We start from the raw sequence: 128,235 nt of genomic DNA on the forward strand, positions 1-128,235 counted from the left end.
AGGTTTCTAGGGCCTTGCTGCAACTCCTCCTATGCCAAGAGGGCTGCCTGTCTGCTGCTGATCTTCCTGCACCAGTGCAAACATTTAAGAACAGAACAAGTTTCAGAGGCACTGAATTTAGAAATGACTCTGTTAGTGGTTTGGCGATATTCTCCTGTAGCAGATAGGAATGTCCCACCCCTCTGCTTGGCCTACCACATCATCCACACACCAGCTCCACTTCAGTCGCTGGGGTATTCTTGTCTTTCGGGTAGCCCCGTCATCAGCCACAGAAACGTGCAGGTGTTTCCTTCACCACCAACCCTCACGTTGTTCTGCACACGCAAACACACAAAGTATGGGGCACTCACTTCACTCCTTTCCTTCTGCGCTCTTCCCTTTTCCCCAGGTGCTTGGTTTGCCACACAGCTGTCAATGGCACACCCTCTGGGGTCACAGGCCAGCGGGGCTCAGAAGGTGAGGTACATGGCAGTGCCTCTGCACCAGGACAGGGCTAAAATAATTTTAGGGCCAGCCCCAGTAACCTGTGGGCTTTGTAGCAGCGGGCCCTTGCAGTGTTACTTACTGCTGGCTGACTTTCCTGGTGCAGCGAGGAGGGAAGGACTGCAGCTCGTTTGCTAATGTTTCAGGTTGCAGTTCATTAATTTCAAATGGTTGCTTTGTGCATTGCTGTTACTTTGGGCCTATAAAAAGCTAACGATCAATATATGAAATCTGCAACACCTAGGGCATTTTGAATTTAACTTAGTTCAAACAAGGATCCACAAAATTTTGGTTTCACCTCCACTTTCTTTTCTGGCTCTGCTCTCCTCACTCCCCACCACCCCGAACGGCAGGGTTGCTCTCAGCCTCCTTGTTATTACCCCTCCCTCTCATACTGCTGTCCCAGCACAGTTTTTTCCCAGCACACAACAAGCAGCCAGAGTATCATGCCTTTGGCTACTCAACTCTGCCTTTTTAAAGCCTAGCTTTAAAAACAAAGAACAATAGCAAAGATTTCGGTATCTGAATTCTGTCTCCATGTAAAACTGAAATCTTGTCTTGGCAGCTCCCTCACCCTTGAGGCAGAAAACTCCTGTGGTGCTGCAGAGGGGCTGGTCCTGGCAGGTGATGAGATCTTGTGTGATACTTAGTAAATCGTAAAGTTATTAACCTAATAAAATCAGCACAGAGAAGAAATGACAACCAAAACCAGCATAAAGCTACTTCACCAGTTGTTTATGGGCTTTTTTTTTTTGGACTCAAACTCCAGGACGGTGGGAACCCACTGTATGCAGGTCAGTCCCTAATAATAAACAATGGCACGTACTTACCATGTGAGAAAGCAGTGTGCTGGCCCAGGGGACACGGGGAACAGGCTCTAGAGTAGCCAGCTGTGGGTAATTAGTGACCTCTAGAAGGGACAGCCATAGGAAGGAGCAGCCAACAGCTCTTATTGCTTTTCCTGTTTTCCAGCTGCTGCGCTGGAAAAAAAAGTAACCATAGCGCTTCAGGAGAGGACAACAAGCACCAGTGCGACTTTCTGACCTGCTTCCATGCAGCACGGGCAAACAAGCCGTGATGGGACCAGGGACCAAAACCAGGAGCTGCCTGATCCCAGCAGGAGGGAACTCCCTTTGCGAGGTGCAGCTCCCTATACCTGCAGAGGAGCAGAAGACAAGCCCAGGGCACAGAACCTGCAGCTGTGCTCCAGTCTGAAAACTGACACAGCCCAAACAGGAGGCTTGCACAGAGCTCCTGCTCAAGAATATCCTAGAGCCCTGGGGTGAGGGCACTCTCCTGCCACGGGGGTTTCCCTCTCACCCTTCCTCTTTTTTTTTGTAAAAGTTTCACTTCCTCTTCTCGCCTTCCCAGTTTCTACCCTCACAAAGGCATTAGTCATTCTCTAACTTATCTCAAACACCATCTTTTTATTCAGTGTGAAACAGTTTGTGCTACCTCTTTTCTTCCTCCAAAATTTTTATTTTAATTTTCAGTGAAACCAAACCCCACACTCTACCTGTGGTGGCTCAAAGGAACTACTGCCCTCATCTCAGGACTGAAGAGGATGGACAACTTTTGGTGGGCTAGTCAGAGACCAGCGTATCCACACACAAGAGAAGGGGAACATTTTTTTTCTGGGGCTTCTACAGCTTTTGTCCTCCAGTTGTAAGAGACATTCTGATGCTCCCAGACAGAAAAACGCTGCTCCAGCAAAGGAATGAAGAAAAAAATAAAAAGGAGCAAGATAACAATCCAATTATCAAAGCCATTTTATCATCCAAATAGCAAACAGTTTATTTCTAGATAAAGAGCTGGAATCCCAAATTTGACAAAGTAACAGACAGATGGAGATTTCAGAACCGGGTTGACACCGAAGGAAAGTTAGAACACTTCTGCTGGCATAGGTACAGTAGTGAGGTGCCAAAGTCCTTGTCAGACAGAGCTGTCATTCAAAGACCTGCTGGTGTGAGCTGGTGATACCACCAAAAGCTGTGCTTTTCCTGGTGGATATGTTTCACAAGGATTTGGGAGAATTGAGGAAGCTATGCCAGCAGAAATGTCAGTTTTCCAGCCTCAAAGTACGCTGCATTCAGAGCATCGGGTGGGTCTATGAACCCAGCACTGCCGTAATAGCAAAAACTACAAGCATACCTTAGGCCTGATGATAGGCACAAAAACAGAAGCAAACTTGTACTTTATGTCCCTTGATCCAGTAAAAACAAGTGCACTTAGAGCAAAATATATTCTTTGGGCTATCACACTGCATCACCCAGAAGTTCTTTGGTTGTTGGACTGCAAGAAATTCCCCCTAAAGGCTTCCCCCATGCCATGGGAGCAAGTGACAGAGTGACGTGGGAGGCTGAAAACAGGTGAGCATGTAGTGTCAGCAGAGGGGAACACGATCCCAGCAGAACATGGAAACAGCCTTTTCTTCACTGCAAGCTCAGCCTCCAGCCCCAGATGCTTCTCTCCAGTGCCAGCACTGCTCTGCGGGCCCAGCTGCGCTCACACCGTGCGCGGCTGAAGACTGCTTTCCACAGGATTGCCAAGGCAGGTGAAAGCTTGTAGAAGGTGCCTAATATCCATCTCTCTGAGTGCTGCTCTCAAGAGCTGAAGGTGCCACCAGCAGAAATGGAGCACTTCTCTTTCCTCTGGGGGAATAGAAAAGATTGTATCCTTAAATAGCTACCATGTCAATCCAAATTGAAGTCAGGGTACCGTTTTCCAAAAACTGTGGTTAAGTCAGCCTTGGCAGGAGAACTGGTGATCAAGCATCTTTGTTGCAAAATAAGAAAGAGGACCCCCCTCAAATCACATATGTATATCACTACTGTCTGCAGGTATTTTCACTCAAAGTGAATAGTTTTATTTGAATAATCTTCCGCATTAATGTCAAAGCAATTTATCTTGGAGTGAATACAGGTATCTTCATCCATATGTAGTAGACTTCTGTGCTTTCAAATTGTTTCCTGCTCTGTGTTGTTAGGAGTAAGTCACTTACAAAAAGGAACAGCAATAGTAATCACAGAAACTGTGTACCATGAGAAGGGGGATTTCTGCCTTTCCAAGTTATCTGCTCGATTATTTTCATTTAATTTCTCAAATTTTTTAGAACTTTAGCAGCTGGCCAATTTCCTTTGTCAAAGAATAAAAAACAAAACCAAAAAAACCCAACAACAACCAAAGACATGTTAGGATGAGAGAAGAAATTAAGGTGGCAACAAATGGCAATGTATGATAACCTGTAAAGGGGCACAAAAAGCATTTTCTAAAAGCAGATCATTAAATTACTTAGTAGTATTTATGCAGAATTTCAGACAAATAGAAAAATGCATAGCAAGCCAGAAAACACTTCCTCCAGATTGGACCTGGTAAACTAAAAATCCTATTTTTTTGCAGAAACCTGCTGCACTGTCACGCAGTTGTCCTGATGTAAGAGACCAACTTAAACGTGTGAGTTCTATTTCACAGCTAGATCTGAAAGGGAAGAGCACCAAGGAGGAGGAGCCTACGCTTCCCTTTTTTCTGCAAAGGGTTTCCAGCTCGTCAGAGATGGACTGCAAAAGGGCAGAGGTGCCAAGAAGGTAGCAGCATTGTCTCAGCCTCATAGTTACATAAAGCTTCACAACAATGTCAGGTTGGACAAAACTCTGTCCAGGCTCTGGGCAGAGCCCCTGAAAATATCGATCCCAGTAGAGGCAGAGGAAGGGAAAAACCACATGTAAGAGGGAGAAAGAGGCACTAGACAGATTGTGATAGATTGCTCTATTCACAATGAGCTTTCCATAAACACCATTAGACGCCAAAGAGAATACTTTCCTTTCTAGGAAATTCAAGAGGAATTTCCCATACAGTAAGTCTTATGAATGTCCATTCCACCAACAAGTATTTGTGAAAAAGAAAGAAAAACACCTCGCAAATCATTAAATGCTTATTCTTGGGTAGGTATTTCCCTGCATTTGGCAGAGGGAAGTTTTTAAGAATAATTTTTGATTGTTAATAAACTTAAAATTCATGAAGAAAAAAAACCAATGTCATCATGTGCTGTTGGGGCTAGAAGAGAGTATTTGCAGTAATTTATACAAATTGCAGTTTGTATCTTTTGATGCTGGCTGAGCTGTTGTTAGAAAAATCCATGGTTCTGGTAGGAAGAGGTAACAAAGACTTGGGTCAGCTTATCCAGGCACAGATCAGTTTGTAACAGTTCCTTTGTTAAACAAGCCATCCTTGGAAGTTAAGAATCAGGTAGGAATTTGCAGGATTTCCCTTCTGTAAACAGATGGAGGAAATTAGAAACAATTCTTCCATCCCTCTGAAAGGAGAATCAAGCAACTCTCCAAATTAGTCTTTTTTTTTTAGTACTTATTGCAAATGACTGGCAATGTCTGCAGCCCAGCTTGAGAGACACAAGTAGTCTTTCTCTGTAAAGCTCAGAAAAAGTTGGTTCTCCATTATAAACTTCTTCTGGGGTGAAAACAAACTTTTTGGATGGGGGAAGAAAAAAACAACAACTTTGGTTCACAACATCGTTTTGCATAGGAATTCAAGTAGATCTTCAAAGGCTACCGGCTGTCCAGGCTTCTAATGAAATACCCAGGCTTTCTTCTCCATGGTGGATGCTCCTCTTTGGTATGCTATTTCATAAGGCAGACATCTTGCAGAGATGAAGGAAGGAGTCATACAGCTGCATCTTTGAAAAGGAAGCCAGAGTCACTTTCACTGCCACAAACAAATGAATCTACTTGATTAAAGAGCACACAGGAAACCTTCGTTTGGTAGAGTGTGGGAAGAAGAGACAACACAGATACATTTGCTACTTACTAGAAGCAAATTATTTTGCTCCACTACGTAGTTGTTAAAAACTGTCAGTAGCTGTGATACATGTGTTAACTGAAAGTATGGAATCATTGCTTTGTGAGTAATTTTGAGCAACAAGCAACAGGCTGTTAATAAAACCTCCCAGGTAGACGCTGCCACAGGAAAATATAAATATTCATTTTGGGAAGCATTCTGGCAGGCACTAAGCATGATACTTACTTGTTGACTGGGTAATGCAAGAAACCTTGTAGGATGACCATATGCTTAAAACACAAAGGATCGTAGCTAGGAATCCAAAAGTCTGGGCAAAAAACAAACAAACAAACCACAAATATTTACCACTAGATGACACATATTCCATGAATGTACGGTCTCTCTTGTATATTCAGCTACATATTTTATGATGTTAACAGACCAAAAAGGAGTTATATTTTCCTCCATTCTGCCAATATGCTTAATGACAATAATAAAAAAAAATCCATAGTATAATAGCAGCTTATGCTTTGACGAAACAATGACTGGAAGATAGACTAAAAATCATATATATGGGAGAGAAAAAGCTGCACAGCAAGTGTCTCACCTGCCAGACTTCTCATGAGGATTCTGCAACAAAGAAAAGACTTTTTCTAACACCTCCAATTCCTATTCTTTTGGCAAACCCCATTCAAACAAGTCTTTCTCTGCCATCTGCCAAATAAACAAGTCAGGCAAGTCTTCTAGTCCATTTTCATCTATAAAACATGATCAGAACCAAGTTTCTGAAAGCAATTCTTTTTTCTGGTGGGGTTGCATTTTAAGTCCTGTTGCTGTGAAAATACTGTTGCCCACAGTCAAAAGTCATGCTTCTAAAAGCCCTCTAGCCAGCAGAGCCAATAGAGACAGAGTGCATCTTCCACTTAGGAAGGCCTGGGACTACAGTCAGTTTTAGCTCAGGAGAAATTATCCTGAACAGGGGCAGGAGGAGGCAAATGCAGAAAACTAGGGTGAAGTGCTTCCAGTTGCTCCGACAGCCATTTGTGAAACCTGCATTGTCTTAATTCTTCCACACATTTGTCCCCATGTGTTAACACTGAAGCCTTTGGTTTCAACTCACTGACGGGACAAATACCCGCTTCAGTGGTGAGTCTGGAGTCTCACAACGAAACCTTTTTGTTGGCATTACATTCCAGAACGTCCACTGAAATGAGCTAGAAGGCAGTATACCAACTGAGACACAAGCAAGGCAAGTCAATGAGAAAACAAAGTGACAAGCAAGAGATTTCTAGTGCCCTAGTTAATATATATTGCAATGAAAAAGCGTCTAGACTAATAAACACAGCCTTACCGCTCCAGCCACAAGTCCAGTCACATTGTAACTCTTCGATGCTGCTACAATCGATGCAATGAGAAGCAGAATTGTACCAATTAAATAATGAAGAAACTCCTGTAAAGACAAGCATAGGCTGCTTCAGAAGGGAAACTTAACAGGAAAGTATTTCAATATGCACCAGAATCAAAACAAGTTGGCAGAGGTTACTTAAGGCCAGAGGGAAAAAAACAACAGTCAAAAAGAAAAAAAAAAAGAAGTTTTAAAAAGACAGAGAGACAAAAAACCAACTTGTGAGTTGTCATGCATTGTACTATACCTGACCTTCTCTTCAAAAGGGAGGGGCAATCTGCAGGTCTACTAGTGTCACTGGAATAAGATCTACTCACTGGGTAAGGATCCAATCCTTTCAGTTCACTATGGTACAATATTGAGGGAGAAACATTTATCTTTACTGCATCAAATTACTCAATGAGACAGTTCTGGAGGAAGGAAGAAGTTTTGAGGGCACACTTCTCTGGTCTACACACATGGCATGGCAATGAATGGCAGAGGAAATGCAAACGCTGCTAATCAGAAATTAAGTTAGTTCACTAACAACTTCCATCAACCTAGACTAGAAACAGGAGCGAACCCACAAAAAGCACAACCATACAGACATTCATAAGCAATATCAGGTTCCAGAAAATCAGTCTAAGTCTGTAAGGGTGGCTGCAGCTTAGTAATGCAGTAAGGAATACATGAGGAAGCAGTTTGTTTTTTTTTTCTGAGAGAGCACTGAGGCACTGTATTTAAGATTTTCTCCAGTGTGTCAAGTATCACTCCAGGAGTTAATTTTGCCTCACTGTAAACTGGAGTCACCTGTGGATTTGGACTTTCAATCCCCACAAAGTTTATAGTTGTTCCATTTGGGGTGGGCAGGAGGGATTTCTTCTTACTCTATTTGCACCGCGTTACCAGCGTGAGCCAAGCAAATGCCATGTGTAAGGGAGAGGGGAGACTCCTTCTCAAACAAAAGGAGAGAGTATTGAGTTTCAAAAAGAAAATTTTCAAGGAAATCCCAGAAGAGAAATAGTCTGTCGTATCATACCACAGTTTCCATCTACTCGGGTGTTTACACAGCTGAGGACGATCCTGCTATAAAGCAGGTTCTCTGACTACAACTCACTTTCCTCTTTTGTAACCTTGTTTCAGGTCATCAACATCTCAATCTTTGCTTTTACTAGAAGCAAGTATTTCTGTTAGGAGGCTCGTCTGGGAAGTTCGCAATGCAGCAGGCAAATCAGGCATGCCATTGCCTCCTTAGAGAGGCCCAGTAAAGCAGTGTACGCTGGCCACTACTATTGAAGAGCCCAACAGATGGGGTCAAGGTGTAAATGAATTGTCAAAGGCTAAATTACATGGAGAACCAACCCCTGGCAGGACTGGAAGAATGCCCCTCTGGAGAAATGCTTTCCAGCTTTAAAAGGTGTCAGTGCAGAGCAACTTCTTGAACCACTTTGACTTTACTGATTGCAAGTCACACCCCTGCAATGAAGAGATCCTGCCAGGAAACTCAGCCAAACACTAATCCTAGTTTCCCAAAGTCTCTTACAGGCCTTCCTATTCTGTTCTAGAGATACTTAAATATTTGACTGAAAAGGAAAGTGGTTGTAAAAGAGCAGCAATGTATAAACATCCCATCCTGTTAAACCTATTTGAAGCTGAGCAGCCACGGTCTGCAATGCCTTAAACTCACTAGTGACTCTGGCACATTTTGGAATGAACAAACACAACAAAAACAAAAAGCAGTGTATGCAAAGATCAAAATGGCATGGTTCTATTGCAGCAGTGCACGCATCAAATGTTGCTTTGCAAAACTGTCACTTAGCAGCTTCTTTCATTTGTATTTATCTTTGAATTTGTATTACCTCTAGATAAAGACAGAAGTGCTTTCTGGAGACAGATAATGGAGGCACACATTTTTAAGAAGCGTTGCAAGTCTAGCCACATTATTCAGTTAAAAAGAATTTTTTTTTCTCTCTGGTTAGAAGTGGCCGGATGGATAAACTGTTATCTTAGATCTGTAAATTACTTATGTGGTTTCTATTAAAAGCCATCCAACTGCTTATTGAATTTCAAAATGTGCTCTACATCTCTTTGGTTGGCACTTTCCACCCCACTAGTTCTTTTTCTGTGGGACTAACATGCCACTATGCATCTGAGAGACATTTGTAAGAGGTTATTAAAACCTGTGATCCCACACCAGGACGCAGGACTCTTCTGTTAGCTGACCTGATCAAAGCTGCTGAGGAAGTTCAGGTCTCTCATTTTCTGTGCTGCTTGTTAGTTCTCTGCTAGGACAGGAGAGATGGATGTGCAGGGGAAACGGGGGAATGAGGCAGAAACTTCCTGCAGGATATCCTAGGAACGGCCAGGCTATGGCAGTCAGGCTGAGGCTCCTATTCCTTGCTATTGTTTAAAGTTACCTCCAACCATACCAAAGAGAGTCAAATTTGACTTAAATAGCACACACAGACTTTATTTTGGGACAGGATGTAGCACATCAATTCTAATGCAACGATTTGGTACTCTAACAGCCATGTAGCTACTATAAATGACCTGAGTTAGGGCCCATCTGCTGAGGCTTCTTTTCAGTTGTCTCAGAATCACACTATTGCCTTCCCTGGAGTAAATCTGGATTTCTATCTGTGTAAAGGAGAGCAGGAGCCAATCCAGGTCAGCTAAAAGACTTAGAATTATAGTGTCTGCTGAACTGCATACTAACACCAAAAGCAGCTAAAGGATTTGTCCATGAAAGAGAGCCTATCGACGTGTGACAGCACAAGAAAACAGACCACACAATCTAGACATCAACCCACAAGAGAAGCAAGGAATGCAGACTGCCTTACAGACTTACCGCAAGTGGCCAGCTAACACAAGTGAGCATCCTGTAGACTCTGAAGATGTGGATGATGTAGAAGAACAAAACCATAACCAAGTCGCACATGGTGACAATCTGAAAGTAGCTGTATGCACTGTAATTCGTCCACTGAGAATTATTTACACTGATGAATCCAACCAGCAGCGAGATCTGAAAGACAAAAAGCACATTAAAGGTTTTTAGAGTGGTGCTCAGATGGCCATGAAGATGGTTCCAAACACACCAAAATGTCATTTAGAAACAGAAGACAAACATCCAAAGTCAACTGGATGGTCCCAACAAAATGGAGGACAAAGTAACAAGTACAAAAATAATGTTTTCAAATTTGCAGTTAAATCCACTAAAACAACCATTAAGAGTGGGAAGACAGCCAACTGCTAGAAGGAAGGCAACAGTCTCAGCCTGAAGAATCCAACCTGAAAAAGTCTCTGTGTACAAAACAAGAGGCCTCAAACAGAGAAGAGGCACTGAAAGCCAGGAGTTGCATCAGCAGCTGAAGGACTGCATGGACTTTCAGAAGGGTGTGGATTGCTCAGTGCAGTAAAAATCACCGAATGCTGTAAAAAATGAATGTGCCCATGAACACTTATCTTTACTTCTATTTAGTGCGATTTCTCACACAAAATCGTAGGGCTTGGCTCCAACTGAACTAACAATTTCACCCTTCCTTTTCTATCACCTACGCAGGAGGAGTATTAGCAGAATGCAAGGTCATACCACAAGAAATAATACAAACTTTGGAGGAACTGATTAATTCACCCCATACCCAACACAGTCATTGAAAAGCTTTGATATGCTAACAGGGTTACATAAAACCACAACGCATTATTGTACAACTTCTGTCAGTTGTAGGCTTGCAAAGGACAAGAGCTCTATTTATTTTTTTAATCTAAGGGTACTTGTTTATTTTACTGATCTTGCAGGCTACACCAACCTGGATAAACTGGGTGATAAAAATAAATCTACCCAGGTTATACCCAAATATTTTATTATTACAGACTTTGGCAATGAGTGTTTTCAGCCATTGTAATTTTCAGTTCATCCAGGCTCAGCCAGGAGCAGTAATGATTCACACTTTAAGAGTTTCTCCAAGACATGAAAAAACTTTCTGAGGAAGCCTGCTCTTCAATACTGCACCATACTTTCATGCACAATCATCTTTCAGACTCCTGACCAGCTGCATCCATTATCAGAATAATTTAACTAAATTAAAAGGAAAAAAACAAACCACCCAACACCCAAACAACATAGCTTAGATTCTTCCTGCTGTATCTTTGAATTTCACCTGCTCAGTTTGAAGTGGACAGGCTAAACACACACGCCCTCAAGTGCAACCAAAAGCTCTGCGCACACGTAAGAACTTCACAATAAATTGTCATCTCGGTCAAAGTCTATCCAAACAGCCACACCAATGCTGTGAAAAGGAACTACCTCAAAAAGCTGGCTCCAAAGAGAAAAGTCAGCACTCCAGGATCCTCTCCCACAGAAGTGGCTAAGCTATTGTTAGATCTGTCCAGCTCCTTGGTTTTTACCGTAGGGGTCCAAGTAGTCGATACTAGCATTGTAAGTGATGCTCAGCCCAAGCCAGTGATAGACCTCTGTGCTAAAAGCAAGCCTCCACCTCCTCTCACTTTTGAAACAGATACGGGGTAGGGAAGGATTTGAGGTGCAGGGCTGGATCACGCTCAGTGCTTCTCAAGAATGGAGGCCACACGTGCCTTTGGAAATGGTACTGCTCAGTTCCTTTCTTCCCAGGTATGCACCTCTTCCCAAGCACGTAAACCTGCCTGCTAGTGCTCCTGTCTGCACCGTGCCTGTTCTCTGCCTCTCAATCCAGGTCTCACAGCTTGGCCACTGGCTACTCCTAAATGCACGAAGTCCTGTATTTTGTGCATGGTGGAGATTTCTGAGATGTTTCTTAAAAGACACCAAAGCAATGCTCTCTACAATTCAGCGTTTAAAGACTTTTGGCCGAGTTCTTCTATTCTGAGATCATTTTAATGAAGTTTTGCCCGATCTATTTTCATGAGCAGCCTTTGCCTTCTTCTCCTTACCACGCTGACTCCAGTCCCTGTCATGTACTGGCTCCTGTTCCCATCTGAGCTGGGCCACCTCAGTGCACTAAGCCAGCAGAAAGGGGAGCCACAGGAAAAGCTGACAGCTTTCCTCTAACTCAGCTGTTCCCACAAGGCAGGGTTGGGCGAGCAAGGGAGCATGAGGGAGAAGCTGGGACTCCCAAGGGAAAGGACGGCAAGGACGGAGCAGGCAGGACGGCAGCAGCCAGTGAGCAGGCTGGCTCAGGAGGCTGCAGACTGTCCGTCTCGGATCCTTGAATCTTAATTCAAGCCAAGCAAAGAGACATCTGGCTGAGCTGTTTTATAACCTGAACAATCAGAAGACCAGCAGGGCATTTACCCTGACATCCAGGAGAACGCTTGAAGCAACACAAGACACAGTGCTGATATTTTCATGGGAAAATGAAAATTGTATTTAATGAAATATTGTAATTCGACGGTAAGACTCAATGGGAAGTCACAGCAAGCGCTGAATCTCGCTCTTTGTTCAGGGTGGGCTGAGGACACATCTCTAAACACCAAAGGCTAAAAGGGGTTTGCCTGATTCAGGTGCTCTCACAATAACCAGTTACCAGTTTCAATTACACTGTAAAAATCAAGAAGCAAGCTATTCAGAGAAATGTTAGATCTGCCTAATAGCTTGAACCACTACCTTTACCAACTTTTGTACTGTGTACAAAGGATAAGAAGGACTGAGGCCTTGAAGTACAACAACCATCCAAAAAATAAGAAGCACTGGAAAACCGTACTTTAACAGACCTAGTTCTTTCAACTTCATAAGATGAAGCATAAAAGCATTTTTTTTTTCTTTTAGACAGAAGGTATAAAAATTTCAGAACAAGCAGAAAGACGAATGTGAGCCATCTAACAACAAGATCAGAAAATTCACCTGAGGTGTTATATTCCTCCAAAGTAAGAAGATCCAAGGTACCAAATGGCCTGTGAAGAATCTGCTCAGCTCCCAAGAACAGGGTAGAAACTTGGATTTGAGCAACCGAGCTTTCCACTCCAAGTGGACTTCCCAATTGAAACAATTCTGAAAACAATTGGCAAAGGTTCCCCCTTTGCTGCTTTCAGGTGTGCCTCAGCATCCCCCATAGGTAGGAAGAAATCACCGTGGGGCAAGAGGTATTTTTTTCAAATATTTCCTGTCTTGGCATAAATTTCATGACACAAGACTTGCACACATGTTCTAGGGAGGGTTCTCTGCTCGGAGGCACATAATGCTACTTCACAGGACAGGCGCAAACGGGACGAGATCATCAACTTTAGATAAAGCTATACCAGGCTCACCACACTATATTGCCTATACGGCTAACGGGTACATTCAGAGTTTAAAACTCAACCATTAAAAAGAATAGCAACAAATGCAGCAAATAGAGCCACAGAATATTATCTTTCCTTTCAAAGTGACAAATATCAAAGTTCCATCACCAGATAGCAGAGTTTATGATGATATACCAGGAATATATGATGATATAGCAGGCAACGACTGTATCTATTTTTTCGTGGAACTCCTGTTTCCAGAAAACTTGGAATTGAGCAATAAAAAGATTAATATGCAACTGTCTGAGATACAGTTAAACATACATCAGAATTCAGTTTGTGACACAGACATAAATATATAAAGAGGGACAGAGAGAGAAAAATGAATGGCAAAGTAATAAAATGATCAAGTGTTATGAATGTTCTTTATGGAGCTGTGCTCAGGGCAACAGGTTAATACATCTTGAAAATAAAAAATAGAGGCACAAAAAATTTAGGGCATTGCCAATTCCATTTCAATATAGTATTTCACAGATTGTGAAAGCTGCAGGCTTTGACACACAGCCAGCAAGCCAGTCAGACCAGAAGTACAGGTCAAATGATGGTCAGTCTCGTTGGAAAATTTCAGTGCATTCCACAAAATGGAACCAGGCTTCAGCCCTGCATTACACAAGGGGTAAGGGACACATCACAGGACACTAGTATTTTAATGCTTTCTGGTTTCTGAAAAGCAACACAAAGAGCGTATGCGTCAATCAACTCCAAGGGGGGATTCTGGGGTTTAAATTAAGTTCTGTATTTACTGTTTCACAAAAGTTGATTAGCTTAAACTAGTCCACTTCCCGACTTTCTGTTGGACCAGATACTTGAAGTAAGTCATGAAGAATGTTTAGGAACACTGGGATATTTCAGCAACTCTCTCGGTGAAGCCAACATGAGCTGAAGGCAGTCAGCAACTGCCAGGAGGCACTCAACACCTTACCAGAAAGAACAGACACTATAACAGAGAGATAGTAAGAGTCCACATTCTCTTCTCTATTTTGAGCTGGAGACAAGTCAGTCATCTCCTCTGCAACGTGCCTGTTGAAAATGCTGGCTCTTGAATTGTACTGACAAAAGCTCCCAAGCCTAAACACCACTCTGATTTGAACTGAGCATGGCTCTACCAAAAATAATTTGCTTTTGCTTGATATGGTCTTCCTTCAAAAGCCAACCCATATCCTCTGAGAAAGGATGAATAAGCACAGATCTTCCAGGTGTGTTAATGGGAAGTGGGACATAGTCTGGGAGATGTGATCCTCACAAGAGAGGAAGGGCTGGGCGTTATGCTGCTGCTGCTGCCTTTACTTGATGAGAATAAGGCTCAAGACCCTTCCTCCTCTCTGCTGGATGTGCCAGCCACAGGCCAGGCCAACCAGCCATACGCAGGGCTGGGAGGGAAGAGAGTGGCTGCAGCAGCACGTTTGTTCCAGCCATGCAGGAAACGTAAGGTACGATCCAGTTACGTGTCTTGTGCTCACAGTAAAACGTCACAAAATGGCTGAGGTTGGAAGGGCCCTCCGGAGGTCACCTTGTCCAACCCCCTGCTCAGGCAGGGTCAGCTAGAGCCGGTTGCCCAGGACTGTGTCCAGCTAGGTTCTGCATATCTCCAAGGATGGAGACTCCACAGCATCTCTGTGGAACCTGTGCCAGTGTTTGACCTTCCTGACATTAAAAAAAAAAACACAACTGTTTTCTGATGTTCAGATGGATTTTCGTGTGTCCATTGCCTTGTCATGTCACTGGATACTTCTGAGGAGAGTCTGGCTCCCTCTTCACACCAGCCCATCAGGTACTTACACACATTGACGAGAACCCCGGACCCGTCTCTTCTCCAGGCTGAGCGGTCCCAGCTCTCTCAGCCTCTCCTCATGTGAAGGACGCTCCAGTCCTTTAATCACCTTTGTGTCCTTGTGCTGGACTCTTGCAGTAGCTCCAGGTTTCTCTTGTACTGGGGAGCCCAGAACTTGACACAGTACTCTAGGTGTGGCCTCACCAGTGCTCAGCAGAGGGGAAGGATCACTTCCCTCCACCCACTCTCCTCTTGTCTCCTAAGCTGGTCACCTCACTTAAAAGGCAGTAAGGTCAGCAAAGCATGACTTCCCATTGCTAAATCCATGCTGACTGCTCCTAGTCAACCTCGTGTCCTGCATGAGTTTGGAAATGCTTTCCAGAAGAATCTTCCTCATCACCTTCGCAAGGACTGAGGTGAGGCTGACCAGCTTGTGGTTCCCTGGATCTTCCTTTGTGCCCTTAGAGATGGCATCGATCTGTTCAGAGTGGCACACCTTCCACCTGCATCCCTCAGGCAGGAGAGGAGAGGGAAGGACTGGACAAGAGTCATAAATTCTCTATCCCCATGCTATAAACTGCTACTTGAAGTGTTTCCCAGCAATGCTGTTATTCTTTAAAAATGTGCTCTGTTTTTCTCCCAGATTCTTCTTGTCCTTGTCAAAGAATGGAATAATGAGCACCTGAAGTCCACTAGCCATTCATTACACTCAGTAAAAAACAAGGAAAATATATACCAGGACTTCAAGGAAGTCATTCTTCCACTGCTGGAAAATTCAACAGAAAGGAAAGGAGAGGAATCATGTCTTTGTATTAGGAAGAGATTACATAGAGGAAGAAGATCCAACTTACAGTTTTTCCTAGGGTAAACGTACACTGGAGAAAAGGTCCCAGGCATTAGGCCCTGACACTGTTGTACTCCTGATTTCAGATGGTTTGAACACTACCTAACTCCCTGCACTTGCTCTTTGCTGGCTGTATTCCTGCAGATGCAATTAATTTACAGAAAAAGCTCGTCCCCAAACATCCTAGCTTCACAGCAGTGGGCTGGGCACGATGCTGGGACCGAGCAATCTGGCAGCACAACGCCCAGCATCTCCAGCGGCTGGACCCTCCTCTGAGGATCCGTGGTTCCAAGGGGCAAGTCAGCACTGCTTCCAGTCCTGCCCGCGGTGAGGTGGGCCACCGTGAAACTGCCCAAGAGCAGTTTCAGGATTAATAGGCTGAACTCTCCTGCACAAATACAAACAAAGGTGCTGGAATGTATCAGCAAAGACAGGAGAACCTAGACCAACCCTGTAAGCTCAAAGCAACTTACTAGAGAATCACCCGCTCCAAGGAAAGGGCAGGCAGAAATGAAGAGATTACAGATACTGCTTTCCTCCCCAGTGCCCCTGAGGGAACCATAACATAAGAAAGGCTTTGCCCTCCACATCCCTCCCTATACGCTGGCTGGCACCTCTGAGCATTTTCTGATCAGGCGGTAGGAGACTGTAGTTTATCTGACCACAGAACAATTTTATAACCCAAGAATAAATCTGGGCGAGTGCTTTATACGGTCCTTTTCTACTGTCCTGCTTTAATGGACGTAATAAATAAAGCTCTGATTTTATTACCTATACTTAATTCTTTTGTAACATTTGGAGAGAACTAAATTTTCTTCAGACCAGCTACCTGCACAAATATAAATCCACCTTGATCTCCAATACTGACAACAACAGGCTATAAAGGAAGGCCTAATGTTCTGAGCATTAAAGACACATTTCCACACACAAACACTGACAGAAGATGGAAGGAATTGAATATCAGTGGCTCTTGAGTTCTGACCTCAGTTTTGTAACCTTCTTGTCATCCGAATGTGAATAAATGATGTGATTCTCTGCTTCAGCTCCCCATCCGCCAAACGAGGGCTAAGAGAACAGAACAATTCAGTTGGAAGGGACCCTCAAAGATCATCAGGTCCAACTGCCTGGCCACGTCAGGGCTGACCAGAAGCTGAAGCGTATTATTGAGGGCAGTGTCCAAATGCCGCTTGAACCACCTCACCAAGAAGCCTGTCCTAGTGTCTGACCACCCTCACAGTAAAGGAATTTTTCCTGACATCCCGACTGAACCTCCTCTGATGCAGCTTTGTGCAATTCCTTCACATCCTAATAAACACTTTTGCTCAAGTTTTTCACCTTTAGAACACTTCCGACATGTAAAACAAGGCAAAAATGTTGAACATTGCTAATAAACAGGTAAGTTTGTTGACTCTAGGTCAAGATGAGGGTTTTTCTTCAGAGTGTGAATGAGAACAGATGACCACCAAAACGGAACAACAACAACAAAACAAACAAAAAAAATCCCACCAACAGACCACTGATGTAACAGACAAACGTGAATGTAAAAATCTGTGGGAATAGAGCCTGAAACAATGAAGGGGAGTGTCACAGAACAAGTAAAAGAGTAGGAAAAGGCTGGTCTTTTGGGGGCTGCCTTTGGGTTGATTTGTTGCCATTACACTACACAAGATAGATAAAAACGAGAATCCTGGGTTACTGGAAAATGGTACTTGGTGCCCATCTCCTGCCTGTCACTGACTTACTTACAGTAGACTCTGATATCATGTGTTGCAAAAAAACCAAACATCCAGAAGACATCCCGAATAAACTCCTGTTTTCTGACTGGAAACATAACCTGTAAAGGCAAGGCCACTACTCATCCCTGGACCATTCCTGACTGTTCTTTCCCCCACATTATCACCAGCCTGTACCCAGCTGCTCTTTCACAATCCCGTTAATGACTGTGAGTAAGGGTTACCCCTTCCCCCTGTGCCTGCACAGCACCCAGTTCAGTGGCAGTGTACTGGGGCTGCCTGGAAGGAGTTAACTTCCTCCGCAGCAGCCCCTCCGGTGCTGAGCTTTGCATTTGTGGTTACAGGAGCGTTGACAGCTCACCAGCCTTTCGGTTGTTGCTGAACAGAGCTTGCACAGCAGCAAGGCTTTCTCTCTTTCCGTCCCTCACGCCACAGCAAGTAGGCTGGGGGTGGGCAAGAGCCCGTCGGGGCCAGCGGACACGAGTGGCCAGAGGGATGCTCCAGAGCACGTCAGGCTGTGCTCAGCAGCGGGCTCAGGGCATGGAGGAGGAAGCAGGGTGTTCATGGTTATTGCTTCTCTTACCAAGCACCCCTCAGGAGTGCTGAGAGCCTGCTTTCCAGGAAGTGCCTGGGTGTCCAACGGTGGGAAGCAGTGAACGAATCCCTCTTTTTGCTTTGCTTGCATGCACAGCACTTGCTTTTCTTATAAAACTGTCATTACCTCGATCCATGAGGCTTCTTTTGCCTTCCTTCTATTTATTTCCCAGCCCTACAGGAGAAGGGAGTGTGAGAGCCAGGGTGGGTGCCGGAGCCAATCCGCTGCAGGTGGCTCTCCCTGCCTGGCACTTCCAGCTGCTGCAGCAGTACCAGGGGGAGTTTTAAAAATCTTCGTCTCAGAAGGGAATGGAACATGATTCTTGCTAATCCCAAGAGCATATCCTGAACCGATAGGCTGAAACTGCTCTCTTACTGTGTGACCTTTAGCTGTGAAAGATAGTTGTTTTTTTATATATATATAGAAAGTAAGATGTGAAGTGCCAACTAAACTGCAGAGAAGAAAGATAAGGTAGATAGGAAGCAAAACTGCCTCCAGGTACCCAGTTCTAAAGAAACACTGTAATTCATATCTCCAAGATTTAGCATAATACCATGACACATACATTATCATGCACAATCTACGCAGCACTGCATTCTCTTTATTTAGTCATGCAATCTACAAACACATTCTTGCTTTTCTTAGAATATTTCTTTTCTTTCTTCACTGCACTCCCCTCTGCTCTACTCTCCCATAAGAAGGCATGCTGTGTCTTTTTGTCCCATGTGCTTCTTTCCTTTATTCTGCTCATTATTCCCCTTTCTTCTTCTCTCCCTATGATACACTCCACACTTCCTCTCTTCTATCTCTCTCATTCTCTCCCATCCCAATTTCCCTCTACACACGAGAACAAACAACAATTCCCTCTTTTAATGTATTCCAGTTATCTTCCCCACTGCCTTGCATCAGGACATGCACTGCAATTACATAACAAAATATTTCCAGCAGAGAGGTTTGGTTTGAAGCATTTAAGCCAAAACTGTCAAAAAAAAAAAAAAAAAAGAGTCAAAAACTGCACAAGCTATTACAGGGTTGAACGGAATCAGGGAACTGACACAGCAACAGAACGATTCTGTCTGTCCGTCTGTGTATCCTTCCCCGTGTGTGAATTATTTTTCCAGCTGCTATCTGTTCTATAATTAGTGCAGCAACACAGCAGCGGTGCCCATGTAAGAACAATGGTGACAGAGGGAGCGGTACAAGCAGCTGGGAGAGGAGGACACAAGGATGCTCTTTTTGGGTGGCAGTGCCATCCGAAGTACACACAAAACTACAAGCCTCAGATGCCCACTAGCCAAAGAACCATTTAAAAAGCAGGTGTAGAGGCAAACAAGGCATCATCTCAGAGCACTCTTAGGGGAAAAGCGTCATGGGACAGGGTTCAGCGTGGTACGAAGCCTGTACAAATACTGCAGGCAGCAGCTCTGGTTTACCAGTCTCCAGCTTGCAGTTGGCAGTACCTGAAACAAGGGAAAGCGCTTCTCCTTTCCATCCTTGACAATTTAACCCTCTAGAAGACAGAAACAGCATTTTTTTCTTGAATGCTGCAAAAAAAATTGAAATGAGGGCTTCACCAAAAAAGCAGGAGGACCCTGATTATTATCCATGAAACTGATAAAAACTACCTGATTTCCACTCTCTTAACATCTACCCAAGTTCTAGTGTGAGCAAATGTACAAAAGCTGTCTGTCTACAGATCTGGAGCAAGGGACAGCAGTGACTCACTTGAAGTTTTATTACAGCATTTTTAAAAAAACAACATAATAAGAGCTAAATGCTTCTTTTATTTGAATGAAAAAAAAGTCAAAGTTTCCAGCTTGTGACACCAGCCAAGATACTAAGTGGAATTTTCCATTCTAAGCGTGCCAGTCAGGATAACCATGCCCTGTTTAGGTGTCTCACACAGAGGAGAAATGTCACTGACTGCAGCTGTACTATCACTGTGCATTTCCAAATGTTACACCTCAACGTGGTGAAGCAACACCTATATTATTAATTACATATTTCTGGACAGAATCAAACACTTTTTTTGAGCAGCTTCCCAAAACAGAAAGATGAGCGAAGCTCGGGCCAAGGTTACAAGCATAATTCATGCAAGACTGGTTCAGCTAATTTAAGCAACAAAGCTGGCTGATGCTGCAATCGAGATTTTCTTTTTCCAGAGTGGTGCTGGAAATGCGGCTGTAACAGCCAAACCCCCACTAAAAAGAGAAAAAGAAGATAAAGAACCCAGCCCACTTAAAACTTCACTAATGACAGATGAAATCAGCAACCTTCAAGTGCATGGTTCTGTGAAGCAGTCAGTCTTTGGTTGCACAGTAATCTCTCAGCCCCTGTGTCTAGGCAGATTTCCTTCTTGTCTGGCTTGTTTGCAAAAATAAGGAGGCTGTCTGACCTCTGATAAGTGACTTCTCTTGTGCACTGCCATCCATGGGCTATTTATTGAAGATAAAAATGGTGGGAGGGTGAGAAGAAGGCAAAATAATCTTATTCAGACCCTCTAAGACTCAGATAAAGGACAACCCTAAGTACAAGCAAGTGGTATTCCTTATCTATTAAAAAGGAGCTATTTATCTGTTCAGGAACAGGCCTCAGCGGTAGAAAAGGACATGGGGTAATCACAGAACCAGCGTGTGAATGACATTATTAACGAGCCCTTGTTGCAGGACATTAGCCACGATTACTAAAAAGGCAAATCTTTGTAACGACCAGCTACAGTTAGGTGATGCCTGCGCATGTCCCAGTGTGAGCAAGGCATCAATCCCACCTCTGTCAGCTCAGCCAGCTCCCGGCCGCAATCCCCGCGCTGCCTGCTCCGCCAGCACACGGCGCTGGGAGGAAGACACCACACAGCACTGCACATTGTTAGCTGAAAGCAGAGAACTTCATTGTTATATGGCAAAGAACATGCTAGATTCTCGTCAGGCACTGGATTAATTAAAGAAGTGATGCAAGTTTGTTAACAATAGCCTCATAATTTTATTTTGCTTCTCTCTAAACCAATGTTAACAGATTTAGGTTCTGCTTTGTTTCATAAATCAACTTAAATGTTAAATATTTCAACTGTAAAATCATTATCAGCCAGTTTTTCAATCTGCACAAAAGACATACACACACACCTCAAAATGCTGCAGCAATGTGTAAGTCATAATTGAGTAATGTTGCAGAAGTGCCATACACAGGTCACAAACAATGCCCAAAACACACAAAACTTTTTGCAAATGAGTATTGGTGGCACAGCTGACTTTCAACATCTCTGCATAGCATGTGACCTGACTTTTAAATACATCCCCTACGACCAGCTAGCCCTGCAGATGCACGGATGTAATCCCCACCTCTGTCCTCCCGGCAAGGTGACCCACCTCACCGAGCCGACTGCCATCGCTGCAGCCACAGACGTGCTCATGGAGATACAGACACCTCAGGGGTGTCAGCGCTGCTGGAGAGCTCTGTCCTTTGAGTTCACTGGGTCTGGAGAGGGAACCCTCCTCAGGGGCAGGAGATGGCCCACCTGCCATACTGCCTCTTGGCCTGCTGGGACGAAATGCTCCTTGGAGGAGCAAGGCACCTCCGAAACCACTCGCCCGAGCCATCCGCAGTATATATCGTTTGTTTGCCCCCTGGACAGCCAATGAAGTTCCATATTGTAAGTAGTAAATGACACAGAAAGAGCTTAATCCTTACTTGTGAGCTACAGAGCTCTTGCACATAAAGGTCATGGCTGTCTAAAAGTGGCTGTAGCACCGATGCATGGCAGCACCACCTACAGAGCAGGAGCCCACGCTGGCTGCCCAGCCAAGCCTGGCTGCTCGAAGCCCGAGGCACACAGTGTGAACAAACCCCACAAACTCCACACGACAAACGGCGAAGCTTCCCCCTTGACCCGGATACCCAATGCGTTTCTAGCAGCACACGCCTACTTTAAACCCGATGGGAAGGGACGATGCAAAGCCAGTAGCTCGTGGCAACAAACTCCCCATGGATCTATCAAAAGAGATGCACAAAAATAAAAGCATACACAATCTCATTTTCCTGAACGTTGTTACCGGGACAAAGAGCGCCCTGCAAACCGCTCAGGAAAGCCTCAGTGCCCGTGCCTCCTGGCCCTCAGCCAGCAAGCTGTTCGTCCCCTGCCCTCGCCGATGCTGCTGACAACACAACCCGTCCTCGTTGTCTGAGGCATTTATTGCTTGGCTGATTCACATCTTCTGCAGTTAACACCTGCCATCTCTTTTCCCTGCCCCAGAGAACGCCACGCTGACATCTGGCAATCGCACGGACAGCAGTTAAAAAGTTTGTAGCTGTCAGCTCAGCAAAGGCTTTGTTAGCTGTGGCAATGGAGCCTCAAGCTACGGGCCCCTCAGATAAGAGGAGGGCTGTTTACCTCACTGAAGTCCACATTGTTAGATGTGTTGGCACATCATAATTTTTTTATCAGGAAAAAAACAGGTGAAAGTTCCCGAAAACACTAACGCCGGGACAATTTCCACGTTGACGGGTATTATCACAACTTGGCTGAGGGGCTAGCAGAGAACGGCCTTCTCTAAGTGTGCACACTCGATGCTTGGCAAGGCACCAGAGAACTGAAGGGCGATGAATGAGGGGGAAAAAATGAAAATAGACGAGATGCCCCAGTGGCACCACTGGGGTGTGTGGGGATTGTGTGGGATTGTGTTTTTCCCTTGTAGATGAGAGACTTCTTCAAGTGGCCTTCCCAGTCCCAGGGCGAGTGTGATTACAGACTTGCAGGAAAGTATGTTAAGCCTTCCTGTAGTTCTGCAGTTGCCACTGGTCATCTCAGGTTAACAGCATATTTTTCTCCCAGCTGTGAATGCTTGTTTCTTGATGTTTCTTAGAAACAGCATTGAAAAAAAAAAAAAAAACACTACCAAGAATATTCCAAGTAAATTCCTCTTGAAGCAGCTTCTCGATCTTGTAATCGTCACACTTCAGTTTTCCTTGTGTCAAGCTATGAGCAGGTGAAGAAGCCCTAAGTGTCGCAGCTGCGGCTCCTGCCGCAGGAGCAGCAGCCCAATTTGCTCCGGCTTTGAAAGCTGCAGCCACCTAGCTCTGACCAGTCTGACAGATCTGTGCTCGCCATTACGTTCACCAAATTACCAGCACCAACGCACAGGGAGTTGTTTCAGCCGTAATGATCCCTTAAGAACCCAAGTTACGCAAAAAAAAGAAGCGTACAGGTGGGGGAAAGAAAATCACGGCAATTTTAACGTTCCATCTCTGTGTACAGAAAGCAGCACTTTCTGGCTGCTGTATACTTTACACCTCACCACAAAACAGGAGGACCAGCCCACGGCGCACACGACGGGACGATAGCACGAGGGAGGCAACGAGCCGCAGGGCCGAGTGAGTGCCTCGCAAGGACTCCCCTGGGAGGGGAGCAGAGGAAACACTTACTCATAGTGGCTGAACGCTGTCTGGCTTTGGGGGCCGATACCACCTCGCCCAGGTAACGCAGGGCTGTTACCTAACATTCGCGTGGCCAGGCACGCTGCCCTCACGGAGGTCCGTCCGCAGCTCCACCGTGTCACGACGGGACACGTGGACTGTTCCCGGATCTGCGTGACGAGATGGCTTTCATCATTTATAGGCTCCAAGCTGACAGAGACCATGCTTGCAAAGAACTGATCCACTGGTTTCTGCTCTCTGTGGCCGGAGAGGCGGATGTCCAAAGGGACACTGTCTCCAAAGAGAGCGGATACACCGCCCTTGCGCTTCTTAAAGTAAAGCAACATCATTAAGAATCTGTTTTTCACACCTAACACTCCACGGACACCGTGTATACCTGATTAAGATTTTAAAATGCTATTGCAAATCTAACTTCCTGTTAAACGTACATGTCAGGAAGCTGCTGCCAACACTTCACTCTGCTCTTTCAAGCATGCTAAACACGGCTCAGGTGATGTGGTAAACTTCTAGGCTTCATTTCCTGTTTTTTTTTTTTGTTGTTGTTATTGTTTCAGAAACTGTGCTTGCTAGCCCTTGTTCAGTCATGTCTATACAAAGAGGACTACATGCAATAAAGTTACTCATGAATATATCGGAACGAATCCTAATGGATGGGTCAAACGAGCAATGCATGGGAGCTCCAACCCTGTGCTCTTAGGAAGCCTCTTCTGGGATACAAATAAAACGGTCACTGCAACATTTGGAACACAGATTTCCTAACAATAACTGTATTGGCTTTCTACATAATGGACTGGAGTTGATTTTTTAGCCTTCTGGAGCGGTTTAAAATTCAGAAAAATCGCTAGTATCTTTTTTGCTGAAAAAAGATAGAAAGTAAACAGACAGTAACCTGGTAATTAAACCTTGCCCTAACAAAAGGAAAAGGAAAAAAAAAAAAAAGAAAGAAAAGAAAAGGACTAAATTCTTAACTTCTGGTCTGAAGCATGTGGAACCAATTCAGGCTTACATAGCTCCTGCCATTACATTCCAGGCACTTGCTCTTGCTGACAATAGTCTCTGTGGCTGCACTGTTCCCTAAAAACTCTTAGAGAAAGAAAAAAAGTGAAGGAGAGTTGCAATAAAGCTACACCAGTTCCCTGGCTTGGTGTACTCTGCAACCTGACAGACAGCTGCATCTTTGCAGCTGAGGACGGCAGTACTGCAGTGAGGCAGAAAGGGAAAATTCCTTACACTGGCTTTGCCTGTAAAGTCTTGTCCCATCAAATACCTAGATAGCACACAGGGAGCTCACTGTTTGCTCCCAGCTCGTATGCAAATACCTGGGCAGAAATTTTAAATGGCCACCCAGAGCAGAGGCATGGAAAAAACACAGCTGGCCAAGTCAGCTTGTTTCAATGATCTCAGAGTGGAAATAACAAGACTTCACAGACCTATTGGGTTTAATTACTAGGCTCGGGCATTCCTCGCTCAAATGCTCTTGCTTACTTTGGAGACACCTACGATTTAGACAAATTTCTTCTCTCTCTGGCCAGCATGCCAAGCAAGGTCCCTTCACTGATGCTTCTAGAAGAACAACAGCAATTAGCACCTACAAGATATAGTTCTGACCTTTGCCTGAAAACAGTAACTTTGCTGCTAAAAAAAAATGTCCAATTTTTTATTGCTTATTCTTATTTCTTCTCTGCATACCACCAGAATCCTTGTCTTCCGACTGAACAGCATTATTACCATGCAGGCAGAGCCATACATCACCAGCACACTGCTGCAGAGAATTAGATGATTTACTTCAATCTGCTCCATAGACAAAAGATGTTTCAGGCTCAAGAACAAGTTAAAGGATTGAGTGGCTCTCAGATCATTCTTAGCAGCTTCTGCTTTTGTGCATTTCCCTCTCCTGTATCAATGGTTTTGATCAGGAATTTCTTAATTCCACTAGCAGATTTTACTTTCTATTCATATTTTATTCATTTTATTTTTTATTCCTATCTTCTGAAAGTAGCTCCCCAGTAAATTTGGCTGATGTCATCCAACACATTCAGAAGTTGATCTCGGTTTTAACAACCTAACTACCAACACATTTTATATTTCAGAGTTAGATGTATTAATATTCTCTTGAATACCATTATTAACTGTATGTCTGTATATGAATAATCCAGAGAAGTTTCAGCAAACTTGAAAGCCGCTCAGAATTATAGATGTCTTGGCCATTCAAATATCAAGTACATGATTGCTTTTATTGAGACACACTTTGGAAATAAAATATATACTCAGCAGAAAAGCTTTAACTATTATCGCCTTAGCATTTTTAACAAGTTAAAATGATTTCGTTAAGTCAACTTTGATTGGGTTTATTCTTTTTTACCTTGCAATTGTTTGTCATTTTTTTCCCCAGTCTTGAGATTTCTTTTCTGTCTGGTGAAACTACTCTTTCCTGATTCATACTGAGCTGAAAGAATCATCAAGGCTCTTAGCTTAAAACACTCTGTATACTGAGGCTGGGCTTACCACGGCAGAACCACTGCCTGCTCCGTAACAGCAGCATTACGCTGGGAACAACCTCCTTCCATCTCCGACTGTGGTCACAGCTAGCTTGGCCCATCTTGCAGGAGGGTACAGAAGGGCACAGGCTACTGGCCTCCTCTGCCCCTCTCAGGGTCCAGAAGCAAGGGACAGACTGAGAATGGTTTGAGAAGTCTGACAGACCAACACAAGCACATGCTGTGCTGTGCTGGCTCTTCTTGTAACCAAGAGCTCTCGACACCATTTTTCTCTCCTCAGACTGTCCCGGCCATGCTCTCGCACACGGCTGCATCAGACACTGTGGAAAGGTGATGCAGCCACGGCCATTCCCACTGGCCAGCTGCTTAAGGTGGTGTTACACCTCTACAGCCTCCACTGTCAAATGTTCTGAGAGCAGGACCTAGTCCAGTACAGTTTGTGCCATCCTCCAGACTTCAGCTGTAAAGACACAAAAGCCCAGAGGGGCTCCACCAGGAAGCCAGCTGACACAGACCTCTTTCAATCTACGAACAATGCCACCCGAGCCACCTCGGTGACAACGCGGATGCAGGTTCATAGCGCTGTCTCTAAGGGCACAGGAAACCTCAAAAGATTTCCAAGTACCCTTCATCTGAGAACTGCCCAAGCAGAGTAAGATAGTTACCGTGAAAGTCTCACTACAAAACTTGCCAGCAGTAGCATGGAGCTGTGTTCAAGTTACACCAGCTGAAGTCTGTTAGATGTTGAAGATAACTTCATAACCTCCTGTTAAAAGCACGGCATCAATTCAGACTGTGTTTGGAAAACGGAGCCCCTACTAACATTAGTCATACTCGTGCACAAGAAACAGCTTTCCAACTGTCTTCTTGCCATGTAAAACACACAGGTCACAAACTATTTTTCAATTTCTTCATCTTGTCTAAGATTGCTGAGTTTTAGGCCTTGTGTTAAGATCTTTCTTGCAGAAGAAAACCCATGACATTATCTTCTGATTCCTTGGTATAACTTCCCTGGCACGTTGATGACATCTTTTAAGATAATTTCATGCACATACACATGCAATCAAATTATATATGTTAACTTTTTTGCTTACAGGTACTGCAAACAGCCCTTAGCATTACTATAAATGATGAAATCATAATGTTTCTTTCTTGTTCTCTTTCATATTTACTTCTTGGCAAAAGGGATTGAGGAAGGAAGAGAAAACAGAAACTGCAGTGTTCCCACTTCAGAGCCACAACCACTCAGAAGACCAGTACACTATGAAGCGTGTTTTATGTCTGTCCCAAAAGACCTTATCTTCGTCCTCTGTCAGCATAATGGTTCTCCTTCCTAATAAGACTACAGTCCTACCAGAGGCCTTAACTCTAAGCCAGGAATGTTTTTAGATTTACCGAAGAGAATTCTTTTCAAACACAGATACTGCAAACACTTTTCACTAGAACTACATCCATGGATATAGAAATCTCTGAGAAGAGATACATTTTAGATAAAACGTTAGGAAAGTATTTTACTGAGTGCAGGAGGTCATCTAAAACTAGCCTTTCCTGGTTATTTCTACACGCTGCAGCACAAATATTTAGTTTTCTTAAAAAAATTATTTGAGAGTAAGACGCTACCATGATATCACATCAAAAGTGTTTCATCTGCCCAAAGTTCCTTGGATATCTGAAGAAATTTCTAGTGATGTTATTTACAAGCACACTGGAAAGCAGAAAAATGTAAGAGGGTACAGCTGCTCATGGGAACTTGTTTATGTTATTTTAACTTTCGAAGTCACCACAGAAAACCACTAGCTTAAATTCTGATGAAGTTGATACTGAACAGCATTGATAAAATATTACCTCATACAAAATATGGTAAGTGTTGCATTATTACATACATCTACATAAAAATATGTGAAGTATGTAAAGCATACACACACGCTTTGCATATGTGCCAAACCTGAAACTTCAGCACAAATATGCGTGCCTGTGCTAGCTTTAAGAGGAACGTGTAACAGCAGTAGTGAAGATACAGCAGGATGGACTGCAGGGAGGACTTGGTACTTCTAGTCCATAAAAGGAACTGTTCTTTCTAAAGCGGTGAAAGTGAAATCAAAAATGGCCTTTTAGTTAATCAGCAAAACACAAGTCTACAGCTTTAGAACTACAGGTTCACTTGCAATGTGTATTTGTGCTCAGCATGGCATTCGTGCGCAACAGAATGCCACGCTGGCCCCTGGAAAGATACTCCAACTCCTCACGATGGTTTGGGAACAACCCAAGAGAAGAGAACACAGCATATAACTGTTCATAGGCCTACTGAGCCAAATTCATAGCGAGGGACAAATGTGAGGGAACTTTAGGATCCGATATTACTCCACTGTAACCTAAAACAAAATGATTCCTAACTTGTAATTTCAGTGTACGACTCTGGATACTAACAACTTCAAAACGTCAAAAAATGACTACGTAATAAATACAGGAAAGGAAAAAAAGAGCGGCATTGGGGGCTATCAAACACGAAGGCGCCATTTCCAGCATAAAAAGGTGTTGAGCTGCAAGGTTTTGCGGGATGAGAAGGCACGTGAGGAGGTATCACTGCATGTGCCTTCCACGCTCGGTGTGAGGTGCCCATCGTTACTCAGTGCCATCGCTGGGATTCAGCAGACAAATCACTCCAGGGACTAAGAAAAAGCGCGTGCCCCAGCAGGGAGAAGGAGCTTGTCCATCCCTTAATCCTTTCCACATCTGGATGGAGCAAAGCTCCCCGCACTGAGTCAAGTTAAGGCGCCAGCCCCGATCGCAGCAGCGCTCTATCACCGATCTCCTTTGAATTTCTGCTTTTCAGGCATACCTCCCCCAGATCCTGCCCTGTGCTGCCAGGGCACTGCCTGGAGGTGTCGGTCCCAGCTGGGCTAGCGTTCCCAGCTGCGGTGCCCACCCTTACGAGCCCAGCATCTCCGCCAGCCCTCGGCCTCGCCTTCCCCCCGAAACCTTGCCACAGCCAACGAACGAGGTGTTCCCCTGCAGCACGACGATACCGAACGCCTTCACACAACTGCTGTTAACGGCAAAAAGTTGTTAATGGCAAAAAGTTGTTAATGGCAAAAAGTTGTTAACGCTACCCAGCGCCGCCAGCCACCGGTATCGTCCTGACACGTCGCGTCACCCTGGGCTCGCACACATCCGAGCAGCAGCGCGGAGGAAGAAAAGCCAAACGTACTTCTGGCAGGCGTTACGGGACGAGCTGGGGCTGCTGCTTCCCGTGGCGAGCTGCAAGAGCTGAAGGGTGAACACGCAGCCCCCAAACCTCACCTGGAGGCAACCCCGGCACCCCGCGACCCGCTGCCCAAACCGACACCCAGCCGGAGCGGCTGCGATGCCCTGCGCCAGCCCCACCGCCCCTAAGGGACCACCGGGACCCCCCCGTCCGGCCTCGTACCATCTGTGCCACCTTCAGCATGCCGGCACACGAGCGGAAATAGGCGCCGTCCACCAGCTCCCCGTCCGAGCCCGCTGAGGCGCTGGAAGAGGCGGCGGTCGTCGGCGCCGCGGGCCCGGCGCTGCTCACGCCGGTGCGGATGACCCGCGCCCCGTGCGACATGGCTCCCGGCCCCGCTCCCCTCAGCGCCGGCCGGCCCGGGACCGGCGGCACGGAGGCGGCGGGGCGGGGCGGCGCTGAGGGGCCGCTGAGGGGCAGGGCGGAGCGCAGAGCCTCCCCGCCCGGCCCGCTGGGGTGGGAGGCCGGGAGAGCGGTGGCGGTGAGGGCCGAGGAAGGGTTTAGGGGGACGGGGGGTGAGAGAGGAGCCGGCTCGGTCCCCGCCGGCGGGCAGCGGCCCCTCGGCCTGTGGTGGTTTGGCTGAGGTGTCCTGCGAGGGGTGCCGCAAGCGGCATCTTCCTGCACGGAGCGTGCTCTCTCACCAAAACTACACAACGAACCACCGAAGCACCACAAAAACCCCACCAAACTGTAAGCCGTCTGATTCGCGACAAACGTTAGCGTTAAATGGGGAACGGCAGGCAAGACTGTAATGACAGGCAGAGCGCCCCAGCTCCACGCTTTGGGTTAAATCATGCGGAGTTACTAACACTCAGTAAAGGAAGCTATATATTTCCTCAAGTTTAAAAATAACTTGTTTTGCTTTTTGATAATCAGGGCAATAGGAGGCCTCTGAGCTGGGTATATGGAACTTTTACACTCATTAGAGGAGTAACCCCATCTTACGCTTTGTTCTGAAGTTAGGATGCATATTCTCTTCATATTTGGTAATTAAGAGGTCCTTGAGCAACTAAGATTGTCTTAGGAGTGAAGACAACTAAGCTCAGGTGATCTCCAGCACAGATAGGGTCTAGCATAAGTCATTTACACGAGCAAGACGGGGTTTGCGAGTGTAGGCAATGGCTCGCGATAGACCAAGCAGTAGAGGTTTTGGTTTCTACTAGGCCAACCAGTAGTTGCAATAAAAGATATTACCTCTCCCACCAAATTTTAACTCATGTCATTAGATATCAAAGCTGCAACATTACCAATCTACACGAGGAAAATGATAAGAAAGTGTTTTTTTTTAACAGCTTTTTATTTTTTAGCTTTTTTATTTTCCATACTGTTCCTCATTTATAGTTTCCTTGCAGGCCCTGTGGAGGAAGGCTCTAGTAATTTCTGTACTTCTATTAAGAAACATATTTTTCTTACCCGCTGATTCAGCTAGTTTAGTTCTTAATTTCTCATGAAAGTATGTATATGACTGCGACCCTGCCGATCCGAGTCTAGCCAAGTGAAATAGAAATACCTTTACACGAATGCATGTAGAATAATAGTCATATTTTCTACTCAGAAACATATGGCATTTTCCATAAACCACTGGCACAGACTCGAGTCTAAAACACCGCTGAATTTCCAGTTTTGATTATAATTCTCAAAAATTTTGCTAAGGATTTCATCACTTCCCAGTTTACTTTTAACTAAGGCTTCTTTCTATCTTACACACCAAAAGAAATGTCTACAGCCACAACTCTTGTTTTAATTGTTATGTGATAAACCACAGCTGGGTTATCTTCTTTATCAATATTAGAATATACACAAGCACAGGTCATAGTTGGCAAGTTGCTATTTAAGACTAACACATCTGGAAGAAACCCGTGACCTTTTGGATGCTTTTGCCTTTTTTCAGGCCTGAAATAGAAGCAGAAACCTTCAGAAGTAATTCTCAGCTTGTATTGTATCCAATTTTAACTAGACATGCAGATCACTTGAAAAACAATCACTTGGTCGCTGGGGAAGACATGGGAAATAAGAAAACTGAGAAATAGCATGGGAAGTAAGATGATTATCTTTTCAAAGGGAAAGAACAAGGCAGGTAAGTTATGGTTTGGGAAACAAAGCGAGGCCAAACACAGAACAAATTGGTGCCTAGTATGTATGTATTTATTTTTTTAATTCAGCAGAGTTAAAAATTTAATTCCCAGACTTGCCTTTGGAAGACATTCTGCACGTCTTCCCTTGAGAATCAGGGCTGAAGACTCAGAGATGAGGTAGACATTTTGCCAGAAGCATTCCCTAGCTGGCAACAGTGTGTTTGTATCCTTCATTAATGGGTTTACTCTGACAGACAGTGGCTGTTTTCTAACACGCAGTTTCCATGATGTTTTTTGGTAAACTGGATGAAACGTATTACTCCCTTGTAGCTCTTCTCCCTCTTGCTACCTCTATCCACAAATGTAGTCAGTGTTATGGCGTTAGACCACCCATCACAGTTACCACAAGGTCATGAAACATTCATGCAAACACAGTCATGTTCTTTGAACTTAGATATGTCAAATATCATGCAAGAAAGAATTTCTATTACTACTCAAGCATTTTTACAGATGGGAAATCACTCAGGAGATTTTAATTTTGGCTATATTTCTAATCACATTTAATCAGGTGACATTTGTATCATTTTATGCCTTTGATTCTTTTCCAGCAATGGGAAAGAGCATATGGGATTTTAATGACACATTTTATCTGTGCAGATAAAATGCATAGTTGGTAGCCCTTCTTCATTCTCAGGACGGGATAATATTAGCAAGCAGCAGACAGCCTGACCTTTGTTATGCAGGCCAGATGCAACTGCAGACAAATATAGGTATTTAAATAATATCTTGGCTTCCCTTACATTGAAATCCTGTGACTCCAATAGATAATCAAGAACAAACCCAGGGGATTGAGAATAGAATTAGCTGGCTGCTGATAAATCTCCCTAGCTGCAGGACATGCACGTAAGCACACACCATTTACTCACAGGGAGAAACGCTTCTTTGAAGCAGCAAGATTTCTCTACTACCAAATATATTAGTTCAACAACGTCTTTGAAGACTGGAAGAGTCCAAATCCTCTTAATGCAGGAATAAGGGATTTACCAGTAGTTTTAAATGAAACTTGAAATAATATCACAAAATAATCACAATCCTACTCTTCACATAATTCCTGGAAAAGATTCCTTAGGTAATTTCTATTTGAAAGTCATTTTCAAAGGTATTTGTCTTGAAAGTCATAATCTTCCATCATACTTCTGTTTGACTCAAAGTTATTTAAATGTGAGTCAAATTAAAAACTTCATTTGTTAAACTAACAACTCACAAATGATGCCAATAAAGAGGGAAGGAGGGAGAAAATTCACTAGTGTCTTGACAATTCTTCTATGGACTTAATCTTTGTATCATTTAATAAGATTTTGATACCCAGATCTTATTTAGGACAGATTACTGGCCTAATCTGAGGAGAAAAAAAAAAAGAAAAAAGAGAGAATGAAAAAAGAAACAGTTCTCAGAGAAACAAAAATTATACCTTTAGTAGGTGTTCAGTAGGTTAAACACTGAGCATTACAGGCCTGTTGTCTAGACTTATGCCTTGGAGCCTGCTGGATTTGAGAAACCTGTTAAGATAATGTGTTTCAGACGCACCACTCCTTCAAGCAAGCTTCAGACGTACATTAATAGGTTCCAGAACCAATCTCATGACTAAAAGAGGCTATTAAAATATGTAAACTGACAGCATCATCAAAATTCTAAGTAGCATATACTTTCCTCTGAAAAAGAGATAAAAAAGCAAACCTGTACTCCCAGGTTACAAAACATGCAAAGTTGGGTCAATTATTTATTTATTTTTAAAGCTTTTAGGGTTTTTCTTCTGCACAATGTCATTTTTTATTCATAATAACTAGACAATATCAATCTTAGTTTTGATTTGTAGCATTCAGTATCAAAATACAACTGTCACATTTAAAAAGTTACATTTACAAAATTGGCACATCATTTCAGCAAAGTTTATTAAAGGTTTAGTCATAAGATCTACACAATGTCTAGAAAAATACCATGTTAATTTTAAAAGAAGCAGTATGAAATTTTATTATACAGTACAAAGTCAATGTTAGGTGTCACTAAATATGATATTGTATTATAAATACCCATTTTAATCTCAGTTAAAATATATTGCCAGTTCTAACAGAAATGTTTGAAAAGATCCGATCCCTCTTCCAAGCTTTCATCAAGAGTATAATCCTCAAGGTAGTTCATACTATAGAATTCACAAAAATATTTACTGCAAAGTTCTTGATCGCCAAGATATAAAGCTAAAATACGTATTTCCAGCATAGCAGGAGGTAACCACGAAGGCAAAGAACTGTAGAGAGAGGGGAAAAATATATATATTAGAAAACAAGTATTTGAGAGCATTCTCATTTCTATGAAAAATTAGTTATGGCATTTGGAAAAAGGAAAAGTACTAGATTTACTAAAATGGTGTCCTCCTTTTACTTGGTTTGCCAACACAGTCAACACTGTCTAAGTAAGCTTATATGTAGAAATATGGGCCTAGAAGCAGCCAAAATGTGGACTATTTCAATACTTATCTCCACATTATATTGCCTCAGTATGGATCTTGTGGACCAGCCACCTGCTAATCGTACGTGTGCAGCTTGTAACATCAATTTCTGGTAAAGACTGAGGGATAGCCCATGGGACAGTGTGTGCTCAAGCTCACACTCCCACAGTGCTGCTGTGCTCCAGGAACTGCCTAAAGCCCACCCATGCCTCAGCGTGGCATACCTTGCATCCAGGTAGTTTGTTTACAGAAGAGACCTGGATTCAAAATTCAGGCCTAGGCATGTTCTCAAACGGCAGTACCAATCAGGTTACTAATTTCAGTGGTCCTCTACTAACGAATAAAGGCGTTCCTCAGAGCAAATAACAGTGACAGCAACCACGTTGAGATATCACTCATTTCTCAGAAATCGACTGCAGAACGAACCTTCTATAGCAAGCTAGATTTATTCTATATTTGAAGATTTTAAGATCTACAGAATATCAGTGGTTCTGCTTCTGCAGTCCTTGCAGCATATGCACCCAGAAACCAAAGAACAGCTGTGAACTATTTCAGTTGTACTGATAAAGTCCAATTCGGTGCCAGTGGTTAAGTTCCTGCTAATCACTGCATGTTGTACAAAATAGCTTATGATAAGGCCAGAATGTTTTGTGCTGGTAACTGAACCAAATAAAGCTGACACTGCAAAGAGGATTAACACTACTTTTCTTGGAGGTCAACAGTGATAGGGACGAGAGGGAACAAACACAAGTTACAAGAAGGGAAACTTCAGTTAGATATTAGCAAAAAAAAATATTGCAATGAGAGTAGTCAAATAGGACAACAGGGGCCCACAGGCGTTTCGGAATATCCATCCTTGGAAATGCTCAAAACTCAATTAGCCACGGCCCTGAGCAGCCTGGTACAAGTGAGCCCTGCTTTGGAGGAGGACAGGTGGGACCAGATGACCTCTAGAGGTCCCTTCCAGCCTAAAAATATTCTGCAATTCTACTAGCATTTCTTGCTTCCATTATTGGCCCAGGAAGGCACTTCAGTTCTGAGAGCAAGGCATTGCTAGGCATGTAAACAGACAGTAAACCTAGGCCCTCCGATAGAGGACTTTCGGTGAGTCTGATCTAATGTAAATTTAATCTGTGACACCAAAACCTGTAGATGACGATGCAAAAATCGATTACAATAGAAAATGGTAGCATTCTTCACAAGACTGTTGTTTCTTAGGAAATAAAAGCTCCATCCAAAATCTTTCCAATAGAGAGCAACTGTAGGAGATGGATGATTCGCTAAATTATCACAAATATCTATCCACGAAACCCTTAATGGGTTCAGAGAGCAAGAATCTACATTTAATAGTTTATTTAGACAGTGCATTAGATAAACACTATTAGGGGGTATTAGAAAAGATTCCAAATATCCCATGAGACACTGAGCATTGTTGCATTTTGCATAAAATGTTTATCAGCATGGAAGCTTATCTAGCAGCAAGCAAGCTCCCATCAACAGCACTGGCTGAGTAACTGATCAATAATTACAAACTGCAAAGAGGAGAAGAACCTGAACAGCACTGAAGTGACAGGGATGTAGATATTCCATTCCCAAGACAAAAACAGAGCAGGTGTTCAAGTCTCTGTGTTCATCACTGTGTAAAATAAGCTTCAGATGGAAGACAGAATTCGTGAATAGTACAGAAAAGACAACTGCAGATGCATTAACTGTCAGCAAGGTAGCTGTAATTCAGAGTTACTCTATAAAATTCATTTTTTCTACTGTTGCCAAAACATGCAAAAAGTTCTTTTGCAACTCCCTTAACTTAGCTAGAGAATATCTTCACCTACTCATTAAGTGACACAGCTCTTATATATATAAAAAAGTTGTTTTTTACCCACATTGACAGCTTCAGATTCACAAATCTAAGTAGTAAGATAGTAATGTCAGACACTAATGATTTGCATCCACTTTAAAACACTTGGGAGTTATGTGATTTTTCAAGCATTGCCCACCCAGCTCAGAAGAAGGATTATCAAAAGTTGAGGCTAGAACAGGAAGATCACTGTGGAAATGACAATATCACTTCAGGGCCTTCCCACAGGTGCTCTGTGTATGGCTCAGCCTACAGAAAGCTAAATGTACCTTAGCCACATCTGTGCAAAGTCAGCTGAGTTAGTTTAAACTGCTTTTGAAGTTGTATAAATGCACTAAGCAAACCTGGTGCTCACCCAATTTGTCTACTTTGATGTACAGACTATAACTTCTGCCAGAAAGTTAGTAATAAGTTGGGGCAAGGAAGGGAGAGCAGTATGACCTCAAAAGCATTACAGCCTTTTTCAGATATGACAGTCATCTCCTGGTTGAATTTCTAGTTGTCTCCAAAAACTATGAACTAAATTACAGCTATCTATAGATTTTGTGTGTGAGTTTTTATAGCAGTCTGCAGCTTTTAAAAATCCAGAACGTGCATTTCCACCCTCACTTCCAGAGGGCCTTTGTTTGATATAACTTAGAGATTGAACGGATTGAACCAGAAAATGAACTCACTGAAGAAGCTGCCCAACTGTTGTAATTGTGACTGTCCAGTTCTTTGGTAACTGAAGATGCATCTACAATGGCAGCAATGAGGTACAAAATGAAGGCACTCCCATTAAAACACAGACCCTGTTGAAAAACAAAGGAAAATTAGCAATTCATATGACAAAGCATTTGTTACCATTTTCTGTTGAGACATTACAAAGCTCTCCTCTGAAACATAACATGCACATGTGATGTATGCACAAAATATGTTTCTCAATGATTTTACCTTCTTTCAAGCTTCTACCTGTAAGATTAGATTTTAACTGCTTATTTTTAACATTTGTAAATATTAATGCATGGTTTGGACCAACTGCTCTCTCCATCACACTAAATCCAGAAAAGTTTAGTTTAAAGTGGGTGTGCTGTGATTTTCCAAAAGTGAAAATACGAACACAGTTTGGTTATTGCAATCTAGATGTTAAGTAGTAAGAATATGACACTACATGATGAGAAGAGAAGAGAAGAGAAGAGAAGAGAAGAGAAGAGAAGAGAAGAGAAGAGAAGAGAAGAGAGAAGAAGAAAGAAGAGAAGAGAAGAGAAGAGAAGAGAAGAGAAGAGAAGAGAAGAGAAGAGAAGAGAAGAAAAGAAAAGAAAAGAAAAGAAAAGAAAAGAAAAGAAAAGAAAAGAAAAGAAAAGAAAAGAAAAGAAAAGAAAAGAAAAGAAAAGAAAAGAAAAGAAAAACAAAAAAGAAACTGCAATTTGATTACATTCCTAATCTACAAAAAAATATGCTGTCAGAATGAATGTTCCTGGGCATATGAAGAATACTTATGATGCTTCCAAAACTTTGTTTTTGCTTTTGAAGGAAATAAAGAGGGTATCATTTTTAGTCACTATTCTTCTACCATTCAGTACTTTTCCCTTCTACCTGTTTTTGAGAGGAGAAAATGAACAAACAAAAACCAAACAAACATAAAACCAAGGAGGAGAACAGTCTGAATGATGAAAAGACCCATCCACGGCAGATGCGACATTTTCTCTTCTAAGGAGCAGAGAAATGTCTCCAGGGATCTATGCTCATTACTACAAAAGAAGCAAAGCAGATAACATTGATCTCACACAACACTACAGAGAATGAACAAGAATAGTTTGTTCTGGTTTTGCATGTGAGAGAGAACAGGAAAGGAAGGGAGGCCGAAAGTGTGAGAAGAGGAAAGACAGACAAAAAGGTATGAAGTATTTGTTTTTCTTTAAAGTAATTTTAATACTTTGACATTTACTTACTCACTGTTTTGTCATGGCTGTAGGAAGTTCATTCTTGTTTTTAAAAAAATCCCCTAAAACTCCCCCCTGCTGCTTGTCTAAGGCATATGAATTTGGCCATAAAATACACTTCTAGTTCACAGGTGCTGTATTTAAGTGGAATACTCCTGACACTCTTTGCACCTAGTTACAATCGCACGAATTAATAACTGTCAATTTAGACAAGGTCCTAGTATTGTAGATGATCTGCTCCCTTCAGCTTCTGGCCCTATCTTTGTACCCGAGCATCACACAAATATCATAAGCCTTAAATCTGTTGTCCCAGTTGTCTCTAAGCCTTGCCAGACTGGTGCAGCTCCAACTTACTAATTTCCATAGTGTGACCCAGCGGATGCTGGCAATATACATCAATTATTCATTATTGAATTCACCAGTCAACAACTCTGGCACAATCCAAAAAAAAAAAAAAAAGAGCTGCAGCCAAGATGAGAAATTCGGAAGGCAGCAGCCACCTGTGTCTGCCCCAGCATCTCCCTCAGTGCACCAAAGCACGGACTAGCCGATTGAAGCAGTTGGTATGGGAGCTCCTCACGTCCTTCCTTCTGCAGGACGTTTGGCTCAGGCAGAGCTTACTTCAGACTCGGAGGAGCCTGGCTGCGCGCTCCCATGACAGACAGGGTTCAAAACTTTCTGAAGGGAAGCCACCTCCCAGACTCTCGCTGTCTCAACTGCAGGCCCCTCTAGAGAGCAGCACACTGTGCAGTCGCCTGTTAACATGTCGGTCCATGAACAGTCTGACCAAACGCAGAGCAGGACGAAGGGCATTCACATCCTCCTGTGGTTCCTATGTCCTTGCAACTTCAGGACGTTGGGAAAAGAGCCACTTACCCATGTTTCTGCAGAGAACCATGGGCAGTGCCTCAGCACTCGGATGGAGTCCAGTGCCAGGGACTTCAGTTTGATTCATGACCTTATTCATGAGTGGTATCTCACCTCTATCAGTTCATCTAATAAAACATGTTTTCTCTACGTGTAAATCTCATCTCTCCTATCTAAGTATTACCGTAATAAAATATCAAACTGTCAATTTTAGGATAGGGTGCCAACAATTGGCAAGCACAACTTTCGTAAAGCACTGATTTTCAAACTTCAAATTTGATTGCCTGGAGTATTTGTTGTTGTTATTTTTAAATTTCCTGTTCCAAAAAGACTCAATTACCCTGGAAAGCTACAAATCCCTGCAATATCTTGTCATGTAGAAAAGGAAAAAAAGCACATAATTTTTTTGAAGTGCTGCTTTGGGAAATAACACTGCTGGGGAAGATGGAATGCAATGCAAGCTGATTGGGCCTTTACTGCCAATATATTACTCAAACCAAATGGTTCATGCTAAATTACCATCTGCTTCTTAAATTCAAATTTACCAGATTTTAAAAGCTTCCATTGATTGTTTTAGCAAAGAACTGGCATTATTAAGGAGAGTCAGTTCTGAAGCACATCCTTTGGGTTAATTTGCAGTAAAGTAACTGCATCTTAAGCAATTTGGTAATGTGCTTAACCTGCAAAAACTGAATTTATGACAAAGAAGTCCAGATGTAATTTTGGGTACTGCATACAATCGGCACAGTTTGAGATAACTGTCACCTGAGGAGGCAGAGCAATAACTAGCAGAGACTGATACTTTGGAGAATGGGGGGGAGGTGGGTATAAACTCACTCGAAAGGTGGGTGTGTGTCCTGCCCCTTTCAATGAAGACATAAAAAACATCTCTCTGAAAAGAGGCCCAGTGTTACTCTTGGCCAGCCAGGAGTAGCAGAAGCTCATTTCACAGGCTGCTCCCAATAGCTCTTTTAATACCCTAGGGCGAAACAAGCTGAAATGCAAACATCTTTGATTTGTTTTGCATTTCTTTTCTCTTTGTATTATCTTTTACTATAAAGGTAGACTACCTTTTGGACCCACATTTGGGTGATCTTATCTACAATATATTTGGAACTCAGAGCAAGAAATGCACTCAATTTCAAGTAGAAACAAATCAAAAACTCCAGCTTGTCTACCGCATAGATCAGGGGCAACCCATTTACGTGCAGCTGTTGCCTGATGATAGTGTTAAACTGATGAAAGAGGGGTAATAACTAAAACTGTATCCCAATGGATACAAAAATGCTTTCTTCTTGAATGTACTTACATCTAATGGATGGGGGAGGGACACCACCTTTAAACATATCCAGACACATTACTGCTGTAATTGAAATAACATTTCTATAGCACTGTTATAGCCTTAATGGTAATTGCTGGTCATGAAACTTGAAAACAGAGAAGCTGTCTGAACAGAATCCTGGTTGTTCTTATTAGTAATTGCTGTAGCTGGCTATTTATTACAGCAACAAATGGGAAGGTGAAAAGTGTATTCAATTTTAGTCACATACACAGTATAGACGATAACAAGCTGTTTGCAACACAGAAGTCAAATATATTTTTTTCATAAAACTAACAGAATTCTCGCTAATAGTCTTTAGCTAGTAGCGGGAAAAAAAAGCAGCATTTCATTGTATCAGACAAATGCAAAACCAAATTTATATTAATTCTTGGATGGGTAACAAATAGCAGTTGGCTTACGTGACAATGACTTTGAGGATCTACTGCCCTGAACGCCAACATGTTATGAAAATCATGTAAAAATATACTGCTGCCATGTATAGCTAGCAGGGTTTGTTCAAACCACAAAACTTGGATCTGAATTTCAAGGGCCTGTGATTTTTCTGTAATTACATTAGTTGTTTATCTAATCTTCATTAAGTCTTGAGCTAAAAGCAAAGGATCACATGGCATGTATTTTACATATATATATAATACTAATGATTTGCAGCACCATTTTCACTGTAGGCTAAATATTACTTGTGGGACTCCTGCTACCTCTGAACCACCTTCTCTTTTGATTTAGCAGAGGAAGACTCATGCTTTAAGATCCATGGTCCCATTTCCAATTCATGGTGTTGACTTAAGTAGAGATTTCTACTGTTTAAGCCATATGGCTGCTCAGAGGCAGCAACAGACTCATGGAGTGTAATCACCACAGGGAGAAAAAAAAAGGTCACTGTGCATAAATATGAGTCACACACACATTATTAAAAATCAAGTCGCTAGATCAACCGATGAACAAAAAGTTGAAACATCGTAGGGAGAGTGTTTTAAAAGGGTAGTAGTGTCTGGGTAGTATGAAGGTTAGACATGGCGGGTATGCAGACACAAAGAAAGTAGGGAAAAAATGCAAAAAGCACCAGTGCAATTGGTTAACTACAACTGTAGAAAGCATCGGTATTTTATTTTCTTCATAACACAGCAAAGCTGAAACAACAAAGAACAGGTTTATTTACCACTGTGGTCCATGGCACCTGTGGGATCCTGGTGTAGGTCATGGTCATGTAGATGATCAGAAAGAAGACAGTGAGAACCCAGTAAAACACAGCCACAAACATCACCCAGCCAAAGGCTGGATATAAAAAATATTCTGTTCCAGCAATCAGCGTCCACACCAGCAGCCCTAATACCTGCAAAAGTTATGGAGAAGAAAGAAAACTGTTACACAGTCTTAGACCTCATACATTTGTTCTAGGTCAAATAACAATGCTACCGCCATTCAGATAACCATTTAACGAGCCGAGCTGGGGTGCTATACTGACAGAATACTAATCTAACAAAAAAGAACAAATAAAAGTGTTTTTGCTGTGGCAGGATGTCACAAAGAGAAACACCTTTCACTATTATGGAGCCATAGCTGTGGTGTTTTTATAGCTAGCTCTCAAAAAGATCTCTCATTATAGATAATATAAAAAATATTATAAAAACATCATAGTGAATTGTGTTTGAATACTAGCCTACTAGCTTACATGCAGGAAGGTAAATAGTAGTATTTTGCAGTCAGCAAAATCACTTCAGAAACAGAAGGCTGTGAAGTACCCCTGGGGTATCCAGGTGCCACCTGCCACAATCATGGGTAATCATGAGTAGTTGGGATCCAGGTCAAAATGGTCCATAAAACACATGCTCTGTGGACTGTCAGGCACCAGAGATACAAATCAACTCCCAAGACCTTATAATAGTAAAATTATACTATAAGGTACTATGCTATTATACTGTAAGGTACTATAGACCTTAGAGTAGTAAAAATCAACAGCCACCACTGTAATGTGCTGCCGGACAAGAGCAGGTCAGGTTGGGAATATCACCATTCTCCACAGTTCTCACAACATCTCCTAGGTGACCTGACCATAAGAAGCAGACAAGAACCCACACTCAAGCAATTCCTAGCCCACCAGTCTGGGGAAAAAAAAAAATAAAATCCAACAAAAAACACCTCCCGCATGATCCTGAATCTGGCAATCTGTTCACAACCAAGTCATGAACAAAATACATCAGCCAGGGATTTTAATGGAGTCTCCCCAGTTTCCTCTAGTGTTAGCTGATCTCCAGTGCATCACGGGGGATGAGGAACAAACAAAACAGAAGCCAAGTAGATAGGCCAAGGGGAGAAAAATTGTTTGTTTTACAGGTTCTCCAGCAATTATATAATCTTAATTTTAAAAAGAAAGGACTATTTTATACCTTTCAAATATATATATGTATTTATATATATATATATTTAAAAAGCACTTTACTTGTGTGGTGCAACCCACTTGTTGAACAGACAAGAGCCATAGCAGGACAGACTGGAGAGCCTTCTACCCCAATACCCTGTCTCCAGTAGTTAATAACAGATGCCTGAAGAAGTATATAACAATAAATCACTCAACAGTAATATTTCTTGGTCTACTTCCCCAGCTTTCAGGTTGTTTCAGGCTGTTGTGGGTGGACTGTCTAAGTCTATGGGGGCTTCTTTGCAGTCAATAGCCCTTGACAGAAGATGGCAGTTCTGCTGCAGCTCTATTTGCACCAGAGGTGATCTTGTTCCCATGCAAATTTTTGGTCATGATCCCATTTACTTTGCAATTGCAGAATTTAGCATGTAAACACTAATGATAAATCTCAAAACAATACATACAAGACAAAACTTTCCTGTTAAACCAAAGATTACTGTAATTTGTCCTGCTAACTTTGAGCAGCTGATATCTATTTGTTTTGCCTCCGCTTTCTCTTCCAAATTGTCACCCAAAGAAAATTCAGCCCTCAAATTGTTGTCTTGTATATTCATAGGATATTCCCTTGCATTATTTGTACATTCATCCACATCTGCACCATGCATACATAAAAAGCACCACAAAAAGCCCCACTTTTTTAAAAATTATTTTTGTCTTTTAATAGAAATAATAATGGTCTTTTTAAGAGCAGTTTTTCACCATTTTCACCACTTCAGCCATTCCTGTTGAATAAGAAGTCCTAGAATTGCTTGGGCTGGGCTAACAATTCCCAATGCTTGCAGCACACCAGGGGAGGGCAGCATTGCTTCACAGAAATGGTTCAAATAGTTCAATAGTTATATAGATTTAAAATAGGCACTGATCTTTTAATAGAAAGTTACTGTCTCAGCAATGCTTCTGATAGTTCACTCTAATTCTAGTTCCAACTGCATTTTACTAATAGTAGCAATTCAGTTAATAATGCCTTAAATTGCACAAACTACACGATTAGATTAAAAAACAACTTGATTTTTAGTGCAACAACTGCTTTCAGAATATACGATCTTGATAGACCATTTAGCTCACAAAATGCCCTTTTCTTAGGATACAAAGTTGCTTTCTGTTGTGTCCACCCGCACTAATCTAAATTTAAATTCATCATCCATAGATTATATCAATGAATAATTGGACTCAGCAAATTCAAAGACAGATTTATCCTCAATCTAAGTGTCTAGTACAATACCATCAAAGGAAACTTGGGAGAAGAGACAAAGAAAACAAAGAAATGAAACATCATTAAACACCTACTGACAACAGTGTTCTTTTTGAGAGAGCTTTTAAAAATAGCCAGATTTTTTTAATAAAAAGTGCAAGACTATGAAAAACATTAATACTAAATTCAACCCAAATAAGATTGATAAGAACATCTCAGCTTATATAATGGATTATTTCTGAAAATAGCAAAAACTTCACAAGCAGAAAATTATTACAGTTAAGAAGGAAAATTTTGAAGTTACACGAGACCACTAACCTTACATAACCACACAGTGAAGCTAGCTAGGCATGAACTAGAGCATTGGTATTCTCACTGTTAACTGTTGGTTTTTTTTCAGTAATATTCTAACGTGTTATTACCATCTCTCTTTGAAGACCATTTTAATACATAAATGGCCATATATCTTGCACGTATTCCAAAGAATTGCTTTTAATGCGTGTTTTTAGCTAGCCCATATAAATGGCAGAACAATTTATCTAAGCAACTGAGACACACCATGGATGTTTCAGATTTATATTCTTAACCAGTTCTTGGTTCATATGCATCGTAACTTTGATGGGTTGCATATTAGAGTGCGTCTGACATTTTCGGTTAGAGCCAGACACTCTTACTGCATATTACTGGAGCTGACAAGCTGAAATAATATTTCAAATTTCTTGATTAGACCTGAAAAGGTCAGAGCAGCTCATGGTCAACAATTCACTCTGTGTATAGTTAAATGATACGGCAAATGGTTTTATTGCGCATGTTTACATACGCAATAAATTGATTTAAAGTTCACACTGGCCAACAGCATCTACCAAATACCTAAGGAGTCAAAAGAACACAGACAGCTAGACAAGTCTTTCATTATTAGCTTGTCTTTTCAGCATGTTAAATACGGAGATAGCTTCGGATGTGTTAAAGCCTGTCTCCTAATATTTTGACTGCCCCTTGCATTATGTTTGCTGTTCAACAGATCAGTACAAACTGGATGACACTGGTGCATCTGCTGGAGCCAAGAGCACCACTTTTCCTGCTGACTTGATAACAAACTTCCCTGCTGGGAATAACTGGGCTATGGCTATATTCAAATGCCATCTCAGTGAGCTTCTAAAGTACAGGACATGGCAAGTACGTGATAGGTATGCTATACTGTAAAACAAAGACCAGCAGCTGAATACCTGGGGAGCGCTCACAGTCATTCATGTGTACAGAAGTACACAACTTGCTTCAGGACTTCAGATGGAGAAAACTCTGCTCAGGAACTGGGAAAGGCCTGTAGCTCATCATGCTAGATAATCTAATCGTGTGTATTGGTAATAGCCAAGTATTTGATTTGAACTTACGAGCAAGTCGGAATATTCTTATTTAGAATTACAGGAACATACCATGATGCTGTCTAAAATGACTCTGTGAAAGGGAGGAAAAAACGCCAAGAAGAAAGAAGAAATAATACATGTGGTAGTTGATGAAGGGGGGGCTGGCTCATCACACTATAAGGGCTTCATCTGCTGGGTCCAGTTCTTCAAGTCAGGTATGGATTTCACTCACTAGTAAATCATAAAGGCAGGCAGTTTTCCCTTGTTTATTGCAGTCTATGATTTTACCTTGGACATCTATTTTGTGATCATTTGGCTGCCACTTGATCAGGTACCTCCATTACCAGACTGCATTAATACGTCAAAGGTACTAATGCATACTTCAGCAGTTGGCAGATACCATAAAAAGGAAATAACTTTGTAGCAAAGTCCAATATTATTGAGCGGGCAAGTTTAAAATTAGATGCTTAATTGCATATTCAAACCCTTAAATAAGTGCCATATTTTTTCTGCAATGCTGAGAACTTCAAAAGTATCAGACTTCTTAGACACTTAAAAAAAAAAGGCTTTGTTGCCTAGTAGATGAGATGGATCTTGTCTCGCTTTGCTGGTGCAAGTGAGCAGGTATGAAAGCAGGTGTTGAGCTTGGATCTGTCTATGCAGTTTTGCTTTCAGAAGTAGCTTGAAAATTGCAGAACTAAAACCATACTTGCAAACTATATTTAAAACGCCTGTGATATATTCCGTGACTCCTCTCCAATGACGTTAACATTACAAAAACTGCAGCATTCATCCTGACTAGTTAACTCAGCAACACAGTTAAAAATGTTTATGCATCCCTTTCAAAGGAAAAAAAGTCTCTTTGTGGCAGAACTGACAGGGAATAAAACCCAAGGCTCATCTAGCTTCATGAAATAAAAACTATTTGGCATGTTTGCTTCAAGCTTTTTCATATTCTTTATCCTAGAGATGCTTCCCAGGACCATTTCAGTTAGCTGTATGCATAAGCATTACAGGATTTATACAGTGTTGCTACTGGCATAGATGGAAATCATGGTAGAAGGAGACTAGAAGAGCTGTGCATTTGCAGAAACAGTTGTCTCCTGTATTCAGGCACCTAAACATGGACAGGCTCCAGCAAGACATCTTGCATCTCCTTCCAAAGGAAGCAGATTTACTACGAGAAGAAAGAGAGACCACTCTAAATTATTGCACATCTTTATTTCACTGCTAAATCACAAGTCAGGAGCTACCTCAGCAGCAGCACAGGCAGCCTGTGAATGTCTCAGCCTCCATCCTTTTCTTCCCTTGGTTGTCCTCTGCCTGCAAAAAATCCCAGGGGGTCTACTGTGGGCTGGGAGAGCACAAAAATTTCACAGACACCAAAATGTAGGCTCTGATACCACGAACCAAAATATCCAGGAAGGGAGATAGGGGGAATAGATACTTAAAAAGTAAAAAGGTGAAAAAATGGCATTCCTTTTCTACTGTTCCTGTAAGACATGACCAGGACAGGCAGTCGTAGTAACAGCAAGATTTATTTGCCCTCCATTTGACAGATACAGAATATTTTTTTTTTCTTCCAGCTAAGACTAAATGGAGTAAATGTTTGCACTGTATTTAAATAATCTCTTTAATTGGAGTTTTTGAGCTCCCATACATGCTATTAGTATACAAAGAGATATCCACCAATTTCATCGTCTGTCACTAGAGGGAGCACAGCCATTGCTTTTTCTGAAAAATATTTTAAAAGCTCTAGCACGATCAGCGAGAGTGGGAGTTTTATTTCCTCGCAAAAGAATCACCTGTCAGGAGAGAAAGGTGGAGGGGGAAGAGAGAGAGCAACCTACTGAAATAACTCCTCAGGCCCCTGTAATATCAGAGGGGCGATTTGCGTGCAATGCTGAAACCCCGTGGATTGAAAGGGTTGCTCAAAATTAGAGATCTGTACCCAAGTATTTGGTCGAGTCATAGATACAGAACATTATGTGAGAGTTATAGTGAATTAGAAAATCTCCACAAAACAACTTCGATAGCTTCACTTCCATACTGAGCATGACGCACACAGCAATGAAGTCAAACACAGACTCATCAACAAACGACTCATAATAAAGACCATTTATTTGTTTTATTAAAGCAAAGCAAACCAAAAAACTCCTATTTAGAAAAGTATATTTTAATGTCCATGTAGGAAAAAAGACTAAGAAAAAATACGGTGAAAACCTACAAGTAATAGAAAAATGAAATATCAGTCCAGACTAAAATACGATCCAACAGTTGTTTTTGGTTAGTGCTGAAAGATCTTGTTTGTGTTGCGGTCAGAAAAAAGGTGATTCGTATTAGATTTGGGAGGATTCAAATTTAAAGTTGGATTTCTATTAATGCTCAGTGAAGATGCAAAGACAATCAATTCAAAAGAGATCTCTCAGCTACATTTTCTAGAAATGCAAGATCCTTCCTGAACCGTCTTTGAAATTTCAAGGGCCGCGTTAATTAACATACTCTGTATTCATCTAAGCAATGGGTTGTCTTAGCCTCCTGTTTCTCTTCCCCAGTTGCAAACACTTTTTGGACATGAAACACTACAACAACTTGACATCACCCAACCACTACCCTCCTTGTTACTGATAATACTATATTGGAAGTATTTATTTTGCTGAGGGCTCCTCAATGAAGGAAAACCTGTGACCCACCCAGGCTGTCTGCTCATGAGGCAGTCCTGCAGGAATGAAATCTGCTTCTACAGGCATGCAAAAACAAATACATAAATAAATAAATCCTTTGAATTCTGTATGGTTTCCCAGGTTGTACACCAACTGAAAAAGGCTGCTGTGTTTCTGCTGAGATTTTTCAGGGCTTTGCACTCCTAACAAAATACAGAAAGCCGCAGTGCTCAAAGAAACGTGCCAGTGGTTGTAATGGACACACCAAGGAAGGAGTTTATGATTTCTACAAGTCTTAGTCTCAAACTAGGTGGTAGCTACAGATCTCATGTCTCTCCTATCTTTGACAACATTTCTATTTGGAATGAAAACGTGCAAAATTCAGCACCTTTTACTTTCATAGAATTTCTGAAAACTGCCTCAACATTTCTAAAACTATTTCAAAGCAGTCTCAGCATTGAATCTGCTCGCAAGTCTGCTAACTTTCTGTCATACTCTTGGCTCCATGGCAGCAAGCACCCCTAATGAAAGGCCAAACATGGGGGCTTGAAATAATGGCAGTGCACAGCATTATTTCAAAGGAGAAATCTCCCACAGAGATGTTTTTTAGAATAGCTTTCATTAGAAAGGAAAGTGCTGGAAGCATCAAGTGTCCAAGCATACTCCAGCAGTATGCCTTCCCTACATATAGAGTGAGTGACCTCTTTTTCTCAGGAGTTTAGTCCAAATCCCACTACAGGCCACACAGAAAAACCTTCTGACCCAGGCTTGAAATTGTTTAACCTCATACCCACTGACAGATTATTTCATTCAAGAGGGAGGAAGCCTATCTTACAGTGAGAACTCAGACCACGTCCTTCAAGAGCTGACAGAGTCCTTCAGTGCCTTTCCCACAGCTCCAAGGAGCAGCGAAGTCCTCCCACAATGACCTCAATTCCCCAGAAAAGAGCCCAAAAGTGCCTTTGTCTACAGTACCAGGCCAGACCTCCCCACACCTGAGTCAGAAGACAAGAGACAGTCCTGATGCTTACTTAGGCTATGATGCTCATTAGCCAGATCAGCCACAGAGGGAGGACCTACTTAACTGGCAGCAGGACGCATAAATAAGGGCATGGGCTTGCCATTGCAAGAGGATTCACGCTGCGAGGAAGAGCCACCAACAAGAGTGCCCAAGAAACTCTAAAGACTCACTGGGAATTGCTGTGAGAGAGAGGCACTTAGCGGCTGGCACACAGAGCACCAAGTTGCAAACTTATTTTTCTGATATGAAAGGGTGTGCAATACTGCAGTGCTGCCTGCGCATAAAATTGTACCTCAGCAAAAGGCAGCAGCACACCCCAATTTTGTGTTGACTTAAGGAGTCTACCGCCAGCTCAGATGAATAAATCACAAAGGCATTCCTCCTCTCGCCTCCACGGCTGATGCCACTGACTCCACCGCAACTCATACGTGAGGAGTCTTCTGAGATCCAGGGCTACGGCTCACTGCAATCAAAAGCTTATAAAAATAACTCAGGGGTGGGAGAGAGTAAAGAAATCATCCTGTCCGTCCCAGCAGCCTATTACAATGTTTAGCCCTTGCTTCACCTGAGAAACATGCATGGAATGTGTGAGACTGGAGCTAACGCCAGTAACAGACCAAAAAGAGAAAGCTTCAATCGAAGCAACCAAAGATGTTTTCTGGAAAACACAGGGTGTCCCATCACCCATCAAAATTGTGAAATCAATACAAAAGAGTTCATTTCTTACACTTTCTAAGAAAATTTTGTACGGAAAAAAATCACTGGAGGCAGGATAGTGAATATTCAGAAGATATACACGACATAAGACTGGATTATAAATTTTTCCATGTGATCAAAAACATCAAGATGGAACATTAGAAACTGTTACAAAAAGAATAAAATAATAAAACTCCACCAAACTGAACACATCCCAGTGCTTTATAAACCAGTGGTGTACCCACACGTTGAATATATTCTGCTCACCCCTCTCTCCCATTTCTAAAACGATTCAGTAGGATTAAGCAAGGTGCAGAGAAAGGCTCTTGCAAGAAAAGAAATCTAAGGCTGAAAAAAGATAACTCCAATTTTCTATTTGAGGCTGAAGGAGGATATGACGGAAGTCTGCAGAATGGTGGGTGGCATAGAAAAGGGAGTAAGGACTGGATTAGGCTTCACAACATGAGAAGCATCCAGGCTGGAAAATTGAAATACAAGCAGAAGTGAGTGGTAATGAAAATAAAATGAATAGAATAAAATAAAATAAAGAAACAAACAATGCATAACCAAATTACAGAATACATTGCTACAGTATGTCAAGGAAACCAGGAATATGAGAGGTTTAGAAAATATCATACCAGGCCCTGGAAGACAGATCAGCCCATGGCTATGACCTATATACATGATAGACAACACGCAGCCTTTAGCTCTAGAAATCCCTAAATGTGCAGCTTGCCAGAAGCCATAAAACTACAGCAAGGATGGATCTTGCTCTGTGTGCCCCGCTTCTTACACTCCTCCCCAGGTTTTCAATATTTGTCACTAACAGAGGCAGAATACTGGACGAAAGAGGCTGCTGACCCAATCCATTACAACCACCACGACTAGCTGATGGCTTTAATCAGCCTCGCCTTCCTGCAGGAGACCCTGGCAACTGAGAACTGGAAGCTGCAAAAGTGTTAATGGGATAGGATGGATCAACTGCACGCCGCATCAATATACCGCTTGTTTCTAAAGTAGAGCTGTGAGGAATAGGCTCACGCCATGGCGAAGAAACAGGCTTGAATGATATCGTTATAAAATCTATCTTCTCAGCAGAACAGTGGTTGATCATTAACAGGTCATGAAAATGTGTACAAAGCATAAAGATTGGTCCGTGTCCCAGGGCACTTTCCACATGAAATGCTTTTAGGTTTTTGTGGGCTGCATTCAGAGCACACATCTGTTTACCGACTGTTTACCGATGCCTGTAAATTCGAGTTTAATGCTTGTGTTTTGCCTGAGGAGCTGCACACACAGAGACATTTATATCGGTAGTTTACTTTGCTGTGCATTACACGTATTAACTTGTAACACCCTTGCTGGCCATCATTTTATCTCCTTAAGCAGAAGACACACCCTAGCCTTTGCCCATAATGTTCTTTTACCTGACAAAAGTACATTTTATGCAGAAGACAGAGCGATGGGTCCTTCCCAGGTCAGTCAGGAGAAAGACCTGGGATCAGCCTCTGTCCGAAAACACACGGAGCTGCCGCGGCTGACTGGGAACACGCTGGTTCCTGCTATCAGCTGCTCCATCAGCGGTGCAATTTAACGTAAAAATAAAGAGGGGTGGTGCAAAACATTGCTGCAGACAGCCTGCACAAAAAAAGCACTTACTTGGTTCTCTAGAAGGGCACTTGGTGAAACAGGGGGAAGGCAATGACCTCCACCACCGCGGTGAACCTCTAAACCTGGCCTCAGCCAAGGAGACCGCCCGGCCTCTTCTCCAACAGTGGTGACAGATGTGAATTAAAGGGAAGCTGCTGCTCCCTCTTCCTGTACGGCAGGGGTTACTCCCACCACCTCGCATTTCCACAAGAAACACCTTGCTATTGTGCAGCAACGCTGCTGATTTAAAATTCACCTTTTACGGCCTCCACAGCTTCCTGACAGTGTTGGGAGAAGTAAGTGGTGCTGCTACGGCCAACACCGTGGGCTGCAGATGACGGTGTTGTGGGTCCAGGCATTGTCCGCTGGAATTCCTGCTGTGCTTTGCTCCTTGGCAGCAGGCACAGAACATGTAAAGTAAGAGTATGTTAGATCCAAACACAAAATGATCTGCTTTTTCAGGTACTCTCTGAGGCAATTTCACCTAGTGCTGTTTCTAAGGATGAACTTCAAAATTACAAAGCAAAATAGTCACACACAAACACACGCTAGATGGGACAGATATTTCTCTGTGTTTCCTAACAGTTGCTTTCGTGCAGCCTCTAGACGTGCTTTTTAGGAAAAAATACACTTGAAGATCCAATACAACCACCTTCAGTTTTAAAACTAGCAAAGAAATTCCATATTTTGTTCATTTTTTTTCTTTTAAATCCTTGTTATAAATCATCAAAATAGGCAAAACAAGGTTAAATGTTCTTGTATTTGACATGCAAATATTAACGTGTTTTGGAGTGGTGGGTAAAAGTTGTAGCTGATTTCTCTGAGAAGTAACATTCACAAATAGGTCATTTAAATAGTCCTGGCCCCATACAGGCAGCACAGTAGCAAAAATACAGCCCATATGGCTCATGAGTGAGACACATGAGTAATTCATTGAGTTGGATTCTTCATGAGTGCTATCACTGAAACCATATGATGCCTGATTTCAATTTTAAAATATCCCCATACAAAATTATGTGCAGATTTGAGAGCTGATATTAGTAGGTATTATTAGTAGGAATTACAAGCACTTGGTGGAAGGACTTAAAACAGGCTCGCGCTCCTTCTTTGCTGCAACTTAAAACAAACAAACAGGGAAATTGGCAGAATACTGGCAGTTTTTTGGTTTGTTTGTTTTTAATTCTTATTTTGAGATTTGAAGTTGAGATTTGGACAAGGGAAGCAATTTCTATGGATGCCAAATTTCCTATCTCTACTTGAGACAGAAAAGGTTTCGGAAGCACAGCTGCAGTTTTAACTGTGGAATAGGGTTTGTGTAGTTTTTGGATTAGGGTTTTTTGGAGAACAAACTCAGCATACCACCTTTCTTTTGTGCAAAATTAGTGCTTTTCAACACCGATTCACAAAGATATGGGAGTTTTTCTGAGGAGGGCTGCAAACTTTCACATCAAGTATAGGATGTATTTCTGGAGGTAAAGACCATGGTGCAATCCTAGTGCTCTGGATATAATTTCTCCTTGATGATGCACACATACAAACTGTGAGCATGTAGGTTTAACCTACTGCATACACTGAATACATGCTTCTCTCTGATTACTATTGGGAAGTGACACCTCTTCCACAGAAAAATGAGAAACAAAGACTATTAGCTTCAGTAATCTCTAGCTGCCAGAAATCTCCTTTTTTTTTTATTATGATTTAAACAGGAAAAGCTCAAAAGTGAAGTCTGAGCTTTAAAGATATACGGTCCTATGTGTCTGGCTGAATGTGTTTTCCCCAGCATGGCTATTAATATCTGTTATTATTATTACTACAACTACCATTGTTTCTTAATGAACTTAATGGTAGGAGGGTTTGCTATTTTGTTTTAATACATTCATATAAATGAAAAGACGTTTGAATTACCATTAGGTTCTACATTGATCTCATATCTTCTATCTACATACAGAATTCTCCTTTGGAAGGAGTTTTATAGTACTCTATCTTCCTTTCTCCCTTCTTCCCCCCAAAGATTTCAGGTTCCTGGGGGCAGAATAATACTGGCTTCTCAATAAACTGCAATGATTTGTGTGTTATTTTTAAGAATTGGAGCATGTGTACATGTCGAACACACCCATCCACAAAGAAAGTCATTCTGCCATCATTTGTACATTAATAAGGTGAACTATTTTTAAAAGAGAATTCCTAACCATGGTTACTCATGAATTATGACTGATTATTTATGTACTGAACTTTGTTTAAATGGTGTCTAAGTGCTTCAAGAGAACAATGCTGTATACAGCTGCTTTTTTAATAATGTCACCATCTCTTTGTTGCTATTTTTACATTTCCATCTTCCTGTTAGGCCATGTAAATAGGGATGCCTATAATTAGCGGACGCACTGTATTGTTTCACAAAATCTCTGCTGCTACATTACAATAGAAAACTCATTACTTCTTTGGGAATAACTTTTATTTTGCTCTACAGTTACAATACACAGTCATCAAGCTAGACATGGCAGAACGGGAAAAACAAAGAGAATATCTAATAGGAAAGCCTATTGCTGCATTCTACTTCGATTTAAAGATGAGTAAAACATTAAATGCTCATTCTATTATTTTTTTTTTTTAGCCTGAAAATATCTTTTCATTTCCAGCTGAACACACAGAAATTGGTTTTGTACAATACAAAATTTTTGCTCCCTGTGAGAGGAAGTCTTCCAATCATCAAAAGTTGAAGCAGTTCTCCTTGCCTGACAAGCGGAAGACATATGAAAATGAGACTGCATCCAGATCTGTTGTTGTCTGCCTATTTAGAAGCTTATTGTACCTCTTGACTACTTCAATAGCTAGTCCCATATATAAAAGTTCAACCCCAGGAACCATTACGCACGTTTTGGGTGGAGATTAAGGATTTTACAAAGAACAATTCTCATCTTGTAGAAGTACATCATTCATTAGAAAATCTTTTTTCTTTTCTGGCAAGATTGTTTTCCTTCTTGAATACATTTTGCAGTTAATGTAACAACAACAAAGAACAGCATGCCTGTAAATGTCTTACATTTGTATATACTTTTCTGGAGGCATTTGTGTACACAGACTTCACAGTCAGAAAGGGCCCTTTTGGCCACATGGGCAATCGTGCAAAGACTTCAACCTACAGCGTGCTTTTTGGAAAGAGATGACATCTTGATGTAGATGTTGAACGTGATGAGATTCACCTTGTCTCTGCATAAGCTGCCATAATGCCAATTGCTCTCGTTGCTGAAAACCTCAGCTTCACTTCTAATCTGAATTCATCTGAAGTCAGCTTTCAGACGTCCTTTTCTCAAACCTCCGTTTGTCACCACTATATTAAAGATTGTACTAAAAGCTGTGTTTAAAGTTGTTGACAAGACACAACTGATGAAGAGAGAAACCTAAATATTTGTGTGTGTGTTTTCTTTATCATAGTAGCAGTATAAGGGATTTACTTTGAAGGAAGCAGCAACAGCACTAATAGAGAATTTTCAATAGAGACTCATTTAAGAGCTGTTACCACTGTTCCACAATTAATATTTGCAGAGTAGTTTTGGGTGAAAAAGCAATTTTAAGATGAAGGATTTTACACAAGTGAAAATATTAATGCCAAGAGAAGAAAACTAGCTGGACAAACAAATAACAGACGTGGATGAGACATACTTTTAGAGCACCACTTGTCATCATGCTCCATAACTTTATTTTTAAGGTTCTGGAGAAAAAAGCCCACAAGCTTGAAGGACTTGCCACAACCAGCCTGCTTTTTGTGATAAATACTCGAGTGGTGCATGCAGCGTAAGAGAACAAAGTAAAAAGCTCCATGGGATACCTGACACTTGAAATTCAAACTACCGAAGTCATAAATTAAGTATATATGCCTGTGTGGGAGCCAGGGTATAATGTTCCCCAACTGCTTCAATGGGCCTTGTGTAAACAAAGAACAAAACAACTGGCTACAAATGTCAGCTTTCTAATTCAAGTAAAACAAGCTTCCAATCAAGAAAAAAAAATCAAGGCCTGAAGACACTGGCTTATTCAGGTTTAAATAAGTGAGCAGAAATGATTTAATGCCCCTCAGATGTCTGCTTTGCTCTTCTGTCAGAGGTTGCTGCCCTGCAAGAGCAGCTCACAAAGCTGCTCCTGAACTACTGCACTCCGCTGCCCAGCACAGCCAAGGTAAACAAATCTCTGGTTTGGGTTATCACGATACACTGAACTGTGCACTGCAGTGAACAGCAAGGCACGGAGACCTTTTCATCTGTCTGCATTGCAGAGCTACCGGTCTGGAGTCAGAGCTTCTGAATTTGCCTCCTGGAGTATATGAAAAAAGAAGTCAGGAAACAATCAAGAGGACAAGCCCTTCTCGGCTGCTGCTTTCACTGCAGGCATTTGTGCTTCTCTGTCCTCACAAGATAGCTAACAGCTTTTGGGTTTTCATGCATATTCAACTCCATTTTTGCCTCTAAATCTTATTTTCCAATACAGTTCACAGACTTCAGAACTGCTGCAAACTACAGGGGCTAGTACGGATTAGTGGGCCTCACGTGCCTGGAAGAGAAGCATTTAGAGCAATTCCAAGTCACAGTGGAAAGATACTCCCCACACATTCTCCTTCTAACTCCTTTACAGGCATGGCACTTTCTCCTGGGAGACAAGCAGGTCGTTAGCCTGAAGAGCAGCACAACTCTCAAATATATCTAGCAAAGGGTGCCCACCTCCCTAGCGCAGACTGGAATTTTGTCCTAAAGACGACAGGCAGATCTCCTCAGCCTGAGCTCAGAACGTCAACCTAAAATACAAGCACTGCTTGCTCTTCATCTCATCCTACTGGCTTGGTCCTCACCCCTTACAGAAGCTGAGTCAGAAGGTCCAGCCACCTGGCTGTGTCTCAGGGCACGGTTTCATGTATAGGCACAGACTGAACTGTGGGAAGAGGACAAGGTTATCGACCTTCACACTACCGACCTTCAGCAGGGGAGTGTAGCAGACAGACAGCTAGAGGGCAGTCACCTTGTCAGCCTGCAGCACCCAATTTCCAATCGCTTACCATCAACCGCCTCTGCTGTGCTCAGGTCACAGCTCGTCACGGGTTAAGGCAGCAGGACCTGTGACCGGGTCAGGCACTGGTTCAGTGGAGGTGGTCATGACATGACAGGCAGCTGGCGGTACCAATACTCAAAAATGCAGCAACTGACTTTGAGAGCTGTCTGCATTTGACCTGCAATTCAGTAACAGCAAGTGATGCAGCCTGCATGCCAAGCATAAGGGAGAGAGCTGTACGTAGTGCAACAAAAGCCAGGGAGCTGAGGGGGTTACAGGGCTTGCTCTGGTCCAGGAGCAGGCTCCGTTCCCACCCAAACAGCTCTTCTGAAAAATCTAAGCCTTTTCCTGTAGTTTTGTTTATAACATCCCCAATATATACAACCACCTAAATGATATTTACTTAGCTAACTTCCACACCTTTCCCCTTTCCCTTGCCCCAGATTGTGATCACAGCTTTCTAGCCAGGATTTTCATCCCTAGAATTCCAAGAGAGCGGACAGAATAAAGAGGTGTTACCAGTCTTTGTTCAAATACTCTTTGCTGAGTATTTCAGCTATTTACCTCCCGCTCTGAAGTTCCTGTTTTCCCACTGAGGGGGAAGGGAAGGCCTGGAGCCCATAGAGAGACACAGAAGCATTTGGTTTAGAAAGTCTGCCTGCAGTCAGAGATATTTAGTACATTTTCCCCCAAAAGCATCATACTCGTTTCAAATCGAAGAAGGAAAATTCAAATCAAAGAGTGAAAATTCTTTAGAATACTGAAAAAAAAAAGACTACAAAAATAGTGTTTTACAGGTATCCCTTTCTTCAATCTACCAACTATTCCTACATCAAAATGCACAAATCCTCACACTGAAAACTCAGTCTACTATGATGATCTGTGCACAGACACATAATATAACTTCCTAGGCCACATGATATTACCCGTCTTAGCAAATAAAACCAAGAGAGCAGAAAGTAATTAGGCCACTTAAAACCATCACTAGCTGGGAGTTTTGCGAGTTCACGCAAAAGGAAAAGGAAGAACACAGCGCGCACAGCGATTTGCCTTTGATACGGGAGAAGGCATGTGTTGCTTGATAATCCAGTGATGAGGCAGGAAAGCCATAGGACACATTCATTTGTTGGACTGGGACACGTTCGGATTGCCTTTTGTGATGCTGAGCTGCTTTGATGCCTAGGATCTAATAGTATCATGAAGTTACAGCGATGGATGTAACAAAATAACTAATGCTTCATCACAGAGTAAAATGCTCACTTGTATTGTGGGGTACACGACGATAGGGAGCTTTAAAGCACCATGTAAATTATACATTTGGGATATAAAAGGGAACATCTGAGGAATGATCGGCACAGCTTTCCTTTTTATCATCAACCAGATCAAGCCAAAGAAACTGCAGGTATGGAAGGGGTAAACAAAGTGGCAGCAAGACAGTGCTTTGCAGCAATTTTACTGTGCCTTTAATTTTTCACAAGTCAGTTCTATCACAATAGGTCAAAAAGAAAAAAGGGTAAAGAGTTGGGCTCCTCCTAATCTCAGTCTAGCTTGACAGTAAGTACTCCACACAGAGGTACTGGAGAGGAAAGTCTTAAGGGAGGGGATTTCTTTCACTAGACTAATCCACGGTGCTGGCAAAAGCAACAAACTCTCCAGGAAAGCTTCTGGGTACATGCTTTTCTTCAGCACCGAGCGGAAGGAACAAAAGAGCTGATCCTTCATCAAATGCTAACAAGTGGGTAGGAAATGAGTATCGGAAAGGAGTTGCTGTTTCTTAAGAGCCCAACAATTCGAGTGCCGATTAGCGCGTACAACCTTCTCGGTAGCTTGGCTTTCATGTTGTTTTTATATCACACTCAGATACGTCGGTATGCCTGAAGTCAGCGGGAAATCTACGGCAGGTTTTAACGGTAACAAGAGCTGACTCACTATAACCTTCTCTTCATAACAATACCCTTTGTGTGCATTACATCTTAGTTTGATTTCATTCCCATCAACTCCTCTGGACTCCATGTGCACCTCTTCTCAGGCTCATCTTCTTGTTTATGCACATTGCCTGTGTAACTGTTAGGGAAACAACAGCCACCACAAGTCAGAGTTATGTCTTCTTCCAAAACGCAGTTCTCTATAATATTCTGTTTTAAATGAGACCCAAACTGAAGAGAGACTCTAGGAAAAAAAAAAAAAAAAGTTCAGTAGAAAACACTCAGTTTTGAAGCAAAAATTACTTTGGGCATAGTTCTGGGGCTTCTGGGGGCTTGCATTCCACTGTTCAGTTTAGGAAGAAAGTGAAAATTGAATGTAACCTAGCTTGGAGAATTCCATCTCATTTATTGCTGTGTACTCTTTTTAATTTTAACTTGACCTGGTAAAACGCTCGCCATCTCATCTTTAACACATTGTCTTGACTTGCTTACTTCAGGCAAACATTTGCTAGATGGTTCTCTCTTACTGCACAAAGAGAATGTCAAGTTCTTTGTACAAGTGTCTGGTCATGTTTCACGATGGCCAAAGTCTAGAAGAAAATCCCAAATGTGAACAAAATGCTTGGAAACCTTATTCTACATTCCTAACCTTACTTTTGCTGAGAAGAGAAACAGGGAAAGTTCTTCAAATATACTGAATGGAATGAAGAAGATGTGATTAGTAACATGAAAAGTTGTTTATCATTATTCCACTCATTTTAAGTCTCATCATTCAACTATAGTTGTGTAGGTCTGTGTCATACATTTAAAAATAGTTTTATGCATCTTTGCATGGAGGTCATAACTCAAACAGAAGTCACACCACAAGAGATCCCATCTCTTCAAGTGGCTCATTATTTTCCTCTTGCACACTGTCTTTTAAAGTGAAGTGAATGCAAGAAGTTACTCAAAAGAGTAAGAACTGTGGTTTTCCAAAACTAAATATAGTGTTTCTCAGTGACAATTATCTTTTGGTCCGGTAGGAATTTTATTTGGTATCCAGACTCTGACATTAGCCAAATTTCTATGCATTTGGAGAAAATAATAATAATAAAAAAAGAACACTAATAATGTACTGATTTGTACTGTGCTACATCTTGGTGATGCCATAGGGAAGAAGAAATATTTTTATCTTGGAGGTCAATTAGCAATCTACAACAGTACATAGCTGTTGTGACTGTAATGAACATTGCTTAGGCATGCAGCGAGGCTTCAAAACAGAAATTCTAACAGAGATCCTGCTTTTCTATGTATCCTGATTTCTTGTATTGAAGAACTTGTTAGCCCTTGTCCAAAATCTTTCCACAAGATAGTAGTAGGTCTGATGAAAACCAAGTCTGTCCAATCTGCCCTGTGTCTTCAGCATTTACGGTTAACTCAGCCAAAAGCATTCGTTTACTTAACAGAAAGCACCTTCAGCAATGCAAGAACCAAACACGCCACAATAATTCACCAATAACCTCCTAAATCACTGTATCGCTGTATTTGCAATACTGTTTTCAAATACCACATTTTTATCATAGCTTTGTCCACCTACAATTGTACAAAGCCATTAAAGATGAATGTCTTACAGTGAGCAGAGCCTGTTCCTTCAGCTGCCTCACACCCCCTGTCATAAGACCCCATTTTGCCAAATTCTTCTGGTAGGAGCTGTGCCTTTTATGTTATCTGTGCCAAGTCTGGGGAGGGGCTGTCCTGATGAAGACCTTGGGAAGCAAACCTTCAGCAAGTTGCCCAAAGCTGCTCGGCAAGAAGGCTTAAGGAATAAAGGAAGAAAGAAAAACTAAAAGAGCTTAACAGAGTTACAAAATTAGGACAGGGACAAAGAGGCAGAGTGAGCGAGCAAGAGACAGGCACAAACATATGTTAAAATACCTTTCGGTTAAGTGTGCAACACTGCAAGAAATAAAGTTCTTCATCCATCTTCATTCTATCCCTAGTAAATACACATCACGGCACAGTCTGTAATGACACGGCCACATACTTTCCCCTTCTCCATACCACCACCTGCATGCAGCAACAGAACGGGTAGCAGCCTTCAAATTCTAAAGAGAGTAAAAAAGGTCAAAAGTATCCATTTCTTGCCAAATTTTGCTGGAAAAATGCTTTTTTTACCCACAGTGCTTAACATGGCACTACATTTTGCCTCTTCAGAACGTAGCTCTTCCTGGCCTGGCTACAACTGCAAATAATCATTTCTTTTGCCCCTCAGACCCAATGTCAGGGGCCCAGAAAACAAGGAGAAAAGTGAGCACGCTGAAAGGCCAGGCTTACTTGCCTTATTTAGCATCACACAGGAACACGGTGGAGATAAAAGTCCGATTTTCCAAGGAAGCTATTAGCCAGGAGAGCATCTTTTCTCTTTGAATATAGAACTAATACCAAATCAATGCAGATGCTTCATTTTGGGGTGTTTTTCCCCGCTGAGGATGAAGTAAAAGCGCCACCCTCCCCAGCACACATCATGGCTGTGCCCTGAGCCTACGGAAGACAATTGTGCATTTGTTTATGCCTTCCAAGCTACACCAGTAGAAACAGGCACCCAACCACAGAGTCACCCTCCCCTCACCTGATCCTTGTCAGGCTCTGCCCTGCGGATGGAGACAGCCAAGGCTGATTTTATCAGCTGAAGTGCCATTTTAAAGACACATTGCAGAGGTTTGCCTTTTGTTGGAGGCTTTTTTTGTTTGCTCCCCTGCCCCCCAGTGTTTAATTCCTGCCTGCAGCACCCTCCGTGTCTCCATTTTTAAGTTTCTCCCATAGTTCCTCATACTTCTCTCAGAACTGTTCAGCCTTGTTCGGCTATTATTTGCTGCAGGAGCTGCAGCCTTGGTAAGAGCACTATTGTTGAAGAAAAGAGACGATGCTGCTAAAATACATGTTAAAGAAACTCTTTAATGTAATTGCTACACATACATATAAAGGCAAAAAAAAAAAAAAGACCCCGTTAGTGGCTGTCTCATTTCAAGGCTGAATAAACGGAGCCTGTGCAGAATCACCTTGAATCTATTTAAACACAGGCCTGGGCAAAACAGTCCCATTTGAAGCTGATGATACAAAGCAGTCTTGTTTTCAGGTACGGAGCAGAGGTTCTTGACAGGATTCCTTTCAAGTTGTGCACATCAGGCCATCAGCTAAACACAACCAGCAATTACCAGAGATGACGATCAGAGACTGCTTTCCCCAAAAGGCCTCCCTCCAGCCCCAGGTAGGATATTTAACAGATTTATTCTTTATAACCAGATTATGATATATCCAAAGACCGTGACAACAAATTGCTGCTTATCACCACGCTTACTTAGACCACTTCAGTTCTACAAATTCTGATTTTAGTTCATCTCAGATTGGATCAAAAAAATCATGGCTGCCCAGAACAAACTGCAGGTACAACCTCCCTCTAATGACGACAATTTGATGAAACTGTTTTTGTTTTGCCTTGGAGGTTTTTATCCCGGCAAACCTGTGGTTGCACCAGCACCATCTGCACACACATACCTTGGAAAAATGAAGAACATAAATGCTCATTCTTGTGCTCAGAAAAAAAAAAAAAAAAAGTGCAGTCGTGCCCAGGACAGATCCAAGCCTGTGTAGTGAAGCGATCTGGTGAAGCCTGGATCCAGTATTAGTGCACGAGGAACCGAGCCCCCAGCTCTTTCATTTCACCAGTGTAAGGCTAGCACCGAACCCTCCTTTGACCAGACCCAGCTCCCATTTGGTTCTTCCATTACTCGGGCCCTCCTTCTCTGCAGTTTTACCAGTCCTACACCCTGTCCACTCCTTCCAGAAGCAGGTGAATCAGTGTAGCCCCTTCCAGAGGAATTGGCTCTGACCACTGTTCAACAAAACCACCTTGCCAAAGCTCTGACAGATGCTAAAATTTATTTGCAATTCAGCCCTACAAAAGAGGGCTTGGTGCTCTTTCTGCAGGCACTCTTTCTACTGCTTTTCCGGAATAGAAATGGGAACGAGTGCAGAAATATGTCTCTGTTACTATATGTACTTTACCCAAAAGAAAAAAATGAAACTAAAGAAAGACCATCATACATATATATGCAGGGCCATTAGAAACTGAATTTATGGCACCGTTATTCCCAGAAGAGAAGAAGCTGAATGAGAAGGCACTCACCAAGCAAGGGGAGCGCATCATAATTCCTGCTATGTTTTTCCACTTGCAAGGGCTCAGAGTCCCTGTGAGAATTTCTCTTTGGTTTTGAGAACTGAATATTTAAGAAGAATCCTTGTGCCACCAGTGCTTTAACCCTGCCTGTTGCTGCGCGGTCAGTGTGGGATGCAGGACAGAGCAGCCTCGGCAGGCAGGCAGGAGTGCTTCCCCCATCCTAGGGCAAGGAGTGAAAAGCATCTGCTGCTGCTGTGGAAGAAGCACTTTGTTAATGGCTAAGACCAGGAGTTAGAAACCTGGGGGCCATTTATGGTTTTGCAAGAGCCCTGTGTGACTCACAGCCCATTAACCTTTTTGTCTTCCTTCCTCTGCTTGCATGTGTATTACACTGCCAGCAAATGCACCTCTTCATCATGCACGGCAGGGAAAACAGTTTTTTTGATAGGCATACACTTCTTTAGGATCCTCTCACTTGAGGTCTTACCAGCATGAAATAAATCATTCTGAGGAGAAGGCAGGAGTCCCAGTGCAGAACAGGGAAAACAGAATGTGACACGAAGGGGAAAACAACCCACATACAGAGAAAAGAGAGACACAGACAAGTACAGTTTTTGTATTCATTTCAGGAAAAAAAGCAGCACCAGGAATCTCCATCATTTGCTGCGTCTGACAATACCACTGCCCACTGTCTTCACTCACCCCTCAACTGATGCACCCAGCCACAACATCATGCTAAAGCTAAGCAACCAGGAAGCCGTACCTATTCCATCAGAAATGGTGGGAAGACTGCACATTTCTCTTCACCAACACAGACAGAGGCTACTGAAGGCCAAAAATTATTCAAAACTAGCTTTGGGTTACATAAGAATTTTTGCAGAGAAAGATTCTCTTCTAGAGTTTAGCAGGGGTGAGGGAGAAAGAGCTGATTTGTAATTACTATCTACCCTAGAATAACATCGATGCTTAAGTACGTCTTAGAGTGTTCTTCTCATGAAGAGATAATGACATTTCATACATAGTTCACCTTAACCTTGAGGTATTGAGAATAGTTTGCATTTTTGACCTTTTGTCAAATATCAGCAAATTTCAGAGGCATTTTCACCCTCGTACCACGTTAGTCCCAATACTGCTTCTGTCTGCGCTTGGAGTACATCCCACACCATTTCCAAAGCTTCTGTGTTCTTGTGCGTCACCCAAGCACTTCTCTCCTCCCAAGGAAACACCCTGACCTCATCCAGGAAACAAAAGAGCTTTAGGAAACAGAATTTGAAAGAATGATACGATCCTTGAGAAAGCTGGAAATCACACAGATGTGTGTATCCACTACACCAAGGACGGCACGGGTTAGCGGTGGAATGACGGCACCCAAAAAAAGGGAGAACTGACATCAGTGAGAGTTGGATCTGATCAAGAGCGAAGGAGAGAGCCTGGGCTTTATACTGTGTGTTTTCTTCTTCATGTGCAGAAAGATGAAGCTAGTGGATGAAGTGATAGATGACTAGAAGTAGCTTTAACACTCTGTAATTCAAAGTGAATCATTTTCAGACCACGCTTATGTGTGACTCTTCTAAGCAAAGCACTTGTTCGACACATCAGAAGGTGCCTCAGTGTTGTTACCTTCCTGCAAGCAGACATGCTTTGATTGCAGTATCAATTGCATTACAAAAAGGAAAATAAATAAATAAATCTCTACTGTTCCAGACAGAGGACAAAGTCTTGCTGCTACTCGGCTGAGGAAAGGGGCTTTATGACACTCCCTCTGTGTTTCCGCGGGCTGTCCTAGAACTGGAGGTGCAAGAGCTCGGTGTCCAAACAGAGAACTGAACTGCAGTCAGAGAAAAAGCTACAGGCAAGGAGAGCTTTAAAAAATAAGCACAATTTTTGTCTTTTAGGCTTTTCCCAGTACGTGCTCCCCCTGTATTGTTTTTCCTAACATTTATATAATTTTATTGCTAACAGTTCAAAACCTGAAAATCTTACAAAGGTTTCAATGCATCTCTTAGGCTTTTACTGAGGGAGAAAAACAATGTTTTGAACAAACATTTGGAAATTACCAGTTGTTCTGTTTTTGGTAACCTCAGTATTTTAAGTCTAACTTGACTTTCAATGTCTATTTAATACTCTGAGGCTCACCGCTCTGCTGGAATAATTAAGTTAAACACGATTTCTTTCCTGAATTAAACCTTCAAGGGTTCATTTGAAGAATGAAGAAACAGTAATCAAAATTATTTTTATTGTCCAGAAGTGTAAGTTTGAACCACCATTTTAGGTGGTGCCAATAATGTAAATAACCTCCTATCAGGCTTCTGTTTCAAGCACATATTTTTTTTCTGGGCATTTCACTCAAATAATATTGTATGGAATAGGATAAAGAATCGCGACTGCAATTACAATTTACTCAAAATTACACCACCACAAGCTTTCACTTGCAGCTGTGGCATAACAACCTTCCAAACCATTTCCAGCTCTGTAATATTTGTTTTCGCCGTGGACAAATAGCCATCACAAGCCTTAAAATTACCAGGGCAAGCTTAAGAGAGACACCGTATCTAGCAACACACTGGCGTGAAGCAAGAGTCTGAAGGAATCAATGTCACTGTACTAGAAAGTAAATATTTTTATAACTACATCCATAGCAACCACAAAACTCTCCACTTCTGCAAAGTGATCCATAATGCTTGACTTGAGAAGCTGATTTAAAGCGCTGAGGAGGTATCGCTAGCCACCATTTATCTTAGCCATAAAATTCCCAGGAAGACAAATATATGGTCTTTCTGGGCCATCATTGTACAGAAAGAAATGCTCAAAAGACATCTCTGGAAATTGCTGTATTTGCTTCCTTTGAAAATATAAATCCCCCTTTTGGGGGGGTTACACTAGGGGAATAAGCATCCATTACCTTCTACAGGATGTATTTTTACTGCAGTGCTAACTCAGGCGATCGACATCTGAATTAGAGACTTTATGTACCATTCCTTACGTCTCACATTCTGCCTTTCACCAAGAGATCTCAGTGTGCCTTACAAGGATTTGTATCCATATTCCACAAACAGGAAAGTCATTCAGAGAAATTACAGCGATACAGAGAGATTCATTCACCTGTCAGGAGTCACCTGGCCAATTGAGGCCAGTGAATCCAAGTTTCCTCAGTCAGAGGCCATTGCCCTGTCCAACAAGCATCATAGTTTCTGCGCAAAACTAATGTGGATAAGCTTCCACACACCAAAGCTGTGCTTTATGCCTGTTCCCAAAGGCCTTTCTTAGAAACCCTGTGGCATTTTCTATTGCTCTTTGCAGTGAAATAAGCTGACCCCAGCTCTTTCCCTAGTGGAGAGGAAAGCCTTGCGTGCCCTCTGGTTGCGGAGGCAGATGTAAATGGCAAAGGCAATCTGTCATCACCAGGTGATTTACAGCGCACACTTTAAGCTGCAGTTCTGTGTTCACCCAAGCTGGATGTGTGCAGGGCCAGACCAAACGGTGTTACAATGTTCAGCTGAACCAGGCTTGGGTACACAACTCTGTTACTGCTCTGTTTCCACGGTCAGCTTCACCCCAGATTTATGCTGGCTTTAAAGCGGCTACATAAAGACAGATAATACCTCATCCATCGTAAAGCCTGTCTTCATAAAGCTAACTCATTTTGAACAAATTGGGACCAGCAGATTGGATCAATGGCAGATCAGCGTTTTGCAGCACAGCGAAGAACCTCTTTGTAGGAGAGGGTAAATCTGAATTTACTGTGTCTGGTTACCAGCCCGTCTGGAAACGCACACAGCAGCCGATTCATCTTCACAGCACCCAAATCGGGGAAGAAGGGGCAAAACCTGATCAAGATCCTCCATTTAACGGACTGGAAGATTTGATTGTGGTAACTTCATGCTTTTCCATTCTCTTTGGCTGAAGAATAGCAGAGATTTGCCCTTTGCCTACACAAAGAAGAGCGCTGCAGTTCAGAGCCAGGAGCCGCAAGCCGCACTCCCCTCGCAGCACGCACGCCGCTGGCTGACAGCAGCAGCAATCAAACACGCAGCCCCACAGCGTTAACTCCTCGAACATTTAGCACTGGTGCTCCAAGCCCCTGGCTTAGCTTTAACATAGCATCCTAACGAAAGTCTGGTCTGGCTGATGAGTAGCTGCAGGGATAAAATATATTGCTAAAAGCAGTCCTCTTCCCTGTGCATCTAGCAGGTGTCTCCAGAGCAGCGAAGAGGAAGCACAGGTTGCATTTACCACAGCTGATGCAGCTCAGAGCTTGGTGCACAGACTGAAAACGCTGTATCAGGCTGTCAGCTCCTGAGACTGAAACACAGACATGAATACAAGTCCGTCCCATTTACAGGTTTGCAACTTCTTAGCAGAAGGACCGTGCTGACCGCTGAGGGGGATCAGTACTGAGGGTCAGAAATACCCTGCACAGCCAATCTGTGCAGGCAAACCATAACTTTTGGATGAATAGGATGATCATAACAGGCAGGAACTGGCTGATTCAGTGCCAGTTTTGAAATCCAGATCTTGTGGAAAGCTAGTCATGCTCTGCTAAAGCACAGTTTCTCTCATAAAAGAGAAAACATGCAGAACTAGTGGAAAAGGTTTGACCAAAATCTACTGCCCAATATATACATACATAAAGTCATTTATTTGATTTAATAACTGGTTTTATTTCATCCGAAGTTAATTCCATCTAAAAGTACTCATTAATTTTTTTTTATTTTCCTTTAATTTCACAAAACATCTACTCCACCTGCTTTAAATTAAGCTGGGTTAAGTCAAGTGGTTAAAATAAGAACCAACAGTATTTCCTCAAAGATGATACCTAGCAATACTCTACTTCCATAGGGCCTGCCTTATTGCTTTTAACTTTACATTAAAATTGCCTTCCATTCTCTCGAATACTTCTTTAGAAACCAGGATAAGTTCAGCTACTTTAGAGACTTCTCTTGGCTCTGTTGGCCAGGGACGGCATGTCTTCACGCTGTTGGTTAATACAAGTACGTAAGAGGAAGTTGGCAGTGGAGACACAACTCTGCACTAGCCTAAGTAGTCAGGTAGCTTTGTGGTTCTTCCTGAAGCTGGTAAAAATGTTTTCCCTGAGGTACTTTTGAAATTTAGACCAAAATCGGCCCTAAGAGTCAATATTTGAGGGACTCAAGCACTCAAAATGGTGGCTGAAGAATCATCTTACAATTGTTCTGCAAGTCAGGAATGGCTGATAGGAAACAAAACCCTTTAGAAACCAGCATCGCTCTGTTTGGAAAGGAAAGCTACACAAATATCCTCGCTTGTCAACCCAGACTGGAAAGCACTCTTCCAAGGAATAGTCAACAAGAGCCTGTCTATGACTCATGGCCATGTAGCTCAACGTAAGCGCAGCTGACATAGTGTTTGTAGACAGATCGAACGCATGGTATTCCAACAGGGGCTGGGAAAAGCCTTGGGCACCTCTCCCGTAATTTACAGTCTGGATCACTCTTCAGATAAAACATGAGACAGGTTCAGAATTTTGTTGTAATTAGTAACTGGAAAAGAATTGAAAAGAAAGTAGCTTTTCTTTTGAAAATTAATACTTCTTTATTCACAGACCCACCACAACCTTGACAGCAAAGCATCCCCTCTATTTAACAGCTGAAACCTACCTACAATGAACTACGTATTAATGACTGCCAGCATTCCCAGCGATGCCGTCAGACGAGTTTCCAGCTGGCTGCAGACGCTGCCTTCACGCGCTCACCACTACTTGTCCGCACAGCAGCGGGCACCTTGTCACACACATCCTCTCTCCAAGGGCACTGCTCCAGCCGGAGGCTCTGGATCGCACGTAAGCCCGAAGCTTTGCTTGTTTATTTTACTTCAAAGCCAGCAAATAGAAGTCATGCCACCGCTGTAGCGAAGCTCGATATTTTCAAGCCTTGAAAATGAATCTGGTCTATTAAGTAATATTTCCATCATCATCAAAGCAACATCATCACACAGGAAACTCAAAAAAACTGGCTGGGGCAGCAGACTCTTTGAGATCCTTAATTATTAATAGCGTAGATGAGCTGACTTAAAACAGATGTGCTATTTTTAAGAGGAGATGCTGCGTATCTGTTGCTTAACACACTGATCTGAGGGGTAGGCATCCCCACAGAGCAGCCCCAGTGCTGTGTTTTTTGCTACCTACCACGAAGACAAGTGACTAAACCCCAGAATGTGCCCATGTGTCTACTCATTCACACCTAATAAAGTACCTGCAAAAAATAAAACTATTGACAAATCCAAAAGGCTCATATCCCACTTGGCATATGTATATCTATCTAATCACCAGGAGCATAAGGAAATGGTTTTTATTGACCTACAAAGCGAAGATAAGTTGCTTAATTAACTCTCGTGTCATGGCTATCAGTGCACCGTAAACTATAAAGCGTGTACAATCAATGTCATTAAGAAAAGCCTCCAAAAATCAGTTATCAGCCCAAACTTCGCCTGCTACAGGGGCTGATGATACCGCAAGGGCTGCAGGAGACCACAGGCTGCTCGCCCCGTGTTAGGTGTACATAGGCCGGTAATTTGGAGGTGTTTTCACTGATAATTTGGAAGTGTTATCACCGATAATTTGGAGGTGTTTTCAGCAGGCAGGAGCGCTGTCTCCCTCGAAGGGCTGCCCTGTGAGGGAGCAGCCCCGCAGACACCTCACCTGCGGGCACCCACCGCTTCTGATGCCTCACCCACACCGCTGAAACGCTTGTTTACTTATTCATATATGTATTTTTTTTTTCTTTCAGGCGGCGAACTGTGTGAAAACAAAACACGGCAGGAACATTTTACAGCGATGACCCGAAAACACGTCCCAACACGTCCCCCCCCCCCCCCCCCACCGAGCCCCCCTGCCCGGCGCCACTCACGATCTCGGCCACCATGAGGAGCCCGGGCAGGGTCCGCAGGAACTCCCTGTCGTAGGCGAGGGTGCTGGAGCTGGCCGACAGGTTGGCGGTGAAGGAGCTGCTGGTGGTGGTCACCGTGTGGGACCGAGGGCGCGGCGGCTGCTCCTGAGGCGGCTGCGGCGGCGGCGGCGGCTCCATGGTCGGCGCCGCGGGGCTGCCCCGAGCCTCCCGGCCGGCCCCGAGCCCGGCGGCGGGGCGGGGGCAGCGGCAAGGACAGGAACAGGGACAGGGACAGGGACGCAGGGGCAGGGGCAGGGGCGGCCGCCTCACGGGCGCCGCCGCCGCCCCGCTTTGTGTGGCCCCGGCGCCGCGGGGAGGAGGCTGAGCCCCGGGGGGAGCGGGCCCGGGGCCGGCAGCGCCTCAGGGGTCGCTGTGGGGAGGCCGGGCTCGGGGGGACCCCAGCGCTAGGGAGGGTTCCCTGGGAGGGCTGTGTGGGGCCGCCTGAAGCCGCCTCCTGACTGTGGGGTGTTGGTACACGCGGAGGGTTTGGGAGCGTGTATTGTCCCAGAGAGGGTGAGGAGACGGGCTGAGCAAACCTCTGGAAGAAGACCCTGAGGAAACAAACCCATGGTTGGGCGCCATTTGGTGGGTCCACGCTCGTCACGCGTCAGTGCCCTGCACTGTCACCTGTGGGCAGCACGGGCGGGGGACACGCAGGGGTGGCTGCGCCGCAGGGAGTGGAAGCACCACAGGGGGCCATGAGCAGGGCTGGAAGGGGCTGCAGCCCTCTGAGGGGTGAAATGGGGAGCCAGCTGGGGTCTTCCAAAAAAAAGAGTCTCCACGGTGCGTAGAACTCTTTAGAAGGCAAACCCTGAAGGACAGTGGAAATGGAAAGTATGAGGTCATTATTTATCTGCCACCTGCCAGTGTGGAGCTGTTCCCTAACCTGTATTTTTTAGAGCTTTCCAGTCTTGTCCTAAGTGTCCCCTTTTAAAAAAAAAAATCATTTCCGGGTCATTTCAGACCTTCTCGAGCAATCTTCCATTCCACAGAAAGTACAGTGTTTCAACAACAAGCCAGCAGGTTATAGTTTCTTTCAACGTTCAGGAATTCTCATTAGCAAAGCATTTGTATGTGGCAGCTCAGTAAAACTGAAGTGTTTTCCATATGTCTGGTGGCTATTGTCCTCGAATTGTTTACTGCTGCTCTCCTGCTGGCTAACAAAGGATGGATTTTGCAGTATTACCTTTCAGCGGGGGATCGAAACAGCTGGAGAGGGAGGAGGAAGATGGCAGAGTTTTCTCCCAGCGATACGGGAAACGTGAATTACCCAAAGGAATTGCTGCTCATACGTGATTGTGCCTGCCCCACAGTGTAAGTGTGTCACAACACAGGCTCCACAGGGGTTCTTTGAAGGTGTGCCTTGGCTCAGGCTCTGGAGTTTCTGAATACTCATAGGCACTGGTGACTTTTTGTGTTAAGGTGGCAGAAAAAATGTGGCAGCGCTTTGCAAACATGAGCTGCAGGTCATCAGAATGAGATGCCGGTCATTCGGCATCGTATGATATACAGATACACTGCTTTGTGAGGAAGAAAAAAAAAAGACCATTAGGTGAACCACATGCTGAAGCCTTTAAACATAACATCTCAAACACATTAAGAGATTTTACACTTTTTACCATCTTTTTTTTTTTTGTGTGTGGCGTAATTTGCATTTCTGATTGGTTGCATTCCTATTTTACCCATTTTTTAAATAGGAGCTGAGATGTTAAAGGAAAAAAACACATCTGTGCACTGGTCTGCTTAGAGACTAGCTTCGACTGGCTTGCAAACAAAAAGTGTGTTATCAGATCATTCAGCGCTGCCAAGTTCTGCTCCAATGCCAGCGCCACTTTGAGATGCCCCTGTTGCTGTTAGTGAGGATCCACTGTAACACACTGATTTTACTTCTCTGAGTGACGCTTGTCTTTTCAGTTTCTCATACATAAGATCAGTAAATGAGTAAATGTGGGGCTAAAATTCATGCCAGTAGCAATCAATATGAGTTTCAGAATGTTGATTATTTAATGTTAAATAATCATGTTAAATTAATGTTTAATAGCAATGTTAAATAATGTAAATCGAATTATAATTATTTAATTAAAAGACCTTTGTGTGGATTCTGACTCTGTGTGCTTATTGGCAGGCTGCACCAGGCACGAACCTACAGGTAACAGTTTGAGTAATTCACATCACTTTCCCATTGAGAGCTGATTTATTTTACGATGCATGTGTTTCCAGGACATTTATTCAGTGGGCTTAACTTTGATGCATACTACTAAAACTGCGTATTGTGCTCACTAAAGTTCTGGAGGCCAGTGTTGTTTCTTTTTCGACCACACATCAGACTAAGATATTTCATTGCTTTAGGTCTTTATGTCTATCATTTGAGCATCCCAGGTCCTCTGAAAAAAAAGTAAAACAGAAACAAATAGAGAGGCATTTGTTTTCTGTTTCAACTATACTAAAACTATTAATATAGCATACTTTTTTTTTTAAAGTCTGCTGAAGAGGTCAAGTATTGGGACTAATTCAACAAGAACTGAAGGGCTATATTTCTGGGCAACTTCTCTGAACACTGGCTGCCACTCTGACTTCCTTAATTAGCATTTTTTCTCCAGCAAACATATTCAACAAATGAGTTTCACTAAAAAGAGAAAAAAAGAAGGCAAACGCTCTATAGAAACTTTTCTATATTGCTCGTATTCCAGGAAGCAAATTTAATTCTCTAACTTGACAGAATAACCCTTTACATTCTGAATGTTGACTTTGAGGCTCTCATTTTTTGTTTTGCATCCTTGCACTGAAGGCTAGAACTGAAAAGCCTGCAGGGACTATCTGAGCTTACTTAGGTTTTTTTTACGCATAGATAGCATCAGAAGCAAAATAATTGAATGCTGCCACTTGAACAATCAACCTTTTATTACAAAACTACCAAGAGAGAAGAAGGTGGTTCATTTTCTGTATTTTAAATTAACCTTTCAAGGGAAGGATTAGTGAGCCTTTCAAACATCAGTCAAGATTCTTACCTTTGTTTGTCAACTAATATATCTCATCACAAAGTAAACTGTGATTAGAAAATAAAAGTAATGTATTGAAGCCTTTCAGTGTAAATGTTTTAGTAAAAGCAAAATATATGATAAAAGTATTACCATGTTTCTAACTAAAGGGCTTATTCCTGAAGTGTCCTGATATCTAATTAACAGATTCTTCCATTTAAGCTGGTTTGGGTCTCAAATCCTGAGGTATCAACATATTTGAGATTTCTGACTGAGCTCTCTATAACTAACTTATTAGCAACAATCTAGCCAGCTGGAAGTGCTAATTAAAGTAGACTCACAGGACCAAGGAGCAGAGCTGACTGGAATTTCCTTAACTGTGTTTCTGGTTTTGAAATACACCTTCCCTTCACCCTTTCCAAATCCTAGAATTTTCAAATGTCAAACTTATTTGGTGTTTTTTGTTAGCTAAGTCAAACAAGTAAATATATAAAAGAAAAGGTGATTGAAATTTTTCACTGGTCATCAGCAGATTTCAGTCAACAACAAAAAGTTACTGTTTTTTAACAACTATGGAGTGATCTAAGAAATGTAAGTGTGCTTATTCTGAAGAGGGCAAGAAAGTAACTGTGCTTTCCGTGGAACCTGGGTCAAATGTAAGGAATACGGATTGGTGTCAGATGTCCAGGACAAATATTCTCACCCTTGACATCCCACTGTGCTAATCCGAGGATGAGATACTTTTAGTAAGCATTAAATCAAGTGTTAAATAAATATTTGGAATATTTCCTAATGGCTTTTTGGAATCAGCTTTGAGCTATGTATTTAGAGTAAATAATAATATACATTACTCTTTGACAGCTTACCTGACTGTACAGAAAAACTGATTTACACTATCCCAAACCAGAAATCCTTGACTTGTACTTTATTAGTGACATACACTATAAACATGCCAAGTGATCAATCAAGTCAAATGACCGTGTATGTGAATCAGTATTTTGCAAAGTAAAGATGGTTTTCGTGATCAAGATTCTTGGCTCTTCTAATGTTGCTGCAAGAGAGAGAAAATAGATGAGAAGCCTGTATTTTCAAAATATCTGTTGTTCTGCAAATCCATAGAAGGATCTGTGTTTGTACATAGGGCTACTGGACATGGGAATTGTTTGGCTTTGCAGCTTGGGCACCCCAAAATTAATGACTCTCAAGTCAATACCAATTGAAATTATAGTCACCACATGAGAGTGCATGGGATTTGGTCATCAGATAGAAATGTTACTGCCCTGATGCTGGAAAATACAAAATTAGCTGTTTATGTTCCACACACCTTTTCTTCCAACTGTTTATTTCTTTACACGAAGTTTATTTGGATGATATGGACAAAGGCCAGACTGCAGACACACTGACATTTTACCTGCCAGTAAACTTAGGACTTGTGAACTGCCATATGAAGAATTAACTTCATGCTGTGAAAGTAACATGCTGACTTCATGATTTTTTTTTTCATTTTTGAAGCCCATTACCATGACATTAAGTAAACTATTCAGTGATAGAGACCGCACTAAGAAAAGAAATGACAAAGTACATAAGCCATGTATTTCCTGTGTGTTAGGCTTTCACCAGCTGTTATGTCTGCTCTGGGAATCTAAAAATTTCTCCCAACCCTGAAATACAGCCATGCCTTAGATACTGCGTTGAGGAAAAATTAGTTCTTCCAGAGCAGATTTGTACTTTAGATGTAGTCCCTGCATGCTACACACACATGCTTAACTTCAGGACAGAGAGCACGCCTACTCATTTAGTTCACAGCGGGAAGCGTGGAGTCTACGTACGGATTGCTCGGAGTAGAAATTGCAGTTTTCATGTTCTGGGGCCATGGACCTCATATTTGTAACGTACATGCAAGAGTATGGCTATCTTTTATTTCAAGGGCTGCTTCTCAGCTATTCTATAGATACAGTGAGCGTGCAAGCACAGCTCCAGGCGCAGCTGATGGCCCTGCCTTCTCACACCTGCAAATCCCAAGTCACCTGAATGCTCGTGTCCGGTGCCGCGTTATGTGAGGAAGGAGCCTTTGGCCCCTGACCGTGTCCAGACAGGCTGTCCCTGAGGCACACTCATAAAATATATTTTCACTGGGGTCACCACCCCTCTGTAGAACTTTAAATATTTCAAACAGGTACTAGTGAGTACAGTACTTGAGAGTATAACCATTTCCCCTGAAGACATGTATGGTCTCCACTGGGCAAGGATGGTGCTTGCATAAATGTTTAAATCCCAGCAGTTAATGTTTATACAGCACCTAAGCCTAGTGCAAAACAGCTGGAGGAAAAGATCACCCTCAACAATCATCAATGCCATGTTTGTTTGCAGATAATTAATGAAAGACCGAACAATTCCACCGTGGTTTCATCACAGCATCGTCCATGTTTGGGGACAGAGCTTACAGTTACCTCAGAGCTTCTGGCATCAGCTCGCTTGCAGGCTTTACTAATGGACAGCCCTCGTGCTCTGCTGCAGTCAGTACAAAACCCTGAAATGGCTGAGACCTGAAGTGCACGATCCATTATGCTAAATTATTAAGAGGTGAACTGAGCTTGCTGTGTATGGACATACACAGAGAGAAGACATCCAGTAGCTGGCAGGCAATGACTTGACCAAGCACCATGGCTGGAAGCTGAAGTTGGACAAATTCAGACTGAAAATAAAGCATGCTTGGTTTTATTCTTTTTAAATATTTTGAATACAGCATAATTAGCTATTCAAATAGTTTATTAAGTAAAGCACTAGACTCTCTGTCATTTGAAGTCTAATTCAAAGCTGTGGATTTACTTAAAATATACTCTTTACCAAGCTACCCTATCTGAGAAACCATACAAATGAATTCTGATTAATTCCACAAAGCTAAAATCTTGTTAATGCCCTACTCACCCAGCTGCATAGTATACATGCAGGACCAACCCCCTACTCATTTCCTGATGTTCAGGTGGCCTGAACCTGCTTGTCCTGAAGATGTAACAGAACTAAGGATGTCACAAGTCTGTCTGGCCAATACCTGGCTAATGAAAGTACTGTGCTGGGCGAGTCAGTTGTTGTTTTTGTTTGTTTGTTTGTTTTAACACAGGTGGGCTGTGAGGTTTAAGAGTGGAAAATCCTCATCTAGGAGAAGAAAAAAAAGCCAGTGGGAGAGCTCAGGTCTCCAAAGTTTGGGGGGCTTGTGAAATCAGAAGGAATTAGACAGGCAAGAGGAACAACAGGCGTGTTTTTGTGGCAGACAGACCTGTTTTGTGACGGAAGGATCTACTGAGAAAGGTGGCAGCTGGCTGGGGAGAGGTAACAGAGTATAAGTGCCCGGTTGTAGGGGCCAGAAGTGCAGGAGAGGAGAACAGTGACCCTAGCAAGAGACTGACTGAAGTCTTGGAGAACACATCAGCAGGAGAAGGCAGAGTAACGCAGGCAGATGTTTTACTGTCCTGTTCAGCTCTCCATGCTGGCTTGCATAGCCATTCTGTACGGGATAAAGACATTTAACATCTAGCCATTATAAGAAGAGAAAAATTTTAACATAGGAACACATTAGACCACATAATGGACTGAAATCTCAAGTGGCAGCGATATGGTATCAGTATTTTCAAATCAGCATTCTATCTTTGCAAATAGACCAATGCCAAAATACTTACATAAACACCAAGAACAAAACGACCTCGTTATTTGTATTCATAGCACAATCTTTGCCCTGAAACAATTGAAAAAAAAAATCCCCATAGCACAGAACAGAGGCAAGTTTAACTCAAAGCAGAGCACAGAGATGCATACACCAGTATTTGTGAATACACAGAACACTTCTCATGGCTATAAATCATTATTGGATGCTTTCAAAGCATTAGCGTTGCAGACATGCACAAAAGCAGCATGCAAAGCTGCTGATACTTGCTAAGTCTTGTGCCAGTTCATGAAAAAATAAGTGCAGTGATGCAAGACACTTACTACATTCTTCTGTTCTAGGTTCCTGAAAACAGTCATTGCAAGAGAAATAGGAGATTTAGAGGACAGAACGATTTTTCTGTTATGGCTGCACATACTTGGGGAGAACAAAGTGTGTTGCCGGGTTTTTTAAAGGAATCAGAAAATTAACTTTGTTAAATTTCTTAATTCACTTAGTCTGCTTTGAAAACCACAGGCTTTGGACCGTGTAAGATTGCTGCATCATACCGGCCTATAGAGCAGTCAGGGATGGGTGACAGGCTGCATTTTGGAGGGGCTGGAATTTCCCCAGAACAAAGCCTTATCCCATTTATGACATGTCTTGAAAAAGCTTATCCTGTCAAGTCATTTATCACCCTACTAACTAGCTACTGAGCACGGATAACGCTTCTTTGCTAGATCAGCGAGAGAAAAGAGATTTCAGAAGAAAGGGTTTTCAGTCGGGGATTTTAGGAGAGCGGGAGAAGAGCCGATAGGAGTTAGGCTATGTAAGCTCTTTGAACCATGAAGAAACATACCAAGAAGGATTTTACTAAATGCCCACAGTATAGCTCAAATACAGCCCATCTAATGAGGGCAGCCTCATTACCTAGGTATTTAGATGTGAATTTAATGTTAAATGGCACAGCACTCTGGATTGTATTATTAGATTTGGAGTACATAGAGGATGCGCTGATATGGATGGGGCTCTAATTACTAATACTGAGGTTAATTAAATCCATCATATTTTCATGAACGTCTGACTTAGCATTAACTATGAGACTGTTCTGACACAACATTTGTTGTAACATAACCATCCCTATACACCTCACAATTAAGAAGTTTGGTTTACTACGGACTTTGAGGTTGGCTGGCATTAATGTCCAACAATGTTCAGACTCCACTGGAAGTACTTGCTGTGGTGGGGGTATTTAGATATCTGTATAGTTAAAGGAATGTCTCCTAGACCTAGACAATTTTTTTTATTTTTTTTTTAAAGTCACTGAACATACCAAACAGATCGTCTCACAGAAGCAGTGTGGTTGATATGCCAATCAAATGTTATTTTATTCACCTTCCTCATAAGGATTCAATCAGAGGCTCAGGAACCAAACTGTCTCAGTGTGTGCAAATGAAGGTCATGCATCAAAGTCCTGTGCTATCTTTTTAAGTGACGTTATGATTATTATTTCAGTGAAGTACTAATCGGGAAGATTGTATTTTTGATTCATTGTTCAAGCAGACAGTACAAGGAAAAATATCAAAGTTAGCAAGGATTTATTCAAACCAGTTATTGGTTTGATGAAATCTGTGATTATTTCTTGCATACAATCATCCTTCTTGTGCTAGAAGACTATTTTTATGGACTGTCTGAATTCATTAGTGCAAGATTTCTTGATATAATTCACCAATAAGAGAAATACAAGTAATGGGATTACACAGATTTATCAGTGCTAAAATGCAGACTTTAATAAGTTACCTTCATCAATAACGACGTACAACACTGGGATATTTTATGGGAGTACTTTAAGGTATCTATCTAATAAAAACAGGAGGAATTTAAGAAAATTACTTACAGCTGAAATTCTACAGCCTGCAAAGTAATCCCCTCTGTAAACCAACTGAACGTAAGGCAACCAGCAGAAAAACACACATAGGAAAGGAAAGGAAAAAGAAAAGATGCTGGTGAAGGCATCTGTACTACAAAGCCAAGTATCTCATCGTGCCTTCTCAGAAGAGCTCAAAATGGGAGCCGTGAGCGTGCACAACCACTGCCTCTTTAGGGAAGGGGAACGTGGGGGCAGCAGGCCCACAGTCTGCCTCCCATGCTGTGCGAGTGATAGAGTCCAAGCTCACCTGCAAATTTTGGGAAGTCGAAGACAGGGAGGACTTGAAGGACTACATCTCCCAGGTACTTGCTCGGTATGTATCCCTGCCTTGCAAAAGACACCATTAGTCCTCAGGCTTTCATAAACAGAATTAATGCGATTGAAAATAACTTTTAGCAAGCACCAACCATAAGAGAAGCAGCAGAGAGAGGTGTACTTTCTCCATTAGTGTTACTCAGAGAAGCAGCCCTTCCCCTGTGTGTGCGTACCCTGTAAGTCCCCTGACATAAGCTGTGCTAGAAAAAGGCATTAATGCATTATAATCAGTCAGCGATTCTGAACAGAAGCAGATGCATGAGGCTGTGTTTGCTTGAAGACTGCACCAAATATAAAAAATTTCCAACCCCAAACACCACCAACCCCAAACATTCCAAATCCATATTGTGAAGATCTGCATATGAAAGTCAGCTGTTTCTTGAGATCTGCCTACTGGATTTCAATATATTTTACTAATCATCTCAAGACAAGTAACACTTTCAAGAACAAAATAATCTTTCCAAAACTCTGTCTAGCTAAACAAAGACTTGTGACTGATTAAGCTCAAGAATACCGCACTGAGTAGAGATAAATCTTGTTAGCACTGTAATACTTCAGAACTGAAAGCAGACTGGAAAATCAAACATTTTCCCTGTTCAAGTGATGTCTGTGCACAAGCACTCACCTCCTTCTTTTAGAAGGTGTATTTAACACACAGAAGCAGGTAGATAGCAAGCAGTCCTGGGGAAGGAAGTCACCTGGTCTTTGGGACATGTTCAGCACAGTCAGCAGCCTCAGGAACTTCCCTTTAACAGTCCAGATGAAGAGCAGAGATGTTTAAACCTCTCGGTATCTGCTCACCAGCCCTTGGATGGTCCCTTTACTCAGCTCCCATGCTGACATGACAGGTTCTATCTAAATGCAACCAGTTCACGTAAGTGTTTTTCATGTCCCTGTCACCATAAAGTGCGATAATTCACAAAGCATGTAAGCAAGTCCCCTACTCTTCACTTTCAGATTGATTAAAATAGCAACAAGAAAACCAGTTATGCTGGTGTTGCACTAGAGGAGAGCTTGCACATAGCACAAATTCTCATGTGGAAGGAACCAGCAAGACTGCCAACCCACAAGACTGACATGTGGGTCAGGACCTATTTTATACAGATAAAAATGCACCAGGAGTGTCCCCAGAGCATTCTTCTCAATTTCTGTCATTTAACCTCAGCCTCTGGTGACACCAGGCCACAGCTACTTGATACTATTATAATCATTTGATTGTTAAGATCACATATAGATCTTAACAGCTGGGGCTATGGTACCTTGCTTTTCCTGGGGCTTCCACTTCTAGCTCTCAATCTGCAATTTCAAGAGGGAGGCAGGAAAATTATCTATGAATTTCAGGAAGAAAATTTTAAGGAGCTTTGCTTTAAGAGTCCATCTCTGGCTACTTAATTAGACTGAATCCTGCTTAACTCAGCTCCAAGAAAACCATGAACTGACGGAAAGGTAGGTAACACTTTTAATTATTTCTCACTTGTTAAATGCAGTGTGTGCAAGAAAGAATGGGAGCCTTTACCCCAAGGAGGTAGCAAATCTCTGACCACTTCTTGCCAGCCTTTCTCATGAGTATCTACATTCTTCCGAACTCTCCTGAGCCCACCGTGAAGTGAATAAAGTGCATATTTCCTCTGTATAACCTGTCTAGAGTGCATGAACAGCATATTTTTCTAATCTCAAGTTTTCCATATACTGCTTGGATAGTGATACATGGAAGGGACGGGGAACTCAACAGCAATTGTTGTATCTCTGGGCATTTTGATGTATTGAGTGTGCTTGTGAAACCTCTCTTGCACTTCAGCAGCTGCTAAATTCCTGAGGAGACATTTCCCAGGTTTTAGTTTTGAAGAGAACATTACTGCACAGTTACTGTGAAGCTGTGCCTGATACAGAATGACAGGCTGCATTGACTCCTGCATTTCAGTGCATGTTGTGTTACCAGCCCTTGCACTGGTCTCATCTGGTCTCTTCCCCTATTGTCTACCAGACAAAATCTCAGGAAAAAAAAAAAAAAGTTATTTGAATGAGTATGGCAATAGTAAACATAACAGATACAACAGGATGCAAGATGCAAGTGTAAGAAGGATTAAAACCAACAGTACAGAACCATAGAATCATTAAGGTTGGAAAAGATCTTCAAGATCATCTGGTCCAACCATCACCCTACTATCAAAGTCACCCACTAAACCATGTCCGTAAGTGTATAATAGTTTGGAAGATTTTTTACTTAGTCTCTCTACTGGGCAACAAACATAAGACAAAAGGTATTCCTTCTCTGTAGTAGCCTAGAGCTTGAAAAAATGCAGATGAAGAAAATCAGAGGATAAGACAAAACACAAACAAGGGAAGACTGGCATGACTAGCACTCCTGCAATTACCACCTAATTTGAAGTCTGAAGAAAATGATGCAGATGAGGTCTACATAAAAAACACCACCACCACAAGCATCTGTCACATTCAAATGCAACTCTGCAGGGTATGCGGAAATTTGAGAAATTTCTAATCTGGGTTTAAATGCCCCAGTAAAAACACATACCAAAACTGGGCTTTAACCCAAAGCACAAGAACAGCCAAGGCTGGCTCTGTTCAGCTATCACAACATATAGCAGCTCACTTTCCAGTGAGTATGGAACCTGCAGAATCATACATTCCAATATATGTTGATTTATTTCTTCATGCAACAATATACGAAGTAGGTACCACAAAGAACAGCACGTTAAAAAAAAACAAAACTGGCTTGCAGTCACTGAGAAGCTGATGAACATACTTTTGTGTTTGAAGTTTGCATTTCAGATACTATCTAATGCTTCATAAACGCTTCCATATTACAATCTACATATACCAGGAACCTTGCCAGTGCTTGCTACCAGATTTGGCTTGCTTTCCAATCCTCTCCACCCTTCAAAAAGAAAAGAGCAATCTAAAAACCCCCAACATTGTGCTTTCTGAGCCTACTACTTGCCTGTGTTTAGTAACCAAACTGCAAGATATTCCCTAAGTCCTCTAAACACAAAGTATTCATGAAGAATCCATCCCGCTAAAAATCAGAGCATATTTCTATAAAAAGAACGTGAAGAAAGAGTTTGCAATTTTTTAAGTGGGGTTTACAGTGAAGCTGGATTTGGAGAAAGAATAGGCATACTAGCTCAGTTAATGTCTTGATTTTCACCAGAACATGGGATATACCTTATTTGTACAAACGTGGCATTTCAGAGTGTCAGAGACTTGTAGCATACTTATAATACTATTCTCTTAAAATAGTAGCCTTGTTTTCAGTTAACCCAAACTGTTTTACTGCCATCCTAGCAGAGACTGCCGGATGGTCTGGAAGAGATCTACACACTAGCTCCACAGCCAAGAAGCTACAGCAAGGGCAGCTGAAGACTGGTCATCCTGGTGGCCTTTCTGAAAGCTTGTGCAAAAATCACAGTCCTCTACGAGGATTTCTTATACATACAAACTTTCAAGAAATGGCAGGTATGGGTCTACCTGTAGAGTTGAGCACGCATGCATTCATGTGTACACCCACCCACCTTTTGATACGAAGAACCCTTCTTAAGGTTCCCTGCAAATTAGCATGTAGAGGTGCAGCTCCGTAAGGAAGAGAAGGAAGCTGGAACAGATTTCAAGAAAAGGCCTAGGGAGCAAGCTGCTAAATGACTTGCATCCAGTTGAAAAAACCAAATACCCACTGTAGTCACAACAAGCAGCTAAGGTCACAGAGGGCAATATGCATTACACCGAGCAGCCTTTGGCAGTTACCCATCTGAACAATAAAGACCGCTCACATGCCAGAACTGTGCTTAATTGGCGTGAGTTACAAGAAGGACATACATTTAAAAGCTGTAACGCATGCTGCTTCTAGTAACTTATCGAAATAATCAACATATGGTTCTTGATGTTCCCTACAATTACCCTCTACAATATCTCTCTAAAACAGATACTGTAGGCAATACGTAAACATAATAAACAGGTGAATCCAATTTAGAGATGGGGAACTGACAGCGCCACTGTTCTGCTGGGTCTCACCCTACTGTCCTCCTGTTCAAGTCGAGTTCTGCAACTGCTTTCAGTAGGAGCAGGACCAGTCTGTTGCATGGAGAGTATCTGAAAGTCTGTACCCAAAGGACATTGGCAGGAATCTGCAATCAAGTTAGAACAGACTGAGAAGAGAACTAGGTTGCATTTAATACAAGCGCCAGATACAGCTCCTTTGCACATGCTGCAATTGAAGGCAGGGATTGAAGGCAGACACTCTTCTCATCCATTATTCAAAATCAAAGTGTTAGCTTCTCATGCTCAGATTTCCATCAGCTCATGGCAAATCACCGGTGAAGAACTCAGTGTGACCAGGAACCAGATGGAAGAGAAATAATTTTACACTATTAATATGAAATGCCACATGTAACAGGACAATGTTTTATCTCAGCATTAATCAGCCCCTGTGATATCTATGTACTTCATTCGTACGACTCCAGCTTTACAATTAAATCCAGGGTGCGAGCATTATGAACAAGCATCAGCACAGCCCACCTGAAAGTGATTTCTTGTCTGTCACATTTCCTGTATATGACAGACATAAAAGAGCCAGCTTGTGTGTTATTTACCATCAGACAACTAAAAAAAAATAAAAATAAAGTCCTGTAAGCAATGATTTAGCGAGAAAACATTATTTCTTCAGAAGATAATGCCCCTATGACAGAAATGTATCCATCCTAATTCTCTTGTGATGTTTTTTTTACCTTCCTGTTTACTCAGATTTCGAATTTAGAATTTAGATAGTGCTTTTTGAACACCTACATATTTATTCTACATTGATTTCATGCACCCTTAAAATAAATACCAATTGTGAGCTACAAGTACAATGAGAAATGACCTAATGGATGAAACTGACTTAAAATTAGGAATAAAATGCATCCTGTCACAGGATTGCTGGGCAACCATCTTTACCCGTCTCAGTATCCCTGTCTGTAAATGAGGAAATAGTACATTGCTCTTATTTTATGGTAGGCTTTCAGGTAGACAATACATTATTTTGTTCACCAATAAAACCCCAACCATGCCTCTTTTACAGTATGGTGCCCCACAACCAAGCAGTGTCTATGGAACTGAGTTCTCTTAATTCACAAAAAACTCATAAAAGAGCAAACGCTAAGCAAACAAAACAAAGCAAGAACTGACAGCTGTAGTCCCTGTCTCATGTGAACAGCTAGTGAGGAGTTTTCAGCTAATGCAGGAGATGGTGTCTGTTTATCATTTGACCATCCAAAGACAGCTCACATCCACAAGGATGATATACTTAAAAGCTATGTAACCTTTCCGCCAGCGGCTGCAGCTCACCTATCTCTTGGCAATTGCTCTCTCTCTACGTGACTTTGAGCTATAGCTTGTGTGAAAATGCTGACAAGAATTTAATTATTTCATGGCATTTTTCCCATGCCTCTACAGGAGACCTCAGAGAGGCATTAGTGGACCTGCTGCCCCTAGTCCAACACTTGCGACACCCCCACTCCTCTAGCTGATGTAAACAGTAAGAAAACATAGTGCTTTTCTCCTCCTCTGGCAACCTGAAGATGCAACAGAAAGCAACAGAAACAAGCATTGCTGGGTGCACATTACAGGACCTCAAGTGATGTTGAAAGATCTCACAGACTGTATTGTCCATGACTGAGGCTGTAGCCGTGTACTGGGCAGGTCTTGGAAGGCAGGAAAGACCAGGCCTTGGGCAGAGGTAGTAAAGTTTTGGTGTTTTATAGCAAGCTTGGTCTCTCATTTCCAATGGATCTTCAATGCATGCATCTGGTGCTGAACCATAACTATCTTCAAATACTATGAACACAGCGTAAGACAGCTGCTATCACAGAGGAACCTAAGGAGACTCAGAAATCGATGGGAAGGAAAGTAACTGCGGAACAGGTGAAATTGGTCACTTACCCACCAGTGCCCTCCAGCGGCTCCCACAGTAACTCAAGGAACTGAAGACAAAATCTTCAGAGGTCAAAGGCATCATTTCATTGAAATTCTATCACTAATGGACAGAAACGAAAACGCTGACATCTGGATATCATACAGCTTTTTAAATTTAAGTTCTCACATGGCGACCTCATATCTGCTCTGATTATATATCGTTAGGTACAAAAATACTACATTCCATCAAGCGAGTAAAACAGTAATTGCAAGCCATGTTAAATGAAACAAGAAACCAAACTGATTCCCAAGACAAAATGTTTATTTGTACTAATTCTTCAAATGGGTATATATTCACGATCTTTAAACAAAATCAGTACACACGTCTAGGGCAAGTTGAGTATGTAACATTAGATAATAATGAATGTTCACAAATCAAAAATTAGTTACAAACTTACAGCCTTGTATGCAAAAATCTTACACAGGGGTTAATGTTTACAATAAGACTACCCCAGTACTAAGCAAAAGAGGGTTTGCAGAACAAGATTCTAATTGTTCAGTTCCAGTCTTTATCACAGTCTTTATTTAGAAGGAAGTATGAGTGAGGAAAAACACCTAGTGCCAAGCTGAATGCTCTCAAGCACTGAAAAGCAAATACAAATGGTGAAGTATGTATAGAAATTAAAATAAATTATCTTAGTTACTGAAACCTCATTCTTTGTCTGAAAAGAACAAGAATACCATTACAGACTGGAGAAGAAGAAAAGGAGTTATGTAAAAAGCCTTTCTCTGGATTTGTCTTTGAATAGGCTTCTGTACAAAACAAGAACAATTGAGATTTTGGGGTTTCAGTGGAAGAAGTAGTACTGGAATAAAGAAATCATCTTAAAATATATATTAATTTACCACATTTAGCCCTTTATGTATCTTACAAAATACTATTCTAGGTACTGCATGTAAAAAACAAGTTTATATATATATATATATATGTATATATACATATAAAGGCAAAGCCAACCAGCTTGGCATTAAAAAAAACAACATACAAAGCATAAGCAGACACAGTGAAAGTTATGCAGTAACGAGGAGTGTATGCTCCATGTGTGCGTTAGTGGAACAGTGCTTCCAATCTTAAAACACCCTTTTAATTGTCCAAGTAGAGTGCTTTCTCCAAGTCTGCTCTACCAGTGATTATCCCAATCACCCCAAACATCTGATGTTACTTAGCTTCTTGCCATCTTTGTTATGTTTAGCACAAAATCAGAAGTAAGGCAAAATAATCTTTCACAGCCCTGAATATCTAAGGACATTCACAATATCTTCTAAAAATTAATGTAAAACGTTACTGGATCACAAGAAACGGTACCCCTGCACTGAAGCAGCCTCCTGGCCATACAAAGTTGTCCAAATTATTTCAGAGCAATCCAGGCTACTTAAGTAAGGAGGACAATTATTCACAGGCATCCCCTTTGTCTTATCAAGTTCCAAAGGACAACTTAAAGCTGCAGGATGGGTTTGTGCTCACAATTTCTGGTCTAAAAACACCGCCAAGGACAGTGAACAAGGTAATCAGCTGTGATACTGCCCAGAGGTTTGGAGTGTATATTCAGAGCTGATGGGCATTCTTGTGATAGGCTTTGCCCTGAGCTCCGTAAAACTTGATTCTAACCTTTGACTTCCAGCTGCAAGAGTGAGGTCCACTCTTTATGTACCTAGCATATATTTTACCAAAAAAAATATAGTTTCGTATACAAGGAAAGCAAGACAGAAGACTACCTTTATCTACTTTCTCTTGTATCAACCCTCCTAAAAAAGCAATCAACCAACAGAGAAAACCTCCAAAAAACTACTCCACAAAAAGTCACAAGTTTTCCAATAATAAATAAAATTAACCTCACTATTGAAGCAAAAGTTTCTGAAAAAAAAATAGTTGAAAAACCTGGGGAATAGAAGAGACAGATGCCTTTATGAGGCTTTCAAGACATAAAGGACTTGATCCAGCACCCACTAAAATTTTCTCTGGTGAAAGAACAACTTCAGAATTCATCATTTCTCTGGGGAGGCTGGTTCAGGACTACAGTCCAGCTGATGCATCAGTCACTGGCAGGCACTGAAACAAATGCAGTCAGCATAATGGCATACAATCCCTTTGACAACGCAAGCACGAGCTACCAGGGAATTCCCTGAACATTCCTTGGAGTGCTGTGTGGAGCCCAACACTTTGCAGCTGGTGGTTAAGCTAGAAAAACAGCGTAACAATTTTGAGCAGTAGATACTCCAAGAGTATTCTTCCCCACCCACCAAACTATACTAGTGAAGAACGACCACATGTACAAGACTAAAATGAACCCTAGGCTGCAGGGTTCAGAACTCCCAGGTCAAAATCACCCATTTGTTTGGGGGAATAGGATTCTAGAAGAACCCAAAACCTGGGAACAGCAAGGGAAAAACACAGAAATACAAAAATGCAAGGATTAAAAAACAGAAGGGGAGGTAATGATCCCCCTCTGGGATATTCCCTTTAAAACAGTGTACTTAAAAACTTTGAATTCAGTTATAAATTGGTTTCAAAATAGTCTGGCAGTTTTAAAGACTTTCAGAAATCATAATACTCTTCACCAGAGTTCATTAAAAGGTCCCTGTAGCCCCTGAATAACTGTTACCACTTCTTTTGCATTAATATTGCTTAAATTAATACAAACATGCAAAACATTAAAATCTCAATGTGTATGCAGAAAAAAAATCAAGTTCTAATAGAAAGACTCTAATATTTCAAGGTTAAAGGCTTGATTCATGAAAAACATGAAAACCAGTGGGACTCTTCCCATAGTGTCCAGTGGATTTTGGACTAGGCCTTAATAAGAGACAACAAAACATTGTGTTTTATACTGTAGGAACACACACAAAGTATACTTCTGTACGTAGACTATATACGTAGTGCAATTTTTGCATTGTGCATCTTGAAATCAGCTGTATTTTAGCTAGTAAAACGACAGTCACCAAGCCAACAACACTGCATGCTATGTCAAACTAGGCTGTAAAACAAAAACCAATATCCATTCAGAGACATTCAAGTTGTTACTGTTGCCTAGTGAGCAGCTTTGTAGGAAGCTTAATGATGCATCCACTTGAACCCGAATACAAATTTGAAAGGCAAAAAGCTGCACGAGTAGAATGGCCTGATTGCTTTTATATGTGCTCTGGATGACTCTGAAGGCAGGATATCATCTCTTTGACAGGCTTCCCTTCGTAGCAGATTTGATATACAGCAGTGAATAGTGGAAACCTAAGGAAACAGGGTGGGGAAAGCAAATGCAGTGTAAGATTATTCTATAACATCTTTTTAAAGGAACAAGAAAAATAGGATGGGGTGAGGGAATGGGAAAGATGGAGACTGAAAAATCAATTTCTTTCAGCATTTGTCAAGCACTCACACTGGGCTGAAAAGCACTGGATAAATACAGAACCCGCATGCATTTCTAAAATGAGTCACTCTCTCAGAAATCTAACTAGCTATAATGGAGCCTGCAACATTCATTATGTATGGCATAACTATTAAGTTATATAAAAAATAGAAAATTAAAAACATGTCTTTCCTTGACATTCTTACGGCAGTTTCCATCTATTGTCAAAAAAAAAGATGCCTGGCATGTCAGTTATGCATTATATCTGAACAATAATTTGATAATACAATTGCAGAGTATGACACAAAGACCCAAGAAAAAATTAAAGGTCAAATTTTTAATGATAAGTCCAAAATTGAATTTTGTGTTTCAAAATCCATATTTAATCTCCTCTCCCCCCGCTCCTTTTTATTTTTTAAATTGGCCTTGTTTCCAGCAAAGCTCAAATTATTCAGGCTTCTTTGCTACCTGAATGGTTATTACAGCCAATACACTGTACAAAACTTTACATTTGTTTTCTTCCCATCCTGGACAGACAGAACCACACAAGACCCATTTTCAGACAGAGTTTGCTGAATTTTATAGGTTAAGTATATGTTCACCAGAAATAAATTTGCCATTTCAGTGTGGCCTTTAATACTAATAAATTTTCGCCACACGCTAAGTTATTTTGATTGAAATAAAAAAAATAAGGAGCATTGGAAACAGTGAACAGTTAATTTCTGAGTGATTCAGAATAGAACTGAAATAGGATTTTCTCCTCATGAAAGCGGTCCCACCAGACATTACAGATTTTATCTGTAATGCACAAATGCAGCACAGAGCAGAACCCGCAACCAGTACTGAGCACTGTACACGCATGCCAATATACTCTGCTAAGATGTGTTATACTGAGGTAATTCTGGCATCACCACATAGCTCTGAACTAGACTCCTCAAAGTGAACCAGTAATCCCAGGAGAAGCCAGGAGCAATCCCCTCAAGAGTACCACTACAGCACGGTGACTACAGCGTTCTCAGGGACAGGTACAGAATTTGTACTTGAATAAATGCAATATTTTGCTTCACTGGAAAAAAAAGGGGGAATGGACATGCTTGTGAATTTAGCCCACTATTGTTATAGCTCTTACTGCAAGTTGTCAAAAATGAAATGCTACATTTTGAATTATCTGAAACTTTTTGATGTCTTGCTATGAAATGCACGTCAGATTCTTTTGGTTTATTTTTGTGGAAGACATAAAAAATGCAGGAAGAGCAAGAATTACTTCAAGCCAATACAACTGACTTGATTTTTTGTTTTATTTCATCAGTGGAACCAAAATTAGCAGATAGCCACACGGCTACTCCATCCTGTATTTTAATTGTTGGTCAATCATTGTAAAGTTGTTACCAGAGAGTATGCAGAAAAAAAAAATATGGAGAGTTTTGCATTTTTAAACAAGCCCCACATGTTATTCACTTTGTATTGGGTTGGGGGGAGTGATATTTGCTTTTAACATAACTTAAATGTCAGCACTAAAATCGATTTTGTTATGCCCATGTGAGATAGCCACAAAACATCATGCGCATTCTGAAACAAAAGCTAGTTTCACAGTTCAGAAACAGCACTGCTGTTTACCAGAAAGCTTAGTGAATAAGGACCACCACCACAAACCACATCTTGACACCCAATTCTTGCTGTTTATCACAGCGAACATTACTGTGTTGTGAATGTCTGTCGCACTTCACCCAGGAAAGGAAGAATCAAGGCTGACTGCAGGCTCATGGCCAGCAAACTCCAGTGCATCTTATGTGTGAGCACATTAAGAGGGTTAGTTCTACAACTACCGAAATGAAAACAACAAATTGCACTGCAAATACCAGCAGGCACAACCCTATTACCAAGGCTCTTCGGTTGAACATCACTGACTTTTGAGAATTTCTATGTACACTAGGGAGTCTATTCACAGGATGAGCATATGAAATTTTACTCTTATTGTAGTCCTAACTCTTCACCTTGAAACCATGACTATTTTACTGTGGTTTTAAGTAGCAACATGTGAGCTTTTGAAAAAACACTTTGAAAGTTGCTTTCAAAAGTCTTGCTGAATGACACCTTTCATGAAGGACCAACACACCAGACAGAAATAAGCAACTGAAATGAGCTTTCATATTTTTCCACTAAAAACATAACCGAAAAAATTATATCATGTCCTCTATTTGTTGCAGGATACAACAGGGAAAAAAGAAGAAAAAAAAATCAAGCACAGTATCCTATCTTATTTAGACTATCAAAAACAGCAGGGACTGAAGCCAACATTTTAATTTTTTTTTCCCTGCAGTTAGCTTAATAACTGCACACTGCAGAGGCCGACTTAGGTGCCTTACTCTGAAAGACAATGTTAAAAAATAAGCAATTTAATACAGTTGATCCATTAAAAAAGATTTTAAAAGCAGCTTTGGAAAAACTAAGGACAAGGCTTGGTCTTCTGACTGGCAGTCATTTATTTTTCGATTACCTCATCGGGAATAGATGGCGATAATGCATCCCTTAATCTCATAAGGAGACAACTGTGTGTGTGGTTTTAGGAAACACACATGTACTGACTCAACTGAATACAGACGAACAAGCCAGGACAACCTGCTTAATTTCACGCCTCGGTAAAATTGAGCTAGACAAGCTGATGTCAGGTTTCATTCTAGATCTAAGTGGAAGTCACATTAGGAAAGAGAGCTGCAGTATCTAAGGTGGAATCCATGTGGATAGAAGCAGCCACTCTATTCGGCTGATCAGTTATATGGGTCTTAATAACAAAGCTCCTCTCTTTGGAAAGGAACAATAAATTTACTACTATGAAATGAGCTGTAGAGTCTCTTCAAAAGCCTCTTTAGGAAGCTCAGCTTTTATTTTCAGGTATTTTATTCTTTTTACACATTAATGCTGTGCCTTTCTATAACAGCAATAGATAGCAATACATCCTGAAAACAGAAAGGCATTCACAAATTTAGTATCATACTATTAGCTGTAGTGACAGAAGTATTATTTTGAGGTTTTATTCACTGTTTTTGGTGATTTTAACTGAGGATTAAGCTACTCTTATTGAAGTGATTTGCTTTTAGCAAAACCTTCATGAAAATATCAAAACCAAAAACGAAAAGAGTTGCAGATATAAAAAGGTGCATGCAGAACTGGCTTTATCTGTTCTTACTTACTTTTCCAGCATTCCCTTCTGCTTGAGGATGCGATACACTTCTGCAGAAGTCTGTGGTCCTTGCAGTTTCTGACCGTTCAACATTTCTTGCTCCAATTCTTCAATAGACTAAAGAACAAGATTGGGGGGTGGGGAGGAAGAAAAGAAGAGCTATGATAAAGTTTTCTAAAGTCTGACAATATCGTTTGGATTAAAAAAAAAAATTACTGAGGGTTTTCCTTTCTCAAAAGCGAACTTGAGGGAGCATATATATTCTCACATACTCTTGTTTGTAAATATTCTTCTTCCTACATCTCCCAGCATCTTATCCCTTCAGCTTTTTCCTTTAAAAAAACAACTCTCCTTTTTTTTCTTTTTTAAAACACTTTTCACTCATTCTATTCTTGTAACACACTCAAAAGTGAGAGGAAAGTGAAGGTTGCTCCCTCAGTACAGCTAACATATCTCAGATAACTGTACTATTACCCTAACAACCCAGGAGTGCTAGTACTTCCAGCAATGGAATTCACCCAGTAAATAAGGTACCTTCCCAGTTTTAACAAATGCTTCTGCTACACGTCGATTCCGGCCACCGTAACACGTTGTGATGAGATCAGCAACTCCGCAGCTCTCCAGGAAAGTGGCAGTGGACACCTGTCCTTTGCAAAAAATTCTGGCAAAGGCAATCATCTCCATCAGGCCGAGGCGAATAACAGCAGCTTTGGTATTATCACCGCAACGAAGGCCATCACAAAACCCAGCTCCTACTGCCACTATATTCTAATAACAAGAGGAAAAACAAATGGAAAATTAGTCAATTATTGCGAACACATGAAGAGACAAACTGCAGATGTTCTTAAGAACCACAAATACTTTATTATTGTAAGACCGTTTTCCTTTTCTTTTTTTTAAAAAAAAAAAAAGTTTCTGGGATAACCTAAAAAAAAGGGAAGAAAAAAGAAAGATGACAAGTCTTACATTAGTAACTTATTGCCACGTATAAAAGCATAGTTAAAGCTTTGGAACAAGTTGCCCAGGAGGCTGTGCACCTGTTATTATTGACTATCTTTAAGAACACGTTACGCTACAACCAAAAGAAGATTTTATCTGGATTGAACCTTCCCTGCCCTGAGGTAGGGATGAAGCTAGACTGACATCTCACAGCTCCCTACCCATATTTTCTTTATGTTTAAAGTAATCTGAGAACTTCTATTGAATTTCATGCTGATATGCTCCGGGGCCAAATTCAGCCAAGGTAATGGTATTCAGCCCTTTTAAGTATACAGAGTTCCAGTAACAGTAATAATTAATAGGCTTCCCAGAAGGTTCATGACACGGGAGGCTTTTCCTAAACAAAATCTGAGCTTTTTCCCCCCTTAGATCTGGTGACAGCCTCCTACAAAGCATGTAGTATTTCTTCATGAACAATCAGCTATACCATCCCTTCTTTGGTTTATAAACATACAACAGATAAAACAGATTAGTTGAGAGATGTTTGAGCAAAATGACCATAAAAGCTATTTTCTGGCATTACAAGATCCGTCAACAGGAGTCAGAGGCTACCCATACTTAGTTTGCTGCTCCTACAAATAAAAAAAATAAAAACCCTTCAAAAGAGATGGGATTCTGAAGCCCTGATAAAGCAAACAAGGAAGCAATAGATGTAGTAATATCTTTCTGCAAGCAACAACAGCGGCAGTGGCCTCAGAGACCACAGGATAACATTACAACACAGGACAACATTACAGCACCTTCTGTAGCTCCCCATGCCAGAAAGGAAACCTTTAACTGTTGCTGAAGAAATGGTAACAGTCTGAAGTTGGCTGTTAAGCAGTGTGTTGCTTTCACTAGCATTTTTGTTTAATTTCTAGGACTCTAAGAGCTAAAAACTGCAGGTAACTGCAGTGCTGTGAGGCCAGCCATGGCTCCTCCCCCCAACCAAATGGGGTCCGACGATGGCTCTTCGCTTTTTGAGCACTAGTGGAGGTCTGTAGGTGGCCCCTTAAAAATTGCAGACAGAAATTTTGACATCAGACATGACAGCTGCAGCAGATGATTAGACTTTTAAAACTGGCACTTGAGATCATATGGGCTTAAATCTTGGCTGTGATCAGACACTTCTCCTAGAACAACTTCTAATATTTATTCACTTGGTGGCAAAACAAGAAGTCAAACAGATATTTAAAAAGTTTTCAGATGAGGTAACCCATTTTAACTGGAACTTACACGTGTGTGAAGTCTGTAAATGTTTAGCACTCAGCTAAAAACAAAAACATTTTGGAACAACCGCTGGGCGTTTTCCAGTACTTCTCGAACACTGCCATAACTAAACCGCCCCCCTCCCTCCAACTTTGCCTGCTTCGACTTTCCCCTCTGAGGCAGCTTACCCAATCAAAATTTACAGTAGGATTTGGCCTATGGCATTTTGTTACTTGCTTCAGAGCAATATAAATATTGTTTTAAGCAAGTCTAACCAATGCTAGCTACTTCTGAGGAAATGGGGTAGGGAAGGAGGGAAGCTGTGATTCTAGCTCTGAAACACTCAGCTCCTCTTCTGTACAATGCCCCCATTGTGTGCTCTTGCACGCAGCTTGCAAATAATGAGGAAACAAGACAACTTGTTATGCTCCTGAATACACACCCACGCCTAGGAGACTGTTATATCCTGGTCAACATAACCCTCAGGCCACTATTATGAACTTGGAAGCTCTGCCACCTGGTTTCACTTAAACCCTCAAAGAATCTACGACAACCCCCTCCCGTAGAGAAAACTCAGTTATATAACACTGAAAGCTACACCTCTCCTTTTAAAAACTAAACAGACAAAACTAAAATACCAACACTTAATACTTAGTCATCTTTCTGTCTAAAATAAGACCAAAACAGGCAGCTTGGTACTTGAAATTCTGGGGTGCAGGCACTATGCTGAGTTTATTCAGAAAGATGCATAAGCAAAGCACAAATAAACACACAAGAGCCTGTTGGCACTAGCACTATAGCAATCCCCTGAAAAGCAGATCGGGTGTGTGTGGGGAGAATCATGCATCTATCTGTCCAAAACAGCGTTAACTCTATCTGGTTTGTGGTGTATCAGGCCAGCAGTGTACCGCAACCTCCTCCTTGACACCCCACTCCACCATTCCACCTACTTAGGACTAGTAACGTCAAAAGAGGTTTTAGAGACCCCTGCTGTTGCAGTAAGCATTACCTTTTCTTACTGTTGACGTTCATATTTCTGCTTACTCTGTTGACGGGATGAAGTCAATTATTTAAGAAATGCCAGCTTCAAGCACCATTTGCTGTCTATAATATTTAATCAGTATTGCCACTAATGCAAAGCAGAAGGATTGCAAACACTGCTGTTGCCAGAGCCTACATTTGAAGTTAAAAGAGTTCTTGCAAATGCAATGGGTACACATTTGCGCAAGAGGAGGGATCCTGAATTTCTGGGAACAGAAATGCTGACTGTATTTGCACACAGAACATGGGGGGCTGAGGGCCCAATAAACAAGGATGACTTTAGCCTGCAGGCAAACCTGCTGTTCTAAAGGTTCAAAAATACTCTCAGAACAAACTCAAAATGACTGCAATAGTGTTCCTCTTGGCCTAGGGGATTCAGAGCTCTCAGAACTACTTCACGCTTGAGTGAATGTATTTCCCCAATCTCAGCACTAACAGCTTTTTACATTGAAGCATACATCCTGTAAGCAAGATGCACAGGGTGTTTTGAAATTGCATATGGTTTTAAGCTATTAAAATACTTTGCAGTATCAGGCGACTCTCTAGCTGGTCTGGTACTCTGAAGCTGGTGTTAGTCCTAGCCCTATTTTTTCTGGAATGTGAGCAAGGTCTGGACTCAGTTATTTTTATTACCAGGTTATTGAAGATAAACTCCAGAAAAGAAATGTTGATGCCAGGCAGTGCCTACATCACATTTCAAAGTGAGAAAAAGTGCCTTTTATTTGCACATGACCTGCTGCAAGCATGCCAGAAGTCACAAATGCAATAGATGACCCCAAAACCACGGCTAACAAGATTGCAGACTCTGCTGACAGACTGTTCCCTCACAGTGTCACTGCTCAGAAATATCCAACTTATAGTTCTACTCTGTTTGCAGCAAGTCTGTGGAGTACTCATGAAGACAGCTTCAGAAGCCACTTCTGAGGCAGTCTTTACATCTCCATAATCAAATGGACCATTAGAGGACTAAGTAGAGATCTTAATTCAGCTGGGACATCAAGCATTCCCTGATGCAGTGTCACAGCTCAGCACAGTGTGCCTTCCCTCCTGCTTACACATAAATTCGTAGAAGCTCCTTTCTTCGCGTCACAGATGAGAGGTCAGCTGGAAACTCAACAAATCAAGGACAGTACCAGCAGGACTGTTAGAGAGGCTCAGCATAAACAGTTTGCTTGCTCCTGGCAAACTTGAACATAAATAATGGATTTCATTTCCACTAACCTCAGGAAAGAGTAATTACCACAGTCAACTTCTACAGTAGCAAGACTGACCATCCGACAATGACTGCCATAAACACACTTTGCAGGAACACCTTTGGAAGTAATACTGCTGGGTTCCGTACCCTGCTAAGCAATAAATCACAGAATCATAGAATCATAGAATATCCCGAGTTGGAAGGGACCCACAAGGATCATCAAGTCCAACTCCTGGCACCGCACAGGTCTGCCCAAAGTTTAGACCATGTGAATAAGTGCACAGTCCAATCTCTTCTTAAATTCAGACAGGCTTGGTGCACTGACTACTTCACTGGGGAGCCTGTTCCAGTGTGCAACCACCCTTTCGGTGAAGAACCTCCTCCTGATGTCTAACCTAAACTTCCCCTGCCTCAGCTTAACACCGTTCCCGTGGGTCCTGTCACTGGTGACAACGGAGAATAGGTCACCTGCCTCTCCACTCCCCCTCGCGAGGAAGTTGTAGACTGCGATGAGCTCCCCCCTCAGCCTCCTCTTCTCCAGGCTGAACAGGCCAAGTGACCTCAGCCGCTCCTCATATGTCTTCCCCTCTAGGCCCTTCACCATCTTCGTCGCCCTTCTCTGGACACTCTCCAACAGTTTAATGTCCTTTTTGTACTGTGGTGCCCAGAACTGCACACAGTACTTGAGGTGAGGCCGCACCAGCGCAGAGTAGAGCGGGACAATCCCTTCCCTCGACCGACTAGCGATGCCATGCTTGATGCATCCCAGGGTACGGTTGGCTCTCCTGGTCCCCATGGCACACTGCTGGCTCATATTCAACTTGCTGTCAGCCACAACCCCCAGATCCCTCTCTGCGGGGCTGCTCTCCAGCATCTCGTTGCCCAGTCTGTACATATAGCCAGGGCTGCCCTGTCCCAGGTGCAGGACCCGGCACTTGCTCTTGTTAAATCTCACGCGGTTGGTGATCGCCCAGCTCTCCAATCTGTCCAGATCTCTCTGCAAGACCCTCATCAGAGTCCAAAACAGTTATATTTCCTTCTTCTTTGCTTAGTTAAGTTGGAGCCATAAGATTTAGAGACAGATCTGAAGCTTTGCTGGGAAAGGCAACCACAGCTGGTGCTGCTCCTTCTCCTTCCTGCAGTCACTGTCATCTCTGTCTTGGTCCCTGGCTGCTGCCACTGAGCGAGTTTGTCCCTCCACAGCCATGAGCCAAGACATCAGGCAGCTGGAGCACTGCCATATGCAGAGATTAGATTCTCAATTCTTTCCCTCACACTCTGCCCTGACACTCCTGCTGTGGGTAAGAGATCCCAGTACAGTTCACACTGAGAAGTGCGCCTATGTTATATTGCTTCTCAAGGATGCCCCTAGCTCATACACCAGCTCAGTCTGTGCTGTTTGACACATGCACCAAGAGACTCCTTAGACACCTCAGAGGTGATAAACGTGGGTCTGTGCTACCCTACAGTACCCATGAGCAGCCAGGAACACATCCATAAGCTTGCAAAGGTGTGTGCATAGCTGCACGTACAGTTCTTACGGCAGTGTCATCACCTCTAAGCACTTCCTAGGAAGGCCCCAACGTTGTCTGGAAAATGACAGCTGGAACTTGTAGGCAGCCTGGGGTCGGGCTGCTTGTAAAGCCATCTGGACACTTTGAACAATCCAAATCTGAAGTTCATTCCTGACCTCAGCCCTTAGAAAAGGTCGCTGAATAAATGTGAAATGTGCTTCAGCCCTCAAAAGAAAAAAATCCTTGTAGAGAAGAACATGCCAAGCACATTTTTCTTCCTACAGCCAACAAGTTATTGTAGACAGCTGTTCTTCCTGAATATCATCAGATTTTGTAAAATGACTGCCATTGCCTATTCAGCCAGTCTCTAGGCTGATGGAAGACTGCAGTTTCACTGCACCGTTTTCCATACTTCAGCACAGCTCCATCAGCCCATTGTTACAAAAAATAAATACAGCAAATGAAATGGATATTCAGTATGTATGTGCATATATATATAAATAGCAGTAAAGCACGTGTTCTTTCATGATCACCCAGCTGCAATACCTATTATTACTGTCTGAATTTAAATATGCTTCAAAAGACAAATTTCAAAGCTAAAGTTATCATCATTGTAAGGGAAAGCTGTGCTTAGAGCACTCTGTTATCCTTCTGTATTTTTTCCCCAACCTTTAGGCAACCAACCACACTGAAAATCATCCCTGCTTGCAGAAATAGAGCAAAGGAAGCATAAACATTTCATACGATCTAGTCTATTATACCAGATGTACCAAGAAGAGTCTCCTTTTCCCAAGCTGGTGTTTATGGAAAAATGCAGAAGCTGGGAGAATACACTATTTCTCACAGTGTGGTGAGAAACATCCATTAGATACACGTAAAGGGGTTGCTTTTACTATTTCCAGATCCAAAAAGAACGTTTGGACAGGCACGTGGAGCTGCTTACTTCCATCCTCCAAAATGCAGTTTGAAGTGACACTGCCATCAGTTTGAACCTGCACTGCTACAGAAAGAGAGCAGAACCTCTTTTTTATGCCTGTCTCTTTACACCACAAAATATTGACATCTTCCCCAGTAGGAGTGTCTTCCTTCCAGCAAGTTAACTAATGCTCATTTTTTACAATTTAGTATTTTTCATGAAATAACTTTGCAAGTTTTACAAAGTAACCGTCAGTTGGCAGAAGACGCACTTGTGACTTTTCCCCTATAAACAGTCACATGAAAATATGGTTATTTTTCACATTTTTTGCTACAAAGATGATCAGATTAACAATACAAAAAGCAAAGTGCTTGCTGTCACCATTAGCAAACTACTGTTCTACTAAGAAGAATGTACAACTTACAAGAAAAAATGCTCAAATTTACATAGCACTATTCACATTTGAGTTTTGCATTTTGCTTTGCACAGGCAATAGAAATATACCCATCAGTTTATTTTTAGCTTCTTCATTTTCTTTCAGTGGCACACATATTAGCAAAGCATTAATATAATTTCACAATGTTTGAGTTAAAAACAGCTCAGGAAATTGCTTACACACTGTCAGCACAACATTTAGGATTAAAGGAAAAAGGGTTTTAAATGAAAAAATACTTATTTACAAATAATGTTTTAATAAAGATGCCTTTGAGATTAAGAAAGATGTGCATGTTTGAAAAAATCACCTGTATTAGGATGCCTATCTATGCCACTTTATATCAGTTAACGCCTTTTAATCAGGCAAGAAAAACTTAATATTTTTAAACAAACTAATTTGTCTTTAATTCACGTTTTTGTTTAGAGCTCATACCATGCACTTCTTTGGAAGTCTCATCTCAGTTAACAAAATATACTGCTACCAACACCAAACGACCAGAGCACACAGAGTACATACAGTTTTTTAGAAATGCAACTGCAGAGCTCAATCTGCAGGTTGCAAGACTAATAACAGAGCAGGAGGGAGGAACAAAACAAGGCTACAAAGAAATTACACAAGTTTCACCTCGGCACCTTTCCAGGTCAAGAAGAACAATTGATTTAAATTACACTTCCAAAGAGATACTGGTTTGCTGCTCTCTGGGACTTTTATAATGGCGTTTGAATGTCTGCTGACTAGCTGCTGAGTTTGATGGGCACACTCATCCTTAGATTCCCTACAAGAGGTTTTTCTGGAAGAAACATTTGTCTGCAACAGAACTTATCTATTAAGCAAAAAAATCAAGCTAGTTAGAAAACATCAGGCTGAAAAGAAAAATAAAAAATCCGTATAACTTTTTTGACCCATTTGATGGGTCTACACACAAGGATTTCTTTCCTGCTAACCTTACACATCACCATAGCAGCAGCTTCAAGCAATGGCTGTGAAGCTCCACAATCTTGAGAAATTACTATAAATACAGTGAAAGGAGAAGAAGGGAAAGGAGGAGAAGGGAAAGGAGGAGAAGGGAATCTTCAAAGTGTAGCCCATTAGACCAGAGTACAGACTCATGACCTCCTTCTTCTCGGGACTTTTAAGATAACAGCTCTCAATACAAAATTATTTAGAAAATTAGTATGCCAGAAATTACGTCGTTACAGACATCAGTCTAACTTCTATGGATTAACAGGAGCAGGAATCAGAACTCTTTAGCTTAAAGATATTGTTCATTGGCCTGGCAGTTTTGCAGATGAATTGTTTAGATTCCATGTAATTTCAAGAAAGAAAACAAAGCAATATGAAATAATTAGTCAAAACAAACAAACAAAAAAGCAAGCCAAATTATCTACTATACTGCTACATCCATCAAAACCACTTCTATGATAGATATCAGATAATGTGAACTATTGGCCAGGGTCCCAAGCTACTAATGCTTTCCCTTCATAAATGGCCTGTAAATTAACATGAAAAAAAACATCAGGTATGTGTAAACCAGCCTTTGCTTCCTGCCAACATTGATTTTATTACCAAAACAAGCCCAGATAAGTAACTCTCTGAAATAACTTTTTTCCTATTCAAGTCACTTTTTCATGGGGTTATCCACATGAACTTTACGCATTTTGTGTCCACAAAGTATAACACGCAATAGTGCTTGCAGTACGTAAGTCAGTGAAGAGGGGAATATTTTGGCCACCAGACACGAAGGATTAATACCAACTTCTCGCTTTCTTTTTGTGAACGCCCTGCTATACAAAGAAAAAGTCAACTAAGATGTATTTAGAAACATTTTGACCAGTTAGATGAAATTAACTCGTTTTGTGACTGTGTGCAAGCTACGTGAAAGGTAGAGAACTTAGAAGACTGCGAGACAAGCATCTAAAAGCTGATTCTCTGAGCATACTCCTGCTACATCTGGATCTTCAGGAAATGTAGCAGTTTTATATATTATATAAAGTATAATAAATTTAATTCTTTAAATAGAAATATCCACTTTTTTTTTTTCTACAAGACTCACTGTTCCCTCTGTGTGCAAGCTGCAGCCTGTTAATCTTACCTTCAGAGCACCACAAAGCTCAACAGTATCTGCATCATCTACTACCGTTATTCGGAAGTTTGGAGTCTGCAGGAGTTCTTTGAAGAGAAGGCCATTTTCCAAGATTTTGCTGCCTGTTGAGAAAGAGAAAGGAAGGATAAAAAATGCCAATGAATAATTTATTTGGGTATTATTTAGTCTTTCCTGGGCAAGTCAGAATACTTAAAAGCAGAGATAAGGTTGTTCTATCTTCATCCTAAACAGACTCCTTCACACGTAAAAGCTCTACACTGAGCTGGACTTCTTCATAATTCATTGCCTGCTCATTGAGAGATTCTAAATAATAATCCCATTAATTCTCTATACTTTTTTTTTTGTTTGACCATTCTCTTTAAAATAATAGTTAATAATAGAGCAATGTTGAATTAGAAATACAGCAGGTGCAATTCTATCAATTATTTTAAGGTCTGTATTCTAGAAAAATATTTATTGATAAAGGCACATTGTGGTTATTTTATTAACTGAGCATGCTGACATTCACAGCTGTTTCTAAGGACTGAAAGGTAATTCAACCATTCAAAAATAAGTTAAATACAGGCGTTAATAATAGTAAGTTAAAGAGATGACAAAACTAAAAATGGACAAAACCATAAATATAAACACTGAAAAAATAACATTAACTCTCTTTTATATATGAGTACCTGCATGTGTGTACATGCACATATATACTTATCCAGAGACTGTGAAATGCAAGACTAGGCACATCTTTGTGCTGCAAATGTTACAGATGACAACACAGAACTAAAGCTATGCCTAGCACACGGGCGAACTAATTATTCTGAGAACTTAAAAGAGATACTGACACCTAAAAAAAAAAAAAAAAAAGAGCTGAGCTGGAATATGGAATATATAATCATTTATCCATATTAAGCCATGCAAATCCAAGAAAAATCTTAAGCACAGCAATACAATAAAGCAGTTTGTTACGTGGAAAGTGATAAAAAGCATGCTTAGTATTTCACTTGCTAAAGGTTACAACCCTTTTAAGATTAGTTAAAATTGCTCTCCTTTCTCTCCCTCTAGTCCTAATATTCTCCTAGTGCTTCTGGACATGTAAACATTCTAGGAAATTCAACATTAAAATAAGGAGGACCCAAGAGCTTCTGATAACAGCCAGTTCATGTTGAAAACCATGAAATCTGAGCTATTTGGTGTGCATCTGTGAGGACAGGAGCACAGTTTAAACATTGTTATTACTTGGAACATTACCTATTGTGGTTTCACAGAATTTCTCTGCCGCCACCTCATTGGCAATGTTAGCTCCCATCAGCACACTGATGTCTATTCCCATCTTCTCTCGAATAATGTCAGAGATCAGTTTGAGTCCCTCCGGGCCTTCATCTATTCCCTGCAGCCAACATGAAGCGGAATTACTAAAGCAGCATTCATTCGACACAATACCGAAGAAAGCACATCACAATTAGTCTTGCCCACGGGTGCTACACCAAGGTCTGCTTGGCTAGAGACCAAAGATGATGAACTTGCTATCAGTGAAGCTTCTGTGTTTGTTGTGACCTCTCTAAGGTAACTTCTTTCCATGAGGTAGCACCTTAAGAATTAGGACTAAACCACCACATCTGGATGATGGTAACACTTTTTATTCCATGCTCAGTAACAGTCCTGATTCTCAGAAGTGCTGAATATTCAGCTCTGTTCAGAATCTCAGCTGGTTGCTACTACTGTATCCCTACCAAAACTACTGAAACATCACCGATACATCACTTGTGCACTTGGATCTGAAACTGCACTAAAACTCACAAAATGTCATCCCAATGACTTGTTTGGTGAAGGGGGATCTGAACTTAAGTATCAGAGACCAGTTCCCTCCTGCATAATGCCAACAACTGTTTAGAAGAATAAACACACTTTAATCTTGAAGAATACTACAAGCAGAACAGCAGGCCACTGATGTGTAGAAAGCTGAACGTCTGAAAATACGGACTTCTAAGGATATATTTATTTTGCATCTATAAAGTATTCTTCAAAAAGGGTGAAAGTAGGGGAGAAATAGGGCTTTAGAAAAGATCACCCTAGAGATTAATGCTGCAATAGAGAACAGAATCTGGTACCCTGATTTGCCTAATAAAAAACTCCAAATAAGACCATTTTACCCTCACAAAATCCTTTTCTCCTAACTTGCCAAATGGGGTAGGAGACTCCTTTTGAGCTTTTAGAACAGGAGCCTGGCAGACAAGCTACTGAGATGGCCTTTCTTTGGCACAGCATACAACTTTGTATACAGTACCATATTTTAATCTTGGGGGGTCACGGTAACCCTCATGCATTTTTCCCTAAGAATGCCAACGATGTCCCCATGAAGTAACTGTCAGGCTCCTCCTCCACCCTCCTAAGCAGGAATTAATAAACTGAAAAACATACGTTGGGAACAACTCCAAAAAAGTAAATATGTACACTACAATTATTCATCCAAGTGAAAGGAGATAGAGAGGCTTGGGTGCCAAAAATTAGCTTTGCTATGAAACAAATGCAGCTTCTGACAAAGTCAAGGAGAGCTGCACCTGTTTCTCAAGAAGTCAAATCCAATACAGGATGATAGATGACAGGAGAGAAAACGAACACTCCCCACCCCAAACCAAGGCTCCAGCACAGGAATTTTCACTGGGCAGCAGTGATCCCCTGGCAATTCAAGTCCAGTTCTGTGGTCTCACCACTTAAGTCCTAACGTGCTTGCCAGAGCAATCCCTGGGGCTGGACACGGGTGGATGAAAATGAGATCAATGTCGAGGCTGCCTGAGGAGTATTTGAGTGCTCCCTGATTCCTGTGCTGAACTGCACCGTAAGTCATATATGATTCAGACTGCATTTCTCCCCCCGTAGCTGCACAAAGAAATGTTAGGTGTTCGTAGATACCAGTCATCAGAACTTATGTAAAGCAACACAGCTGCAAATGTTTGAATAGGAACACAGATTAACTAGCAGACAAATGTCTTTATTTCCCATAGACTTAGTTTTATTATCAGACATAAGGCTCTGCTTGAAGATTTGACTGTCAAAAAAAAATAGAAAAAAAAGAAAAATGAAGAAAGAGTAAAAGCTGACACGTTAACTTCCCAAGCAATTTAGAACGCAAAGAAACAAGAGGACCCACTAATGCTATTTTTCAGAGAACTGCACTTTAACTGTCAAAGTTAAAACACAGCACTTTAATAGCATTAGTGGTGAGCATAAGGAGACCATTAAAAATATGACTTGGACGAAAACAGCATGCATAAAGAAGCTGCAAAAGTAGAGGAAAGAATGCATCCGGCCTCTATTACTTAGTTCCACTGTTGTATCAATCTCTGCCCTTTCTTCTTAAATGATTCTTTCAAAGATGCACAGTTATGCCTTTTGATAAAAGCTAACATGTACTTCGCATTCTCCTGAAAAAAAATAAAATTGAAAGGCCTTGCACCATGCCACAGCGAGACAGTGGGAACCTGCCTAGTAATCAACTCTGCTTTGCATGGCAGGTGTCACTACTGTGCTTATATTAAAGTATGGGCTTTATGGGCTTTTTTATTATTATTTTTATTTTAAGTAACCTCCTCCCTTCCCCTCCCCCCCCCCTTTTTTTTAAGGCATAGCCTTAATCAATACTCCATTAAAGCACTTGCCATCAATACCCTCAGCACTACTCCCAAGGGAGTACAGGCCCAGCTTCTGATTGCACACGTGCTGATATAAATCCTCACTTAGTCCATCCGTTTCATAAAAGTTGTTTCTAGCATTGAAGGTACGAGAACATAAATCATGTTTAGCAAAGTAAGGAAGAACAAAGATTATTGTGAGCTTACAGAAGAAAGAGACATAAACTGCTTGCCAGCTTCAAAGCAATAAAAGTTTTAAAACTTCAGGGCACCTAGGACAGCTGCGTGGTCTTGATGCTATGCATTCAGTTCTTTCAACACTGCTTTATTTTATCCTTCCACCATATGAAAAGCTTTTCCACAAAATGCAGCAAGTAGACTCAGGAAGCAATACTTTTCCACACATCTCAGTAATATGTCAGCACTAACAAAACAACACAGACACTTGATGAGCTTATTTAGTCAAACTAAAGAGTCAAGCTTCTGGTCAGTAGTGATAGTTTTGTGGTTTTTATTCTCCTTTAAAATAGATCCATAAAAGGATCATTTGCCAGAAATCATAGTAGATAAAGGAGTGCGTGCTGAGAAAATGGTTTACTCTCAACTAAGTACAAAGCATTCTTCCAAACCTAGTGGAACTAGCTTATTCTCTGCAGCTAAAACACGAGAAAATAAGAAGCACACTCACATTTAATAATTATTCTGTCACCAAAACTACAAACACTCTAGTGAAACACTTATTTCCTACATCTTTGCCCCACTCCTAGTTCCCGTGCTTGGACTGTCCTTGTGGGCCGTGCTGAACAATCTCTCTTTTTGCAACATAATCTTTGACACGAACAAGAGCTCAGTCACATTGAATTCCCTCAGTGGTTCTTAAAATGATCAGCTCGGTGTGTGGGATGTGCATTAACAATCAAAGCATTATGCTTGTGCTCTGTTCTCCACCTAATGATGCGTTTGGAAACAACAAATAAAAGATTGGAAAGCTTGGTGGTGCAAAAAAGAAAGGGGGAAGGGACATGTTCAAGGCTTGTGAACAACCTCATTTTCCTCTTCCTGCAAGCACTAAGCTAAAATAAAACACCACATAACAATCCACTAATGACTGAGACAAACTCCAGTCTTGCATCTCAAAAGGTTTAATGGAACAACCAAGCCAATAACACAAACAGACTTTTCATATCAAACTCCAAGCTATCTTGTTTTAGAAAATTCCACAAAATGTTCTCATTTTTTTTTATGCACAATAATTATTATACCTTTATCAGAGTTATACCGAGAGCTTTCTTGGGTACTCGTCCTGTGATTTCATCGCAGACCTTATGAATGAACTGATGAGGAATGACAAAAACCAGCAAGTCTGCATCCTGTACAGCTTCATTAAGGTTTGGGATGGCAACCTATGTATTTATGGGAGAGAAAGGCCACATGTCTTAAAATCAACACTATGCACAAGTGTTAACATCTAAATAAAAGCACATTTTGTTCTTATACCAAATGCTACAATTTACTGTGCTTTGTTATTGAAAATAAGTAGTAACAAACTTCCCAGAAAAGCAAAAGAATTGAAGTTTTCAAACAAGCTATTTTGTGCCTTGAAAGGGGCATCTTCACAGCCACCAGCATGGTTAGTGCAAAGAAAATTCAAAATGTTCCGTAACATTCAAACAAGTATTTTGAGTAAGAAAATACAGAATAAGAAGCTGCCTTCAACAAGGCCTTGAGGTCTCTTCCAACCTAGAGAAATCTGTGAATCTGTGAATCTGAAAATAATCTGAATTTTTGATACATTACTGCGTGGTAAAAAGTAGTTTCTTTAATTAATTCCTTGTGCTCTCAAATTTCTTCTCCAGTCCTTTTATACCTTCTAGTTTATATTCTGTTTCTCTGCACTAACAGAGTTTGTTTATGTTTTAGGAAGGTCACCTAATTTGAAATCACTTGCCAGACTTGATGACCATCTTAAAATAACACACACAGATTTAAAATCTACTAATGAACTTAAGTAAGCAGGTAGAGGACAGGAGAAACACCATGCTTGGTGGCGAAGGCTAGGCAAATGGGATTTCAGCTTCGTTGTTAGCCAAAATAAAACCCAAAAAACACACCGCAATCCACGACAATTCATGTTTTCCCAACCAAAAATCTCTACCAAGCTGCCAGATGCTGCAGTCTCTTTCTAGAACATTTTCAGGGCAAGATTCACCACCAACCACCCACCATCATGTCATACCAACACAGTGGGGATGTGGAGTCCCGCTGTTCTGCCCTGGCAATGCTACACCTAACGTGCTAATCTGACTGTACAGAGCAAAAGGCAACTGAGAAGCAGATAAACCACAAAGGGCTTGCAGCTTTCTTGAGAATTAATCTAGCTCTCATCCTGTAATTCTTTTTAAGAGTTTCAGTATACGTTAAATCCCTTCAATTCTTATTGAACAGCCAACTCCCTTCCAAAGCCGAGGCCAAATTTTTTGTACTGGCTATAGTCACAGACATTAATCGTGCCTTCTTTTTCACATTTACTTCCACACAGAGAAACTGTAGGAACAAACACAATAGTGAGACCAAAAAAAAAAAAAAAGAAGAGTATAGGATGTTGAATTTACCTACCTGCATAATTTTACGTGTTCAAATCTCTGACCTCATCAGTTAACAAGTATGCAGTTTGAAATATTATAAAACTTAATAAATTAACAAAATAAATTTCTACCCCCATTCACAGCACGAGCAATATTGCCTCTGTAACTAGATCAAATTTAGCTTCTGTGCCTTACCACATTATCCGGCAGCTTGTACCCGGGAAGATATTTTACATTTTCATGTTCGTTATTTATTATATCTGTCAGTTTTCTTCCATTAATATTCTCCTCGAAGACCCACATCTTCACTGTGGAAGCAAACTTTTGCAATTTTTTTACATTATTGCCTATTATTTTGGCAACCGCAGAACCCCTGCAGGAAGGAAAACAAAACAAAATATTAAAAAATAAAACGATGATTTTGCCCTAGAAGAAAGAGATTATCTTTAAAATGAACAGAAGTTCACTGATTATTCAACCAATTAGTACTCAGCATTTTTGGTCCAGTAAAACAAGTGGAGAACACACCAGCCTTTCACAGCTGCTTCTTTCTCTAAAACAAATCTATCTAGAGTACATTGGATAGAAGCATTTACTGTACTTCTCCTATTTTGTCTGCTAACCTGCTATCCAGTCAGAGCTTGGCTTATTGTATTTCCAGAAATCAAATGTATTATATCTTCAGTACAGTGGTAAAAATGACATATTCAATTTTACGGATAATCTTCGCCTTTAAGAAACAGGAACTTTTCTTTGCTAAGATGACTAACCCAACAATTTCTGTAGAATATTGACACACATTTAAAGCGAAGAAGCACTTACACTTTGTGTAAGTTGTAAGATTTACGGGTATGCCGCCCATCTCACAGAATGTAATTGTCACAATGGCATCCTCTGAATTTGCAGGCAGACAATCCTACCAGCTAGCTCCCCAAGAAGAGCACACAATGAGACCTGTAGGATGGCGATTACCTTTGCTGCTCAAATCTCTAAACCACAATGAAATTAAGCAGAATAACTGAAGCTACACACATGACAAGGAACAAGCACAACCTTCCCTTCTATTCCTAGCCTGAATGCTATATGGAAGAAAAAGATGTGATTTTACAATGTCTGTTCAGCTAACTTCCTTTTCTGTGGCAAGGAGGCTTGGTAATTACTGACAGTCTACTATGGAGACAAAAAAAAATCAGAAAGATGTAACAAAAATATACAGTCGTAGATCTGAGGTTTCCCATTTTTGCATATTTCCTCTTTTCTCCCTGCCAATTAAACTTCTGATACTGTGACTTTCTAGTACTTGGTACTGGGGTGGGAAGGAATAGCACACTTTATCTGGAGGTATGAATGCTTTAATTTTACAAATCTAGTTATATACATACACTCCCCTAAATTTATTATGGACATCATTTGTAATAAACTCATAGCTAGTAAGTAAACCAAATAGATTCAATATCCTCTGAGAGCTTTTAATACGGTACAACTCATTTTGCTGTATTAACAACGTGTGCTATCGCAGGCCTTGGGTCACTTTCCAAGTAGCAGCAGAAAAAAATATGATATCTGAAGTAGACCTTCTTCAGGCAAACCATAAAACTGTGCGTGTTGAAAGGCTGGTATGTATTTCTCTAATAGCGCTTCACACACCACAGAGTCCCCTGGGTTCAGGAGGTGATCCAGAAGCCCCAGCTGTCAGGCATCTCTTATCAGGCTCATGCACGAGGTCGGGAGGCAGCCGGAGCAGTTTCCCTGCCGTGGCAGACAACTCACCAGCTCAACCCTCCAGGTCTGAGGTCTGCACAAACAGTGAAAATGACATTCAACGCAACACTGGTGTGTGTTTTTGCAGAAAGAGCATCGCCGCCCATGAGCAAAAGCAAATATACTAGCGCAGATTTATATATAAGGTCTGGATCCCGGTAAGTCGCTGGCTTCAGTTTTGAGCTTCCCGACACGCTGCGCGCTCAGCGTTGATAAAGACAGAAATGAGCGATTCAGCAACTGCCCAACTGGGATTTTCATTTGCCAACATAAAGTTCAATAGCCTGTATTTCTTGAACAAGATATTCATTCCATTATTAAATAACATATAAAATATCTCAGCTGTCTTTGTTAATACTACTCTCTAAAGCTGCAAAAAAGTGACGAGTTTTAGTTCCGGAATTTAAGAATATTCTGACTCCTCTGGTTCCCCACTTCCTGTTACACTGCAACAGCTGCTGTGGGACTGAATTTAGCAAGGTCAAACAACAGCCTCTAGGGCCGCTCAAGGTGAAATACCAGCTCCCCACACCTGTTAACCCAACAGACAAGCCTATGCTCTCTCCTGTGTCCCAACACTCCTCAGTATGTACCCTGGAATCGTTACTGGGATTTCTGGCTCGTCTTTTGGTGTACTCCTGACACATCACACGGCGAAGGAACTGGAATTCTTGCCTGTTTATTCCCAGCAGTAGCAGTTCAAGTGTGAGCTGGATTGTAGTAGCTGTGGCAGCTCAGTTACACAAGAAAATGGGCAGTGAGGGATGCCCTCGCAAAGCTTACCCCTGGCGTGCCCCAGCTGATGCGTAATGCTTCATGTAACACAACGGGGCAGTTGCACGCCAAAAAGCGGTTCTCCTCCTTGCAACCTGTACTAACGGCACTCCCAAGTGCAAGCTCATACTCTTCTTATTTAACGCTTTTACAGAACTGTCTGAGCTCACTGAGCAAGAACGCACACTCTGTCTCCTGCCCTTCACCATTAGGGTGTATCATTGTCGGCCTCACCCCATTTTAAAAGCAAAATATAAAACCCAGAAACTCCTAAATGTCAGTGTAGGTCACAATATGCAAACACATAATATCATTAGCCCTACCACTTTTTCCTAAAAAAAACCCCACCTACTTCAGTTAAATCCAAAGTTTTATCTCCCACTTTTCCATAGCAAGTTCCCAGCCATATGAACCCCTCTGACCCAGTAACTTTACCTCTCTTCCCAAACTCTATAGTTTATTTTCAAGCTAGGCCATCTGATTAACCAGGGGCTGGTTCTAGCAAACCACCCAGGGATAAATTCTGGTTGTACACCCCTTGTTAACATGTCCTGGAAGTGTTATCAGAAGAGCAGGCTATCATACATGCTAGAGGCAGTGTCTGCAGTATTTTAACTGAATCTGACCGCTGCCCTTGAACCCTGAGGCTCCAAGGTATCTTCCCAAGGCATACTCTCTTCACACGCAAGGCAATTTTATTTTTTACCTTAAGGATCACAATGCTTATCTACCAGCTGAGCAACTGTACCTGGGCAAAGAGAATAAAGAAAAACACAGCTCCTGCTCTTCCGTGACTTTTGAGCCATCTGTCCCGTTCCACAACCTTCCATCAGGTGTCAGAGACCCCTGCCAAGTTAGCTTTGTTAGTAAGGTGACCTTCCCTCTAGCAAGCCAACCAAACAAGTTGGGCTGGAAGCAGTTTATCATCCAAGGTGATTACCTCAACCGCTCTGAACTGTCATTGTTGTGCCAAGCTCCTTTAGTTTCTTTTTTTCCGTCCCAGATATAGGCTAAAGGGCTGTGAGAAGGCAAAGGCATTCATAAGGTTACTGGCACTTGGGGGCCAGGGTCACCTCACACAGAACCACAAAAACCCCAGTCTCCAAACTGCTAAGAGCTCATTACAGTTGGGTTTGATGTCTGTCATCCCCTGGACTTTGTGGAAGAAATCACCTGCCTCTCCAAAACTATTATTTTTGGAAGCATTCATGGGGGAGAATGGGGAAGCTGCTGCACATCAAAACATTTGCAATTTCATAAACCACACTTCTATCAAATAAGCAAACTATCAATTATTTGAAGACATTTATCCCAAAAAGAAAGGAAAAAGCTGATTCCCAGTAACAGTGCTATCTCTTTCTCTCAACAACACAGATACGGGCATTTTGCCATCCAAACATCCATCCTGTCAGGAGCTCTTCTTGTTATTAAACTGATCCAGTGAGGTGAAAACAAATGACATATGTACATGGTTACAGCTGGTAGATAATATCTACAGATCCTTCTGTGAGCTTGTTTCATAGTGGATCAACTGCAAACGCAGTCAAATTATCTACGGAACTTTTTGCTAGATTTCAAGTATGGAAGAACGGTAACAACAAAAGACAGATGTAGCTACATATCTTTTCTGGATATACATTGCAATGCACAGTATCCCTCAGTTCACCTTACAGTCTAGTGCAAGGAAAGGAAGAGATGCCGTGCTGAAATGTCAGCTGTCCCCTCAGTAAACCATGACAATGAAAAACACAACTTTGCCGTTGCTGATTTTTTTGAAGTATGTAAAACTGCATCAAAAGCCAATGGCACACAACTGGGGTAAGCAACAAGTCTAAGATCACCTCTATGGATGTTAAGTTTTGTTTAGTAAACTGTAGGATCTTGCTCTTTGCAAAACTAAACTCCCCTGAAATTAGATTTAACCTCCTAAAAAACAGACTGTGACCAGAAATAACGTATGCCTAGCCTTACTAATTAAACTGACAGGCTGTGGGGAGATTTATATAATAAATCGTACATAACTTACTCATTGTAAATAGTGATCCGTGGTAAAAACAGTGATTAGGAATGATAAAGAAATTAAGGAAGTGAGACAGAGAAGGATTATAAACGTGATACTCCTCTTAAGGAAATAATTACTAAACCTGTTGCCTTCAGCAAACGCAACAGTGAGACCATAAGTTTATTTAAGTCTAATTATAAGCTAGCGATGGATGCAGCAATAAAACCTTGTCTTGAGCCTTTGGTGTGCTTTGACATAATCAACTGGAAAAAGAGAAGGTACTTGAAATAAGCTTGTGTTTCACAGCTCTTCTTTGAGCTTTCAAGGGAAACAGCTAATGCAGAGAGAGGTACACAACACACATTTCACTCCTGGGGAGAAATGAACCTGTTACAGCAGCCCCACAGGCAGCCCTTCAGTCACGACCTGCTGAAGAAATACGTTCGGTATCTTCAAGGTCTACATCACCCTCCATCAGACAACTCACACAACAAACACCAGGTTAAAAATATCCCCAGATAACACCCTCCCAGGAGAAGGGCGCCCAAACAGCGGGCGGTTCTGCTGCTCCTTCCCCCCCCGTTGGCTCGGCGCCGCACCTCAGCCTCGGCAGCTGAGCGGGGGAAGCCCACCCGTGCCCAGGAGCCCCTCTCAGGGCACCGCGGCCCCGGCCCGAAGCCCCCCGGTTCCCCCTTGGGTCCCCCCCACGTCTCCCCCGGGTCCCCTCCGGGCTCCCCCCGGGCTCCGGGCCGGGGCAGGGCGGCCCCGGGCGGGAAGCGCCGGGCAGGCCGGGGCGGGCAGGGCTGCGGGGAGGATCGGGCCGGGCCGGGGCCACGGCTGCGGTCCCCCCGGGGGCTGCACTCACCAGTTGCCGGAGCCCACGATGCACACCTTGAGGGGCGCCCCCGGCAGCGCCATGCCAGCGCCGCCCGCGCCCCGCCGATGGCCGCGGCGAAGAGCTCGCTGAGGCAACCGCCGCCCGCCTCCGCCGTCAGGGGCTCGCTTTCACCTCCCTCCTCTCCTCCCTGCGGCTTGCCGGGAAGTGTAGTTCCTCCTGTCGCCTGCCCCTTGTCCCTCAGCCCCTCCTCAGGGCCGGCTCCGTGCCCGCTGGGGACAGCCCCGGGGAGGGCGAGGCATGGTTGGGGGCCGCGGACCGAAAGTGGAGGTCGCGCTGGTGGTTTGGTGTATTCTTACGGTCAGGGTTTTCTACTCGGCTAATAACATATATTTCAGTCGTATGTGTCCCCATTAAAACGCTTTTGCTTTCTCCTAGTGTCGGGGAAGCGTTGAAAAGCTTTGGAGTAAGTCAGTGAAGCGCGGAGATGTGGAGGAACTGAGCTGCCAAGTAATGAAGCAGGTCAGGCCGGGGGCTTTTTGTGAGAGGAATAAGTATGTTTTGTCAAATATTCCTTTCCCTTCCTCCTTTAGCCAGAATCATGGTGTTCTCCCTCCACCACCCTTCTCCAGAAAAAAAAATACAGATGATCCATACTACTGGTTTGATGAGGACTGGTGTTTTTGAGACATCTGTGGTAAACTTTTTTGTCAAAGCTGTCTTCCTAATGCACATTTAGCAGTTTTTAATATTAATATGAAAGCTTTAAAAGAAAATGTTGCAGACAATGGAGAAGAAAGAGCAACAAATAACTTTTCTACTGTTAAAACAAGTGCTGTCAGATCATTGATGTTAGCAAAACCAAACCCCACAAATGTTATTTTAGGCCTCATCTGCAGACTCAGGCAGATGTGTTCAGGCAACCTAACCGTACAGATGGAAGATACCAGCCTGTCATTCTAGCAGGCTGTACCAATCTCAGCTGGAGATTTTAATCTTTTTTCAAGTTGGTTGTAGAAATTTTGTTTTTGCATGTTTGCTTGAGGTCACAATCTGGCATCATACCTTACATTGCTAATGAGGTAGGTTAGGAGCAAAGGCAATCTGAAAGGTAGTTTCAGGGAAATAAGAAGAGTAGCCTCTTTGTAAAAGAGCACATCCTCATGTTGCAGCAGTGACAGTCCATGTGCAATCAATGAACTGAAGTTACAGAGACTCAGACACGTTCTGCTCAACCTTACACAACAACCAACCAGCTAAAGTGAAGTGACAGAGCGCTACGGGCTATTATATATCAAGCCAGACAACTGTTTGCCTGAATTACGGGTGTTAGGGCCCTCAGATTCTGGGCTTTGTATGGAAGCAGCTGAGGCAGGAGCACATATTCCCATATGCCAGGTTTGCTATGGCAAAAGTATGTGCTCCTCTGATAGGTGAAACAGGCATCTGGGCTTACTAAACCACCACAAAGATTTGACAGATTTGATTAGCTAACTCCCCAGAAGACTCAGTCAATATTGACTTACCTAATGTATGTCAGAAGGTAGATGGTTTGGTATTTTGACCTATCATTCCATTACAGGAGAAAAGGGGAAGACTGATATAGAAAGCAAAGATGCATTTTGGATGGAGGAGAAAGCAATAAACAATGAGATCACTGCTAGGTTCTGAATTTCCAGTTTTCCTCTATTTAAGTGGTGTGTTGGTCCAATGTATACAGAGATAGATCCATTCTTTTCTTCATTGCTTTATTTGACTTTACACATGCTGATAAAAAACATAGCATGGGTTAAGCATCCATTGAGAAGAACAAAAATAACTCCTATAAGGGCAGTATAAAGCTCTGAGATTCCCTGTTTGCATGTTCTAGACTACATACATGCAGAGTCACTGCACTTTAATCTATTAATCTGTTTTAACTGTTCTAGATATTGCTAGGATGTTTGTTCCTCTTTTCTAGGAAGTTCTCTATTTGTCTGACATCCACGCGTTTATCAAAACCTGACAAGCTCCTTTCAAAACTCAGTACCCAGAGATAATAAGATATGTCAGTGCTAATCTACAACTGCAAATAGTCCTGTACAAAGCAGAAACATCTGGCAACAGGAAAATACAGGGAAACTACAATAGTTTAAAATATGTAGCTTTATTTGCAAATTTCTGAAAATATTCCTGATTACCTACCTAGTCAGAAAAATTTCCATTTAATATGCTGTATCATCTAATAGATTATTGTACAAAAGTTTTCTTATTATACATGTAAAAGCATTAAATAACAGTTTCATTTACTTTTATTTTCAGTGTTCTGTATAAAAGATACAAATATAATTTAAATTTAATTAGGTAATTATTGGACTGGAATATATTACAGTCTTGAAACACACCTTGAGTTAATCTAAATTCTCTTGCTGATTTTGTAGGGATTTCTTTTTATACAGGCTATTTTGTAAGTGTGGGACTGGCAAAACTCTGTGACTTCTTCAGCAGTATATACTCATTTACTTAACTCTGGATATGGACTAGGTAGCACAGGTCAGCCTGTCCTAGGAGATGACCTCAAAGGGAAGAAGACGGAGATATGATAATTCATATTTTCATAAGACATCTCAGTTTCTAACACTTCTTTAAGACAGATATGAGTATGAGGTTCCTGCCTGGTTTCAACATTGATGTGACTGCATAATAGAATTAAGAAAGTGCTTTGCATGTCCCACAGTCTCTGACTTCTTTGAAGGTTGACCAGAAGTGGAAGTAGATTTAGCCTTTTTCTTTTGTTATTCCCAGTGACTGCCCGGTAGCTTAAAAGTCCTCCCAAAAAGAAATGCACATTAAAGACGGGAAAAGAGGCACAAACATTTTACTTTCCTCCCAGTTTAGGTTTCCTCTCCTTCATCAAGTCCACCATCAAATCCCCCTCATCCTTTACTTCACATAGCCTGTTTTCCCACCTCTTATCTGTGCTTATTTTGTCAGCTCTCCACTCCTTTTTCCTAATTCAAGTATTTCTCATTTATGCCTCTTCTCATCTCAGACTTCCCAGCACTACTCTACTTTGGCTGACTATTCTGCATTTTTAAGGATAAAAGTTAATGAGGAAAAGAAAGATTTCTGATGGTTAAAAGCCATTTTAATTTTACTTGTGAAAAATACATGCACAGGGTTTCAAACTGGAGAATTTGCCATGTTTCTGTGCCTTTTCCAGCTTAAGTATTTGTGGAACAAATGTCTTAGCCCATAGTGTAAGAAGTAAATGTCTCACTAAGCAATTTACTGCTATTAGATTTGTATTCTGGAATATGGCATCTATATATGAGACAGAATTATGTGGGCTCAAGGCAATACACCACACAGATTTTGGGAAATGCAGGTGCTTGCTGGGTTAGTGTTCCTTGCCTGCAGTCCCTAGGCAGTGAACTATATTTAGAAGAATTGGTTGTCATCACTCTGTCCTATAAATAAACGGTATTAAAAGATATTCCTAAAAAAGAAAAAAAAAAGGCTTTTTTTCTACATATGGGGAGATTTTTTTCTCTTTCTTTTTGAAGTGCAGATGGCATCAAGTTACTTCCTCTTCCATCTTCCATTCTTACAGTTGAACCAGCCTTCATCTCACCTTACTCACTGAACCATTCTGAAGGCATGCAGGGAATGCTTTCTTTCTAACCTTTCCTCTACAAAGCAAACAATAACAAAGACCTTTGTCTTTGGAAGCTAGGACAATGGTGATAGTGGAAGAATGTAGGGCTACTTCTCTGCTGTTTAAGTCAGCTTTCCTAAAGAGATCAATTGGCAAAGCATAGATCAGCGTCTCTGATGTGACCCTCATGCTAGAGACTAACTAGCATCTCTGTTCTAGTGCTTCTTGTAGCTATGTCCCACTCTCATCACTGAGTCGTGCTTTGCAGATAACTCTTGCTTGCATAGTTGCCCTGCCTCCACGCAACGTCGTGACTGGATCTCTTGCAAAACTGTAAAACGAACCTCCCATGACTGTGCAGCCCCAGTCCACAGAACAGTACTCCTACAGCTACACAGCGTTCTTATCAAGCACATATTGAGTGTAATTGAAGATTAGGAGTGAATTGAATTTACGTACTGTTTATCCCTATTTCTATGAAATTCTACATAACATTTTTGCAAAGTTATTAGTCCAGAAAGGTTTGGACCATGTGTCAACTTTCTCCTGCATTCTGTTGACTGCAAAGGGATTACAGCAAAAAAGCAAAACCAAACGCACAATGAAATTAAAATCTGGATCTTTAGATAAACTGTCCTGGCTAGTGTCCATGTTACATAACTGTTCTCAGCTAGGAACAAAAAGAATACCAGTTTTTTTTCTGTGTATGCACCATTATCCCAGGGAGTGCTGCAATTAGGAAAATTCTGCTTTATCCTGGGTGGACTGGTTTGTCCATAATTCAGCTGATGCTTTGTCCAATCATCTGGAATCAGAATAGATCACTTATAGTCTCTCTGCTGTTTTCCAGTGACTTTTACAACACCTAGAATGAATTTTAATTGGTTCATAGCTGTACTAACAGTTTGAAAAGGTTATGGAAAAATGGCCCAAGTGCTTTTCCTAGAAAATTTTAGTAAAACTAGATGTGAAGTATAGAATTTCCAAAATAAAGATGGGGACAGTAAAGGCGGCTCCATTAACATAGCGAATGCTGACATAGGTATGTATTCCTTCATTTCTACCTGTATATCAGAAATTCAAAGTCTTACACAGTTTCAAGGAAACATCCACATCAAGTTACTGTAGAAAGATGTAGTGACTGATTTTTAGAAATAATTATGCCTCACGATTCCTGTTGGATCAAGGATGTGCTTAGCTGATACATCAGGTGTGTCTGAAAGTCAGTTTGTTACTGTTTAATAGCTTTTAATTGACCTAGACCGTGAAGAACTGTATGCAGTTCTATAATTGATTTTTTGTTTCATTCAAATTTGATGAAATCATTTGTCATTTTCACAATGTAAACATTGAGAAACAATAAACAATGTAAATTCACTGTGAAACATTCAATGCAAAGTGGTAAAATCAGAAAGTAACTATTGGTTCATTTCAAGTAAAGTGAAAGCCTCAGCGTGGTATGGTTTTGTGAGCATTTGATGTAGGAAGCAGAGGATGAAATACAAGAGAAGGGTACTCCATTTTCAAATGTCCAAGTGGAAATGCATAGCTAAAAAGGGTTTATATAATATTATGCCTAAACTGCTGTCAGGGCCCTCAGTGAGCTCCTAGGTCATTGCCTTGACCAACCTGTAACCATCTTTCTCTGTAATTCTCCTCTGGAACCGCTTCCTTATCTCCCCAGGCTTTGGTGTCTCTGTTCACAGACAGCATTGGTGTAGTGCTGCTGTGTAAGGTTGGATTGGCTTGCTCTGTATCAGCTAGGTTACAAGAAAGAGCTGTGAGAAACTTCATGAGATGAGGATGCGCATTTCCATCCATGGATACTCCACCCATTAGCTGAGGAGCTGCATTTCAGCTCAGGCCTTGCTGTTGGTCCCTGCCTGAACTACTTTGTGTGTAATCCTGGACTTGCCAACCCTGATCCTTGGCTTCCTGAGCTGATCTTGGTGTCTGCAGACTTGTCATTAGTGGACTTTTAGCTGAACTTGGCCACTGTCACGGGACCTGCTCTTGTGTGGGATGTGTGGGACCAAACCCTTGCTAGGGAGGGCGCTGCTTCCATCTGCTTGCCATCCTGGCTCACCTTTCTTGGCAGAGCTGCTCGTTCTTGCTGTTATCTGACAGCTGAAGGTAGAAATGTTTTTCTACGCTAGCTTTAAAAGCTATAGTCATAAAAGTTTATTTAAAATTAGCTTTTAGCACAGCAAAGACATTATTATTTTTTTTTTAGCTACAAGGACACATCTGTGCTGATCCTGCATAGCTGAGAGTAGAAATAAACCTAACAACAACCCAAAATCATCTGCACAGAAAGGCAATTTACTTGTGTTTTGGTCTGACTTCACTCATTTTGGCACCTGCAGAGCCAATTTATTTGACTAAAGTTATGCAGGATCAGGGACTAAGGCCATAAGAAGTAACGATTAATACATGAGTCACTCATATAAGGAAGGTATGTACAAAGGGCATATTCCAGATTATGAAACCAGTAAAGATTCAAAGCGAAAGCATGTTCTTATTCTGTTGTCCTAGAATTGAGGCAAATCGTGTTATTATGCGAGATGTATTAAAAATAATTCAGGTAGGATAACAAAATCTATATCTATAATGTTATATATTAAAAATACACTATGCATGCCCAGCAAAACTAATACCTGTATTTAATAAAATGCAGCTTACTGACTCTTCATGCAAAATGTAAAAACTCCGGCAATTGTGCCAGCCAATGTTTTATTATCCACAAAGTGCATAATAGATGTAGAAACCTCTCTTAAGAGATTCTTGAGAAACTTCAGAGAATCACCTTATCTCGTGGCTCCACCTGGGCAGTCTGGCTGCTTACTTCGTTAAATCTCAGGTGACATTCTCAGAATGGGTGGTTCTTCATAGCAGGAACGAAGTCTGGGAGTTTTTGGGCTGAGTACCAAGCCAAGCTGACAGCTGATGAAGGGCAGGGTGTACGATGTCAGTTGTGTAAAGCCATATGATCTGCAAGAGGTCTGCTGTGTGGGACTCACAGGGTGGCAGTGGACCCAGGAAAGAAAAAGTGTAAGCTACCAGAGCAAGGAAGCCAGCATGGTGGTTGTACCGCGATAGATGTGATTTTTGGCCTCTCTGTCTTCATCCTTCTATCAGTACTGAAGAAACCCTAATTCACTGTGTGCTGACCTCGTGCTGTTTTAGCTTGTGCACTGTAGAGAGCCCTGCCATGTGGCAGCAGCCAGAGATGCACCTTGCCGCTAGGAGCCTGCACAGAGCACGGATATTGCCCTGTGCTTGCCTGCTTTGTAAGTGGCCACCACATAAGCTACAGGAGGGGCTGCTTGTACCTCAGCTTGTGACCGTAAGACTGCAGAGCGGATGGTTGTGCGGGGCCATTTCGGGTGATACAGTGAGGGGGGGTTGACAATACAGCTTAGAGCACTTCAGGAGGAAGATTCCCATGTGAGTGGATTTGGGCAGAAGAGAAGCACTGATGGAGCTATTGTACTGTTGTATCATTTCTTCTGGCAAGGGTTGAGGAAAATGTTCTCTAAGTCCAAACTAAGCCCCAGCTGCCAAACAGTAGTGCCAGTTCCAGCACCATTAAGTCTTAGTCCTGCTGTCCTTAATAAAGATGCTACCAATAAGACAGGGAAGCGTGCCTGTGATATCTATGGACTATAGCAGAAGTCAGTCAAAAGTGGCTCCCTTAAGGTCAATACGAACCACAGTGATAGCAGCAGAACTAATTAAGATACGTCAGAGACAGCCTGTCAAGCTCAGCTTGCCAAGGGTCTCACATCATATTCATGTAAGAGGTATTTTCCTGCGTTAAGGAGAGCAAAAGCTCAGAGAGGAGAACAGGGTTGACCTCTACTAGCAGCCTGAAGAAACTGAAAACCAACAGACTAAGCCGTAGTGGCTTTCAAAAAAGACAGTGGAAAGCTGAATGATCAAAGTCATGTAGCTGCTGGGAAATTTGTTGAGCAGGAAGCATGGAGCCATGCTGATCTCCAACAGTGACTTAAGGAGCGATTTGATAAAGCAGCAGTAATTATGACATCTTTCCTGTGTTCAGCCTTTTTCTAGACAGGTGGTAATGAGTGATTCTATAAAGGTTTAATAATGCATGCTTTTGGACATCAGATCATTATCTAAGCTTTAGAGTATTGCAACTGGAGTTTCTAGTGCAATGTTTTCTATAAACCCTACTTGCTGGGCTTTTCCATGCATAGTGCCTCAGGATGGAGGGGAGATCTCGCACAGCAAGCTAGTCGCATCCCTGTGATGGAGGTGGGGCAACTTTCGTGCTGCCTCTGGTCACCTTTAGTGAGATGCAATCTTACTTCTCACCAGCAGTGGGCTGCTTTTGCCTTGCTGCTTACATTTGTGCTGTTCCACTGCCGTGCATCAGAAAACAACGCAAGTTGTGCAATCCAAACGTGTGCAAAGCCATTGAGTGTGACAATCTCAGTGACCTTTGCTTACAGTATGTGCAGTCTAGCAGTACCAGCAGCATCCAAACCCTGTTATCAGCATACCAAACCGGCAAGGAATGTCCCACGTGGAACTGATCTGCCTCAGCTAGTTTTTAACTCAAGGGCGTAGGGCTTTATTTATCTAGCTGCAGAGGATAAAAACTCCCACGAGGGTGTTGCAACTTTCAGTTTTGTCATTCCATGGTAGAGTCTATGCATATTAACTCCCTGAATATCAACACCTAGGACAAACTTAGCATTTGTAGTAACTGTGACTGACTAATTCCAATGTTTTTGTTTAGATGGAAGTCATACAGAAATTTATTGCCAGAAATTGTGAAGGATCAGGAGGTTCTGAAACAGCTTTCAAAAATGGCAGCTAGCCAGCTCTAGTGCCTGTCTGATAGGGCCCGAGTGTGTAAACCAAAGCTTTTCAGTGTGCTTAACATCATTTGTTTCAAAGAAAAAATCATCGATGCCCAACAGTATCCTGATTTGCAAGCACAGAAATATTTTTCTATTAAACTTCAGTGCCTGCTAGCAAAGCTCAGTTAGCCTGCAGTGGTACAATCAAGCTCAGTAAAGCAGAATAGACTCCCGAATGCACCTTTGTAACAGGAAAACAATATTAATTGGTAAAGGATGACTTTCACTGGAGATTAATTTAATATGCTGTGAAGGAGGAAGCTTTTTTGACAGTAGAGGGTGTTTTTGTTTCCTGACCACAAAACCTGCCCCATGCAGCAGAAGTTCAAACATATGGGGACTTTGCTGCTTTACAGAGTTTATACGCAAACTAACTGAGCAAAAGGCCAAGATGGAGACAAAGGAGGCATTAGGCTGAATGCTTCTAAACAAAAAGTGGCACAAAATGAAGTTCTGATGGCCAGCTAACACCAATTTTCATTGTAATTTTTAAAAATTACTAAATGATTTGAATTAATCTCCCACCCTGAACCTACTTTGAGTCTCTTCCCTTTGTGTCTAAGACTGGCATTTTCTTCATAGCAAAAACAAAATTCTGTAGTTTATTGATAACTTAATTGGTTTTAGCAGCTATCTTATGTTCCTTTTCAACAGAAGCATTTCCAAAAGAGTTCTGAGTTCTGAATTCCTGAGTGATGCCTCAGTTGGTTACTTGGGTGTGGGAGAAGCAACAGGAAAAGATCTCTCTGCAATTTTTTAGAAAAATAAGGATGAATCATGGTGATGTCAACAATTGCATCACTGGTTTTGCTTTTCTTTAATTTTGTGTAAAAAGAAAACCACAAATCACTTCATAGTTCATAACGCATATGTGTATTAACGTGGTTTTGAGACTTAAAAAATGTTCTAGAGTCTGAAGTATTCATCCCTACTGCTCGTGCAAATTGCTTGCCTTGGATAGGGTTGTGCAGCCATAAGTGATGGGAATAAAAGATGCAATCACAGAATCACAGAATCACCTAGGTTGGAAGAGACCTCCAAGATCACCGAGTCCAACCTCTGACATAACACTAACGAGTCCTCCCCTAAACCATATCACTAAGCTCTACATCTAAACATCTTTTAAAGATCTCCAGGGATGGTGACTCAACCACTTCCCTGGGCAGCCCATTCCAATGCCCAACAACCCTTTCGGTAAAGAAGTTCTTCCTAACATCCAACCTAAACCTCCCCTGGCACAACTTTAGCCCAATCCCCCCCAAAAGGAAGCACTCACACAACCCCTGAGAATCGGCAAGAGCTGTTTATTGCCGGGACATCTTGCAGGTAAGCCTGCGGGATGTCCGTGGTGTTTGGTGGCTCCAAGCTAATGCTTGCGATGGAGCCTGAGCAACGAGTAGGGGGCTCGCCGGGCACTCCTGCGATGCTGTTGGTGCTGTCGGATGGCAGAGCACAAAGACATGCCGCAGTAGTGCCGGTTCTCTTCTGGCAGAGGTGGATCCACTTCCATCTGTTCCTCCACATCTGGTGGATCCAGCTCCATGGGCTCCACAGTGTTAGGCAGAAGGGTAAGCCAGTCCTTGCCCAGGACTGCCCAAACGGGATGCCTTCTGTCCGGAATGTTCTCAGGCCAGGGTGCCGAACCAGGGGGTCGTCCAGTCCCACGCCTCGGTCCCATGCCTCTGTCGGCTTGATTTTCATGCATGGGTCCGACGGTGCCATCTGGCTTACGGCCATTACTGGGTCCTGCACTGTGTCCCAGACTATGGGCACGCCTCTGCTCCCCGCGGCCGTCTGCCTGATGTTCCCACCTTCGCCCCACGTCACCGTTGCTCCTATGGCAAGGCCCAGGCCCCCTGTCGCTGGGTGTTTGAGGGGCCGGCCTGTTCCCCGCATCGTTGCGGTGCCAATGGTACCGCCTGTATGTGTCTGTGGGCTGGGCGCCAGAGGTCCCTCGGGCACTGGTGTCTCTTGTGCCCCCGGCGCCATCCCTCCGCCCACGACACCTCTCCTTCTGCTCAGGTGCATTCCTTCTTGGTGCTTCACCGGACGGCATTGCTGTCCTCGCACACCAAGGAGGCCTGCCGCTCGCCTTGCTCTCCTAGTCTCCTTCCTGCCACACAAGCTGGCAGTCAGAGGGCCGAGATGCTCAGCGAGTGGTGGGCCAGCTGCAGAGGGCCTGTTTTATAGGGTCCACGGGCAGTGGTGGCCACTGTGGCCTCAGCAAGCCTCTGTGAAGGAGTGTCCCACGCGTGGCCAAAGGCAGCTGTGTTGGGAGCGGCCTGGAAGATGCCCTCACGTGGACAAGGAGGAGGGTTGGGGGGCTGAGGGCCCCTTTTCTGGGGCTGGCTCCCCCGGGCCATTTGGCTTGCCAGAGAGAAGGGCTGCCCCTCGGCCACAGGGACTGCCCTGCACCTCCCATCCTGTGCCCTGGGTTTATTTTTAACACTGGTTTTCAGGTAATTTCATTCTGTTCTTTACGGAAAAGAACAGAAGTAAGGTGCATCTTCAGCCCTAATTCCCACGTGCGCTTTGTGCTCCGACTGAAGAATTTCTTCCTCATGTCACATCTGATCTAAATCTCCCCTCCATTTGTTCAAAGCCGTTATTGCTGGTTCCATGGCTACACTCCCTGATCGAGTCCCTCTCCAGCTTTCTTCTAGGCCACTTTTATGGGTAAGGTTAGGTGGCAAAAAAGCAGGACCTAGCAAATTGCAGCCTTATCTACCTTGTTCCACAGGATGTACAATCTGAGTTATGTGGGATATACCAGTCAGGACTTTTAAACTGTTTGCAGAGGCCTGCTTTAGCTTGACTGTTTCCAAATAAAGCCTGCCATTACTTATCCAGACACAGAAAGCTTTAAACCAATTGCCATTATCAATAGGAAATATTGATCCCAATCTTCATACAATTAGAAAATAGTAAAGGAATATATAAAAAAGAATAGCATTTGCTTTTTTGTTCCATTGGTTACTTTTTGCAACTATTTTTACATGCTAAATATTTGGTGCAAATTGCTTTCTCTAGTGAGGGCTTGTATAAAATTAGTGTGAAGTACTGAAACAGCTAAACACAAGGAAACTTCTCCAAACCTCCTGAAGTTGAGAAAGTAGCCTATGTGTGCTCAAGCAAACAAACAAGAAACAAAAACATATCAACACTACTGTGTTCAACAGTGAATGCATGCCTAGGGATAGTTCCAGGCAAGTCAGCCATCTCCAAAGGAATGTATTTAATAAAACCTAATTGCTATAAAAACCAAAACGTAGTTCTACAGGAGATCATGGAAAATCGAAGCAACACTATAAAGGACCAATTGTATTCCATAACTATCACAGATTCAGAAGAGAAAACAACATTTGTAGCTTAAAAGAACTGCACTGTGTGGGTAAAATAATGTATTGCTATTACTTTTACTCTCAAGCTCTCCTTCACAGTTTAGTAGTAAGTAGCTTTGAAATGTTAGGAATAAAACCCAGTAAATATCAATAGATAGCCATCAGTAGATATCAGTAAATATTAGCAGATACTGCTTAGCAGGAGAGTTTTAGTTTTGAATATATACAAGGGATAAATCCACTCTTATTTAAATAAATCCACTTGGAGGGTCAACAACATGTCACAAACTACTGTCTCTAAAAGCCTATCTGGCTTTTATGTAAAGGAGAGGCTCTCAACTGTTTGATAGCCTAATTTGTATTAATTTGGTTAAAGAGGAAATTTTGTACAATTATTAATATGAAGAGACGATCCTCCCCCTAATTATCCCCTTCTGTAAACTTGTCTCCTCTGCTCTGATATTCTAGTTTATACCTAATTCATAATAATGGATACCAGGATGGTATAAAAACCATTTAAATTGAAGAATGAATGAATGCAGTAGAAGACAATACCCCTTATAATTTTTATTTGTTTTCCAACTGCTGTTAAACTTGGTGCATCTTTTAGAATAAATATTATCAGTTCTCCTGGAGATACAGACACTCATATTTGCTGCTGCTAGAGCACAGTCTTTCTTATTCTGTGCACCCATAAACTATTGCATGACTAATTAATCTGCTGCAATAACAGTGAACTTAATAATGTAGTTTATGGCTTTGCTTTCAAGTTTGCAAGAGTATTTATTTGAAAGTTTTTAATTGTTTGGAGTCTTGGCCTTGAAGGCAGCAAAATGTGCATGACTTGTTTTGCTTTGACCATTCAAAATTCATCATCAGTAATCCAATTACAAGTCTTCTGAAGTGTGTAAGCTGTCCAAATTATAATGAAATGGAAAGTTGACTTTGTAGTCATTAATTACGACATTAACTGGGCATACCTTTAAACCTTAGAGATTTTATTAGAATATTGGAATAAATAAAAATGTAGTTTAGCCTTTTCTCAAAAAGGGAAGTGAAATACATGACCTGTTGAGGATAAGCTATTGCAGATGTATCTGGAAGGTTTTGAGAACGTGTTCAGTGAAGAAAAACCTTTAGCATCAAACATGTTCCCTGAGCACTACTTCTCTTTGAGGAAATGGAACAGGTTCCTTTTTAAACTATTCGCTGAGCTCTTTGGAACGCATGCCTAACTGTGATTTTTCCTATAACGTTTAAATGTATTTTCTTTTTTTGTTCTTCCGTTTCCTCTGTGACTCCCAAAATAATGCACTCAGGTTCTCTTTCCATGCTATATTAGGCCAAGGAGAACTTTCCTAGAGGCATGAAACGTGAAGTGCTTGAACTTCTCCACCTCTGTTCTCATACTCTGCCAGGACTTCTACATTCTCTGTGATGTCTTCATACTTTCCTGAATTATTTTACTTTCCCTCTGCCTCTGAGTGCAGCCGCCTTAGTAAAACCAAGGACGTTAGTTACTTTTAATCCAGAAGCTGGGGCTTTTTTTCCTTTGATACTGCTAGAATTTATGGAGATATAACCTAATTGATATATTATGTAAGTGAGAAAAGCCTACTGCTGTGAGATCTAGGTTATACTGTTTATCTTCTATTATTAGTGGTGTTTTATTAGAAACTGCAGTTCTGACAATACATTAGGTTTTAGCTGGATGCTGATGCACAAAGCAAACTATTACCCATTTGCTTTCTAGCTGATAGTCCATTCATCTCCTGGTACAAGTCCTGGGAGGAATTAATCAGACTTAACGAGGCTCTCATCACCTCCTTTTGGTGTTGTGCACTCTGCTAATGCAGGAAACCTTTGCAAAATGACACGATGTATTGGATTTTTTTTGTTTCTCTTTATACATACATTTTGTGACATGTTTTCCTAGATCGTGTTGGCTATCACAGAATGTAAGGGTTCTTGTGTTCTGCTGGACTTCAGTTTTGAGCTTTGTATTCCTTTTTACCCTGTGGATGTGAACTGATACCCGAGTTGTCCTTTCTACTGGCATTTTGAATTTTCAGTCATGTCTGCAGTATTAGACTGCCATCCGTCTGCCAGAAGCCTTCTTCTGGACTGAGTAGATCTTGAACTAACTCTAAATATTGTGCAGAGATTTCAGTCTAAATCTGCCAGTCTTTTCTGAAGCCATTTAATTTTGTCCTAGATTTCAGTATTCCTTTTTCTTCATGAGAAAATAAAATTGATTCTTCAGTTTTCACTGAGCCATAGATACTTCTAATGTAGCCTAGTTGAAACCACATTTCTGTGTTTCATTTTATGGTGCAGCATTTGTACTTCTTATGTTTCTACACTGCAGTTTCTCTGCCTCCTTTGACTTATATTAGCAGGAGATGCCTGAATATACTATCTATTTCAGCACCAGTCACCATAAAAAGGCGACCTTCTCAATGTCATTTTTTCTTTTGATGATACCTATTGCTTTTGTATTCACAGTATAACACTGTTTGAACTTTCTTTCGTTGTCAGCTGTATTTCTAGAGAGTTAGAGCTGTAATTGAGCCTTTAGGATATGTATTTTAATTTTATTTCGAATGTTATGCAACATTAAGTAAACTCTGGGACACAAGATGCATAGTACAGAGAGACTACACTAAGTGCTTTGATTCCAGCTGGGCCTGAATTTCTTGATCTTCTCTATTATATAGCAGAAATTTCTCAGAGGCACGGTTGTTCACAAAGGGTGCCACTAACAGTACACAGAATGCAGGGGAAGTTCAGAAGCTAGTGGAACAGAAAGGTACATCCTTCCTGGTCAGTCCTTCCATATGTGTATTCCTGGGTAGCTAAGAGCAGCATTAGTGACAGGAAAATAACTTTATTCTCTCAGGTAGAAATACCATTTGTAGTGTGCTACAGATTGTAGATGAAAAATGTGCTACCTTGGTCCTACGTTACAAATGGATTTTCATCCTTTTTATTTTTATTTTGAAACTGATACTTTATACTTCTTGCTATTTATTTCTGCCTCCCCAGTTCAGGTTGAAGCAAACTGCTCTTGGCCAAGGAAAAAGAAGTCGATAACATGACTTGAACTGAAATGGAGAATTTTCCTGAGAAAGAGGCTGATGCAAAATTATTTTTCCACCTATCCTTGACTTTTATTTTGTTCTTTTGGCAAGACCAAAGCCTGAGGACCTGTACTGCGCTTAAACAACTTCATAGAATTTCTGTTTTTGAGAACTGTGCTAATTATACACTAAGGAAACATTAGGAAAAAAAAAAGTGGAAAGAAATTGCTTTGTGTATTTCTTCCCTTATTTATTAATAAATAAGGCCATTAGTACCTCTGAATAAATGAACACAGTTCCTATCCTCTGTGAAGAAAATTACTTGAGCAGAAGGAATGCATCAGAAGCGTTATGCATAAAATTTTTATACATGGGAGTGGCATTTTCCCTCACAACTACTAAACAGAAGACAAATAACCTCAAAACCTATGGCATCAGTTTACTTTTATATAGAGAAATCTTTTTGTGTTGTTGTTTCTTAAATCCTTCTCTTTTCTTGTATGATGGCTTGGGTTGGCTTGTTAGATTCATTTCCCTTTGTAGTATTTTCCTAAGATTGAAATTACCTCAAAACGCTTGGTTATCGCTGCCGGTGGCTGACAACCTCTGACTTGTTTCTGGTGTGCTGCATCACCAAGCAACATCAATTTTCCTTCTGCAGCTATACGAGAGTGAGAAAGTCCTGTGGTTAAGTCAGGAGACTTGCCTTCTATTTCTTCCTTGGTTCTAAACCTCCTGCCAGTTAAGTGCTGGGATTTTGACACGTGTGGTTTATGTGCAGCTTCTGAAGCCTGTGTCTAACCTAGCCTTTTTTGGCAAACTCCCCATTACACTCTTAGGCTGACACTGGAGCAGCTCCACCTCCGCTGGGAATTCTAAAGTAGACATTTTCTTCTGTTGCTATTAAAGTGTTGTCTAAACTTGGTTAGAACAGATCTAGCTGGCAAAAGAAGGCAACAGCAACTGCCAAAGACCTTGCTGGTGCTCCGAACGTGGTGCGACAGTACTCACTGTTGTTAGCAGAGAAAAAAGCAGAAACTCCTTCAAACTGTCTGACTGATTCTTGTCTTTGCTTCTGCCCATGAACCCCATTTTACCCTGCCATAACAAAATTCTATGCCCTTCTCTACTAAAAGCAATATGAATTTGATTTCTGATGTGAATGAATCTTGGATCAGATTAAATCCATATTATGAGGGCTATGTTTTCCCATAATAAGACCCTATTCCACTTCATAAAGTGCACACTTGTATGAATTTATTTATAGTTTTTAGATAATTATTTTGTTCAGGTGGTCTTCTAAAAAGAAAAAGAGGTGCATGATCTTTTGAAGACTCTTCCTGTTCCATTAGATATTTTTACTAAAAACTCAGATCTTTTCCATTTGCTTTTCATGAGGTATTTTGAAAATTATGTGGAGAACTGAGAGAATTATTAAATCTGACATCAGATTAAGTGAAGCCTAACTTGGATGCGGAGTCTCAGTCCTTTGGAGTTCTTGGACTCTTCAGAGTTTTGTTCCATTGTTTGTTCAAACTTTTAACTCCCATGGCGGTTTGAAAAAGCTGTAAGAATGTTTTATTTTTTAGAGATCCAGTGCCTTTCTTGTCATTTAGGGGCTGACCTCTCCTGATCAGGATTTTAAGATGCCACAGAATCAGCCCCTGTTCTTTCCCCAGTAGGACAGTAAGATTAGACATTCCTTCTTCAATTTCACATGAACAAGATGTCAGAAAAATTAAAACAAATTTGTCCAGTCTTTTGTGTTACCTTACAAAGAAGGAATAAAATCCTCTGTGTGCATATCTCTATTTTTTTCCTCTTTTTGTCATTTCAGGTTGTTAGTGCCTGGAATCTATTTTATATCAACTTTCATAACTTTAATGCTGTCACATTTTTTTGCAAGCATAGCCCTATTTTTAGGCTGTAACAGAGTCACTATAGTACAGGGAAGTTTATGATTGACTGAAGCTGGCAGAGCTGGGTTTACAATGTCTGGATTTGTGAAACTGCAGCTAAGGGGTGCCCGTCCTCAGCATCCTCTAGGAAAAATACCAAGGTCAGGAAAAGCTAAACTGAAAAATGGCAGCTTCCTGAACTTTTAGTTTGTGTGTTCTAAAAAAATAACATTTGTTTCTACCTTTGAAATGAAGTCAAATGCTCTCATATCAAGCCATGTATGAATGTACATTCAGTTTTGCAGCGTAAGCTCTCAAAAGTCAAAGATCAAAGCTGACAGCTGGGTTTTAGAAACCAGAGAGACAGAATCATAATTCAGCTCTTTGCATATTT

The 128,235-nt window shown here is 41.7% G+C and overlaps 3 protein-coding genes and 2 long non-coding RNA genes across 6 annotated transcripts; 1 reads left to right on the plus strand and 4 right to left on the minus strand.

Moving 5' to 3' along the window:
- Positions 1-2,251: 2,251 nt before the first annotated feature.
- Positions 2,252-29,778, minus strand: CMTM7 (CKLF like MARVEL transmembrane domain containing 7). Of its 2 annotated transcripts, XM_083823176.1 has the most exons (5): positions 29,227-29,755; positions 9,507-9,680; positions 6,626-6,724; positions 5,521-5,602; positions 2,252-5,173 (listed from the first exon to the last, which is right to left on the minus strand). In XM_083823176.1, the coding sequence occupies exons 1-5, from the start codon at positions 29,386-29,388 to the stop codon at positions 5,160-5,162; spliced, it is 531 nt and encodes a 176-aa protein (XP_083679302.1). In that variant the 5' UTR covers positions 29,389-29,755; the 3' UTR covers positions 2,252-5,159. The 2 variants fall into 2 exon arrangements, with proteins under 2 accessions (XP_083679302.1, XP_083679301.1); XM_083823175.1 differs by lacking the exon at positions 2,252-5,173 and having other exon boundaries at positions 5,489-5,602; positions 29,227-29,778.
- Positions 29,779-32,908: 3,130 nt separating this feature from the next.
- On the minus strand, positions 32,909-68,818 carry CMTM8 (CKLF like MARVEL transmembrane domain containing 8). Its single transcript, XM_083823174.1, has 4 exons — positions 68,639-68,818; positions 40,791-40,964; positions 36,178-36,294; positions 32,909-33,444 (listed from the first exon to the last, which is right to left on the minus strand). The coding sequence occupies exons 1-4, from the start codon at positions 68,813-68,815 to the stop codon at positions 33,361-33,363; spliced, it is 552 nt and encodes a 183-aa protein (XP_083679300.1). The 5' UTR covers positions 68,816-68,818; the 3' UTR covers positions 32,909-33,360.
- Positions 40,973-67,367, minus strand: LOC310893780. Its single transcript, XR_014579281.1, has 3 exons — positions 61,764-67,367; positions 59,513-60,771; positions 40,973-57,842 (listed from the first exon to the last, which is right to left on the minus strand). It is a non-coding gene; the product is annotated as an uncharacterized lncRNA (long non-coding RNA).
- A 14,930-nt stretch (positions 68,819-83,748) lies between the features above and the next one.
- Positions 83,749-111,194, minus strand: GPD1L (glycerol-3-phosphate dehydrogenase 1 like). The gene is made up of 8 exons (XM_083823173.1): positions 111,027-111,194; positions 105,820-105,997; positions 104,302-104,442; positions 100,659-100,797; positions 99,411-99,523; positions 90,564-90,797; positions 90,040-90,146; positions 83,749-86,730 (listed from the first exon to the last, which is right to left on the minus strand). Exons 1-8 carry the CDS (start codon positions 111,077-111,079, stop codon positions 86,634-86,636), a joined length of 1,062 nt encoding a protein of 353 aa, XP_083679299.1. The 5' UTR covers positions 111,080-111,194; the 3' UTR covers positions 83,749-86,633.
- Positions 111,195-111,320: 126 nt separating this feature from the next.
- On the plus strand, positions 111,321-116,356 carry LOC310893781. The gene is made up of 3 exons (XR_014579282.1): positions 111,321-111,356; positions 111,435-111,518; positions 116,318-116,356. It is a non-coding gene; the product is annotated as an uncharacterized lncRNA (long non-coding RNA).
- The last annotated feature ends 11,879 nt before the right edge of the window (positions 116,357-128,235 follow it).

Source organism: Anser anser, assembly GCF_964211835.1.
Source record: "Anser anser genome assembly, chromosome: 2".
Lineage (NCBI taxonomy): Eukaryota > Metazoa > Chordata > Aves > Anseriformes > Anatidae > Anser > Anser anser.

What these genes read in the sequence shown, in the direction of transcription:
- CMTM8 (XM_083823174.1), bottom strand. Translation starts at nt 68,815, where the DNA reads ATGGAGCCGCCGCCGCCGCCGCAGCCGCCTCAGGAGCAGCCGCCGCGC. An exon ending in TCCTCATGGTGGCCGAGATC is followed by an intron (nt 40,965 to 68,638) that starts GTGAGTGGCGCC and finishes TAACTTTTGCAG; the next exon opens with GTATTAGGGCTGCTGGTGTG. An exon ending in ACAGTTGGGCAGCTTCTTCA is followed by an intron (nt 33,445 to 36,177) that starts GTGAGTTCATTT and finishes CTCTCTCTACAG; the next exon opens with TTCTTTGCCTTCGTGGTTAC.
- GPD1L (XM_083823173.1), bottom strand. Translation starts at nt 111,079, where the DNA reads ATGGCGCTGCCGGGGGCGCCCCTCAAGGTGTGCATCGTGGGCTCCGGC. An exon ending in TCGGTATAACTCTGATAAAG is followed by an intron (nt 100,798 to 104,301) that starts GTATAATAATTA and finishes TGTTGGCTGCAG; the next exon opens with GGAATAGATGAAGGCCCGGA. An exon ending in AGCTTTGTGGTGCTCTGAAG is followed by an intron (nt 90,798 to 99,410) that starts GTAAGATTAACA and finishes TCTTGTTATTAG; the next exon opens with AATATAGTGGCAGTAGGAGC.
- CMTM7 (XM_083823175.1), bottom strand. Translation starts at nt 29,388, where the DNA reads ATGTCGCACGGGGCGCGGGTCATCCGCACCGGCGTGAGCAGCGCCGGG. An exon ending in TGCTGAAGGTGGCACAGATG is followed by an intron (nt 9,681 to 29,226) that starts GTACGAGGCCGG and finishes TTTGTCTTTCAG; the next exon opens with ATCTCGCTGCTGGTTGGATT. An exon ending in CTGGACTTGTGGCTGGAGCG is followed by an intron (nt 5,603 to 6,625) that starts GTAAGGCTGTGT and finishes TTTTTTGCCCAG; the next exon opens with ACTTTTGGATTCCTAGCTAC.